This window comes from Vigna unguiculata, chromosome 3 (genome assembly GCF_037176805.1).
Source record: "Vigna unguiculata cultivar grain cowpea cultivar isolate G323 ecotype 2 chromosome 3, ASM3717680v1, whole genome shotgun sequence".
NCBI lineage: Eukaryota > Viridiplantae > Streptophyta > Magnoliopsida > Fabales > Fabaceae > Vigna > Vigna unguiculata.
In genome coordinates this window covers 52680775-52824953 of record NC_140794.1, presented here as the reverse complement: position 1 = coordinate 52824953, position 144179 = coordinate 52680775, and the positions used below count along the sequence as shown (strand labels likewise).

Sequence of the window (144179 nt, the reverse complement as noted above, 5' to 3'; positions counted from 1 at the left end):
ATCAGGGTCTATCTTTGTTATGTTGGCACTTTAGATACTTAAATTTGTAAACACTTAATCAGTTTATTATAGAACCTTCTTGTCTGGAACTATGATCTGTCTCGCATGTCCTAATTGGCAAAGCTGGTAACACCAAATATGCATTTTGCTCTTTGTTTTCAAATATTAGCATAGGAATCAGTGAAAATAATAAAACTTGTATTGTTTCCTATACAGATCTTTTATAACAAAAAAACAAAATGAAAGCTATGGGGCATCATAATTTTTTTTTTTAAGGAAACGGATTGTGTAATCCGTTTTCCATAAAAAATATTTTTTTTATTTTATTTTAGGTGAAACGGATTGTGGAAGTCGTTTCCCAAAATGCTGAAATGGAACCTGGAATCCGTTTTACTAAATGGTGCCAAAGGTGTTATTAATTATAGAAGTTCGAAAACATTCTATACTTAAGTAATTATGAATAATAAATAAATTGGAAAATTTTCTCAAGGAAAAAAAAAGAAATAAATAAGAAAATACAGAAACAATAACAAAAATAAAATTAATATTTATTAATGGTTGTCTACATTTGTTTTATTTAGTTATAGTTTAAAAAAATAATAATTCATTCATATTTGCTAAGAAAAAAAAGAAGATCATGCTAGTGAGATTTGGTCATTTAAAGATTTTGCTAAGATAAATATTGTTTCAAAATTTATATATACAAACAAGGATTAACACTCATATCTCACTTATGAAAATCATCCAAAGAGGATAAAGGAAGTCAAATCGGAACAATTTATATATCTATTACACTAAGCATCTATTACCATTTTCATGCTTTGACTTTACCCCTTAAGCTTGATTGAGAAAAAATTGTGATTTTATCTTTTATTCATCTTTGATCATTGATTATGTTTGACATGTAGTAAACAATCCTAAAAGAAGTATATTTCTTTCTTTATTGAATATGTTTGACATGTAAAAAGTTACAGATAAAATATTTAACATGTTGGATGATGATATGAAATTTGTAGGAGAGGATAATATAGTGGCAATCATGATATATTGTGAATTTCTCCGTGACTAGAGAATTATTGATTAAAAAATGGAAACATTTTTATTGAATCACATGCATTGCTTATTACATTGATTTGATATTTGACCATTTTGAGAAGCTTATGTAGGTGTATCAACATATTATCAATAAGTGAAAAAAATCACCATCTGTTAAATAATATGTTGAAGAAGTTTACAAAAGAAAAAAGTTTATAAGGTTTTGTAAGATTATATCTCATAACTTATTTGACTCTAACTTGTTTTCATAAATTAATAGCATCGTTCATATTGAGAATGAGATATTAAATAGTCGTCAGCTTTAGAAGAGCATAGCCATGTGTTTCAAAATTGATGCCTATCTTTTGGTGGTGGTCGTGGTCCTTCCGTTGCAGGATTCACATAGAAAACTTGCAATGACTTTCTTAATACGAAAAGTTGGATTATGAAAGAAAAAAAAAATGTTCAATGTAATTTTACTAATATTAAAAAAACATAATTTTCTAAACTTTTTTTTTACAAAGTTTAATTATTTATTTGTGTATTTAAATATGAAAATATTAATATTTTCATAGTTAACTTGTTTGTAAAAAGATAGATGGGAGGTGGAATAGTAAACTTTACAGGTCCATTTAGTTGTCTATGACCTTTATCACCACTTTTCCTATGAACCTAATTTAATAAATATTTATCTTGAGATAATAAAAATGTTATAGATATATGTATGGAAACATTAATCGAGTGATGTAGTAGGAAGGGAAAAAATATCAACTTACTGAATTTCATTATGCTAAAGGGCTTTTTTTTTCTATGAAAAATGAAAACATGTGTAGGATGTTATTTTTCATAAAGAATGGTGAAAGATATTTTCAGATGGAATTCCATTGTTAAAGACATTTGATTTTTGAGTTTTGACTTTGACTTATAACTCTTGTGAATGTAAGGTAATTGAAGTTTATTTAGAATAATAATCAAATTTAAAATGTTATTTGTGGTTTTTAATTTTCATTTTTGGTTCATATAGTTATCAAAAATTTATTGATTATAGGTTTATAGAAAAAAATAAGAAGAAAACATTTGCATAAAAAATTATGTATGATTTGTTTTCTGTTATAACTTGAAGCTGAAAATAAACTAATTAAAAAGCTTTGTTATGTCATTCAATGATATTAGGTTTGGTGATAAATATAGAATTAAAGAAGGTACAATGTTGAAGTTCAACAAGTTGAAGAAAAAAGTGATAGTAAAAGTGATGACTTAGCTCTTCCTACTTTAGATCTAATTGATATTTGTAATATAATTTTTGTTATGCCAATATTGGTGATGTAAATTTTTTATCCAAGAAAGAACTTGATAATGATGATAATCTTAAAGATAATGTCAATGAAAGACTGAAGTAAAAAACTTGAAGATATTATTCTACTTTTAGTTATTTAATTATCATTAGCCTAACAAATTATGTTTTGTAATTATGGGACTTATCTATTCGTTGTACAATAAACTTGCATAATGAACATACATTATTAAGATTAGTTATTTTAAAATTATAGGATTATTATGTATTATTTTAATTCTGATGCTAAAATGTTGAACTGGTATATTATTATATTTGTTATTCATATTAAGTGATTTTTACGAGTTTACAAATGGGATCATGGTTGAATCTGTAAAGCTCTAACAAAAATCTTGCTCACCATCTATGATCCTTACAAAGCATTTGATATTTCACCACAATTGCAAAAGCAAACTTGTTACAATTTTAATATTTCATATTTGTTATTAACCTTTTTCGTCGTTATTATGAAAAATGTTTATATCACGAATGATAATTGTTAGAAGTCGAGACCTATAATTATTTAGGTACTATTTCCTCTTTATATCCTTTGAGGTGATTTTTAAATATAAAATTGATAATGCACATATTCTAAAAGAAACAATATTTTGATTGAATGTTGATTAACGATGATTCTCTGTCATTAATCAAGTTAGACGAAATACAAATAAAGGATATTCAATTTATTCTATCACTTGTGCTTATATGTAAAAAAAAAAATTACTTATGCAATAAAATTATTTTAAAATATAAATTTAGATAAAAAAGTCTGAATTATAATTTAATTTAAACATGGTAAAACACGTTATACTATTTATTTAAATAATGCTTGATCTCTTCTTATGTTGCGTTGGTAAATCATATTTGATCGTTATTAGTAAAAATACATGTGCATTCATTTTCTTTATAATAACAAAAATTACAAAAAATAATTTTTATTTGTTTTATAAATGATTTTTGTTTATTTGATTTAAAAAGGGATTAAATTTTAAAAAATTATTAAATAAAAAATTTTAAATTTTAAAAAAATGTCACTCGAAGGTAAAGGTGAAAAATAAATATGAATGCGAAAAAAAGAAATTTTCGTCGTATAATACTACAAATATACTTCTTAATTACGAAATTTTAATTATCTGTAATATTTTATTTTGCATCTTATATTTTAATTGTTGTAAACTTTAGTTGTATCATCTTAATTGGGTTATTGCTTCCTGCACCCATCATATTTCTTCCAGCATCCTGTATTTTTTGAATTTAATTTTTATACACAATAAACAATTCTGCAAATTTCCGGAAAGTTATTATCCCCTCCTGTTAAGGCGGAAGCGTTCGGACGTGGCAAGGGAGAAATTTGATCGTGTAGGATACAACAGCATCTTAATTGAAAATTCGGCCTAATCTTCATTGATGATAGATGTTGTGGGCCGAAGCCCATAAGGCCTCTATGATCCTTTAGTAACTTCACTTGACAGCCTTATCTATCTATACTCCCCAAAGTTCTATTTGCATTTCTCATTCCTTCATTTATGTTTTATTACCACATATAGGTATCATTGTTTTTTATTTTTCAGATTCTTACTTTTTGTAAGCATAAAACTCTGCTTCATTTCGTTGTTTTCTATTTATATAAAACACCATCTAGTAAAATTTTAAAACCCAACCTCGATGATAATTTCAAAAATAATTTTTAGAATTATCCTGAAAATTTTTAAAATTGACCTAACGGTTAAACTTTGTTTATTTATTTTTTTGAAAGAAAAGGTTTGAGCTGGATTTTTTTAGCGTGGTGAGTTCGGAGCTATGGTTAGATTGCAGTTGGTTAGAGAGATAAAAAGAAAAAAAGAGAGATGAATGAACATTTTTCTTTTCTCGTAATAGAAAACAAGGAGCGAAAATGGAGGGAGTGAAAGAAAGTCCAAAGATGGAGGAAAAGAGACAAGAGTTATTATTAATAAAAGAACCAGTAAAGATTCTAAAGTAAGAGAAAAAGTTTTGTTAAAATTAATTTTATATTAATATTAATCTTGTTTTATTAAACTAAACTGATAATTATTTAAAAATTAAATATATATTTAATTACCTTAATTATTTACAAAGATTAAATAAAATTAACATTATTAAAAAATTTGTATTAAAATTATATTTTTGTTCTTGTTATATTAAAAATAAAATGGGTCAGGTTTTGTTGAACTCAAGAAACTATATATTGTTACAAAACTAACAAATTGATTAGATAAAGAATTTTGTCTTACCATAAAAATTACATGTATTAATATGATAAAAAATATTACAACGGGAGAGGTAAAGAAAAAAGAAGCTAATGAAATATCACAAAAATCAATTAAATTATGTTAAAAAATTATAATGCATATTAATTAGGATAGTTTTTTCTCCGATCCCTGTATTCCCTGAATGAGTTTAGACTAGATCAACCTACAGACTTACATGCTGATTTACTTTATAAAATAATAAATTTTAAAAAAATAAAAAGTATTTAAAAGTAAATTTTTAAAATATATACATGTGTATTATAATTTAGATATTAAATTATTATATCTAATTGTTACTTAAATTTAAAAATACATATTTTGTTTAATCTTTTTAAGCGGACTAAATTACTCTAACATAGATAGACCGAACCTAAAAATCACAACTCATTTAAAATATGCCTATTACTTCCTGTACTGTAATCCTCAATCCTATCGTTTCGGAATTTATTTTTCAAATCACATTAAAACCAATCCGATTTTTTTTTTTTTTTGGTAGACAATCACCCCACTTTTATTACCAAAATAAATTTCCAGAACCTTTTGATGGGGTGCACCAAGAGATTTGATAGGTGTAGGAAGTCATTGCCTTAAAATATAAAATGAAATGGGCTAACATAAATTTAACAAATGGCCCAGCGATCCAGAGCAAACTACTTGTTTTACATCTAGGTTTCTGCTTCCTGCAACTCCACCATTACTAAGATGCATCACACTCTTCTAGAAACAAACTAAAATTCTATCTTTTATTACACTAAATCGCTGCTGCTATTGCAAATTGCGAAGCTAAAGAGAAAGAAGAAGAGAGAAAAAAATATTATAGATAAAATAAAAACACGTTGTACAAAAATGTTTTTTTTTAAGTTCATTTCAAAAAATTTGTTCCCAAAGATATTATATACATATATATTTTAAAAAGTTTGTTTCAAAAAGTTGGTTCTGGAATGCTTATTCGAAATACATTTAACATGTTCTGAAAAGCTTGTTATGGAAATATTATTTTTAAATACATTTCTTATGTTTTGGAAATTTCATTTCGGAAATCATATTCCAAAAATCTCATTTAAAAAATCATATTTCAGAAATTTCAAAATGTTTACTCCAAAAAAATTTCAGACCAAATAATCCCAAAGTCACGTTCATAAAGCATAAAACGATCATTTTAAAAATTGTAGGGATATATCAAGAAATTTTGGGAGTAATGTGGTAGTGTGGTAGTAAGTGAAAAAAAAAAATAGTAGTGTAAAATGGTAAATAACAAGTAGGTTTTTATTAACCCTTAAGAATTTATTTTCTGTTTGATTGGAGTAAATGAGATAAGGAATATAAAATAAGTGAGAAAATAGCGAAAAATAAGATCATTTTATTAAAATTAAGCAGAGTGAATGTAAAATATAAAATGTTATGTTTGTTTGAATAGAAAAGAAAAAGAAAAAAGAAATTTGTAAGTTGTAATGAATGGTCAATATATTCTTATATTGTATACTTACTTTTAGTATATTTTCGTTTGAAAAAGAGAAACAAAAATCGAAGTTGCTTTGAACATAATGGTTATCTATGCTAAAGTTGTTATAAAAGTCAAATTTATCTGTGCTAAAGCTGTTTATTCAAATGATATTATTTATATTTTTCTAAAACAAAACAGAAAAAACAGCATGACACTACATGGTAAATTTTCTTCAAATTTCGAACACATGTATATCAATTTTTGTCAAACTTACAAAAGCATCATAAATAAGGCAGTCCACAACAATTCTGATTGGACCAGATTTGAAAGCTGAATTCACAAATTTTAACTATACGATAAAAGGAAGGATAAATTTGTTTTCACACATAAATCAACATGAATTTATCAACTTTTTCATATGGCACAAGTGAGAAAATATAAAAGAAAAAGAGGTCATATATATATTTGTAAGAAAGCTTTTTCTTTTTGGTTAATTCATACATAAGATAGTTTTAATTTATAAGAAATTTATTTATTTTTAAATTTATTTCTCTTGATATTTTTATAAATAAACTTATTTAAACATATCTATAATTTGTAAGATGTATAAAACCAACAGACGGGAATGGTTGAAAATATTACTATAAATAGTTAGTTTTCTTTTCTAATAATCACGTGGCGTAGAAGTACATTCAGAACTTTAATTTGTCGAAGAAGTTTATTTTATTGTTTTTATTATTATTATTTTTGTAATGATTGATGGCGTGTGCATGATGACGAGAAGAGGTGAGGTAAGGTCGAAACCAAAAAGCTGGTAAAAGTCTTATGGAGGCTTTGTCCAGTGCCGTGGAAGACTGCACTAAAACTCATGGCAAATGGCAAAGGGAATTTAGTATAATAATGTAGAATTTGAACGAGAGGAAAATTCAAGCCTCTCAAAATTAACCAAGAAAAGTTATAACAAAGCAATATAAACTTAATTTTAATATTTTGCGTTAAAGTTTTTACATTTTTCGAATGTAACGAGCCAAAATTCTTAAATATTTTAGATCATTTTTATTCTGATCCCAATTATGATGATATAATCATTTTCAATTACCATACATTGGAGACATTGCATATTTTAGAGTTTTGGCACTTTCAATGGAGGACTTAAGGGATACAAAATTTTGTTTTCAATTCTATGGTGGACGCTAATTTTTCTATCCCAAGTTGGATAGAATCGTTGTCAATCATCATACAACCGTAAGTATATTTGGATTATTTGTTTCGTTACAGTTTGATTCGTAAAAGACATGCCTCAAAGGGTGGAAAGGAAAAGACATATTTAATACATATTTAAGTTAAAATATACCCTAAGTCTAGATATGTCAAAGTAAGTCAACCCCACTCACACGGGTTGGCTCACCAAGAGTGGGGTTGAAAATGAGTGAACCTAATCCGGCTCACTTTATGGTGAACCATAAATTTTGTAACCCGGCTTAACCCATGGCTCACCAACCCACATAAAAAATTATTTATTTTTAAGTATTCAAATATTTAAATAATTTTTTAAGCAACTCATGAGATGTTAATCACAGTAAAATCAAGAACCAATGTCTTCATCATGCTCACCACCAATATACGATGAATTATTTCCAAGAAAATGTTCATACTGTCCAAGAAAATATGGTTAATATTACACATTTTCTGTCATGTTATTCAACAAAATATAAATAAAAAAATTACACATTTTTGTCATGTTAATTTAGAAAAATTTGTTTATAAGATGGTTGCTTGAGTAATTTACTAAAAAAATTATATTTAAAGATTAAAGTATCAACGTATATAACTTGACAATCAAATTAATGAAACATTCAAACTATTTAAATATTATTGAGCAACATTCTACCATTTAAAAATATGAAATTATGAACCTATATAATTAGGAGTAGCAAATAATCATTAAAAAAATTAAAAAAAATTGTAAAAAAATGTTGGTGGGTTAAGTGGGTCAACCCACCATCAACTCGGCTCGAACCCGTTTAACCCGTGGGTTAAGTGAGCCGGGTTGAGTTCAACGCAATTTTGAAAAAAATGATTTTTTCTCAATCCAACCCCGTTGGAACCCAAGCTCGAACCCGTGGTGAGCCGGGTTGACTCACGGGTTGAAACTCATTTTGACATCTTTATTTAAGTCTTCGTTTTTGTACCAATATATCAAATAGGTCTCTAGATTTTTATTAGTTTCAATTGGGTCAATTTTTTGAAGATGTGTAACAATTAGGTTATTTTTGTTAGTACGATACTAATAGCGTTAAATATGTCACATGTCAGGTCCTCGCTTTTTATTTATTTTTTTATTTTTGAATTTTTAATATTTTATAATTTAAAAAAAATGTTTTTGTCACATATCATGTTAGTATCGTGTCACGTGTCAAGTCGATATGGTGACTAGTGTCAAGTCATAGTCTAAATCTCAATTTGGTCCCTGTATTTGTTATTTAATTTTATTTCAATCCAAAACTTTTTAAAATTTTGCAATTTCATTCCCTCCAAATTGATATCAAATTTAAATTTTATATAAATATAATAATAATATTTTCATTAAATATTTTAACGATATTAAGTTTATTTAAATTTATATTTTATATTAAACTTTATTATAATCCTTCGGCGATCTTTTGCGACCCTTCAGCTAATAACAATATATGTGTTTACATTTGTGCACATATTAGTGTGAATCATAGCATAAGAAAACAAAGTCAACAAACACAAAGAAAGAAAATCAAAGGTAAGCTAATGCATTTTAAATGTAAATAATTAATATATAAGATATGACAACATAAAGAAAATAGTGTTATTAACTTATATTTGAGAGAAAAACCAATTCTTAGATTAACATGTCTTACTTCTACATATTTCATTATTCAATTACTCACTTGGAGAATATTGTATTTAATAATGAACATAAAAACTCGCATATTTTTCATTAATCAAAACCAATTATCTATGTCAATTCTTGCGTCTCTATACTGTGACGATAAAAAAAAATTTATTTATTTATTATTATTATTTTCTACAATATACTTATAAAAATTTAGAGGCAAAATTATACAGTAATATATAATTATATTTAAAATATTCACATTTATATATGTATATTTACAATACTGTATGCATCTTATATTTACATCGTTTAGTACATCTTATATTTCCTATACTAGAAGTGGAAAAAGTATTATTTATTTACAGTTTTTCCCTCATATACTGGCTTTTAAACAGGTGGAGGGAAAAAGTTATGAATAGGATTCACTTGGATTGTTGAGGGTAAATAAAAGGTAACTCTGATTTGTCCTTCGATGACAATCGGTGCATTCGAAGTAGAGAGAAAAGTAATGGCAGAGTTTCTCGTTCCCTGAAATGTTACATAATTATTCACTGCATTGGTTTGCTATGCATTTCCCAGAAAAATAGCCACAATGTCGACGAAGAAGAGATCAGGCATGTTGGGAGCAACCATCTATAATAATGTTATAAAATTTTATTTTTCACACACAATCATAAAACATGGAAGTGAGACAAATATCACATAAAAAAATATAACATATCATAATAAGATAAAATGAAATGAAAATTCTCCCAAATCCATAAGACTGGATTTTATTATACTTTATAAAGATATTGATTAATTTTGTAGTGACTAGTCAGGATAAATGAGCTCATGGTCAACAAAGTAACTCAAGAACATATCATCTTGAGTAATACTAAATAATTAAATAGATAGGATCAATGAATAATTAAAATAAATATAAATAAATAAAAAAGATGAGTACGTAACTGGAGATAAATATAAATAAGTAAATAAAAGTAAATATAAATTGAATAAATAGGACCAGTGCACCACTGGAGATGAATATAAATAAATAAATAAATAAATAGGAACGAGAACTAAACATAAATTAGAATGAGGTTAGGGACACCTCACTTAAAGGTAAATATAGAGATAAAAATAATTATGAACAGATAAAAATAATCATAGTAAAAAGATAAAATGATAGATGTCTCCTTTCCTTACCTTAAAGATTGAAAAAGATAAATTCACGTTTCTCCATTTTATACACTCCCACTATTAGCACTCTCTTTTTAATGTCTTTGTTGTTTTTATCATTCACTTCTCTGCTTCCTTTCACTCTGTCTTTTGTTTTCTTTCAACTTTGAATATTTGTTATTTATTATCTAAATCTATACATACATACATATATAGATATAATTTTGCATTCAATTTCTTTTAGATTATGTTCAGATTCGATTTATCTCCATTTATCCAAAGCTCTCAACATTTAATGTTCTAACGTTATGTACTTAAGGTTTATCCAACAACGTTCAACGTGATTAACCAAACAGAAATGCTATTACTATATTCCCTGCATCATGTATCAAAAGGAATAAAACTCACATATATATATATATATATATATATATATATATATATATATATATATATATATATATATATATATATATATATATATATATATATATATTAAAAGAGCCCCTGCGTCGTTATAGTTTTAAGCTTTATTAAACGAAATATTATATAATATATATATATATATATATATATATATATATATATATATATATATATATATATATATATAAATTTTCTTTATTATTATTATTATTATTTTTCTAAAAAAATTATCTTAATTTCTTTATCTTTAAATTTTTATCATTTTATTTAAATGTTTATTATCATCATTATAATATTACTTATTAATTATTATTATTCTATATATATATACTACTGTCATTATTTCTAATAAAACATTTATAAATAATATGATATTAATAAATTTTATTATAAAATTTATGCATGTTACATATTCCACCAAGTTCATTTAAATCATAGCTTAAATGGCTTAAACAAAAAATAATCATTATATAAATTAGTTAAAAAACGTAGACAATTCATATTCATTAAATCAAATATCATGTATTAGTCCACATAGTTCAAACAAATATCAATTTCAAACGGCTCAAACAAATATCAACTCTAAACTGCTCAAACAACACAATGAATCTTTACTTCTTGAAAACTAATGTATTGAATAAAAATCGTGAAATACTGCAACTGTCATACTTACCACCCCTTACTTCTTTAAAAAACTTGTATAATGAATAAACAAATATTGATCAATCAAGTCATGACAGGGTTAGATTCACTAGTTCCCTAAATATGATCCTCTCTCATATCATATTATTTGTTAAGCAATTAAAGCCTAATTCAACACTCACCACCTAATATCTTTCTCTATGTGAGTTGGATACTAGTAGAGTTATGATAGTATCACATAACAAATATCCTTCAATACATTTTGATTGACCCTAGATTAACATTTTCCCTTAAAAATAACTAATTGGTTAAAATACTTCCTTGGTTCTTGTTTTTTTTTTTTTACCAAAATCTCAAATACGTCTCCATATATTTATTAGCTTCAATTGAGTTCATATTTTTGAGAATGTGTAACAATTATGTCATTTTCGTTAGTAAGGTACTAACCACCTTAAATATGTGTCACATGTTAACTTCTCATTTTTTTTAGATTTTTAATTTTTTTTAAAAAGATATTTTTGCCATTGTCACGTCAGTATCATGTCACGTATCAAGTCATCAAGTCCTTGTCTAAATCTCAATTTGACCATTATATTTATTATTTTGATTTGATTTCAGTTTCATTTCTTTAAAAATTTTACGATTTCACTCTTCCAAATTGAAATCAAATTTAAATTTTATATAAAAAAAATTGTTTAATATCTTACCTTTGTTTTGTATGTACTGTTTTGGTATATCTTCTGATAATTGTATTATGTACACGATTTTATATATATATATATATATATATATATATATATATATATATATATATATATATATATATATATATATATATATATATATATATATATATATATGCGGGCACAATCTGAGTTGAGAATAAATAATTTGAATTCAACTTATTTTTTTAAATATTTGTATTTATGCTTTTTTTTATTATTATAATATAGTTAATAGTGTAATCTTCATGGTGTTAGAACACCCTTTTGTAATTTTTCATTCACTTCCATCCATTTTAAATTATTATTTCAGTACTCTTACCTTTTTTAACTGATTTTAAAATTAAATTTTATTATTCTTTTAATTGCACAAATATCTTCTTTAATACATATTACACTAACACCTCTTATAACACATGATGTGTTTGTATCATCTCTTTGTCTTAAATGTCAAAGATAGACAAGAATGTTTCTTACAAAACGCTGCTCGAACAAAATGTATAACAATTTTCAAAATTGACATAATCTAGAATATTGTTAATAAAATATTTCACTAAAAAATAACTACTGTACATGAAAAGAACAAGTTGACCACAATGCACTAAGTGTCTAAATGTGGAAATGGTCTACAAAGACAATAATGGTTAATGAAGGAGACACAATTTAAACATTAGGAATTTCATTGAAACACGTGTAAAACAGATTATGTGAATTATATATTAACGATGTTAGCACTAGTTGTTGGAAAAAATTATACTATTCGCAACAATTACAAAGACTTGTATATTGGTAAAAGAAGCTACAAGTGTGATTATAACAAATTTTAATATAACTGAAGATTTTAAAGTGACAAAGCAAAAATCGAATCAACCAGTAAATTCAGATATGAATTGGAAATGCATGTCAGTAAATTGATATTTTTATATTTTCAAGTCTTAACCATAAATTATTAAGTAAAGCTATTCTTTATTAGAAAGTGACATACATTTATATTTTTGGTATTAAATATTGTAATTAAATATACATAAAAATATGTATAAAATATAAAAAAATGTTTTTCATCGAAAATATTAATTCATTATACATTTTATAAAATAGGAAAAATCCAAACATATTTTAATCCTAAAAGAATATTTTTTTAAATATTTAAATATATATATATATATATTCTAAAAGTTATTTTTAAAATTAAAACTAATTGTAAACACACAGCAAGAAAATCTTTGTAACAAATTTTAATGATACAAAATTATTAATTACTATATATACTAATTTATAAAATAAAAAATTATTAATTATTAAAATAATCAATTATTACGAATAAAAAATTATAATTAATTTATAAATATGTCACTTAAATTAATTATCAAAATTTTGACTATAAAAAAATGTTTTACATTAAAATAAAAGAGTTATTTAATTAAAAAAATGAATAAAAATGATAAAAATTAACTACAATTATTATTAAAATAGTCACAAATAAAAAAATTATAATTAATTTTTATTGTTACTAAAATTAATTATCAAATTTTTGACTATAAAAATATTACTTTACATTAAAAATAAAAGAATGTATAGAAAAACAAGAGTCATCTAATTAAAAAGATGAATAAGAATGATAAAAATTAACTATAATTATTATTATAGAAATAATATAATTCCTTCAAAAACATGTTTTATCCCTTCAGCTATATTTGGCTATAGCATATGCTTGTATTATAGTTTTATTTTTAACATTATTCTAAACTCGCTTATAAATTATATTAACAGAGTTTATTGTCTCAGCCACTAACAAAATAATATTTTACTGGGAAAATAGTATACAATTTATTAGACATAATATTGATTTTTTTAATATTTTTATATTATTATATAAATAATTAAGTTATACTAAAATTTTGTTCTAAGAAAAATCTTAGACTTTTACACTTAAGGCGACATCGATTAGTTAGGAGAAATACTGACTTATTCTGACACTGATGTTATTGGAGGGCAGAAAAGGAAATAGAGAATGAGAACACATCATTTTATTCTTTAAAAGACTGAACCCATATTAAAAGACTTAACTAGTATTCGCCGACATAACATATAATATTTAAGAGTAAAGTTTATTAACTCAATACGGAACTTTCTTCCAAGAACTTCATAAATATATATGATCCTTAATCACCACATTCCTTGTCTCCTAATCCATATTTCTATATATGGGTTATTTCATGATAAAATTACCCACTTTTATAATGTTTTTAAATAATTATATTTTAAGTAATAGTTGCCAACTATGTATGGGATTCAACTCAACTCACCATTTACATATGCAGTTAAATATTGAAAATTTCACTTTTTTTCTTCTAATAAATATTCAATAATTTTATTTATATAAGAGACACATTGCAGACTTACTTTTTGTCATGGAATTGCATATCAAAAGTTACACTTTGAAGACGTATTTGCGACTACCTACAAATATCTTTCTCCACCATCCTGCCTTGATTTAAAAATATTTTATATCGCATTTTAAAGCATTTAATTTAAATATGATAAAATTGACAAATTTAAAAATAAAGTCACGTGTAATTATAATTATTTGAAACTAAATATTTGTAAAACTACAAATTGTGTCACATTAAGTAAATTAAATTACAATAAGTAGAGCAAAATGATAAATGATTGAAATTTTATTAAATGTTTGTATAGGATTGTTATAGATAATATGACACACGTCACTAATAAAAAAAATAGTACACGTGAAATAATTATAATAATAAAAAGATAATAGCAGATAACCATAAAAAAAAAAAACAGATGAAAATTGAGAGGAAAACAGAGGCAGTTAGTTCGGATCGTTTGTCTGTTTCGAATTGGATTCCGTATTTATTTCCCATCGTTGGTGTCATCTCTTCACCCTTTGCTTCTCTTCTCTTTTCCTCTCACAAATCAATCCAATCGAGGCCTTTTTCACTGAGTTCCGACCATGGCCGAATCGGTGGAACTGCCGAGTCGCTTGGCGATTCTCCCTTTCAAGAACAAGGTTCTCTTACCTGGCGCCATCATCAGAATCCGCTGCACTTCCCCTACCAGGTACCTCTCCTTCTCCGTTTCCCCTTCAAGTTTGCATTTAATCAATCCGACATATTAACTTTTATACCTCCAATTCTGGTTTTGAGTGCTTGTTTTGTTTGATCCGGTTGAGTTTTTTATTAGTAGCATCTGCAGCTTTGTCTGTTAATCTCCTTTCGAGTTTGCTCCTTAATTTACCCTAATCAGTTAAATTACAGTCTCTGAAAGTTATTGAGGTGGTTACTTTAGTTCTCAAATTACAAGAATTAGGCAAACATGGCTGAGTGTTGTTTTCTTTACTACAAACTTTAATTTGACAAATTAAAATCTATGAATATTTAGGGATGATTGATGGAAGTTTTCGGTGAAATTAGACTCCAGAGTTTAAATTGATCAACTAAAGTAAGTGAGTATTTGGAGAGGATTAATGGTGTTTTCGTTTTCAGGATGAGAGAAATATTGGCAAGATAGTTTCTAATACTCTTTTTCATTTCTTGAACGCGTCATTATTGTTAGCTTGGTGTTTATTGGTAATCCTAAAGTTATGGGTCCCTCTTAAACACGTTTTTGTTGTCTTAGTATTTGCTAGTGGGTACTCTAAGTTATGGGTCCACTTTTTATTTAAAGTGTCACTAGCTCGCAGTTTGGTGACTTTAAGAAAATTTCATTTAACAGTAAAGAGTGTGTTACTGACATTGAAATTATGTTTCTAAGGATATTTTGTCAATTCATGTAAAAAAGGATACTTTGTCCATTTAGTATTTACTTGTTCATTTATAGTTTTTTTGTTTTTTAGTTACAATGGTTTACTCAAAAAAGGTGACTCATTGACTGTACCAAAACATTCAACTTCTTTAATTTCTGCATGTCTGTAAGCATTACCTGTGACTGTTTCTTTGGTTTACTGAAGTGTGAAGTTGGTGGAACAAGAACTTTGGCAGCGAGAAGAGAAGGGGTTGATTGGCATCCTGCCAGTCCGTGATGCTGCTGAAATTAAGCCAGTAGGTCCTACCGTATCTGAAGGTGATAAACTATTTTTTATTAAGTTTAATTTTTATACACTTAGTGTAGAAATATTTACACTGGCAACCAATACAAATGTATTATCGACATGACTTTTAAGATAGTTATTATAGCATTCAACAATCATACTTCTTTATCATGGAAGACAATGGGTGATTGAATATAAAAACCTTTACATTGTTAGGATAAGAAGAACTATTTACTCTTTTTTGTTTCCACCTCGACCAAATAAAACCTGGTTTGCCAATGTTAATTTTTATTCCCCTCTTCCTTATAAGCACAGGCACTGATTCTGCAAATCAAAACACAAGAGTTCAAGGTGGTTCATCGGATTCTCATAAGCTTGATACAAAAAAGCAGAATGATGTTGTTCATTGGCACAATAGGTAAGAATCAAATGAATACCTTTTGTGTCGTTCTATAATCTCAGATCAAGTTAGTTGATAGTAAATGTTATACGTTCTAACTGTTCATCACTCCGTCTGCAATCTGAATTAAGTTGTATAAGTCAAACGTTTTTAATAATGTTATACATTGTAACAGTTCAAAAGTCTGTTGTCTTTTTCTTTTTTCCCTGAACTGATGGCTTCTTTTATATATCTACCATTAGATGTTGGTAATTACAAAAAAAGAACAATAATTTTGTAATTCTATCAATTGAACAACTCATGGCTTGTTTAGTTTGAACAAAATGTTTTCTATTTTCTCTTATGATAACTACTATTATCACCTTATTTTCACTTTATTTCTGATTTTCAAATATTTGTACAGGAAATTGTGCGACAAACATTTTGGTATTTTCTCCATTTCATATAGAAATCACTAAAAACAAGAAACAAAGTGAAAAATAGGTGAAATTTGTGTAATAATTAGATAAAACAGGAAATGGAAACAGAAAATGTATTCTTAAAACAAACTAGCCCTTACTTATCTGATCAAATTTTGCAACTTTGGTTCCAGGGGGGTAGCTGCCCGACCCTTACATTTATCAAGGGGAGTGGAGAAACCAAGTGGGAGGGTTACATACACAGTTGTTCTTGAAGGTTTGTGTAGATTTAGTGTACAGGAACTGAGCACAAGAGGAATATACCATACTGCAAGGATAACTTCCCTTGAAATGACTAAGACTGGTAAGTTGTTAGTATTTTTTCTTCAGTATTAGCTGTTGTGTCAGAAATGTATATTTTTACGCCCTTTGGTTTTCTTGCTATTTGGTAACATTAAATCAGCAGTTGGATAGTAATGATAATACGTATTATGTAAGAGTTGTAAATCCCACAGTGATGGGCTCCACCAGATATTTGATATTTTATTGTCTTTAAACAGTTAAATGATTATTTGGAGACCTATGCCATCCACTTGATGTAAACAGTATATAAACTGAAGTTGTTGTTTTCTGACTCTGAATATTCAATAGTTTGACTTTTTATTGTATACTTCTCACGAGGAAAGGGCATGCGAGTTTAAAAGGTATTAAAGTTCACGTACTAAGAAGTTCCTTGAAAGCACCAGGTAGGAGAGTAAATGGTCTGGTTTAGTCCTATGAAAGGGGTAGAGGACCCTGAAGAACATTGGAGGAAGTTGTTAAAAGGCATGTCACGGGGAGTAATTGTCTAAGGATTTGTTTTTTGACTGCCCAATGGCATCATGTAATCCATATAGCTGACATAGCTTAATGGATTGAGAATTTTGTTGTTGTTTTCAGCTTAACAGTGTGGCATTTTAGCATTAAATGGAAAACAGGAATTTTAGACTTGTTTCATGATGATTCAATCATTTATAAAATTTAATTCATTATCTCTGAAAACTAGTTGCTTCCATTTTCATAATCTAGAGCTGGAACAAGTGGAGCAAGACCCAGATTTCATAATGCTGTCTCGCCAATTCAAAGCTACTGCTATGGAGCTTATTTCTGTTTTGGAGCTGGTAAAGCTTTTACCTTCAGCACTTGTACTAACATTTACTGAAAATACAGAATTGTTATTCGAATATTTAGCTCTCGAAAACCTAGGATACTTTAAATATTAGTTGAATATTACCATTTCAGTCTATGCTTGTCTAAAATATTTTGGGTTTTTAATATTTTGGGATTGTCATCCTTTCTGTGTTGCATTTGTATTAGTAGCTAACAGTTCCTTGGTTGTTTATAGAAACAAAAAACTGGTGGAAGGACAAAAGTCCTTTTGGATAACGTTCCAGTTCACAAGTTGGCTGATATATTTGTTGCTAGTTTTGAGATAAGTTTTGAAGAACAATTATCTATGCTGGATTCAGTTGACCCCAAAGTGAGGCTTTCAAAAGCAACTGAGTTAGTTGACAGGCATTTACAGGTGAGTAATAGAGTTACTGACGCATGACTTCGCTTGGTCTTTTAGTTTCACTAATTCTACTTGTGCCTGTGTATGCCAACAGTCAATTCGTGTGGCTGAGAAAATTACACAAAAGGTTGAAGGACAATTGTCAAAATCTCAGAAAGAATTTCTTTTGCGCCAGCAGGTTAGCTTTCTTGCACCTCTTTTGATGATTTATTTGTCATATACAAATGCAAGGGTATAGGTGTTATACTGAGAGGAGAGTTACACCCACTAAAATTCAATTAAATGTTTCAAGCCAATAGTTTTTTCAGACTACTATGACAAGTAGGAAGTCCATGTGCATAGTGTGCATCAGTAGATAATTTTTCTTTCCTTAATGACAGCAATATATATATATATATATATATATATATATATATATATATATATATATATATATATATATATATATATATATATAAATATGTGGGAAAATAGCAATCTATTTTGTGTCGGTTTAGATAAATCTTTGCTGGAAATGCTGCACTGGAGCATTTTTCTGCTTTGTTTATGTTTGCTAATCTAATTGAAATGCTCTCTTATGCATTATATATTTAGATGAGGGCCATAAAAGAGGAGCTTGGTGATAATGATGATGATGAGGATGACCTGGCCGCTCTTGAAAGAAAAATGCAAAGTGCAAGAATGCCACAGAATATATGGAAACATGCGCACAGAGAGTTGAGGTACTTCTCAATGGAAACGTTGTTAGATATGGTGATAAACTTAAGATTGATCTTTGTAAGGGAATAACTTGTTACATATGATCTGAAAAATGAAAAAGGTAATATCAAAGTTGAGGTACTTCTCAATGGGAACATAGTTAGATATGGTGGTGCATTTAGGATTGAACTTTTTGAGGGAATAACTTGTTACATATGATCTGCAAAATGAAAAAGAAAATGATATTATCGTAATTTAAGTGCTTTTGTAGCTTCAGATAGACAATCAATTCATTTTACTATAATTTCTGTCTCAGGAGGCTTAAAAAAATGCAGCCACAGCAACCAGGGTATAACAGTTCAAGGGTTTACCTAGAGCTTCTTGCTGATCTGCCCTGGCAGAACGCTAGTGAAGAGATTGAACTAGACTTAAAAGCTGCACAGAAGCGACTTGATAATGATCACTATGGTTTAGTGAAGGTGAAGCAAAGGATAATTGAATACCTGGCTGTTCGCAAGGTTGTCAAACAACTCTTACTATACTTTTCTAGTGTATTTGGAATTTAATGAGTTACTAATTGAAGTACATGTATACTTTACAGCTTAAACCAGATGCAAGGGGTCCTGTATTGTGCTTTGTTGGGCCACCAGGTGTTGGGAAAACATCTTTGGCATCTTCTATTGCTGCTGCTTTGGGAAGAAAATTTGTGCGCATATCCCTTGGTGGAGTCAAGGATGAGGCTGATATTAGAGGACATAGGAGAACATATGTTGGAAGCATGCCTGGGCGGCTCATAGATGGATTAAAGGTTCAACTGAATTTAAAATTTTGGACATTACTTGTAATAGCTTCTGATTTGCATGACATTTGCAAATAAATGGGTGAGGTTATTGATAGTTTTAGATTATAATAGATGGAATGCTTTCATTTTCTATTTTGCTCTGGGCCTTTTGGTTTTGTCCTAGTGAGTGTGAATAGAACTGAGTCACTTTTTGGATAGGATGGATATAGACTAAATCTGAAGTTCCAAAATGCTTATGCAAAACTGTAGTACATAAATGTTGATTCAATTAGAATATAAATGGAGGAGATAACAGGAGATTCAATATTTTTTTTTTACTCGGACATTGGAAGGGCCTCTTGTACAGACGAAAAACTGCTTTTATGAGGGTTTGGTGCATATGGATGGATTATTAGGAGTGAGTCAGTATTAATTCTAGTGAATGAGACTAGAACTTAGTCAGAACTAGGATACATCGAGTCTAAACCTCTATGAATGGATTATTAGGACTAGTGAATGAGACTAGAACTTAGTCAGAATTAGGAAAACTGTATTTATGAGGATTTTACTGCATATGAATGTGTATTAGGACTGAATCGGTGTTAGTTCTAGTAAATGAGACTAGAACTGAGTCAGAATTAGGATGCATAAAGACTAGATCTAAGATTCAAAAATGCTTACATAAAACTGTATTACAGAAAATGCTGATCAGTTAGAATACAAAGGGAGGATAAGAAAGGAGATTAAGTAATTTTTATATCGGGACATTGGAGGGCTTCTTATACATAATGAAAAATACATTTTTGAGTAATTGGTGCATATTATTATGACTAGAGTATTAGATCAGATAGTTCTCACGTTCAGTGAATTCTCATTTGAAGTCAGAGTTTTAGACATGGAGTAACAATAGGAGAGATGGACAATAACGAAAACACTATTATCTAACTTGACTTTTGTTTCAACAGAGGATAACATGAGGGATATTGTTAATTACATAGAGGAGTTTCAGAAATTAGAATCAGATATGCAAATGGAACAGAGAGCCCTCTTGATCTACTTTTTTAATCAACTCTCATTTGTTTCTTTGTTTTTAGGAGGATACAAAATCCTCCTATCATGTTATTTTCATGTTTCCTTACAATTTTTATTTTGTCAAGGAGGGAGGCCACTGATATTGAACGATTGGAATGTTAAAACGTGGGTTAACAAGTAGTTTTTACTCATTAGCGGATTCAGTGACAAAGTTTGTTTATTCTTCTATGATCATATGATGCTGGATATATTTTTGTTGTGTAATTTATAATACTTCAGAGAGAATATGGAGTTTAATAAATAGTTTTGATTAGTGAACTCATGGCGGTGTTCTTTATTCTCTTGTGATCATAATAGTATCTAAGTTTTCTTTTTCTTCTTTATAATGTAAAAGTGTTCCATCTATATAATAATAAATTTCTAATTAGTGTGTTTGTATGAAATTAAGATAATTTTAGTAATCATATTTTACCGATTTACAGATATATAGAGTTAGAAGACATTATCTCACATTAACATAATGTTTCATACGAAGTATTTTAAAGCTTGGATACTGTTTTATTTCTTTCTCACACATTATAACGTGTACTTCAAGTCATTAAGCCCAAGATTAAGATTAGACCATACAAAATCGAATACAAAATATAGTTGTTGATGTGTTTTTCTCTCTTTGAATCTTAGACTGATCATTTCTCTTTACATTTAACTTACAGAGAGTAGGTGTGTGCAATCCTGTCATGTTGCTTGATGAAGTTGACAAGACAGGCTCTGATATTCGTGGAGATCCAGCTTCAGCATTGCTAGAGGTTCTTGATCCAGAACAAAATAAATCATTCAACGATCAGTATCCTTTACTTTTGATGATGTGTTCCCTCAATTTGCTCTCCTCCCTTGTTAGATGGGATGTACTTTTTCAGTCTCGACATCCTTTCTGATGAAGAATTTTTCCTTTCACGCCTCACCTAGCCACATAAAAAATCCTTAAGTTAAAAGAATGAATAATGCAATAGCTATTTCCTGGTTGGAGACACCTCTTCTTTTGCATTTTTACCATCTGGTTGTTTGCCCACATTTGAGTTTTTTTTTTTCTAGCATACGATATTCTTATTTTGAACTTGATCTAGCTAACTTCAATTTATTTTTCCGAAGATTTCACCATCTTCCTTTTTGACATTTGATTGTTAAGGATAAGATAATCTTAATATAAGTTAGTTTTTATTTTTGTAAGGAAATTGTGTTAATATATCTATTACTTGACCAGAGTTGTTCACGTTTGCCCAGTTGCCCCTTCTAACTCACATTGCCCAAAGGATTTCTTATCCTCCTTGTTACTGACATCAAAGCATTCCTCTCACTATTTACTAATATTTTATCTTCTACTGTAAAAAAAATATGTAGGATTCCTTAACGTTAGCTAGCTATTTGAATGTTCCTTTTGATCTATCCAAGGTAGTCTTTGTTGCTACGGCAAATAGGTTGCAACCCATTCCTCCACCACTTCGTGATAGGATGGAAGTAATTGAGCTTCCTGGATACACACCTGAGGAAAAGCTCCACATAGCTATGCAGCATTTGATTCCAAGAGTTTTAGACCAACATGGATTGAGTTCCGAGTTTCTTCAGATTCCAGAGGTACCAAATGTTTTATACAAAATAGTTTCGGTAACATACAAAGTTTCTTCTCATTCAGGGAAAGGGCAAAAAATAAAAGGAATAAGAAAAACGTATGAAGTATTATTAGTTTACATGGTATTGTAAATGTACGAGTGAGCAATTAATTTTGATAGTATCCATAACTGTAAATATCTTTTCATATTCGCAATTGTGGAAAATAACTGGTTTCTATGTTTTGGTTGTATCTTACATTTAGTGATTGAATATCTAAAGTCATTCTTTTACTAATCCTTTCTTTCTATGTTTTGGTTGTATCTTACATTTTATTGATTGATTATATGAAGTCTTTCTTTCACTAATCCTTGTGATTGCATTCTTTCCTTCTACATGGTCATTGTTCTTAGAGGATGCTATTAAACTAATGAAATCGTATGTAGCATAATAGTCTGAACTGAAATTACTATAAAAGGATAATCTCAACTGAAATACTTCCTATACCATTTTTTGTTCCTAGAAAGCAATTTTGCACAGAAATCTAATTAAAGGCTATTTTGATGTAGGCAATGGTTAAGCTTGTCATTCACAGATATACTAGGGAAGCTGGTGTGAGAAATTTGGAAAGGAATATAGCTGCCTTGGCTCGAGCTGCTGCAGTAAGAGTTTTAGAGCAAGAACAAGTAGTTCCATTAAACAAAGGGATGCAAGGACTTACTACACCCCTTGTGGAAAACAGACTGGCTGACGGTACTGAAGTTGAGATGGAAGTGATACCTATTGGTGTCAATAGTCGGGACATCACAAACACATTCAGGATTGCCTCTCCATTGGTTGTTGACGAAACTATGCTTGAAAAAGTGCTTGGGGTAATTGATATGCCATAGCATGTTATAATGAGTGTTTACAACATTTCTTTCATATATTAAGTGTAAATGAATTGGCTTGGTTGTGATGTCACCATGAAAGCTTTATCATTAACAAATTTTGAAGGAAATTAATTATCTGATGTCATGTAATGCAGCCCCCAAGATTTGATGGTAGTGAGGCTGCCGAACGTGTGGCTACTCCTGGGGTCTCTGTTGGGCTAGTTTGGACTGCTTTTGGCGGAGAAGTTCAGTTTGTGGAGGCTACAGCAATGGTTGGGAAGGGTGAACTGCATCTTACTGGACAGCTTGGTGATGTAATAAAAGAATCAGCTCAGATTGCTCTAACATGGGTATGGAATCAAATCCAAGTTGCTTAATTCTCCTTTTATCCTGATTGGTTTTATCTAGCATCCTGTGCATAAAAGTTTATCTATGGTTATGGTTTGCTAATATTGCATCTTGAAGTTTCTTGTTCCTGTTTGGATCCAATTATATGGTCCCGAGTTTTCAAACGATAATGTTCAGCTATTATGGTGTGGTTCTCCCAATATTCTTATCAATTTTTATTTGCAGCTTACCTCCATGTTTCTGAGTTGCCAATAAGTAGCATGGGTGGTGATGCTAACATTGCTGTGTTTGTTAGGACTAGTCAAAGGGTTAGTTTGTGGTTATGGATCACATGGGTCCTGGGCTTTTGGAATGTGGTGAGATGTTAGGATGCAATTGCAAGGTATGAGATTCGAGTGCTGTGTTGTCAATATGTGATTGTAGTTGGAGGTTTATTAAGTCTTGGCTCTTTAACTCCAACGACTAGTTTCTGTGATGTGGTTCTCCTAAGATTTTGATTAGTTCCCTTTGACAAAAAGATGGAATAGGTCTAAACTTTTAAACCAGAACCCATTAAATGTGTTTGTGAAAAAAAAAAACACACTTTAGTTTGTATCTTGCTGTGTGCGCAAGTGAAACTCTTATTTTTAAGCCTTAATTGGGTCATTCATATTGAAGGCTGTATCAGCATGATATGCTTGTCGTACACATTGGCTCTCATTTTCCTTTTAATACATGCCATCAGACTGTTATATATTCTCAAATATGGATTAAATACGGAATCATTACTTGCTTTTCTTTAACTATGAAGGATTGGTTTTGTAGGTAAGGGCAAGGGCAACTGATCTTAGGCTGGCTGCTGAGGAGGGATTTAGTCTTTTGGAGGGTCGTGATGTACACATACATTTTCCAGCAGGTGCTGTACCTAAAGATGGGCCCTCAGCTGGTGTGACTTTGGTCACGGCATTAGTATCACTTTTCAGTCAGCAAAGGGTGAGATCAGACACGGCTATGACTGGAGAGATGACGTTGAGAGGTCTAGTCCTACCCGTTGGTGGTGTCAAGGATAAGGTAAAGTTCTTATATCTTTTGGACCTTTGTCAACTTTCTGAGACAGGACTATTGACCTAAGTAGAATGAATTCAGAGCACAGGCTGAAATTAAGAAACATACTGATGATAAGGACAAAAAAAATAAAGTAAGATGAAAGTAGCATGAAAAATAAGAAAAAAAAAAGTTCAGTACTTGAGTTGTGATGTGTTAATTTGATTTTAAGTTTTTTTTTTTTTTTTTTTTTTTCATGTTCTGGATAGATACTATTGAATCTGTAAGTTTTTTTGTTAGATTTTATAGTTTTTTTTCCATTCTGCCACGCTGTCCACCATAAAACTTAGTAAGTTTTGCCTGCTGCCTGCCATAGACAACACAGTACACATAACAGTAACCAATTTCACTTTCTGAGATAAAATTTGGTTGTTGTTAGAAGTTGGAATAGTAGTATTACTTTTAATGACTTAATTAACTCTTTTGGTCCCATAATAGAGTATTTTAATCTGTCCCCATTTTTGTATTTTTTGTTTGATATTGGTCGAACTTAATATTTTTATTTTTAGCATGCTGTCTCTATGTGTTTTTGAGTTCAACACTCATTCCTTTGAGGAAAGAAATGACAGATATGTATCTTCGTGAATTCTTTGGGGTGGGCTTCATAGCTTATAGAGACTTAATTAACTCATGGAGTTAATGCTTTTGTACTAGTTACTAGTTAGTTTGCCAGTTTTGCGCGGCTTTAACTGCATTGGTCGTATCTAATTAAACATGTTGAAGAAAGAGATTAAAAAAGATTAAGGTTGTAAAAGGTGGTATAAAATGACCTTTTTCATTATTTCAGATACTAGCTGCACATCGTTATGGTATTAAGAGAGTTATCCTGCCTGAAAGGAACTTGAAGGACTTGGTTGAAGTACCATCGTCAGTGCTAGCCAATTTGGAGGTAATTCAACTGCCATGTTTTGCTGCAAGGTTGCACATTTTACAACTACGAGTGACCATGTTTTCTATTAATCTAGACAATTCTTTATTTATTTTTAACTAGTATATTCAAACCTTTAGTAGGCCTATTTTCATTTTGTACATTTTAATGTTTCTCAATCAGGTTTTATCATCACTGGATTGAGGCACAAAATCACACTTCTTTTTTAAATTTCCTCAACAGATTTTGCTCGCAAAACGAGTGGAAGATGTGTTGGAGCATGCTTTTGATGGGGGGTGCCCTTGGAGGCAACACTCAAAGTTATAACAGCAATTGTGTTTCAAACCCACACCATTGTGTTTCAAACCCACACCATTGTGTTTCAAATCATTAATGGCTTGTATATCAATTCAACAACATACGGTCAAGATTCTCCTTCTGATCCCGGGGTCGAGTCCAAATACATTGACCTATTCAAGTGGCCGTAATTGAGCAAAACTCAACAGATCAACAATTTGGATGTCAGGCGACATCTCCATATATCATTGAAAATTCACTTCACCATAATTTTACTGTGTAAATGCTTTAGCTTGAGATCAGCTATTGTGTAAGGTGACATTTTAAGTGCTCTTCACGCAACATACCCCCGCTCACTCTTTGTAAATTATTTACCTTCTCACCATACATATATATAATTTTTTTTTTGTAATGTTGTGCATAGATAATTAACTTTATCTAACAAGACTGTTTCCTCTCTCTTTAACTTGGTTCCTTCTTGCTCCTTTTCAACCCTTTTTCTTTCTTACGTTTTGGTTTGTTTAGAGTTTCAAAATATGTTGTCAACTTCATGTTTGCTCACAGATGGTCTAACTTTGTCCATCGTACTTACTTCAGGATGATGGAAGGGGTGCTCTGCTCCCTAGTTTCATCGTGGTCTCTCTCTTTTTTTTTTTTTTTTTCGATTATAAAAAACTGCAGTTATTCTTTTTCATGCAACATAGGTTCAATCATTTATTGTTAATTTTCTAATGATTAATCATATAAGAAATAAAAGGTTGAATCATTTATTGAAAGTGGAATTGCAAAAAAATAAAAAAGTTATACAATCAATATCATCTACAAATGATGTTGATGGGTTTTCTTACGTATAATTTATAAATGACAAAAAATAAATACCTGTAACTGTAATTTAGATAATTTTATATCTATGATGTTATATATATATATATATATATATATATATATATATATATATATATATATATATATTACAAATTATGGGTAAGGGTTCTTGGAAGAAAAATCCTTTGGACACTTCTTCCTTCACCTCCATCGTTTCTTTCTGTACCTTTATATATTTAAAATTTCATTTTACACTTTTCCAGTTTCAAATTCTACCATTTAAAAAATAACAATATTTTAAATTGTACAATCTAAAATAAAAAAATTAAAAAGATACATTTTAGATTTTATAATTTGAAATAAAAATATCGTATTTAAAAAAATATATAAAATTTATATTTTAAATTGTATAATTAAAAAATGAGAGGACTTCTCATCTTTCTATTCATTCTATTATTTCATTGAATCTCTGGGCACCTCTATACATCGCCATCATTAATTTCTCGCTTTCCAAAAATGTACAGGACTTCTCCATGGCTTCTGTCTCCGACAAATATTTATTCTCTCTCGTGATGAATCCGGCGTCACTTAAGATGCTTAAGGTGAAGGTGAGCGTGGTGGTAAGAAAAACGAATCATTTTACACTTGGTCCTTTTCAAATAAAAAGAAAAAAAGTATAAGGTGTAGGAAGAAACCCCCAAAACTTTGGTGGTGAAGATTTATTTACCCAAAATAGGTTTTTTTAGCAAATTTTCATTTTTTCTTCTAAGGGATGTTTTTATAACTAAATTAATAGTTATTTAATTAACTAAATTAATACTTATTTAACGCATATAAGAATAATAGGGATGAAAAAAGGACGATATAGAAATGGTTTCACTATTTTATACATAGTAAAAATTCATTCTCAAACCTAAACTTAACACTTATCAAATTTTTGTTTCATTTTCATCTTTATAAGTATATTCTCATACATATTCGTACTTATTTTTTTTTAATATTAATTAATTATTTTTTATAAAATAATAAAATTATATTAAATGAACATAATATTATTGAATATTCATTATTAAGAGAAAGATTGTTTCTTGGTATCAAATATTTAGAAAAAATTAATAATTGTATACATTTCAAATTAGAATACCAAATAATTTTTTTTTGAAAATCAAAATATTTATTAAATTTGTAAACATAATGGAACTTAGTTGATAAATTTTAAAAATATCATTAAAAAAATAGAAAAGGAAAAAAATTCAAATTAAAATATATTTTAAATGTTTGTTTACTTCAATATTTTAAATTCTAATGGATCTTTTTTTTATACACTAATAAAAGTTATAATACATTACTTGATCAATAACATGTAAAAAAAAAACTTTAAAAATAAAATTTTAAAATAAATCTTGTATTTTTTAAACTTCAATATATGTGAGATGATAATAAAAAAACATGACAATCATCGAGAACCATTGTGTGGACATAAGGGGCCATGCCCCCCTTTTTATATTCATATAATTTTATATATATTTTTTAAAAACTTAATATTTTAATATATATTATATATTTAATGTTTTAATAAATTTTTATATATTTATATTTATAGATAAGAAAAGTCTCTTTTTTTTCACATTTATTTTTCAATTTTATCCTTTAAATACTTTTTAAATAAAAATAATTATTTTATTAATATTATTTTTTATTTGATTATTTTCAAATTTAATTATTATAAATAAAAATTAATTATAAAAAAATAAAAATTATTTTATATTTAATTTTGTAATTTAATAATAACAATAATTATAATTTTATTATTTTTATTATCATAAAAATAATTAAATACAATGTTTTTACTAGTTTATATAAAAATTTTGGAATTACTTTTTTGGTTCCTATTTTTGTTCAAAAATAATAAGTTGGTTCTCAATTTTTTTAGTCTCATTTTGATCTAAAATAAAAAATGACTAAATTGCATCAATTTTTAAAAAATCATAATCAAATTGAGACTAAAAAAAATTAGACAACCAACTTGATATGTTTAGATGAAAAATAGACAAAAAGAGTAATTCAACCAAAATTTGGACACCCCCAATATATAGGCTGCAAATCCGTCACTGATGACAATTACATTAAATTTTTATATTACAATAAATAAAATTTATTTATACAATTATAGAAACAAAATTACAGTATGATTAATAATGAGTTAGAAAATAAAAATAATTATAAAATATATCAAAATAGGATTTTACCTGATAAAAGTAAACAATAAATAAAAATATTAAAAAGTTATCAAATGTGTGTCTTAAAAATAATTTAAGAGACGATCAAATGAAATCACACAAAGGAAAATAAGGGTATGATAAGATGAAAATACCCTTAGAGATCTAAGAAAACTTTTCAAAAGTCAATGATTTAAGAAATAACGAAAATTGTTTTAGTAAAACAAAAGAATTATTCAAATGAAACAAAAATTAATAATAATATAGTATAAAGAAGATAAATTTTGTATATTACCTAGTAAATGAAAGATTTATGTTGTTAAACACTTAAATTGAGAGTATTAAACATTTTCATATTAAAGGAAAAGAAACAATATATAGAAATATTATAAAAGAATAAAAATATTTAAATGTGGATGAGGATGGGACAGATATGTACATCTCCATGTCCATTCCCATATCCAATGGAAAAAGTCAGAAATTCTCCACACTTATACTCATACTCAGTCTGGATTCTCCATTAAAACGAAAATGAATTCGAACAATACCTACAAGAATGGAATTATTTCTCATTTCCAATAATAACTTACGAAATATTAGTAGTAGTTAAACAATGATTATTTTTAATTTTTTTTTATTAATAATGAATATATTCTACAAAAGAGTAGGACTGCTATAAGTCAAAAGGTTTATTTCTAAACATTTGACACAATGCATATGGTCAAACTTAAATATAAAAGATTTAAATAATGTTTTATTTTATTTTTCTTCGCAAAATGATTTGTAAAGAAATTACCTGAAAACATCGTCTACCTTTTTTTTTTGCCAATTATTATAACGTTATTAACTACAAATTTGTCAGTGTAAGAAAATCTCCGATGAATATATACTTTTTAACTGTTCGGCTGCAAACTTTTGTTTGCTACAAAATATAATTGATGTGGACATAAGATATTTTTCAAAAAGTTATAACAAGTACTTACAATAACTTTGCAAATAATATCTACATTGATTTCATGTGGAAAAACTTTCACCAAAACGTCCACAACTATTTGTTATTAAAAATATCTCACAACAAAAATCACAGTGTATTTCTTGCTATTTTTTTCTTTATAAAAGAATCTACAGGTAATAAGTAGTCTTAAAGGGCAATACCTCCCCAACACACTAATAAATGTATTTCATCAATTTTTCTTTTAATCATTATATAAATTTTAGTAATTATTTATTTAGAATATTAATAAATAACTTACGAAAAATTTTCATGCTAAATAAATTTTAAAATTTTATTCTTAAATAAAAAATATTTCTATTTAAACTATATTTATTAAAAATTTTAAAATATATTTTATAGACCCTCTTACTACCCTTTGAAAGTGTTTAAAAACAAATCTTCAATTTTAACACATAGTTTTTATTAAGATTTAAAAAAAAATCTTATAATTATTTTAACGTATTTTTGTAAAAAAAAGTTAATTTTAAACTTTCATAGTCACGTAAGTTTCTTCTACTCTCACTTCTCTTACTCTTTTTTCTTTCCTTTATCACTTTTTTTTTTCTACTTCTCTTTAAAATTTTACATCCAAACTCATCTATTTCATTAGTTAAAGAGTGAGAGAACAATTATACTCAATTAGATTTTTAAACATAATAATTTTCTATTTACTTTATATATTATTTCTTCTCTTAATTTAACACATTTGGTCCCTATTTTAGTTATATTTGTTCAATTTAATCTTTAATCATCGATATTGTTTTACACATTTGGTCTCATTTATTTGTTCTTTGTGCCCCACTTATTTACCTATTGACCTTTTTTTTTTCTTGAAGCCAGTACAAGTAATAAAGGCTGATTTTTGTAACTTATAATCAAATTCGTAGTACATAAAAATATATCTCATTAGACAAACAAAAAGAGATTGATTAGTAAATGTTAAAAAAATGTACAAAAAGTAATAAAAAGTTCCCCACTTATTTGTTTATTATGCCTATCTTATTTACCTATCTGGTTTGACCTATTTTTTTCAAGTCATTCATTTAATGCAAGCAATAACGGTTTATCTTTGTGACTTGTAAGCAAATTCTTGGTACATAAGAAATATATTTCATTGGATAACAAACAAAATATTAATTAGTATATTTTAAAAAATTGTACAAAAAGTAATATGCAGTTCCCCACTCATTTGTTCATTCTTCCCACTTAGATTTAGATCTAATTTGGCCTATTTTTTCTTTAAGTCAACCACCTAAAGCAAACAATAAGGTAGATTTTTGTAACTTATAATCAAATTCGTAGTACATAACACGTACATCCCATAGAATGATAAAAAAAGATTAATTAGTAAATTTTAGGGGTGGGCATGCATTGGATTTTTAATGATCCAATCCACATCTATTTTAGATCCAAATAATTGGATTAGATTTTTGACCCAAATCCATAATTTTAGCAAAAGTAGTTTGGATTTTTTCAAAATCCAGATCCAAATATTTGGATCAAGTTCAAAATCCAGAATCCATTTTTTATAAAAGAAATTTAAATTGAAATTTTTAAAACTTGTGTCATTAAGGCCCGGATGACCCGGATGGACCTAGACGACCCAGGACGACCCGAACTGGCTCGACGACCTGGATGGGCTAGACAACCTGGACGGGCCCGACAACATGAACAGGCTCAACGACACGAACAGGCCAAACAACCCGAATGGGTCCGACAACCCAGATGGGCCAGACAAGCCAGACGACCCGGATAGACCCGTCCAAACAGTCGGGCCCAATCAGGTAGGCGGGCACGTTCGAGTTGTGGGGCCCGTCTGGGTCGTCAGGTACGTTAAGGTCGTCAGGCCCGTCCGGGTCATTGGACCGATCTGGGTCGTCGGGCATTTCCGGGTCGTCAGGCCCGTTTGGGTCGTCAAGCCCATTTGGGTCTTCGAGCCCGTCCGGGTCGTAGGGCCCGCCTAGCCCGTTCATATCTTTAGGCTCGCCCAACCTCTTATGGTCGTCGCGCCTGCCCGATCCGTATAGGTCATCGAGCAAGGCCCGTCCAAGTCTGAATTTAGCATAGTCCATCTCAACCTTTAATCTAACCCAACTAAAAATTTAAATTGAAAATTTGGATTGGATTTTTTGGATTATCCACATTTAAAAATCTTGATTTATAAAATGGATATCCAATCCATAAGATATATAAAATGTAAATTAGATTGAAATCCATATCCATTAAATGGATTTTAAATGGATTAGATTTTTAATAAAATGGATTATAAATGGATTGGATTGGAGCAAAAGTGGATTGGATCAAAAAAATTAGATTTTTTGCCCACCCCTAGTAAATTTTAAAAATTTGTACGAAAAATAATATGCAGCTCTCTATGGTTTTTGTGACTTGTAAGCCAATTCGTGACACATAAGAAATATAAAACAAAAGGTTGATTAATATATTTAAAAAAATTGTACAAAAAGTAATATGTTGTTCTCCACTCATTTGTTCATTGTTCCCCACTTAGATTGAGATCTGATTTAGCCTGTTTTTTTCTTCAAGTCAGCCACCTAGTACAAACAATAAGGCTACATTTTTGTAACTTATAATCAAATTCGTGGTACATACCAGGTACATCTCATAGGATGATAAAAAAAGATTAAATAGTGAATTTTAAAAATTTGTACGAAAATAAAACACAGCTTCCCATGGTTTTTGTGACTTGTAGCAAATTTGTGGTACATAAGAAATATACGCCATTGTATAACAAACAAAAGATTGATTAGTATATTTAAAAAATGAAAATGTACAAAAAGTAATATGCAGTTCCCACTCATTTGTTCATTGTTTCTCACTTAGATTGAGATTTGATTTGACCTATCTTTTTCTTCAAGCCAGCCACCTAGTACAAACAATAACGCTAGATTTTTGTAACTTATAATCAAATTCGTAGAACATAATAGGTAAATCCCATAGGATGATAAAAAAAAGTATAAATAGTAAATTTCAAATATTTGTACGAAAAATAATACGGAGCTCCCCTTATTTTTTGTGACTTGTAAACAAATTCGTGGTACATAAGAAATATATGTCATTGGATAATAAATAAAATATTGATTTGTATACTTAAAAAAATTGTACAAAAAGTAGTATGTTGTTCCCCACTCATTTCTTCATTACTCCCAACTTAGATTGAGATCTAATTTGACCTGTTTTTTTATACAAGTCAGCCTGTACGAAAAATAATACGGAGCTCCCCTTATTTTTTGTGACTTGTAAACAAATTCGTGGTACATAAGAAATATATGTCATTGGATAATAAATAAAATATTGATTTGTATACTTAAAAAAATTGTACAAAAAGTAGTATGTTGTTCCCCACTCATTTCTTCATTACTCCCAACTTAGATTGAGATCTAATTTGACCTGTTTTTTTATACAAGTCAGCCTCCTAATGCAAACAATAAGGGTAGATTTTTGTAACTTATAATCAAATTTGTGGTATATAACACGCACATCCCAAAGGACGATAAAAAGAAGGTTAATTAGTAAATTTTAAAAATTTGTACGAAAAACAATATGCAGCTTCCCATGATTTTTGTGACTTGTAAGAAAATCTGTGGTACATAAGAAATATATGTCATGTCATAACAAACAAAATACGGATTAGTATATGTAAAAAAAAAAAAATTTACAAAAAACAATATGCAGTTCCCCACTCATTTGTTTATTGTTCTCCACTTAGATTGAGATCTGATTTGGCTTGTTTTTTTATTCAAGCCAATTACCTATTACAAACAATAAGGGTAGATTTTTGTAACTTATAATCAAATTCGTGGTACATAACAGGTATATCCCATAGAATAATAAAAAAAGGTTAATTAATAAATTTTAAAAATTTGTATGAAAAATAATACGCAGCTCTTCATGGTTTTTTTGACTTGTAAGCAAATTCGTGGTACATAAAAAATATATGTCATTGGATAACAAACAAAAGATTGATTAGTATATTTAAGAAAATAGTAAAAAAAGTAATATGCAGTTCTCTACTCATTTGTTCATTGTTTCCCACTTAGATTGAGATCTAATTTGGCCTTTTTTTTTCTTCAAGTCAGCCACCTAGTACAAACAATAATGGTAGATTTTTGTAACTTATAATCAGATTCGTGGTACATAAAGGGTACATCCCATAGGATGTTAAAAAAAGATTAAATAGTAAATTTTAAAAATATGTATGAAAAATAATATGCAGCTCCTAATGATTTTTGTGACTTGTAAGCAAATTCGTGCTATATAAAAAATATATGTCATTGGATAACAAACAAAAGATTGAGTAGTATATTTAAAAAAATAGTACGGAAAGTAATATGCAGTTCCCCACACATTTGTTCATTGTTCCCCACTTAGATTGAGATCTGATTTGACTTTTTTTTTTCTTCAAGCCAGCCACCTAATACAAACAATAAGGGTAGATTTTTGTAACTTATAATCAGATTCGTGGTACATATACATCCCACAGGATGTTAAAAAAAAGATTAAATAGTAAAGTTTAAAAATTTGTACGAAAAATAATATGCATCTCCCAATGATTTTTCTGACTTGTAAGCAAATTCGTGGTACATAAGAAATATATGTCGTTGAATAACAAACAAAAGATTGAGTAGTATATTTGAAAAAATTGTACAGAAAGTAATATGCAATTCCCCACTCATTTGTTCAGTATTCCCCTTATATTGAGATCTGATTTGGTCTTTTTTTTTCTTCAAGCCAACACCTAGTACAAACAATAAGGGTAGATTTGTGTAACTTATAATCAGATTCGTGTTACATAACAGGTACATCCCATGTGATGTTAAAAGAAGATTAAATAGTAAATTTTAAAAATTTGTACGAAAAATAATACGCAACTTTCCATGGTTTTTGTGACTTGTAGGAAGATTTGTGGTACATTATGATTATTGTATTTTATGTGTCGACATAACACAAAATATTTTTTTACAAAAGAAATTTATTGAAAGTTTCACATCAATTAAAAATAAGGTCAATTTGAAATATATAAGTGAGTACAAACTTCAATTTACAAATTTATAAACTAATTTTGTGGGGTTAAAACCTATCATAGCAAAATTTAATGTTTGTTGAATCTATTGTTTCATCCGGTTAGACTTAAAGTTCATTTCTTACAAAAATTAATGATTAAAATTTTAATTTATATTCTCAAACACAGTTTGGAATTTTAACAACTAACATTTATGATTTTAAAATCATTCTTAAAAAAAAAAAAACTAAATTTTACAACATCAATCATTTGATTACTTTGGCATGATAAACGCATCTGTTGACGTAAAGCTCAACCACGTATTAATTAGTTTAGCATTTATCTCTACAAACATTATAACTCTTTTGAATTAGGTACTTCCAATTTTGGATGTTAGCAGCTTTATACTACCTGTTTATATTATGTGGTGTTTGGGCTTATTTTGTTAAGCGTGAAGCCGTGAAGCAACAAACTAAACCACGGTTTGCAACTTGACACATGACTTTTCTCTGGTTCTTATGTGGTTGCCTAACAACAAAATTTAATATATTTTTTTAAATTACTTTTAATATTTTATAAAATGGAACCACAAGAACCTGAAAATTTTGCGTGTTCCAAAATCATAGTTATCTTTTAGCTATTTTTTATGTTAGTTTTCGGGTTTCGTAGCCTACTCTCTCAAAGTTTCCGACAACGGCTCACAAGTATCTCTCCCATACTTTGTAAAATTATACTATATATTAATAGTGCAAGATCTATAATTTTAAGAAAGACGAATTTTAAATAAATAAATAACAGAAATTTATAAATAAGTTATAAAGTTTATTTTTTTATTTCACTAATTATTTTTATAAAATTTAATTTTTAATTTTTTTTTTCTAGGATAGAAAGATAATTAGGATAGCTTTGTTGTATTGATAATATAAGAGAAGTTAGTAAAACAAAGACAATGATAACTTGATGAAATTTTAGAGTTTAGTAAGTAGTATAAGCATTAATGTGAGTATGGACGCTGAGAAAGGTTGAGGTACTTCTCCCTCCTTTGGAACAAGTGGTGTTGAAGTGACGAGAAGTCATTTAAGTATTGATGAATGATAATGATGTAAGAAATTTTAGAAGTTGATATCTTGGTTAAGAAACACATAGAAGAAGCAACTTTCAAAAAATACATTGGTAGTAGTGTAGGTTAATGTAATATGTGAACCTTTTTACACCGATTCAAGTATCAATCCATGTAGAAATGTCTTTTGCTACAATAATATTGTGTCCCTTTTATGCAATTTTGAATTGTTTTACTACACATATAATATCATTTGTGATACCGACTAAAGTTATATATGTCTCATTTCTACACCAGTTTAGACCTCACTGTAGAATGTAAAAAGTAATCGATGTTAAAAGTGTTATGTTTTTCTAGTGATGATACAATACTCAAACACACATGTTGATAATATGCATGTGCTATTTGATGTTATATATTATATATTATTGGTGATGATGGGATGCATGTATTTATATACAGGGTTAAATATATGTTTTTGTCTCTTAACTTTTAGTGAATTTTAAAATTAGTCCATTTCGAAACTTTAGACTAATTTAGTCTTTCATTTTTCGAAATACATGAATTTAGTCCTTTTAATCAAATTTGTTAAATTTATTTGATATTTCAAGCGCGTTTCATAATAGTATTTGATTTAATATTAAAGCAAAATTGTCTCAAACAGTATAAATAACTCAAATACAATCTTGAAATTTGTACGAAACATAAAATAAACCTAACAAAATTTGATTAAAAGGACTAAATTCACGTATTTTGAAAGATGAAGAACTAAATTGGTCCAAAGTTTCAAAATGGACTAATTCCAAAATTCACTGAAAGTTAAGGGACTAAAAACATATTTAACCCTTAGATATATTGTATGTGACATCTATATGATTTAATGACCTTTTTATGGATGTGTTGTCTTTTGTAGCTATGCTGTAATTAGGGATGTCAATGGGGCGGGTAGCGTACGGGTAGAGGTAGTAGCTCCCTGGTACTCTACCCGTTGGATAAATATCCACCACCACGTCTCATATCTGTTGGGTATCTTTATACGAGTACCTGCATACTTTTTCAATATCCATGGATATCGACGGGTACCCGCAGGTAATTACAAAAAAATTAAAAATAAATATTTAACAACATATTTTAATTGTAAATTCAAATAAATTACAATACATAACATTCATAAATTTTAAACAAAGTCCAAATAACTCATTTAAATAGTGTTGAATGACAGTTTACAAGAAAATGAATTTTTTAAATAACTAATTAATAAAAAAAATAACTCATTCAAAATCAATATGTTAATATTTTAATCATGTTTTTTTTAATTTAAATTAGAGTATAGCGGGTGCGAATATCCATACCCGTATTCACCCCATTAACATGCGGGTATTAAAAATATTCGTACCCGTTGCATGTTTTATCAGTAGGTACAGATTTTTTTCACATACCTAACTATAACCCTTACCTGTGCTAAAACTTTTCTTTTGACCTCCCTTGAATTTTGTTGGGTTATATAAATATATTTTTTTCATATATATGGTTTATAATCATGGTCATTAAGAGATTGTGGTTTTATATGGTTATATGACATTAGTCTTATACATATAAGACCTTTGACACAACTTTTACATCAAAACCTTGAGACAATGTTGTTATGAGTCTTTATTTTTATATAGTGTTTAACTTTATCTTTTTTATCCAATGTGAAATTTTCATTCATACTTGGACTATTCCTAACAATATATATATATATGTAAATTATTGAGTGAATTTTTTTCAATTTGTACTCTAACTTAGGATTTGATTTTTTTTTCTCTTTCTCTGAATTATTGAGGAACTTAACGGAAGACATGACAGAAAAATCAATTCCAGTGATATTTAAAAATACTAAATGAATCAAACTATGACTTATGATCACACTTAACGGAGATAAAGAGGAAAAAGTTTTCCTATAAGAAGGTGAAAACCTCTAACAAAATAATATAAAAAAATGATATACTAAAAATGAAAAAAAAAATATTGTTGATGTTCATAAAGTCAAAAATAAACTTCAAATTAATCAAATATCTTCACGAACATGTGCATATCTCGTCCTACATTAATTCATCTTTCTTATCATCACTTTCCAATTTTATCCACACAATATATTATCCTTCTCTTATATATAAAAATGGGTATATATATATATATATATATATATATATATATATATATATATATATATATATATATATATATAAGAAGAGTAACTTCATTTTTTAAGAGTATATGGTCTCATATGTAATATTTTAATGTTTACACAGCTTTTTATTATTTTAGAGTAATATATGCATGTGGCTTCCATGTTTACCTTCATTGTTAATCAGGGTTGCCTTCCCACAAAGTTTTCTTTCATATTAATCAGCGTGTAGCATCAGATTCCTGCTGCAACACCTAACTTGATAATATAATATATATTGATGAGAATATTCAGTAATATTTATTATTTAATTTAGTTTTAAATTTTTTTCTTTTTATTATATATGATATCTTTTATATAAAAATCAAATGTATTTATTAATTATTTAAATCTATAAAATAAAAATTAAGAAAATGTAAATACTTAACATTATATTATATTTGGTTCTATATATAGAATATTTTTGTTTAATATCTTCTTATTTAAATTAATTTCTAAATATTCTTTCAGGTTTTCTATAATATTGTTTTACATAGATATAAACATATATTTATCTATTATTTAAATTTTAAAAATTGAGATTCATATATATTTTTTCTATATATATACATAAAATATATCAATAAAATAAATTTATGTTTTTCGTATAATATATTTCTTTCATTTCCAAAATCTAAAATTTTTAATATATGTATATATATAGTACAAGTGATGTGTAGATTAAATTAAATCTCATTTTTTCAGAAACATACTCGATCATTAGAAAGAAAAGAAGAAGCCAAGAATGAAATTCTCTTCGTACTTACTGATATTCTTTATCTTTCTCTTTCTGTTCCAAAGCACCAACAGTTCTAATCTTATCTCTCAATCTTGCAAGGAGGCATCCAAGAATGATCCAAATTTGAAGTATGATTTCTGTGTTGCATCCCTTGAAGATGCTTCCTCCAATTTGAAACCACCACCCACCACTCTCGAAGGTCTTGTGGACATGTCAATTCAACTCACCAAGTCTAACGGAACAAACATGGTTTCCATCATTTCAAAGCTCTTGAAGGATAAAGATTTTGATCAATACGCAAAGGCTTGCTTACGAGATTGCTTTGATCTTTATTCGGATTCCCTTTCGGATTTAGATGATGCTGTTGCTGCTTTCAAGCGCAAGGATTTGGACACTGCTGCTATAAAGTTGAGTGCTTCTTTGGATACGTCTGATACATGTGAAGATCAATTCAAGGAAAAGAAGGGTGAAACGTCTCCTTTGACAAAGGAAAATCAAGTCTACTTTGAACTCAATGTAATATCTCTGGCCTTCCTCCAAATGTTTCGTCAACATTATTGACAAAACTTAATTAACCATGTCATATACAATTATACATTAATATTACGAGCTTTGTATAAGCCTGATATAGTTTGTGCAAAATTCTCTATCTGTCATGGAGTATAGAGACTGAAATTATGTCCTTCGTATGGCACAAATGCTGTGTGAACCAATAAAGTTCTTGGTCTCATTTTACCCTAAAATGTCATTTTATTGGTTGTCTCTTTTTGTTGGTTTGCGTGATGATAACAGTTGGGAATAAGTTTTGATTCTTTTTGTATTATTTTTTTTGATGGGTGAGTGATGAAATAGATAAGAGAGTAGTTACAGTAAACGTTGATCTGACACGTGGATGATTGGGACTTGGAACATGCACCCATCTTCTAACGTGGTTGGACAGTTTTCCAGCACCTCTAACTCGATATCCCTTATGGTACGTTGGCTAAAATGAATTACATAAGTAAATCTGTTTGTTTTTGGCATTTGTACATGTGTTTGTTGGAATGAGTGGAAGTGAAGTAGAATTATGGTGGTGAAGGAGGAAAATGCCCCCATGATTGGTGGTGGCCCATTCCATGCAATAACTTTACGTTTAATTTGTACCACCATCCTTATAGGGATGTCATTTTCTCTAAGTAACTTACTTGACGTTATTTTTCGCACATTAGTTAGTTTTGTCTCATTAGCCATCTCTGCAAAATAAACTACTTCTTTCCATATTTTTCTATCATTTTCTTCTCGCATTTACAAAGTTATTAGTACAGATTCATACATTTTAAATTATGAAGCTGTACATCAGAAAAAAAATAACAACATATAGATATTAATATATAATAATAAAAATTTATAATAAAATGAAAAGTTTTATATCTTATTAAACAATAAAAAATGTTCGTTTAGTGTATGTATTTCTACTATTAAATCTAATTTATTAAATTTGTCATTAATTTTTATCTTTGTTTACAGTGATTGAAATCATTTTATTGAATTGTTATATAAAATTTAATTTTGTTTTGATAATTTTAACTCTTTATAATTATATAGAGGAAAACCGATGATCTTGCTAGGTTGGCCTATAGTAATTGATTTAGGGGTTTCTTCTTCCACTTCCAAACATTTCTTTTGCATCCATTAAAAATAATTATTTATCTTTTTTCTCTTTAACTAATTCATTTTAAAAAAAATTTTCAACTGATGTCGATATTTAATATTTTCTTTTTCAGCTTTTGCCTGTTATAAATGTTAACATTCAATATTTTTCTTTTCTCATTTATAAATATCGAAAGTATTATATTATGTTTTTCATTTACGGATGTCGATGTCGACGTTCGACTAACATATATTAAAAAAGTTCTTACAACAAATTCTGACATCCGTTAATATATATATATATATATATATATATATATATATATATATATATATATATATATAAAACGAGGAGAGAGAGGGAGGGAGAGAGAGATTTATATTTTATTTTATTTTTAAATTATATAATAACAAACTAAAAAAATTAGAAAATAAAGAAACTTTAAAAAAATAACATAAAAAAATTAAAGAATAAATAATATATATATATATATATATTTGTTATTTTATTCTTTAATTAGTTTTTTTATTTACTTTTTATTTAATATAAATTTTAAGAATAAAATAAAATATTAATATGTATTTATATATATGTTTAATTTATTTTTATATGCTATATTAAAAATAAATAATATTAATAAATAAATTAAATTAAAAAAAATCAAAGTTTTAATAAAAGAATTAATATAAATATATATATATATATATATATATATATTTTATAAGAATTTTTTTAATACTTATGTTAATTGGACGTCGATATGTGTAACAAGAAAAATATGAAGTATGAAGTGTTGTTATCCATATAATAACATATAATAACAGTGTCGACATCGTAGATGAAATAAAAAAAATACATAATAGTAGATGTTTACATTTGTAAGGACAAAAATTTAAAAGAATACTAGATGTCAACATTCGTATAACAAAAACATACTTAATGTCTGACATATGTTAAAAAAAAAAAGTTAGAATGGGTTAGTTAGTAAGAGAAAAAATGTATTTACTTTTGAGTGACAAAATGAGAATTAAAAAATAAATTGAAAGAAAAAATGAAATATTTGAAAAGGAAGCTTCTCCTACACCCCAAATGGTTTTTCCTATATTAATTACAGATGTCGATATCTGATTCTGGATTTTGAATCGTCGATGTCAACATCCAATTCATGCATTTTGAATATATGATTATATATTTAGATTTTGAACTGCGGCATTACGAATGTCTGAAGGATTTGAAAATCGAATGACATTTGATGGAAGGATTTGAGAACCACAGTTTCCTTGTATAATATAATTTCACATATATTAATCGGTTGCGGAAATCTGATTAACAAATTTTTAAAAAACATTCTTTTAAAATTAAAATTAAAAAATATTAATATAATAATTTTTAATATTTATATAAATTAATATAAAGTAAATTATATTTGATTTGATTAATTATTTATTTATTTAATAAAAATTTAAAAACCAACATAATTTTACAAATGTTATAAATCTGATTAACAAATTTTTAAAAAACATTCTTTTAAAATTAAAATTAATAAATATTAATATAATAATTTTTAATATTTATATAAATTAATATAAAGTAAATTATATTTGATTTGATTAATTATTTATTTATTTAATAAAAATTTAAAAACCAACATAATTTTACAAATGTTAACTAAATAAGGAGATCTAGTTAAAAAAATTTTAAAAATTATTTTTTAAGATTAATGTAACATCCCAATTTCAGCAGCTTAAAACTAATAAAAAAATAGGGAGTTTCATCATAGTTCCAAAACAGATAATCCAGTGTACCCAATATATTAATACAGTCTTACAAAAGGTATGACTATAAAAATATATCACTTATACACTTAAACTAAACTAATAAACTCTGTACTACTGACCACTGCTAAAACTCCCACTGGAAACCTCCTCTTCAACACTAACACGATGGCTCTTCATCCTCCAGAAGTGCCTTTGACACTGCAACCACATCTGCTCCCACCGAATAGGTGATCATCGCAAAAGGAAACATACAACACAAGACAAGAACACAAAAAGCAAGGGTAAGCTAATCTGATTAAGGAATCATGCAGTTCAATTATAAACAGAAACCACACAATCTTTCTCATTATCGCCATAATCATATAGACCACCACAACACATTTACATGACTCTAGACTCAATATCCGGATTATGTAAGCGACATCGGATCTCTTGGTGGCCTGCACCTGCGATGGTTCCCAAACTCTGCAGAGTTTGGACACAAGGGGTTATCACCCAACCACTCCCAGGGTAAGTCCCATCACCTCTATGGCGGATCGGGTCCATAGACCAGGACCTCCTGCTACTCCCCCCGACGTAATCCATCATACTCTACATGAGTCTTAATGGTTACTAGGAGCGTCAGGATACCAACCAAAACTGAGTCCTTATGTCCTTACATACACTAAAACATTCCTCTTAGAATTTCCCTTGAAATCCTAGTTCAACCACTTCTTCTCATATTCCAACTTCATGCAATTTCACCGCACATATTACCAGTCATAACAATTCATGCATATCATAGCTAAGTTCATATTTTAACATTCAAACATAGCTTCATCCATTAGAAACAAAGAAATAACACTCAACTGCAGGGTTTCTCGCCCAAGCTAGAAGGTCTCGCCCAGGCGAAAAGGGCTCTCTCGCTTAGGCGAGTCATTCTCGCCTAAGTGAGGCTCGAAACAGAGAACAACCCAAACTCTGGGCGAATTCTCGCTCAGGCTAAGCTGTCTCGCTTAGACGAGAGTGACTCTCGCTCAAGCAAGACTGGCTCGCCTAGGCGAGATCTCGCGCAGAAACAGGGGATGAGTTTCTGGTGTTTTCGCTCAGGCGAGAGCTGCTCGCTTAGGCGAAAATACCAAATTCCCAATCTATTCTCACATGCAACAGTAAAGAAATCTAGCACAATCCAAGCATACACTCAATTACACAATTCAGGCACTCATACAACAATCAATCATGCAATTCAAAGTCATCAGAATGATTTCTATATGAAATTCAAGTAAAACAGTTAGCTTCCCTTACCTGTTATCATGTTTAGACAACTTTATAAATGTCAACGCCTTAAAAACGTCAACACCTCTAACTCCACAGGATGCTCTATCTACATATAGAAACATCACAAGAACGATCAGGACATACCGTTATGATCACTGATCAGCAGAGACTCATACTGATGATTAAAACGTTGCATGCAAGCGGAAGAGGGCCTGCATGCAACAGAAAACAGAAAAAGACTAAAATAAAGAGCGAAAACTCAACTTACGCGAACGGAGAAACTGATCGGTCCAATTTGAAGAGCTCGCCGAGAGGATCAATCCTACGGTCTCGGTTCTTCAATCAGACGACCAGAGAGACAGAACCTCTAGAGAGAAGTCAGAGAACTCTAGAAAAGTGGTTTCTAGAGAGATGGTGTGTTTTAAAATAATGAAACTCGTTTATAACAATTCTATTTATACTAAAATCTTTTAATATTAAAATAATCGAGTCTCACTATTTTTAAACCACTATCACTTTTAAAACGCCATTTTCTAGGGTCTTACATTCTCCCCAACAAGAAAAATTTTCGTCCCCGAAAATTCACTCGTCAGATAGAAAGAAAACCATGCTTTCCTCATGTTCTCTACAACAACCACCTAGACATGACTAACTTAACGATTGCAACAGCTAAACTGACTGAAAACTCTGCCTCTGTGCTAAGCGATATATGTTTAACAATATAGATTGGATTAGTCACTACTTTCAAAGTGACTTTCCACCTTCCACCTTAAAATTTGAATGATCATTGACACCTAACCAACCCACTTATGTCTGATATGCTGACCCACCTTCCATATGTTCTCCACTACTTCTAGTAGGTGTTTACCAAAATGTAAAGATTTGCAACCGATCTCAACCTAGAACGCGATTGTTATCACTTCTCATTATCTAGTTTCTTCCTTGAGGTACCACTCATCTGACTTGGTCACACACAACTTCATAACATTCTTGACCACCCTATCCACCACCATCCTCATGACATCATGTTTCTCATACTGACTTTGACCAGGGCAGCAAAGTCCATAATAATGCTATCCCACTTCCAGAGTAGACCCTTCACTTGCGGCAACAACGACCCCAAATTCTGACACTTTCTCAGCATTTTATTAAACCCTTTAATCTTCAACCATCTGTCCACCAATTCTTACTCTTCATTGTCGAACCAACCACTGCAATTCTCTTTCCGCTTAAAACATATACTAGCACTTTTCCACTTCTACGGTGATAGCACAACTCAAAACCATAACTTGATTTTGCTCTCTCGTTTCCTATCCATTTCCCTCTATGCAACTCCATACTTCTAGCTGTTGATGATCACTAAACATCTTTAACAAATCTTCATAACACTGACACATCTGTTGTTTTAAAGAACTCACTACCACATCAACCACCAGGTTAAGAGTAAGATACCCCCTCTTTTTCTGTTTTCCCACTATTGATAAGTATATCCCACCATTATTCCGCTGCGTCACTCTGATCAACAACCATTTTCACATATGAGGTGTTTAACCACAATAAACTGCAAAAGAATAATCAATCATTAAAGCGCCGATCATGTTTTTCTTTAACGTCTTGACGACTCTCTTCACACTTGAGAAACTTGTCACGAAACCTTGATAATAATTTGCTTGTAAAACCTTACTTAAAGTCACTCTTAGAACTTCCTTTCCCTTAACACATTTTCCACTCATCTTAACCACTAACAGTCGTAGATCTTAACATATAATTACTTCTCTTTCCAAACTTTGTTAGACTAGATTACTAACGATGATACACTGCGATTAAACCATTGCTTTTCTAAGGACTCCTCCACCTGTTGTCTTGACTCCACACTTTTAGCAAAACCATCCAATGTAAAACTATTGATACTGGTTACGTTTCATATATCAATGCCATAATGAATCCCATCGTTTGTCGGTGATTGTTCTAACATCTGCTTCATAACATAACTAAAACTGCTTCACCACTAAGATCCCTTGCATATGTTTTTCGCGGCCTTTACTAGATAAACACTCATACCGATAACACTCTGTCTTCACTTTTCAACTTGTTCCATACATTGATGCACAACCATTTACTCACCTTCTTGAAACAAGAAACATTACTTCCTATGATACCACATTCCACCAGAATGAGCTTTGAAAACAACCAAGTCACCCTTGAGATTTATGCTCCCAAACCTTGTAAAGGAAACAATTTAAGTTAACTTTGAATTTGAATCATTTGATCACCTCGAAACATACCACACGTCCAAGAAACATTTACTCGTTCGCCATAGAAGAAAAACTACTAGCTCAAACTCCAACTCTTCCTTGCAGTTAACCATGACTCATTTACCATATTGACAACACCAAGGTTTTATGATCACGAACGAAACCAAAACTCATATCCCAAACACCACCTTCTGAATTTGATAATTTGCATTAACAACTCCAACACCAACTACCGTAGACACCATTTTAACTACTTAAGATTTTTCTTCTCTTTTCATTATTTACGGTACTCTGCCTTCTCTAGCTTTTATCGTTCCCACAAGATCAAACTTAACGGTTCACTTCTTCTCCCCACACTTGAATTTTTCTACCTTAGCCCCAAAGTCAATGCATATGCCCATGAATTATTTTTCCTTGAAACATTCCGCTGTCTACTGAAAAGATCCAAGCATCTCCTTTTGATTATTGAACCTAATATGAAACCTTTATGCCACTTCATTCTCATCCACATATTATTTCTCTTTCTACTTAGGAAACATCATCTTACCTAACTGATCCTCAAACTCTGATATGTCTTAACCTTCCATTAGGGATTTGTCGTCTTTTTACACTTCACGATCTTTATCTTTATTAGCTTGCTCGATGCCAAACAATCTCATTATTTTCTGTAACCTAGGATCTACCAACTGTTTCTCTTCCACCAATCCAATAAAGCACTAGATATGGTCTTACGACTATATCTAATGACACTTCTCCTAACATTGCATGTATCTAGATAACTCTGAACCTCAGAATTGCCATGATGTAGAACCAATTTAATTTTTCCCAAACATTGTTGCGCTGGCATACACTGATATCTTCAATATTTCTAACCTTTGAACTCAACTCCTTTTGGAAAACTTGTGAAATTTGATCTCGTGAGCCTGCCCTTGAAGCTTCCTTAGTCTAAACATTGACGCTAAATTTTAACCTCTTTATCCAGTCTACTAACCCAAAGCTTAACTTTCCTCGCGCATCGATCTACTTCATACAACAAACCTATATCCTTGAGACAAAAAGTTATCTCAAAAGCTATATCCAACCCTCACAAAGGTAAGCAGGTCAAGTTGACGTTGAATCTGCATTCCTCTATCACTATAAACACTAAACGCAAACCACAGAGGTGCAACAAAACAAACATGGACACAGAAAGCAAAACTCTAAAATCTATTGATAGCCAAAACTTTTCTCTATCTCTCTTATTTTCTCAAACCAGTAAAATTAAGAAAGGAAAATAATCTTTGATCTAGTCATGAGTGTGCACCCTCATTACTTTATCAAGACGTTTTCTGTTCTTAATACTTTCGGTTTCAAAGACAAACTCTACTAAACTCGAACTCCAACACAAAAAAGACATGACAAACCCACAACCCTCAGGTCATCCTAAGGACGAATTGCTCTGATACCATAAATGTAACATCCCAATTTCAGCAGCTTAAAACTAATAAAAAAATAGGGAGTTTCATCATAGTTCCAAAACAGATAATCCAGTGTACCCAATATATTAATACAGTCTTACAAAAGGTATGACTATAAAAATATATCACTTATACACTTAAACTAAACTAATAAACTCTGTACTACTGACCACTGCTAAAGCTCCCACTGGAAACCTCCTCTTCAACACTAACACGATGGCTCTTCATCCTCCAGAAGTGCCTTTGACACTGCAACCACATCTGCTCCCACCGAATAGGTGATCATCGCAAAAGGAAACATACAACACAAGACAAGAACACAAAAAGCAAGGGTAAGCTAATCTGATTAAGGAATCATGCAGTTCAATTATAAACAGAAACCACACAATCTTTCTCATTATCGCCATAATCATATAGACCACCACAACACATTTACATGACTCTAGACTCAATATCCGGATTATGTAAGCGACATCGGATCTCTTGGTGGCCTGCACCTGCGATGGTTCCCAAACTCTGCAGAGTTTGGACACAAGGGGTTATCACCCAACCACTCCCAGGGTAAGTCCCATCACCTCTATGGCGGATCGGGTCCATAGACCAGGACCTCCTGCTACTCCCCCCGACGTAATCCATCATACTCTACATGAGTCTTAATGGTTACTAGGAGCGTCAGGATACCAACCAAAACTGAGTCCTTATGTCCTTACATACACTAAAACATTCCTCTTAGAATTTCCCTTGAAATCCTAGTTCAACCACTTCTTCTCATATTCCAACTTCATGCAATTTCACCGCACATATTACCAGTCATAACAATTCATGCATATCATAGCTAAGTTCATATTTTAACATTCAAACATAGCTTCATCCATTAGAAACAAAGAAATAACACTCAACTGCAGGGTTTCTCGCCCAAGCTAGAAGGTCTCGCCCAGGCGAAAAGGGCTCTCTCGCTTAGGCGAGTCATTCTCGCCTAAGCGAGGCTCGAAACAGAGAACAACCCAAACTCTGGGCGAATTCTCGCTCAGGCTAAGCTGTCTCGCTTAGACGAGAGTGACTCTCGCTCAAGCAAGACTGGCTCGCCTAGGCGAGATCTCACGCAGAAACAGGGGATGAGTTTCTGGTGTTTTCGCTCAGGCGAGAGCTGCTCGCTTAGGCGAAAATACCAAATTCCCAATCTATTCTCACATGCAACAGTAAAGAAATCTAGCACAATCCAAGCATACACTCAATTACACAATTCAGGCACTCATACAACAATCAATCATGCAATTCAAAGTCATCAGAATGATTTCTATATGAAATTCAAGTAAAACAGTTAGCTTCCCTTACCTGTTATCATGTTTAGACAACTTTATAAATGTCAACGCCTTAAAAACGTCAACACCTCTAACTCCACAGGATGCTCTATCTACATATAGAAACATCACAAGAACGATCAGGACATACCGTTATGATCACTGATCAGCAGAGACTCATACTGATGATTAAAACGTTGCATGCAAGCGGAAGAGGGCCTGCATGCAACAGAAAACAGAAAAAGACTAAAATAAAGAGCGAAAACTCAACTTACGCGAACGGAGAAACTGATCGGTCCAATTTGAAGAGCTCGCCGAGAGGATCAATCCTACGGTCTCGGTTCTTCAATCAGACGACCAGAGAGACAGAACCTCTAGAGAGAAGTCAGAGAACTCTAGAAAAGTGGTTTCTAGAGAGATGGTGTGTTTTAAAATAATGAAACTCGTTTATAACAATTCTATTTATACTAAAATCTTTTAATATTAAAATAATCGAGTCTCACTATTTTTAAACCACTATCACTTTTAAAACGCCATTTTCTAGGGTCTTACATTCTCCCCAACAAGAAAAATTTTCGTCCCCGAAAATTCACTCGTCAGATAGAAAGAAAACCATGCTTTCCTCATGTTCTCTACAACAACCACCTAGACATGACTAACTTAACGATTGCAACAGCTAAACTGACTGAAAACTCTGCCTCTGTGCTAAGCGATATATGTTTAACAATATAGATTGGATTAGTCACTACTTTCAAAGTGACTTTCCACCTTCCACCTTAAAATTTGAATGATCATTGACACCTAACCAACCCACTTATGTCTGATATGCTGACCCACCTTCCATATGTTCTCCACTACTTCTAGTAGGTGTTTACCAAAATGTAAAGATTTGCAACCGATCTCAACCTAGAACGCGATTGTTATCACTTCTCATTATCTAGTTTCTTCCTTGAGGTACCACTCATCTGACTTGGTCACACACAACTTCATAACATTCTTGACCACCCTATCCACCACCATCCTCATGACATCATGTTTCTCATACTGACTTTGACCAGGGCAGCAAAGTCCATAATAATGCTATCCCACTTCCAGAGTAGACCCTTCACTTGCGGCAACAACGACCCCAAATTCTGACACTTTCTCAGCATTTTATTAAACCCTTTAATCTTCAACCATCTGTCCACCAATTCTTACTCTTCATTGTCGAACCAACCACTGCAATTCTCTTTCCGCTTAAAACATATACTAGCACTTTTCCACTTCTACGGTGATAGCACAACTCAAAACCATAACTTGATTTTGCTCTCTCGTTTCCTATCCATTTCCCTCTATGCAACTCCATACTTCTAGCTGTTGATGATCACTAAACATCTTTAACAAATCTTCATAACACTGACACATCTGTTGTTTTAAAGAACTCACTACCACATCAACCACCAGGTTAAGAGTAAGATACCCCCTCTTTTTCTGTTTTCCCACTATTGATAAGTATATCCCACCATTATTCCGCTGCGTCACTCTGATCAACAACCATTTTCACATATGAGGTGTTTAACCACAATAAACTGCAAAAGAATAATCAATCATTAAAGCGCCGATCATGTTTTTCTTTAACGTCTTGACGACTCTCTTCACACTTGAGAAACTTGTCACGAAACCTTGATAATAATTTGCTTGTAAAACCTTACTTAAAGTCACTCTTAGAACTTCCTTTCCCTTAACACATTTTCCACTCATCTTAACCACTAACAGTCGTAGATCTTAACATAAATTAATATAAAGTAAATTATATTTAATTTATTATTATTTTATTTAATCAAAATTATTAAATATTTAAATTTACATAAATTAAAAAAATAACATAAATTTACTAATTTTAAGCGGATGTGGAGATTTGGTTAACAAAATTTAAAAAAAAATTAAGACTAAAACTAATAAAAATTAATATAATGTTTTTTAACATTTAATAAATTAGTATAATGTAAATTATATTTAATTTGTTTAATTTTTTATTTAATAAAAATTATTAAATATTTTAATTTACATAAATTAAAAAAACAATATAATTTTACAAACTTTGATGTAGAGCTCCGGTTAACAAATCTTTTAAAATATTCTTTTAAGATTAAAATTAATAAATATTAATAATATTTTTTTAATATTTGTATAAATTAATATAAAGTAAATTATATTTAATTTGATAAATTTTTTATTTTATAAAAATTATTAAATATTTGAATTTACATAAATTAAAAAATAAAATAATTTTACAAATGTTAATCAGATGCGGAAATTATGTTAACAAATTTTTAAAATATATTTTTTTAAGATTAAAATTAATAAATACTAATATATTATTTATTTTAATTTTTACATAAATTAATATAAAGTAAAATATATTTTATTTGTTCAATTTTTTATTTAATAAAAATTATTAAATATTTAAATTAACATAAATTAAAAAAAACAACATAATGTTTGTTAACCGGTAGAGATCCGGTTAAGGAAATTTTAAAAAATATTTTTTTAAGATTAAAATTAATATTTTATTATAATAATTTTTAAATATTTACATAAATCAAAATAAAGTAAACTATATTTTATTTGTTTAATTTTTGTTGAATAAAAATTATTAATTATTTAAATTAACATAAATTATAAAAATAATATAATTTTTCAAATGTTAATCGGATGTAGAGATCCGATTAACAAATTTCTAAAAAATAATTTTTATAATTATGAAGAAATAAATATTAATTTATTGAAATATGAATATCTTTTTAAAAAATAACAATAAAAAGTTCAAAATAAATTTAAATTAAAGGATTTGTTATATATATATATATATATATATATATATATATATATATATATATATATATATATATAATTTTTTTATTTTATTTCAAAATATTATTCATCTATAAAAGTAAATTAAGCATATATATTAAATAACTTAAAAAGTTAAAATAAAAATAAATTTTAAGAAAACTAACAGTAAAAGAGGAGTAAATAAAATAACATTAAAAAGGTTTATATATATATATATATATATATATGTAAACTAACATCCGTTTTTTATATATATATATATACGCTTGATGTTGACATCCTGTAATAAAAAAAATTAAAATTCCGAATGTCAATATTCATAAAATAAAATTAAATATCGGATATAAATTTTTGTATAAAAAAAAATCATAATACTAAATATCGATATTCATGTGAGAAAAAAACTTTTAAAACAAATATCAAATATCAACTTTCATAAAATAAAAGGAAAAAAGAATTTGATGTCGATATCCGCTAGAAAAAAAAAAATCTAAATAGAGAAAAAATTAATTATTTTAAGTGAGGGAGAAAATAGAAATTTAAAAAATAAATTGTAGGTAGTGTTTGTAGATGCAGGAAGAAGCCCACTTAATTTAGTTAACAGAATGTTAATCTAACTCAGTCCAGCCAGATTCAGAAATTGACTCATGATAATTTGGCTAATTAATTCAAAATGATAAATTAAGTTTAGATGTCTCATTAAGTACTAGGAACAGTATTGTGTTTACGTTCCTTTCAGAACTCAATATTCGTGTCGAACATGGTTCCATATCAAATGCATGAACCTTAGGTATTCATTTTAGACATAAGAAGATCATGTGTCAAATTTCTTATCCCAAAATTAGATGCATGAATACTGTGTGTTTTAACACATAAAATTGAAAAAAAAAATTGTTGTGATTTTTGACATAAAAGTAACTAACCACAAAATTTAGTTTATTTGCTAAAAAAGACTAAAATATAATTCTTGTTTATTTTTAAAAGAATATTTCTCATACATCCTATAAAAGAAATTATGTCTCTAAATAGTATTAATAATATTTTTACATAATATATAGGGATGGCAACGGGACGGGGCGGGTACGGGTATCATGATCCCATCCCCATCCTCATAATAAAAATTCATCCACATCCTCATCCCCAAACCCAACGGGTATACAACTTTTGACCCATCCCCATCCCCACCGGGTAACGGGTATTTTCTTATACCCATACCCATACCCATTTTTTTATTGTTCCATATATCAATTAAATATTTTTTATAAAAAAAATTTAAAAATCACACCAACGGAATCATGATACTATCAAAATATTCAATATTAAAATAACATACTCTTTTTGATTTTCATGATGTCAAATATTAAGAAAAATATTATAATAGTATAAATCTCAAATTAAAGTATCAAATAACAACTAAATAAAATTCAAATAATTATATAAAAGCTAAAAAATTACACATTACTAAAATTTTATAATAACCAAAATATTTATTAATTTTACAAATGATCAGTGGTTTCATTTGCATTCGATCCACCTACACATAGAAAAAAAATGAAAAATTAGATATGATATAATAATTGAAATTGAAAATTTTAATTACTAGAATATAATGTACCTTCTTCATCAGATTCATTTTCACTCATGAGAACATCTTTTCCTTTTAATTTTTTAACACCTACAAACACCAAATGTAGAATATTAGATGAGAATTCACAAAAAATACTAACAAAAAATATTAATAAATTTGAGTAACTTACCTAGATGGTTTGAGTTCCATATCCAACTTCTTGTACACATCAAAGCCTCTATAGTAATATGATGAAGTCGACTACGGTGAGAAGTTAATATCTGACCACCAGTACTAAAAGCAGATTCAGAAGCTACAGTTGTTATTGGAATAGCTAAAACATCCCTTGCAATTGCTTGAAGGGTTGGAAACTTTAACCCATTTGTTTTCCACCATGATAGGATATCAAATTCTTGTGTAACCGGCAAATTATCTTCTTCCAAGTAATAATCCAACTCTGTTTTCATAACTGTAGTTCTAGATTTTTTCTTTTTTGCCATAAACTCTAAAAATTCATTCGCATCATTATCAACATCCTTTCCCAACTCCAATGATGTAGCTCTATAAGAAGAAGTTTCATTCTTTTTTGATTGATATTCCAAAACCAAATTATAGCACATTTGACGAATCCTACTAAGTTTCAGATCAAAATCATTACCATACAATTTATAAAAATAATATTCTAACATGTCCATCTTGTACCTTGGATCTAAAACTGAAGCAATTGTCAATATGTTATATAACAAAAAACAAAGAGAATGAGAAATATGTTATATATATATATATATATATATATATATATATATATATATATATTATATTATATTATATTATATATTATATTACTATGTATATATATATATTATATGTGTGGATATCTTATGTTTATATATATATATATAATTATTTATATATATTATATTATATTATATATTATATTATTATTACTATGTATATATATTATATGTGTGGATATCTTATGTTTATATATATATATATATATATATATATATATATATATATATATATATATATATATATATATATATATATATATATATATTTTATAGATATATATTTATTTTAAGTATATATTATATTATATTATATAATAATATAAATATAATAATATATATTATATTATTATGTATATATATTATATGTATATGCGTAGATATTTTATGCTTATATATATATATATATATATATTTCTTTTAAATTTTTATAAATTTGTAATGTTATAAATTTGTTTATAAAAGATCTCACTAGTTAAATGATTAATTTGTTTTATACGTATATATTATATATATTATATTATATTATTATGTATATATATTATATGTATATTATATTATATTATATTATATTATATTATATTATATTACATGTATATGTGTAAATATATATATATATATATATATAAGTATATTTTATTTATATGTATATATACTATATTATATTATATTATATTATATTATATTTTATGTGTAAATATATTATTTATTTATATATATTTTTTAGATTATTTAATAAATTATAAATAGTTTAGTAATTTAAGCGGGGACGGGTATTTGGGCGGGTATATATATATCCCCATCCCCATCCCCAGTTGAAAATTTCGGGTATTACCCATACCCATACCCATACCCAGTCAAAGCGGGGATTCCCCGTCAAAACGGGGACGGGTTCGGGTGATACCCACGGGCACGGGTTTATTTGCCATCTCTAAATATATATATATATATATATATATATATATATATATATATATATATATATATATATATATATATATATATATATATATATTTATTGAGAATATTACTTAATATCGTTTTTATTTAAATTAGTTTTTAGAAAATATTTCAGTTTTAGAAATTTATTATTATTTTAGATTAGGAGTGAGATATTCTAAATATTTTATACTTGATATTTGTTATATTTTGCTCTATATATAAAGTATATCAATAAAATACAAAAACATGTTCCTTCGTATAACATCTCACATATATCTCTCATATTTCTTGTCAACACCCAATTTCGTCCGGGTAAGAAATAAAAAATTTTCCTTTAAAATAATTAGGAGAAGGGAAAAATAGGAAAAAGTGAACATTGATTTGTATATAGATATATTCCTACTTTTACTTTCATCCCATTTTTAATTTTTATTTAATTTTATCTTACTTTACTTTATTTTATTTTATTGTATTTAATTTTATCCTTTTTATTTTATTTTATTTTATCTTTAAACTTTTAATTTAAATTTTAATATTTTGTTTACTTTTCTTATTTTATTTTGTTTTATTCTTTTTAAAAAATATATAAAAAAGAAAGTAAAAAAAGGTGAAAATAATAAAAATGAGAAAAAGTAAAATGAAAGTCAATGGTATGCCTTCTCTGCACTTTTGAGACTTGGCATGAGAAAGGAAATGGTGGGAAGTGTATCACTAAATGACAGCGCCGGTGGAATGGCAGAAGGCAACCTGCATCTCATTTTTGGCCCTTTTCTAAAACCAACACAAAATATATGAATGAAAGAGGAAACTGGCATGGTAAGAACAACAGTCAAACCATTTGAAAAAGGGAGGACTCTGGCACAAGGGGCAGCTCACTCGCAGAGGGGAGAGGATACCATTTCAAAAATACAGTTCATATAGGAAGGAGGGCGGAAAGGAGACGTTTCTAAAAAAAAGGGGAAACCGGTTTCTGCAGAAGAAAGGGGAACCCATTTTTTTCCAGAGAGGACTGCGAATAGAATTCAGAAGCAGACAGCCAAAAACACACACATTCTTCATCATTTCAACCTGCATCTTCCCCAACCAGCCACAACCAATCACGGTGAAGAAAAGAAGAAGGGAGAGATCTCTCGGGCTAGAGAAAAAAAAGAAAGGAGACCGCAGACTCGAGCAGATCCAAGACCACCAGCAGGATTCCAAGAGGTAAGCTTCAACACACACGAATACTTGAGTGAGCGTGTTTAAAAGATGTTGTGTTTGGCCTCCTATGCTTACCCTTGAATAACCTGATGTGGTTGTGTATGAGATTTTGTTGCATCTTTCAAATATGTTTTTCAAATATGTTATATGCCCTGTTGCTGTTCGAATGCGAGAAATGATATGCTCACTCAACCACCACAATTACGAACTCCATCCATCTATCCCTGCCATCTTCATACTTCATTTTTTTTCGCCAACAAGAACCTCCGAATAAGCCATTTCATCCTTCATCTTCTTCGCCAATGATCATCTCCAAAGACTCACCATTGCCTCTCCCATCACTGTCATGCTCCTTTCCATCATCAGTTGACCTCTTTCTTGATCATTCACCTGCACAAAAATATAAAACAGAGACCACCCCCGTGCAAATCCCCTCCATTGACGTCCTCACTTCAACCTCAAACTCGTTCTCCACTACAATCCCGTGGCATCCCATTCCAGCCCCAAGAGCACCCAATCTCCCCCGCTGTTTTAAATCCACAATCATCATCTTCCTAGGCTGAACATGAACCACCCTCATCCTCACCTTCATCCTTCACCTGCATAAAAACCAAGAACAACATACACGCCCACTGCTACCAACTCAAAGATTTCATCATTCATCACCCCGACCCACTAATATAGCGAAATCCCTAAATTCACCGTCACAACCCGGCACAAATCAAAAACAGAAAGCAGAAAAATAGGAAAAATCAATCGCCCGCGTGCTAGCCTTTCTGCACATTAAGAAGAAGATTAACTCTAGTATCAGACTGCTTTCCGCACCCCCAATGCCACTAATTACACCTTCCCCTTTTGATTTTTTTTTTTATTTTTTTAGTTAGGCCAACTGTGCTTTTTGCACCCCTGGTTCTATTATTCACACCCCGAATCCATTTGTTTTCTTTCCTTCTTGGGGCTGATTTTTGTTTTACTTCCAACACCTCTATCTCACTCTACTCACCCCACCTGTTTGCTCCATGTACCCCATATATTACAGTCTTGCACCCCCATATCTTTGTTTATTAATTTTGGGCTTGTTATTGTGTTTACTTCGTGCACCTACATTTTTACGACCCTGCACTCCCACCTTGTTTTTTTGCTTGCTAGGCTTCGCTGCATTATTCACTTTCTCGCGTACCTCCATAATTACTAATTCCACACCCCTGCACACACTTTTTACTCTCATTTTGGCTTGTTTTATATTTTACTCGCCGCACCAACACCTTTAATAAACACACCTCACTTACTCCATGTACCTTCCCCTAATTACTCATGCACTTCCATAATTTGCTTTCCATTTTTTATCCTTCTTAATTAAATTGTTTCTTTTTTTATTATTTTGTTTTACTATTTTTTATTTTATTTATTTATTTATTTCTTTTTCATTTCTAAAAAAAAACAAAAAAATTTGAAAATTATTAAAAATTACAAAAATTATAAAAAAATAGAAAAAATCTAAAAAAAAATGAAAAATATTCTCTTTCACCTTATTGTGTCTGTCCGGTCGCTCGTACCGCGTGACACTTATTTTCAATATACCAAAAATAGTTTTCTTTCCCTTTTAGTGTCTGTCCGACCGCTCGCGTCGTGTGACGCGTATTTTCAAGTAAATTCAAAAAATACAAAAAAAATATAAAATTTTCAAAATATAAAAACATCAACATTTTCAAACAAAAGTTTTTTTAAGAACTACGTGATCCTTGATTCTCCGTTGAGATACGTAGGAGCAAGGCCAGTCCTTGTCAGGTTCACCTCCAAAAAATCAAATCATTTTCTTAATAGTTTTCCAAGTATCTTTTAAAGAACTACGTAACCCTGATTTCTCATTTTGAATGAGAATACGTAGGACCAAGGTCAATCCTTGTCGGGCCCAAAAATAAAAAATATATATTTTTGTTTCTTTTTTAACATTTTTTACTCTCATTATTTTTGGGGAAAATTAACATTTTGAAAATCACATCAACTTTGCATATTCAATTAAAGGTACCGCCTTCAGGCGGGCGTTGCAGGGTGCTAACACCTTCCCTACGCGTAACCGACTCCCGAATCTGAAATCTGGTTTTTCGCAGACTTGTCTTATCTTTACGGTTTTCCATAGTTTTCCAGAATAATTATGGTGGCGACTCCAATCTCTTTTCAAACCTCGTTTTCTTTTTTGGTTCGCCGTCCCGTCGCGATTTCGGTTGCGACATCTCTCATATTTTCAAAAGCCCAAAAAATCCCAATAACTGGTATCAGAGCCATTGTTCTTACTGCCGATAGAATGGAAGAAAATATGTCACATGTCGCTATTCCACTCTTTGATGGTGAAAGCTATGATCTATGGGCGGTAAGGATGCAAACATATCTAGAGGGGCTAGATCTATGAGAAGTTGTGGAGGAAGATGATGTTCCCTTGTCTGAAAATCCCACCACGGCTCAAATGAAAGTGCATAAAGAAAAGAAAACGAGAAAGGCAAAGGAAAAATTATGCTTGTTCGCAGGTGTTCCACAAATGATTATGACCAGGATCATGACTCTAATGTCTCCCAAAGAAATATGGGAATACTTGAAAGCAGAATATAAAGGGAACGAGAAGATTTAAGGCATAAGTTTTGAACTTGATAAGGGAGTTCGAGATGCAAAGAATGAAAGAGTCAGAGACAATTAAAGAATACTCAAACAAATTGTTGGGTATTGCCAACAAGATAAAATTATTGGGAAAAAAGTTTCCAGATTCCAGATTCGTTGAGAAAATTCTGGTGACGGTGCCAGAAAGATATGAGGCATCTATTGCTTCCTTAGAAAACACAAAAGATTTGTCTATAATTACCTTTACAAAGGTGATACATGCCTTACAAGCACAAGAACAACGAAGATTGATGAGAGAAGATCATGAGGCAGTTCAAGGTAATTTAAATTACACGGAAGATAATGCTCTCATAGTCAAGAAAAATAGAAGGAACAAATACAACAACACACAGGTTTTTCCATCTTGTCCCCATTGCAAGAGAAAAGGTCATCAACCCAACTGGTGTTGGTTGAGGCCGGATGTCAAATGTCACAAATGCGGTCAATTGGGAAATGTGGAAAAGGTATGCAAATCTAAAGATTCTGAAGAAGATGTTCAAATTGTGGAGAATTAATCAAATGAGGATAAATCAGAAGAGGATCTACTTTTTACAACATCATGTGTCACAACCAACAAATCTTCAAAAGATTGGATTATAGATAGTGGTTGCACAAACCATATGACTCATGATAGAGAAATTTTCAAGGAGCTGAATAAATCAAATATTTCCAAGGTAAGAATTGGGAATGGAGAAAACCTTGCTGTTAAAGGTACATGAACAGTTTCAATTAAAACTCATTCAGGTATCAAATCAATTTTTGATGTCTTATATGTTCCTGAGATTGCCCAAAATTTTTTAAGAGTTGCTCAATTGTTAGAGAAAGGTTATAAGGTCTCCTTTGAAAATAAATTATATGTGTGATAAAAAATACTAACAACATAGAGGAATTCAAAGTCCACATGAAAGACAAAAGATTTGCACTGAATTTTATGAAGGAGGAATTTGATACAAAGAAAGTGAGCATGAAAGGAGGATCAAAATTAGAAGATAAATATCTTTGGAAGAAAGTAGATGTCCAAGTGAAGAAAGTAGATGGAGGTTCACATTTTAATATTCACAAAAGGTCCAATGTCACTCCAATGAAATCCACACCGAACAAAGAAAAAGAAGATGATGCTGATATAAGAAGAAATATGAAGGATGATGCCAAATTGAAGAAAGATGTGATGCCATGGAAGAAGGAGAAAAATAAATATTACAAGCACAAAAAGAGGAGAAAATCAAGCATCAAAAGATGGAGAATCAAATCTGAAGATATAAAATAAACAGATATTAAGCAAGGAGGAATGTTGAGAATATTACTTAATATTTTTTTATTTAAATTAGTTTTTAGAAAATATTTCAATTTTAGAGATATGTTTCAGTTTTAGAAATTTGTTATTATTTTAGATTAGGAGTGAGATATTCTAAATATTTTATACTTGATATTTGTTATATTTTGCTCTATATATAGAGTATATCAATAAAATACAAAAACATGTTCCTCCGTATAACATGTCATATATATCTCTCATATCTCTCATATTTCCAAAAGTCCAAAAAATTCCAATAATATATATATATATATATAATTTTTATCAATTGATTTGTAATACCTTTAAACGTTATTTAAAACTAAAAATAATATATTAACATATTATTAATAGAGTTACAAAGTTAAAAAATATAATAAATCTCTTTATATTAAAGTTATAATATTATTGTAATTATTTTAACCCTACAAAAAATTATGTGTTTTAATGGATTTATTATAGGAAGTTATAATAAGGCTTAAATACCTTTTTGGTCCTCATTTATTTTGGTAGTGTTTGTTGCGGATGGTCTTTATTTTCACAGAATGTTTAAAATGGTCCTCATTTTTACTAAATGTTTAGAATGGTCCTCATTTTCGCAATTCGTGTTTTATTTGGTCCTTTTCTATAACGTCGTTTAAATCATTAACGGAACATTGTACAGGTGGCACGATTTGTATTAGGGTGTGTTACGTGTACTGTACAGGTGGTTAATTATCGTTAATTTTTCAATTTAGGGGAAATTTTGCAATTAGGGAAATTTCTTTATCTTCATCTTTCTTGAGTTCAGATTTGTAGAGGAAACAGCTAATACTTGTCATTTCATTATTGGATTGCAGTTGCACTCTTCATTTCAATTTTCTAGTTAATCATCATCAACGAGGTAAGTGGGTTCAGGGTTTTCTGGGTTGTGTTTGCTCGTGGGTTAGGGTTTTCGTAATTCTATTTTTGGATTTGTTTGTCTTTCGATTGTTGTGATGTTCTGCATGGTTTCTAAATTACTTCCATGATTTTGTGTAGTTTGTGTCTGTAGGTGGGGTTCAGTGGGGTATTATTTTAGTTGGTTTGTTTGTCGGTTGTCGATGTTGGTGTAATGGTTCCCATTATTTTATTTGTAATTGATTGTAGTAGTGGTCCCCCATTGCGTTAAAGTAGACTTAATAATACATATTTTTTATCTGTTTAATTTACTTTAGGGCAATGATGATGATAGGTTCAATGTTATTTTCCACCACGGTGGTGAAGTAGAGGCCCATGAAGAGGCTGCTGAAGTAGAGGCCCATGAAGAGGCTGCTGAAGTAGAGATTGGGGATGCCAATGGTCTGAATAGTGATGTTGAAGTGGAAGGTGAAATTGAAGTGGACATCCTTTTCCAAATCATTAATCTGCCTCATTTGTGTCATGATGATGACATCCTTTTCATTAACACCACCATTTGAAAAAGTTGAAGCCCACATTATTAGAACCACCACTTTGTAAATCAATAAACCAATAAACCAAAAATTAAAACCAATTTATTATTAACACAAAAATAAAAATAAATTGTACCCAAAATTTTCTACCAATATTCTTTGGAGTTCTTGTCATCCTCAAAGCAGCCATCTCTCTGCAACTACAAATCGGGGTTAATTCGTTTCTCGTTGAACCACCAATAGTGCACGAAGTGATACAACACGGTTGCCTCCAACGATTACAACCAGAGGTAAAGGAAGAAGATTGAGACCGTAACATACCTATATAATGGGATTGCAAGAAGAAGAAGATTGCAGCAATACCAATTGGGAATGGAGGAACAAGATTGCCAAAACTCACCAACTGCCCAAACATTCCCTACTAAAACCCTAGCTCATTTATTTATCCCCAAATATCTAATTAAGTCACCTGTACAGTACACGTAATTCACCCTAATACAAATCGTGCCACATGTACAATGCTCCGTTAATGATTTAAACGATGTTACAGAAAAGGACCAAATAAAACACGAATTGTGAAATGAGGATCATTCTAAACATTCGGTTAAAATGATGACCATTTTAAACATTCTGTGAAAATGATAACCATTCGCAACAAATACTAGAAAAATGAGGACCAAAAATATATTTAAGCCTTATAATAACCTCCAAAAATAAATATTTCTGATGGAGGGTTTTTGAACTAAGTGTGGGAGGTTTTTATTTAACATGTCAGGGATTGGCTTTTTAGTGAACCACTCTAAAATTCACTTTTCTCTTCATTATTTCACAATCCCTCCTTAATCATTTCGCGCTTTTCTCTTCCTGTGCAAATCTTCATGTCTCTCGCCTGTTCGTATCACATTCTTCCTTATCTGTTTTCCATTCTCTATTCTCCAGAGCAAAATTAATTACTTTCTTGGGTGACATTGACTTTAATACTATCTAGTCAAAATTAATGATAAATACTAAATTGAGATATGATTAATTAAAAATATCAAAATTAGCGAGACTTCTAACTCAATTCTGTTCTTTTTTTAATTTTATAATTCAGTAAATTTTATATAAATTAATTTTTAAGTAATATTTGTGTAAAAACTTCTTATAATTTATGCAGTTGCAATTTTTAATAAAGAAAATAAATGCTTCATTAACATAAAAATAAATAATAAACTAATACAACATTAAATTAATAATTAAAAAAATGTAAAAATAAAACAATAATTATTTTTTTAAAATTTAAATAAATTGTATAGCCAACTTTATGATTTTCTTTGAAGAGATGACAGAAAAGAAAACTTAATCAAAGTATTAGTTTTATCTACGAATGTATGTAGAATCGAAATAAAATAGTTCACCAAAACAATCAAGCATGGAACCAGAGTCGACGTCGTTGAGCTTCCAAATCAGTTGCCATATCTCTCAACAATGACAAACACGTGATCTTCTTCTTCAACCCTTTTCCCAACACCAGAAATGAGGGGAGTGAGTTTAGTGGGACATTGGGAATAAAAATGGAAGTGTAAATAGTAGCTTCTTAAAAAGACTTATCCAGTTAGACTGGGCCCAAAGAAAATGGGCCTATGCAACCGTGTCTGATTTTGAACTCAAACCCTCCCACCAAAATAGAGTTAATAAAGTTAGGGTTTATGGCTTTCAGTGTGATATCATCTGAGACTGCTGCTTCATTCTCCACTTTCACATTCAGATCTTATTCCTCCTCTTAATCAAGGTATGATGCTTTTGTTTCATCTCTTGATTCTGGACATGGATCTTTCTTTGATGAGGATCTTAACCTAAAAATAATGATATTTTAATAAAGGAAATTTTAACCAATTTGACAATTCTTTTTTTTTTCCAACGTAAAAAACTCAGAAAAAAAAAGTAAAAAATATAAATTAAAACTGCAGTATTCGGTGTAAAAAACAAATTTTGTTAAGTTTGTCGATTTTTATTTTTCAAACTATAATTTTTTGTCACTAAAAGTTTCTTTTTCTTCCTGTACAACTAATTTGTACTCATTTCTTTTGTACCATTATAAAAAAAATATTACAAAAAAATTATTTTATTAATAATCAATTTTAGTAATCGAAAATTAGTCACTAAAATAACTAATTTAGATATTAATTTAAAATATAAAAATTATTAATTACTAAAACAATCAATATTATAAATAAAAAGAACTATAATTAGTCTGCATATTGTTTCTAAAATTTAGTTAACAACATTTCAAATATCAAAATAAATTGATCACTAAACATTATTTATCAAAATTTTTGCTAGCAAATAAAATGGTTTTTAATTTTTAAATTACTTTTTAATTAATTAGTTAGCAATTTAATTATATATTTTTTATTAATAATAGAATCTATTTTAGTAACTAATTATTATTTATTTGTAAATTTATTACAATGACTAAACTATAGTTAATTATTAATAATACATTGCAATTCCGTAGAAGTCATATTTTCTTCTTAGGTTAAAGTTGTACCATTTGATTTTCTTACTTTAATAAATTCATGATCTTATATTAAGTTATAAATTCTTTAAAATTAATTTTGAAATGTTTAAAATTGACTTTAACAACTTTTTATATTTATGATTTCATTAGTTGTTGTTGTAATATCACTAAATATTAAATACTAAACTTTTAAAATTAATTTTGAAACGGTTAAAATTGACTTTAATAAAATTCTGAAACAGTTGACTGACAGAAAAAGAAATAATAACATTTAAGACTCATTACTAAATAAATATGTAATGTTTAAAAATTAAAATTTTAGTAATGATTTAAGATAAAGTATATATATATATATATATATATATCATTTTTTATTTTAATTTATATTAGTAGTACAAATAAGCTCATGCAATTTCTGTAATTTCTTAATTTCATATATAATTATGCAACTTTTGAATTAAATACAATTTTCTCAAAATATGTTTTAAACATTGATAGATAGTAACGGTAAGGTTTAGATATGTTTTTAATTAGTTCTTGAAGAAATAAGTAATAGTTTTGGTTTATATGTTTTGTATATAATTTTTATTTTTCTTTCCAAAATTGAAATTGTTATTTTTGTTGGTATGATTTAATATTAACTACGTGTAAAATTGGTAAATTTATGCGACTTGTGAATTAAATTTTCCGATTACATATTAATGACATATAAATATGAATTTCCAGAATAACATATCAATTAAATAAAGTTTTCCAAAAATATTATTAAACATCGATAGTAATAAGATTTAAATATGTTTTCAATTAGTTCAAAAGAAATAAGTAATAACTTTGGTTTACTTTTGTATATAACTTTTAGGTTTAAATACTATTTTTTTGTCCTATTTTTTTTGTTTGATGTGATTTTTTTTGTTTGTTTAATAAGGTTTCAATTTTTGATTATTTGATTTTTTTATAACATTCTTTAAGTTGTTAACGTGAGCATAGTCAATTTGTATTTTTTTAATTTCTTTTTGTAATTTTAAAAAAATGTTCACGTGTTCTATCATGTAGTAGTATTAGTGTCATGTGCCAAATCAGTCAGTGTCACATGTCAAGTTGATATCATGTCATGTGTCGATGTATTATATTAAATTCAGCCTCAATTTTCGTTAATTTTGTTCATTTTAGTTATAATTAAATGAAACAATTTTGTTTCTATTCAAATTGAGATCAAATTTAATTTTTTATATAAATGTTATATTAATTTTTTTATTAAATTTCACATTTTTATTAAATAAAAAATTAAAATGTTATTCACATTTATATAAAAAATTAAATTTGAACTTAATCTGGATAGAGACAAAATTGTTTTATTTTATTATCACTTAATTGGACAAAATTAACGAAAATTGAGATTGAATTAAATATAAAACATTGTCACATGTAGAGATAGCAAATAAACCCGCCCTCTAGGTATTGTCTGAACTCATCCCCGTTTTGACGGAAAATCCCCGCATTGACTATCTATAGGTATGGAGAATCCTCGACTTTTTAAATTGGCATGGGAATGTATATCCCTGCCATAATACTCGTCTCCGCCATATCTCCGTCTCCGTTTAAATAATTAAAATATTCACACTTAATTAAGTTACCCTATATATATATATATACTTTCTATTTTTTATTTCTTCTAATTATTTGGTTTGTCATGAAAGTCATTAACATCTCCAATATATTTTTCATCTTATCATAACCTTTATATAATTATGTTAAAATGATGTATATGAATTAAAAAAATTTATGTCTCACATTTGAATATTTCTATTTTTTAATATTTTTATTTATTGTATATTTTCCTTTCACATGAGAATGTTTAATACTCTCAATTTAAGTGTTTAATAACATAAATATTTCATTTACTAGGTAGTATAAAAAAATTCTTTACTTATTATTATTAATTTTTGTATCATTTGAAGAACTATTTTCTTTCGCTAAAACATTTTTTGTTATTTCTCAACCATTGAGTATATATGTTGATATTTGAAAAGTTTTCTTAGATCTCTAAAGTATTTTTCATCTTATCATTCCCTTGATTATACATTTGTTTTGTTTTCCTTTGTGCGATTTCTACAATAGTCTCTCTAATTGTTTATAAGACACACATTTGTTAATTTTTTAATATTTGTATTTGTTGTTTATTTTCATCATATAAAATATTATTTTGATATATTTTATCTAATTATTTTTTATTTTCTAACTCATTATCAATCATACTATAATTTTTCACTATAATTGTATAAATCACTTTTATTTACTATAATATAAAAATTTGATGTAATTGTCATGAATATTTTTTTTATCACCATCTAACATATATTGGAGTTCAAAAGATATAAAATCTATGTTAAAATTTTATTATTATGTTTATTATTTGTTCTTTCCGTCATTTTGATTAAGTGATGTGATATTATAACTTTTATTAGTGTATAAAATAAATATTCATTAGAATTTAAAAAATTGAAATAAACAAACATTTAAAATATTTTTTAATTTGAATTTTTGTTTTCCTTTTATATTTTTATGAACTATGTTTCATTCATGTTTGCAAATTTAATAAATGTTTTGGTTCTCATGAAATTTTATTTGTTATTCTAGTCTAAAATATAAACAATTATAATTTATTTTAAAGTATTTTATATCGAAGAAACCATCATCCTCCTAATATTAAATATTTGATAATATTATGTTTCTTTTACCGTAATTTTTGATTATTTTATAAAAATTCATTAAAATTAATATTGAAGTAGTAAGAAAAGAGGTACGGGTATGAGTACTAAATTATACCCATTACGCGATGTGTATGAGAATGAAGATGAATTTTTTATACGAAAATAAGTATGGGATAACGCAACACATCCCCATCTCGTCACCGTTGTTATCCCTAGTCACATGATACTGACATCATCATGTAATGATGCTAACTTGACATATAATTTTTTTTTTAATTAAGAAAAGTTAATAAAAAGTAAAATAATAAAAAGAAAACAAAATCCACGAACTTACTTACACCTGACATTCCGATTCCGTTAACTATTTGAACCATCTGTTAGAAAAAAGATTTTATATGTTATCGCATGTTTTGATCCATATTTATTATTAGTGATTGAAAATAAACACTCTATCTCAACTTTTAAAATGATATCTCCCTTCTCATTATATATATGCACAGGGGATTGGCATTGCATCACTGTATTCCTTTCACATCTCAGATTGGTTTTTGATAGATTTCAATTTGAATTTCTGAGAAACAAAAACCGAAAAAATGAAACTCTCAGCATACGTTATCATTTTCTCTCTCTTTCTCTCTCAATGCTCAAGTGTGTCCAATATTGTCTCCAAAGGTTGCATAGAGGCCTCGAAATTTGACCAAGGTTTGAGCTATGATTTCTGTGTTGCATACCTCTCCAATTGGCAGCCACCAAGCAGCAACGCCGAAGATTACTGGGTGAATTCAATTCAGTTACTGAAATCCAACGGAACAAAATTGCTTTCCTTCATTTCGAAGCTCTTGAACGACAAGAACTTTGATGAACGCACAAAGGATTCCCTAAAAGGTTGCTTTGATTCTTACAAGGATACGTTGTCGGAATTAGATGCTGCTGTGGTTGCTTTCAAGGCGAAGGATTTGGACACTGCTGCCATCAAAGTGAGTGAATCCTTAGATACCCCACTTATCTGTCAACGCTCATTCAACCATCCCAAAGGTGGAAACTCCTCTCCTTTAACAAAACAGAATCACGCCTACTTCCAACTCAATGTAATACCTTCTGTGCTCATCCAAATCCTCACCAAACATTCCTCCTCAAAACTCTTCTATTCATACTTCCATAACTAAAGTTTCATCATTTATTATTTCTGTCTCTTGGTTTTCGCTCTTTTATTACCTGTGTTCATTTTTGCCTTTTACATTTTTATCTGTGTTTTTTTTTTTTTTATAAATGCGATTTTCTTTTATTTTAATAACTATAGTGGATCATTAATAAAAGCTCACAAAATCATGCATGCGTTACGTGACAAAAAATTCCAGCGGTTTCTTGATAGTATATTATAATATATGACAATTATAGAAAGAATACCAAAAAAATTAAAACTGAAGAGTAATAAACACTAAACATAAGAATGTTTTAACCTTGCTTTTGAGAAACTAAATAAAGATATATGTAATTTACTGGTTTATTATATATTAGAATGTTTCGAAAACAAATTAAAGGAAGTTAAGAATAGAAGTGGGCGAGCATTGATCTGGCCATGGGTTGATGCAATATATAATAATCTGATTCCTCTTCCCCGCACTCAATAACAAGCCCTTTGATATTTTTCTTATTACATTTGAATTAAATATTTTCATAGAATATATATTTTTTTCTTTGATTTGTAAGCTTATAAAATCTTATTTTCTCAAATTTAATTTCGTTTAAAATGGATTAGTTTTCATTTTAATTACATTGATGTAGTATCTTGATTAGCAATATTTGATTTAATTTATATTTAACTAACGTTAATCGGATACGTGATCTAGTGTAGTGTAAACTGTGTGCTGTGCTATGCAACTTTTGAATTAAATTTTTTTATTACATATTAATTACATGTAAGTTTCATTTGTCAAATATGAAATCTCGGAATTTTTATGATTATATATGGAGTAATTTTTGTTTTAATCACATTGATATTAATTTTATCACTACAAGGAGATTACATATTACTAACGACACAATACAAAAAATCTGTCAATAAATCATATTTATTGACGGACTATTAATAGCCAATCGGTCGACAAAGTGGTTGTCAGTAAACTTTACATTATAAGAAAATGTTTCATTAACAACTAATTTTAGTGACCAAAAATTGTTTGTCACCAATTTAGATATCAACCAAACATTAAGTAACAAGATTTTTGGTATTAAAGAAATTGATTTTTAAATTAGTCTATAATTAATTAGTGACTAATTAGGCGACCAATTATAATTTTTATTATTTATAATACTGATAATTCTAGTAATCAAAAACTTTTTGTTTTGTAAATTGATATATAAATTGGTCACTATAATGACCAACTACTTTTGGCCCCTAGGTCACTAAAATTTATTGTTAATGAAGCATTTTCTTGTAGTGTTACTAACGGATGGTGATACTTGTTGATAATTATCGACTGCTTCAAATTTGTCGGTAAGTGTATGTAAGTAAATATTTTTTTATTATGATTGTCGGTAACATTCATTGATATAGAATACACGATTGGGTCTCCTTCTTCATATTCCTCTTTTCTTTCCCTTTATTTCTTCATCTTCCTCCTCCTCCCCTTCTCGCCTCCATCACACCATTGTGCCACCTCCAACTCATCCTCATTCTCCTATTTGTGTTCCTCTTTCATCCACTTCCTTCTCTAACTTCGATAATCACTTTCCTCTTTGTTGTCATTCCTCCATGTCATTGACATTCCTCCACGTCATCAATGTGTCTCCATGTCAATGCCCCCAAGCCACCACCACTTCACCGCTACATTGCCTCTTTCTCTTTTTCTCTACTTCTTCCTTTAATATACCAAAAACTCCATTGAAGTGGATGAAGAATTTGCCACCAAATTTTTGACATCATTAGTAACTATAATGATAAGTTACTGACGAAAATGTTCACCGATAATAAAATTTGAAATTCAGTGACAAAATATGCCAATGACTTTTAGATGTTAATAATTGTAATGATTTGTTAACGATGTAAATATCCGTCAATAATAAAAATAATAATATAATTGACGGATCTTCCTAATAAATGTGTCCAAATATTAAATTAATGATAAATTAAATTATGAAATTTGTCGAAAAAATTCATAGACAACAAATTCATCATTAATTAAATATATTCTTGTAGTATTATGAATTGAATTTTTTTTTATTAAAAAAAATATATTTTGACTTTGTTTCTTTAAAAATTATTTAATATGTTTTTATATCAAAGGTATTTTAGTAATTATAAAATTTTATTTATTATAAATTTTTATTTTATCTATCACATCACTCAAATCATTCACTAACTTTTATAAAATTTATCTTCAAGTCCACCAACTTTATCTTCTAAATTTACATAAAAAAACACACATATTCATTCATACAAATTCATCTTCACACACTCCCCAAAATCCATCTATCCATAAGGACACAATCTTAGTCTTAATCATAATTGTTTGTATTTTTTTCAAAGTGTAAATGTAAATATTAATTAAAAATGAATTTAAATTATTGTTGAACAAATAAATGAAATTTCAATATGAAAAAGGTATTCTTATTTTATTCTAATCGTACAAACTTATCAAATTAATTATGGAGAATTGCTAGCGTGAGTGGCAACTAGGGTATCCTTCCACTCACTTATCAAAAGTACATTGCTATTTTGACACTAAATCTTTTTTTATTATCATGTCAAAAAATCATTTATTTTCTCTTTCTTCTATAAATATAAAAGTTAAATTTTTTAAAACTATTTCGTCTTTATCAGAGTTGTCAAATGGTGTCAAATAATCTTTTTCTTATCAAGAATAGAGTTGATCAAATTAGATATTTCAATAAATTCGCATTTCCTTTCATCTAATTTGTCATGTCAGATCAACCTTAAATTATTTTCTTAAAATATATTTAAAAATTGTTTTGTATTTTATTTAAATTTTATTAATAAAAAAAATCAAATCATATGTTTATTATTATTGTTATTTTATTTTATAAATTTAATTTCTCTAACATTAATAAAAAATCATATTCAAATAAAATAATTTAAATTATTCATTTATTTGACATTCTTTACTTAAACTTATAAAATAAATTATTTAACTTTTTTCTGTCGTGGTGTCAATTTGTTATAAGAGTAACGGAAATTTCTAATATGTGTTGAAATGACAAAGCATCCTTAAAAATAGGGATGGCAATTAGGGCCTGGCCCGCGGGTTCAGCCCGCAGGCCCGCAGAAAAAACGCGAGGCGGGTCAGGATAGTGAGCCCACAGGCCCGCACGGACTCGACCCGTATAGGCTCGCGGCCCGCAAGCCCACATAAAATTTAAAAAAAAAACTTGCACTTGTGTATATTAATTACTTCTTTTATGGACTCTTGCATTAACGTTTCAAATTCTTGTATAACTGTAAAAGACAAGTATTATGTAATTTTTAATGTGCTAAAATTTAAAGAATACATTGTGTGTGTCATAGTATGAATATGATGAAAATGTTGAATTATCAATTTATCATCTAATTCTCCAAAGTCTTTACTTAATTTTGTGAACTTTTTAAAGTTTCTCAATTTTTAAACATTGAAAGTTTTATCATAAAAAAAAAAAAAAACGGGCCGGCACGTGAGCCCGCGGGCCAAGGAGTATGCGGGGCGGGACGGGTCAGCCCGCGTTGTGCGGACCTTATGCGGGCCGGGCCTAAACGGGCCAGACCGGCCCGCATTGCCATCCCTACTTAAAAATCATCGTCTGAATTAGCTTGACACTCTAAAATACATTTATTATTTATCATCATATGAAAAACTTATTAAAAGAAAAATAAACATAATAAAAAAAAAACAAATATCATAATCATCCCAAACTCATAAAAAAGAAAATCATACATAAAAAAAAAAACTACACTAAATGATACCTATTATAAAGAAAATTCAAACTAATAATTGTAGACCAGACATTAAACTACTTAGATGTCTCTCTATCCTCCAATTTTAAATTAGTTAATTTATCTGTACAATAATTCCATTCACAAAAAATAGGTGAAACTTTAAATTGAATATTAGGACAGATATCCAAACATACCTTCATATCTTCCTAAGTTTCTAAAGAACCATCCTCTACGAAGCCTTATCAAATTAAAGAAGAGACACATTCTAGCTAGAGTCTCCAAAAACCCACTTTCCAAGCATGCGTCAATGCATATACAGTCTCCATAATTCAGCCAATTTCGCATTTCCAAAAACGCAAAAATATACCAATATATTTACCTCTACTCCCTTGAAAAATCTCATCGACATGTAGTATTTAGTCAACTTTTATTTTATATATAAATACTTAATAATTTTATTATGATAATATGAATATGAATTATTAAGGAAATTTTTAAATATTATTATAGAAGTGATGCTTTCAAAACTTCATTTTCCTATCCAGAATGGGAAGAGGTAAGTGAGATCTTTTCCTTTTCTCTGTCGTTGCCACACCTCACTTCTTTATTGCAGATGCTTTGGATTTTTCAGATTCTTCTTCTCAAATTACTAATGGTGACAGCAATTTCATGTTTCCCGCCACTACAATAATAATATAAATAATCTCTAACTTATTAAATAGGTTAATGAGTTAAATTATGTTTAATTTGATTTTTAAACTAAACAGGTCCTTGAGTTATGTTAACTTTTATAAAACTTTGGTTCATAAACTAAATTGTCTTTAATTTGAATTCTAAACTAAAAAAACAGGTCTTTGAAATTAGTTTATGTCGGATAGAAAATAATTTATAGAAATCTAAGTGGCTAAACTAAAAGAAAAAAAAAAGTCATTGAAAAGTATAAAAATGTTATTTTCTATTAACAAAATAATTCCTAAAATTTAAAAGTTTAAAATTATTTTTAAAAAATGTGATTTGCACTTCACTTTATTTAAACCGTACATTTAATGTATGGCTTAAATATGATATTAGCCTATATTTATGAATCGAGAACTATAGAAAGTGTCTATATTTTTTAAGAACTTATATGAACAAACCTAATCAAGGACTAAACACACTTACTTGCACTTTTAGCAATTCTTTTTAATTTCTTTACTTTCGAAAATGAATGCGACAATAATATACATGTTAACAAATAAAATTATTTTTATCCCTAAATAAAAATGTAATTTGTAGAACTACTTGAAAATTCAGAAATAGAATTTACTGAAAAAAAAAAAAGGTATATGTTTTTGCACGATACTTTCGTCCGTACTGAATCTGTCATCTGTGACCTCACGAAGCTTCCGCAGTTAAATGGTTCCACGAAATTACTAACGAACCCTACTATTTCACTACTACTGAAAGTGCTACATACCCAGAAAACCCTCCCCTTAAATGTAAAGTCTCTAAAACTGTACTCTCCTATAACTAAGCAACAAGCAAAAAGCCGTTAAGGAAATTTCCTTTTTGACACTACATTTCCACTAGCTTCTTCTATCCCTTCACGTACATGAACCATATATAAATGGCTTTGCATGAATCAACAACACTCACAGACACGCACCACTTTCAGTCCATACCAAACCAATGATGTTTCAGCCATTTTTACTGCTTTTCTCTTTCACCCTTTTTTCCTTGTTTATCACCACACTCTCCCTTGGAACAACAAGCTCCACCTGGAGAGTACCCAAGGACATAATCGAGCAAACCTGCGAAATATGTGCGAACCAATCTATCATCTTGAGCTACGGCCTATGCTCAAGTTCTCTTCCGGTAGTTCCGGTGAGTCACTCCGCAAATCTTGAAGGGTTGGCGTTGGTTGCAATGGAGCTAGCACTGGAGAATGCGAGTAGCACGTTGGCAACAATAGAGAAGCTATTGGATAGCACAAGCGTTGGTAGCTTTGCTTTGGGGGCCTTAACAGATTGCTTGGAACTTTACTCAGATGCAGCATGGACAATAGTGAACTCGGTCGGGGTTTTCTTGTCGGGGAATTATGATGTAACTAGGATGTGGATGAGTTCAGTTATGGAAGCAGCATCGACGTGCCAGCAAGGTTTTACAGAGAGAGGTGAAGTTTCTCCTCTGACACAGGAGAATTATAATCTCTTTCAGTTATGTGGGATTGCGCTTTGCATTATCCATTTGGCAAACCCTATGCAGATTCTAAATTGATCCATACGTATCGTGTGTTCCTCTTTATAATACGAGACACATTATATTAGTATCTCAAAATGAATGGACAACAAGAGTGTCCAGTATTGTATCTTAATAGCTAAAGGAAGAAGACAGAGGTTTATCTATGCTGTTTTTTTTATTTATTATTATTTTAGTTTTTAGTACAATTTTTTCTTTTAGCAGCGCGACTTTTTAGAAAACATTTCGTGATGTAAATATTAAAATAATTAATATAAAAAATATATTAAAATAATTAATAATAAAAAATAATGGATTTTAATTTATTAGATGTCATTTTTTGTTTGGTAGCCTTCTGAAAATTTCAATATGTTAATTTTTGTTAGCGATTCCTTCTACTTTTATTATTAAGTTAATCTTAAATTTACTTTAATGATTATTAAGTCGATTTAACTCTTGCTCTAATAAATTGATCCAAGTCCAAAAATTAATTTTCTTAAAATTTATATAAATAAACATTGAAAACTTGAAATAATAAAAAAATCTAAAAAAAAAAAACTGAACATATCCAATAAACCATAAAAAGCTCAATACTTCTATTTGTTGTATATAAAAACTATAAATACTAAAAAGAGATCAATATATATATATATATATATATATATATATATATATATATTAAAGTGTTCGATTAAGAAATTATTAATATTCTTTTATTAAATATAATATAGTAGCACACTAAAAAAAATAATAGCACATTGATACTGGGTGAGGCACATATTCAGAAAAATAGTAATATTCTTCGTAAAAATGCACATGCCTATCCTGAGAAAAGTTTGTTGGAGGTTAATCTGATGACTGCTGATAGACAAATATTTCAGAATGTGAATAAGTGTTGAATCATATGAATAATATGCCTTTAGTTCAGAGTGATCAGAGGGTCGAAGAGATGAAGAAAATGCAGAACCCTGCTACTGTTGCTCTGCTCTGGATCAGTATTCACAAGATATACAGCAGCAGAGGTTGAATCTGCAGAGTCCTGTGATGAATGATTGTGAAGTGGAAATTGAGCAAGAAACACAGATTTTAGAGGAGCCGAAGCTCAACTAATTTCTATGGTTATGCAGCAGGATACTAAAATCTACAACATATACAGAATGGTTTTGTGAAGGCGAACATTAAAGATTGCATTGTTATTGCTTCGGAAGCTATTAATCGTTCAGAAAAAAATGAACTTACGGTGGCCATGCGGCTCTCAAAGTGGACGTAGAAAAGGCTTTTGACAGTTTCGATTGGAATTATCTTATTACTGTTTGCAGTGGTTTTGGTTTTATTACCAGATTTTGCAGTTGGTTAAAAACTACTCTAAGTTCTGTCAGAATTTCTGTGTGTTAACGGTAGATCTGTTGTTTTCTTCCATTGTTATAAGGGTGTTCGTCAGGGTGATCATCTTTCTCTTTTATTGTTCTGCATTGTTGAAGAAGGTCTTAGTAAAGGTCTCTTGATGTTGTCTTCCTCTGGTGTCATACAAAGCAGGATAAGTTTAATGGGTAATTTGTTCCTTCTCATGTGTTTTATGCTGATGTTATATTTATTTTCGACAGAGGTAACAAGAAATCTCTGAAAAACATACAAATGTTGTTAGAAAAGTATGGTTATGCTTCGCGTCAACGGGTGAATAATGAAAAAAAAGCAATTTCTATATAAATAACATAACAAACCGATGTGAAGTAAAAGAGATTAAAATAATATTAATATGAACTAAATTAGATGATTTTTAAGTAAAATATGTATAACTATGAAAACTAAATAAATAATATACTTTTAATGACATTTTTATGTAACAAAAACTTGATTCTAGCTTTACTTTTTAACCCGTAAATCAAACTTGTTTAATCAACAGATTAAATACATTTGTTTAGTTTAAATGACCGTCATTTTAATTTTAAAAAGTAATTGATCCTAGCTATCATGTGTAGTTGATTTGTATTCATCCTTTAAATCATATCCTTGCCGACATGCACTCTACCGGTTCAGGCTTCCAGCACCAATTGGTAAAAACAACTCCTCATTCATCAATTTTTTTAAAGTATAATTAATAAATTATATATTTTTTTATAAATGGAAATAAATCTAAATTGGTATTTATTTTTTCAAAATTGATCTAAACAGAGTCCATAAACACCGTAATTCATATTCTCAAGTTTATGCAATATTATTGCTTCGAATCATCAACGATCCAAAAACACATACTAGAGATCTGTTTTGGAAATAATAATAACCATAATAATTTAAAGAGTAAGTAACACCAGCACACACCCATCATAATTAACACTTAATTTCCTTTGTATTCTTTTTCTCGCAGTGCTTTTCTTTCTTTGTGAGATTGCTGAAGAGAGAAAAGCAAAATCGAATTATCGAAAGAATTGAATTGGATTCATTGACAGAGTGAAGCGTTCCACAAATCTGAGGTGCACATTGCATTGTGGTTGATTTGTGAGAATGGCGCCAGTATCGGCTCTCGCAAAGTACAAGCTAGTGTTCTTGGGCGATCAGTCCGTTGGGAAAACCAGCATTATCACTCGCTTCATGTACGACAAATTCGACAACACGTATCAGGTTTTCTTCTTTCAGATCCGATCGTACTTTTGTTATTTATAGCCCAATCTTTCTCCATTCTTTATAAAATCAAGAGATCACGGTTTTACTTTGGGATGGGATATGATCATTACAGTTGGGAGAGGATTGGTGATATTTATCGAATTTAGCTTCGTTGTTTGTTTTTAAGAAAATCTTAGTTCAACGACGCCAATGTGATTTGAGATGTGGAATTATTTTTACCATTCGGCTTTTGACCTTTTGAGTTTTACCATTTCCCCCTCTTTCCAATACTGATTAGCATGCAGAAATTTGTGATAATTTTCATCCCAAAATTTGGTGCCTAATGCAATTGTGATTTTTATATGTTTATGATGAATTATACGATTCCATGGGAGGAATTAGCATAGGGAGGAGAGAAACAGAAAACAGTTTCTAGTGTAGCACATGTCTCAACAACTTGAGCTATACGGAGGTCAAATACTTAAGTTTCGTAGTAAATTACTTGTAAATAGAAAAAACTAGGCACTAAAAGTAATCTGTCCCTTAACTGGTTCATTGCGTCTGTTACTTAACCTCTGTAGCACCAGTAATGCTGCTTACACATTCTGAGCAGATATAATTGTAGACATTCACTGAGTTCTTTACATTTTTCTTGCATTATGTTTTATGCATATTCTTTACATTGTAGACATTGACTTCCAACACCATTTTTCCAAATTGAGTCGTTTACAATTTTACAGTTCTCAAAACTTATTTTTCCTTTTGTAAAACAGGCTACAATCGGTATTGACTTCCTGTCAAAAACTATGTATCTTGAAGATCGAACTGTTAGACTGCAGTTGTGGTAAGATGTTACTTGATCATTTTTTAAAACTCTACTCTGAAGTGTAAGGAATATTTGCGATGAAAAAAAATTGTGGGAAGGGATGAAAAAGTTGCTTCGTCTAGATTTAAGGGAAGCGCAGAAGGGGAATGGCAATATTTTTTCAATCTAATTTTGGCGTTCCTCATTCAGATAAAGCCATACTGGAATACTAAATTTTGGAATCCTGTAGAGTGAGTAAAGATAACTTCCCTGCAAATAAGGGGCAAACAGTGTCTCCCTCCCGTCCCTTTCGTAATCAACTTCCAACAAATCCTAAAATATGCAAATTACTTAACTGTGCACACATCATAATTTGATGTTTATGTTGTTTCTTTTGTATGTTATCTTTTATTTTAATTTATTTCAAAGAATTATTTGCTATACCAGAAAGTGCATTAGTGAAGATGTGATATTTTATCATTGCTAACATTTTGCTTTCTTCTCTGAAAAATTTAGAGCAAATTACATGGACATTTCTTCTGATTGACCAATATTACACTTTTACCCATCCATTTTTGAGACCACAAAAAGCCATCTGAATTCAATATTGCCATGGCAGTCTCACCCTTGTTTCGTCAGGGATCTGTTTCCATGAATATAAGGTCGTCATGTGAGGTGATGCATTTGTCTTCCTCATGGTAGCTAAATTAGAAAACAGGAATGTCCGGTTAGTATTAAAGAAATCTCCAAAAGTGACACACCCTAACTTGATTTGAGGAGTTATATATGAATAATTTTAGACATGAAAATGCATTAAACAGATATTTTTCGGTATGAAAATGCATTAAACGGACATCTAAAACTCATGTGATAACTTTACGTTAACAGACACAACCTCAGAAGGAATAGAGAACAGTGAGTGTCCAGCATTATAAAGTAAAAAAAAAAAGGAAGGTGTGAGTGTAATATTACCTAAACGGGGTAAGGTCTCAGTAATTTGGTAAAAAAATTATCCATTTGACTTTCAAACTTTTTTGTCTTAATCTCATAACTTTTAGTCTCACTACAATGTCTATTTGCAATGGTTTCCAAATATTGTTTGCTCTTCTTGTGTATTCTTTTGTAATTTATAGTATAAAAGAAGGTTTTGAAGTGGATTTAAGCTAACCTGATTCTATAATCCATATTATAATCAGCAGTATTTGATTTCTTCTGCTCTTTGTATATTTGGCTTTATTTCAAATATTGACGTGCAGTGGCTAAACGGATTGAACTCAACTTGGTTGGCAGTTTTTTAGTTTCCACACAGAAGCATGACACTATTGTACTTTAATTGAATTCTTTCAAGTTTCTTTCCTCTCCAATCCTCACCTTTCTTTTCATGTGTCGCAGGGATACAGCTGGACAGGAAAGATTTAGAAGTCTTATTCCAAGCTACATTAGGGATTCATCTGTTGCTGTTATTGTTTATGACGTTGCAAGTAAGCCACATAGATGTGCTTTCTTTCACCTATTTCCTTCGCTTATAGTTTCTTGCGCATTTTCACCACAACAATTATCAATAGTTAATTATAGTTGTTTTCTTCCTTTTTTATGCCGGTTAATTAAAACGTAGATTTTGAAGAGCTCTGAGTTTTCGATTCATTATTTATTTCTTATTAGAGAAGAAGAGTTATATCTGAGAGGAAGAACATGTACTTGGCGTATTAAAAGAGAACAACAAAGTTACACCTTATTTAAGTTATTCCCTTTTCTTTCTTCGGAATGTGAGTGAAATATTTATTTTTCACATAAAGTGGGTCTAAAGGTTCCTATGGTAACTAGGTGATATTATCAGAACCAGAGCTTCTCAAAAGTAACTTTCTCTTGCGGCTGCTACTTATTATTCTTAGACAACATGAATCTCTCTGAACGATTCAAATAATTTGTGCATAGGTCGCCAGACTTTCCTAAACACACCAAAGTGGATAGAAGAGGTGCGCAGTGAAAGAGGCAGCGACGTTATTGTTGTTCTTGTTGGGAACAAAACTGATCTTGTGGACAAAAGGTAATTGCTAATCAATGGCAGACTGACTTCGTCAGATACTTTATATGGGCCTGTTGCATGACATGGCTCTTTTATCCGCAATCATCTATGACCTATTTCATGTTCATTTTGGCTAATTACTAATTCAGCACTAACGGAAACTTTGGGCTAGTTTAGTAAAGAAGATATTGTTTTGATCAAGGAAAGTACACCTGCACAAATAATCATGTGGGATGAGTCTCAGAACAATACTTTGAGCAATAGATGGAAGTTAATAAAAATTGGTCAATCATATAAAAGATGATTAGTGTTTCGTGGTTAAATGAGTTATGAATTGTCTGTACATACGTGGAAAAGTTACGGTGCCACTGTTCCCAGCCTTGAATAGTTCCTTGAGTTTTTTTTTTTTTTTTTTTTATCGGCTTCTCTTCCCTTCCATTTAACCACTACACCACCTAATCACTCCTAATAGTTCCTTGAGAATGAATGACTCACAGCAAAAGTAAGTCCACTAAGATGAAAGGAATAACAGCTCAAGCTTTAGATTAGATATAGACATCACAAACTTCTTTTGCAATGTATAAAAGACCTAGAGAAAACTAAGAATCTAGTTTGCTGACGAGTGCCTCTATTTCTTTAACATGACATTTTTGGGGCTTTATTCGGTCTCTTCTTTTCTTCAATATATTTATAAGAGAAGAGTCGGGATTTGGGCTTTTTATTAGAACTGAATTGTTTTAGCACTTAAAGTCTAAATTCCAATTCTCCTCTTGTAAGTTGTAGGAGGCCTAACATGCTATTCGTTTAAAGAATTAGAAGAACCCATACCCTTTGATAATCTAAGAAAGTGAGAACTTCATTTACTATTTTAGGCTTTAGCATGAATGGTTTAGCCCGTGAGATGCTTCTTCAATGCTCTGCATGCAGGTTTGAATGTCTTATGAACTGTTTTGCATTTCCATTCAGTAGCTTATTTCCGCCATGGCATTACTATGGTACAGTGACTAATATTTTTTCACAAATATTTAGAAATCCCCTATACGCAGGTAGTTGCCAATGAAATGCTTGACAACTCACCTTGTATCCTATTAATGCAGGAACAAAATGGTTGCCAGAATAGTGTACTTTTTACATAGTCTTTTCATTACGACTAATATTCTATAATATGACACTGCAGGCAAGTGTCTACGGAGGAGGGGGAAGCAAAGTCCCGAGAGCTGAACGTTATGTTTATTGAAGCTAGTGCAAAAGCGGGCTTCAATATAAAGGTAAATATCTCCCTTCTTTGCCATAAATATTTAACAAGTATCAGCTTGAAATTATGTAGAAAAGAAAAATGTTATGCTCACCACTCGGTAGTGAGAAGCGTGTATTTTATTTTATATTTTAATAATTTTCTTGTGTAAAGCCAATGTTGCTTTGAATGAGATGTTTTAAATGGTTCAAATGGGGGATAGTTGATAAAAACCCCTCCAGACAATGGTTTTAGGCGTCATTTCCGATTGAGTTGAGATATGTCTTTCAGAATGAATACAACAGTTGGTTTTTTCTACAAACCAACATAAAATTTTCCTGATGTTTGCTTCTTGTATGTTGGAATTTAGATATACTAGCTGCCATTTACAATATAGGTATTGCTTTATATGCCTGGTCCATACATTTTATTGTACCACTTTATCAAACCTACATTTTTAGGCCCTCTTTCGAAAAATTGCTGCTGCATTACCCGGAATGGAGACACTATCTACCACAAAACAGGAAGATATGGTCGACGTGAACCTGAGGTCTTCTGGTAACCATGATTCCCAATCTGAGTCGGATGGATGTGCTTGCTAAATGTGCCTTGTCCTAAAGTTTTGTATCTTTCTGCTTCACGCTATTTATTTTGGAATGTATTTGCCTGAGTTCTGTAAAGATTTATCAGTCCTTACGACTTAAACAACTTTATGTGAGAAAAATTACTAAAAACAAGTGGAGAGGTAGCAAGGAAAGAACTAATATTACACATATCATTGGTTAGTTGGTTATTCATTATTGTTTGGTTTGACTAAAAGACAGAAGTTGTCATTGACGCATTTACCTTCTACTGTTCTTTATCATAATTATGAAAGCTAGCTAGGAATGTATTCAAATTTAGAAGAATGTATTACCCAAATTTTAGTATTACCCAAATTTTAGTATTACCCCACAGTACTTCAAAAGAATAATAATGTATTGCCCCGACTTTAGTTAGTCTGTGAAATTATAAGCCCTGTTCATTTTAGTTTATTTTATTTAATTTCACAAAAATATCTATTCACTTTAATGTAAAAAATGTGCATTGTATTTTGTAGAGATAAAAACTAAAATGAAACCTTTTTTGCAAACAGAAGATGAAAGTATCAGGCTTTTCACTACTAGAAGAAGGAATTATTCTTTTTTTAGCAAGGTTAACATTCTCGCACACCTTACATAAGTTGAACTTTATTAAAAGTTAGTTATTTCTGTGGATCTCACTTATAAATGATGAGAAACAGAGTTATTAAGTATGAAATGAGGGTTATTAAACTTTGATATTATAGATCTAGCGTTTCTTTTCATTTTTAGTTGGGTATACTAATAGGTATCCCTCCCACGATGTTAGAGACTGTCTAGAACTACTAAGTGTGAGTGTGTTATGTCCGTCTTTGGTTTATCTTTAAAGTTTAGAGTAATAATAATACTTTAACATACAATCAATTTGTATACTCATTTCACATTATCTTCATCACCTTACACTCTTTTTTTTTCTTTATAAATATAAAAATTCGCTTTTTTATACCATCAATGTCAAAAAAAAGTTTTTTTTTTCAAATGATCTTTTTCAATGAATTCTTTTTATAAAAAAAACATTCATTTGACTTTTATAGTAGCAATAAAATAGTCATACAAAAAATAAACTTTTGTATTTGTAAAAAAGTAAACTTTTATATTTGTAAATGAATAAAAAAGTTGTGAGGATAATATTAAATGAGTGGAAAAATTTGTTGAATGTCAAAGTATTATTGTTTTATCTTCATTTTAATCGAGACTATTGTTATGCACCAAAGGTGTGATTCGCTTTTCCTTCGGGCTAGAGTTTGTGTTGGTTGTAGACTACCACGACCGACGGTAACGGCAGTATATAGGGCATACCAGATCTTCCGCCATTGTCATGGATCTCGAAATCTTAAAGGATTACTCAATTGGTTTATCACAGACATCTTTACCTCAAAGTTCACATTCAGAGTTATAAATTTAACATATAAATGTTATAAAACTTTTTCATCGTAACCTGCTGATATAATAGCATGTAGGACTCTTGAATTTTAAATAAAATTTCGAGTCGTAAGAATATAAAATAAGTTTTTATTTCAAAAGTAATTATTTTTAATAAGTTGCAAAAAAAATTATATTAGTTAGATTTTATAATATTCTTTTATTAGATTAAAAATTATAATGAGATGTTAAAACTTATGTAATATAATGAGACTAAATTATGACATCAGCCTTGGCATGAAGATAGTTTAAAATGATATTCACTACTCTATTATATAAATACGCTAAGTTGAATATCTCGCTCGACCATCATTTCTTAGCCTCAGGTGTATATAACAGGAAGAAAGAAATTGATGGAAATGTTTGATGGGCAAAGCATGACTATGAGTATATTATATTAAGATTAAAAAATATTATTTTCCTAAGATTTTTAACGTATAAAATTGAATAAACTTTCTCCATTTTATTTTAAAAAGGGTAAAGTTATATATATTTAGTGTTTCTTTGTAAGTTAACGGGCAACACAGAAAAATGGAGGAGGAAAGCAGAATGTAATGTTAATTCCTAAAGGAAATGGCAGTTAGGGGGAAACAGGAGCAAGTGCTGTTTGCGGCACTGGAGTCATGGAAGGAGGTGCAGGAGTTGAGCCAGCTTTTGGTCCAACTGGTCGTTTCTGGCCTCTCCCAACACCCTCTCTTCGCCACCTCAGCCATCAAGAAACTGTGTTCCCATTCCCACACTCTCCCACGCGCCACTTCCTTTTTCGACCATCTCCACCACCCCGATGCGTTTCACTGCAACACCATCATCCGCGCCTACACTCGTTTGCCCGATTTCCCTGCTGCTCTCAGCTTCTACTACCACAGAATGCTCGCCCGTTCCGTCCTTCCCAACCACTACACGTTCCCCCTCTTGATCAAACTTTGTACCGACATTGGTTCGCTCCGAGAAGGGCTGAAGGATCATGCCCGGATTATTAAATTCGGCTTCGGGCATGATTTGTTCGCCCGGAATTCGCTGATTCGGATGTACTCTGTTTTTGGCAGAGTAACACTTGCCCGGATGCTGTTTAACGAATGTTCTAGGTTGGATTTGGTTAGTTATAACTCCATGGTTGATGGATATGTGAAGAATGGGGAAATTGGTGCCGCTCGCCAGTTGTTTGATGAAATGCCTGAGAGGGATGTTTTAAGTTGGAATTGCATGATTGCGGGGTATGTGGGGGTTGGAGATTTGGATACTGCTAATGAGCTGTTTGAGACAATGCCTGAGAGGGATGTTATTTCTTGGAATTGCATGATTGATGGGTGTGCCAAGGTTGGGAATGTTTCTCTGGCTGTTGAGTTTTTCAATCGGATGCCTGCGTCTGTTAAGAATGTGGTTTCGTGGAATTCCATGTTGGCGATGCATGCACGTGTGAAGAATTATGATGAGTGTTTGAGGCTGTTTGGGAGAATGATGGAAGGAAGAGAGTTAATGCCGAATGAGGCTACCTTAGTGAGTGTGCTCACGGCATGTGCGAGTTTAGGGAGGCTTGGTATTGGCACGTGGGTTCATTCTTTTATCAGAAGTAACAACATTAAGTCTGATGTCTTGCTTTCTACATGTCTGCTGACAATGTATGCAAAATGCGGGGCTATGGATTTGGCCAGGGATGTTTTTCATGAGATGCCGGTCAGAAGCGTTGTGTCATGGAACTCTATGATCATGGGGTATGGATTGCATGGGAATGGGGACAAAGCTCTTGAACTGTTCTTGGAGATGGAGAAGGAGGGTATGCAACCAAATGATGCCACTTTTATCAGTGTGTTATCTGCATGTACGCATGCCGGAATGGTCATGGAGGGTTGGTGGTACTTTGATCTTATGCGTCGAGTTTACAAAATTGAGCCCAAGGTTGAACATTATGGTTGCATGGTTGATCTTCTGGCTCGAGCTGGTTTGGTGGAAAATTCAGAAGAGCTTATAAGGAAGGTGCCTTTGAAGGCTGGATCTGCAATATGGGGAGCTCTACTGTCTGGTTGTACGAACCACTTTGACTCGGAGCTTGGAGAGATTGTAGCTAAGAGACTCATTAAGTTGGAGCCACAGGATATTGGCCCTTATATTTTGCTTTCAAATATGTATGCTGCTCAAGGGAGATGGGATGACGTTGAACATGTAAGATTGATGATAAAAGAGAAGGGGTTACAGAAAGCAGCAGCATCCAGCTTGGTTCATCTCGAAGACTTTGATTCTAAATATTTTGTTAAGAATAATTCAGGCTATAGGAAAAGGATTATGTACTCGATGTTGAGTGAATTAGGAACGCAGATGAAATTATCCGTTGGGCACTCAATTAAGGAAGATAATATCATACCTAGTTAAAGAGCAGAGTCTCTATTTCAAACACTACTGAGAGAGAAGCAGTGCGAGTTAAGAAATGAGACATGTTATTGATATCAAGGAAAAAGATACCATAACACATAATAGCAGATGGCACTAAAAACGATGTGTTGCGGGATGGAGATTCTACGATTGTCCGGATTGGTTCCAACGAAGGCTTTAGGTCTCTGAATTTTCTGGTGAATGATAATTCATTTATTTGATGAAAATGCTCCTTGTCTGGGATGATTAAGTGACTTTGATAAATATCAATCCATAAAATCCACAGCAGAGAATAAATATTTGTAAGATGGATTGTGAAGATGGGATGCATAAGAAGATTTTATCGACTTTGTTTCGCAAGTGACAGTTCTTACCAGGCAAGAAAGTTGGGTCGTATGGTGCATATATGAAATAGAACATTAAGGAAAGCCAGGAACTGGTCGTAGGATGAGAGAATGATATATCTCTCCAATACAGGGAACACTCCCACATACAAAGAGCATCTATAAAGTACTTGTATTTATCTTGTCTCAAAGATACAAACGAGGATTCAAGACTACGTCTTCACTATTTCCTTAAGGTTGATATCTACATATCTTTCTGTTCAAATGCATGTAATTTTTACATTTTCTTTATTATATTCAATGCTGTATAATAGTTTATTTGATATACTCTTGGAAATTCCATGACAGTGAATATTTGCTTAAGCCTTCAAATCTCTGTCTCTCTGCCCACACAAACGCCGGTGCTAGTGCCTTTGTTGTTGGGGGAAGAGCTGGCAAACTACGAAATAGTTGGAGGAATTGTTTTGAGTGTATTAATTATTATTTTGGGAAAGTTCATTTATGCTCCTATTGTATAGTCATTTGTCAGTACTATATTTGCTCCATAAATTGTTAACTTGTTTGAGAGAAATGAAAGCATCACTCCAAATTTAAGCTACTTGACTTTCCAACATCCAAAGTTAGTCAGGATGCTAGTCATACTATTTGTAAACCATTAAAATGAAATTTATTCCATTTATTAATATTTCATGGCTTATTTTTGCATGTGGAGTTGTAATGACTGAATCTTTTCTTGGATATTTAGCGACAACCTTGATTATTTCCTGTCTCAAAATATTGATATTCGTCTGTTCACCTTGTGATTGATTATTGGTATGACAAGCTCAGTGTCTCAATTGTTGATCAATTGAAAGCTGCAGAGAAACTAAATGACATTTCAAAACGCTTGTGAATATGATCGAGATATTTTAAACATGAAATATCCAGGGAATAGGGTGACATGCTATGCTACAGTAAGATCACAGAATGTCCTCCGTCCTTGCTACTTCGGAGAAAAACAAATTATTGGAGGGCAATTAAATAGGGTAAATGGATTGAACTCACTTTACTTAACTTATTTTTTATTTCGTTACAAAGCAGATTAATAAATCATTAATTTTCTGCTTCTATTGGTTCACTTGTACACCTAAGTCGTAGGTTTCTTCGGCCTTCCAGTCTTGTGGAATGTTATTAACCGGAACGACCCATGATTCGTCTCCCTCTTCTTCATCACTAAACAACATCCTCAAAGCCAAAGGTCCACTTGGTGGCGCGGTGGTGGTCCATACTGCCCCATGACTCCGATCCAGTAACTTGCACACAAAGTTCTCAGTCTGCACTCAACAAAAAGATATTACAGTCATCACACTGGTTCATCCTTTTAAATTAAATATTCAATTTTAGCCATGGTCTTGATTAAATTACATATTCAAAGATTTGATAAAATTGCTGATTAACTATGACCACGGGAAGGATAAAGCATACCTCACAAAGTTGCACAGCAGTTATGTCTCTACTTCCTTGTTGAAACCATAAGACAAAAGCCAAATAGTGAGGGTTGTTGCTACTCTGATGTATCTTAACTGTAATGTTTTTGCCTGGGTAGCTGCATGAAACCCTGCAAATAACAACAGAGGCCTAGTTCAGTCTCTTTAATTTATTGACATTCTACCTATAATTAAAGAAAATGTAGTAGTTGATGCAGACATGAATTAAAAAGATAATTATCTGACCTTCTATATTCAATATCAACTATGCCAAGAGCTAATAGAGAAGCAGCTGCATCCTTGTTGATAGCCATCCCACCAAAAGCTCGTTGGCTAAGAATGAAATCAGTGTTAGCACTAGAACCTTGGTCAGTTATTACTATCGTCACACCATTTCCTGAGCAATAAGCACTATTGCTACATCTCACCTGGCCATAGACTCAAAGTAAAACATAATGAGAAATATTACAATAAACTATAATATAATGTATACTGTTATATATATATATATATATATATATATATATATATATATATATATATATATATATATATATATATATATATATATATATATATATATATGCATGGTCATGTAACTAAATATGTAGCTTGATGAGAACTCACCTGGTAACAGGCACCGCAGCCAACACCATTTCGATAAAGATCAGAAGCAGCTGATACATCCCCACCATTAACAGTGGCACCAAAGGAACCAAATCCACATGCACCAACTGCATTAAGTTATAAGAACATTCATTTATGTTAGAAAAATCTCATTACATCTTTGGCGTTTGGTGGTGTTCAATCATTTTAATTTTCTTACCATCTGTGCCATTTTCTGCAGAGTTTGGGTAATATGCTGCACGAGATTGAAGGAAGGAAGTATCTGCCAGAGTTTGCATGAAAAGAAAGGTGGCAAGAAGAGGACACAAAAGAGAAAGAGCCATGTGTAGGACAGAATTATATAAGACTGAAAGCAAGCAATTAAGATAAGAAGACAAAGACAAACTTAGTGATGAATGAGGGAACCGAATTTCTCCTATTTATAGAGAATTTGGTCAGTGTTACCAACTTTGACATTCCAAATGTGTAGAGTAAAAGTATTCAGATTTTGAATAAGAGAACTTTTGCTACCTTACGTTGTCTCAGTTACTTGGTTAGACTACTTGCTGTTTGTCTTAATTTGACGAGTAAAACCACTTTAATTCTTGTATAAAATTAGGATTTGACTACTAATGAAATTCATAAAAGTACAGAGTGAAACTTATGCGCACATTTTTCTCACTTCCACTATTTTTAATGGATGCTACAACTTATACTTGAAAAGCTTTTAATAAGCTTCATATAATACACAGTTAAAATTTATGTGAGATGTGCAAAAAGTGAAAAAGATACAATTCTTTACTCAAACAACTATTCTGATATTTGCTCTGCAATGGAAACCAATTGCTTTAAAGTACACCACAATTATGAGAACATCTACAATCACTAGATACTTTAGGTTGGTGATTCAATAATCAATGTAGAAGAAGATGGGTGACAACTTTATAATTATTTAATCCAGTGTTTCATGAGCCTATGATATCTTGAAAGTGCAACAAATTCAACAATAAAAAACAATAGCATGAATGTCGATATTACTTGGTATTTTTGTCAATGTCATGTTAATAAACGAACCTTGATATTTTGTTTTTTAATAAATAAAATAAATTCAAATAGAAATAGAAATATGTGAAATTTATTATGAAATCCACTTAAAATAAATTCAGCATTCAAAATGAGTTGGAAAGAAAAATAATAAATACTCTAAAATTATTATAATATGGAGCAGTCATAAAAGAGTTGAGAATCTAAATTTGAATTCTTGCCTATGCTCTCAGAGATTGTATAGTATGTTCTCTTTAGTCTCTTTGAATCTGCTGTGATGGGAGAGAAAAACACTAGTTCAATTGAAACTGACCTAACAAGAGGATTTCATGGATATCTTCTGTCTTTCTTAATTTAACTTGCTACATATGATACAAAGGTCGGAGAGAATTCAAGTCGAACATAGCATAGGTTGAAATATCTTTTAAATTTCAACTATTTCAATTAAGAAAGCATGTAAATTTTATATATTAATGTTATAATTTTGCACCATTTATTAAAATTAAAATAAATAAGTTATTACATATATAAAAGAATAGATATAGTATAAATTTTTATATAGACCGAAACTCTATTAATAATTAGTGATAACTGGTGATAGATGGAGTTATGAATAGTGGAAATGCTAAAATAAAAAAATTGTGTCTCAATATCCTTGAGTAATTTCATTCAGAAAGCATTGACGTTTCTTTCATTAGGAAAATTATATCTGATTTCCATTTTTTATTCATCATTTACATTCTAGACGTGATTTAGTGTGGATTATTGATTTTTTAAAAAAAATAATGATACTTTAATCTGATTTACACTAAATCACGTTAAAAAATAAGTAAAGGATGAAAGTAAAAATTTAGAACTTATAATATCATTGTCCGTTGATTATGACATATTAAAGAGAATTGACATTTGGTGACCTCACAGGTAGGCTAAAACCCAAGATTGAAATGAAGGTATGAAGTAGCCTGAATTGGAATATTAGAAGAAGAGTTGGGCATTGAGCACTGAATTTGATGACCCCACTGGCCAATTAAAGATGGCATGGTAAGAACCTTGATCTCGCCATGGAAGGTGCTTAGAAATATCCATCTAATTCAGACTCTGCTCTTATCATCTTCAGAAAATAACATTTATATTGAAACATAGAGTTGGGTTGACAGAATTGATTTTAAGGATGGTGGTGACAGAGACTGCCACCATGGACATCATCAGCCATGCCATGGACCCAGCGTGCCATTTGTAATCATTAACTTCTCCTACACTCATATCATATTTCTAAGTCTTATCGCTTCAGCTACACCTAACTTTTTCTACACAAACATCTATATACATACTATAAAGCTCAGATATTTTATCATAAACATTTAAAAGCTGTATTTCTTTTAAAACTGTGGATAAAATCCCAAGGAATGGAGTAGGACCATTCCATGGTGGTGAAGTCGTGGGTTGAGCTCGATCAAGACATAATATTCTTCCAATATGCTCCTTCAAAAGTTCTTTTCAACTTTGCCTTCTTCACTTTTTCTTTTCATTGTTTCTTTATAGGAAAAAAAAGTTCATTTTCTTAAAGGTAAAAATTAGTAACTTACTAACAAAATGGTATAAGTGCCCACCACATTTATCAATAAAAATAGGCTTAAATACATCATTGGTCTACCTCATTTTTTAAAAATGTTCAAAAAAGTCATAAATTTTTGTAAATTATGATCAATTTAGTCCATTTTTTAGACACCGTTTAAATTATTAATGGGATGTAAACAGTTACTATCGCGTGTCCACGAGTCAAGTCAACATTGTGACACATGACAATGTCAATACCATATCAAGTTAGTGTCACTGACACGTATCAAGTCAGTATCGTTGTCACGTTTCAATGTCTCGTAACTTATATTTAATTCAGTTCAAATTTTGTTCAATTTAGTCCAAATTTTCGTTATTTTTGTTCAATTCAATCCTAATTTTGTTTCTTTCCAAATTAACCAAATTTAATTTTTATATAAATGTTATACTGAAATTTTTTATTTTTATTATTATTAAAATTAACATTATATTAAATATTTCTTTCATTATTTTTATACCAAACCTAACTATACTTTTGGTAGGAAATTACTAGATTTAGTTTGATTTTTGCTACATATAAAAAATAGGGTTAAAATTAGTTTAAAATTAGAAGAAAAATTCTTCATTATTTTTAAAATTAGAAGGAAAATTCTTCATTACTTTTTAAATAATAAGCAAAATTCTTAAGCAATATTGAAATTAGAAGAAAAATTCTTCATTATTTTTAAACTAACTCTAAACCTTTTTTTACATGTAACAAACATCAAACATAAATCTAATAATTTTTTTCCAATAATATAATTATGGTTGGTTTAAAAATAATGAAAAATATTTAATGTAAATAAAAATTCCAGTTTAACATTTATATAAAGACTAAGTTTGGTCAATTTGGGGAGGGAAAAAATTGGAACTGAATTTAAAAAAGAATGAAAATTGAGATTAAATTAAACAAAATTAACGAAAATTTAGACTAAATTAAATATAAGTCACGAGACACTGACACATGACAATGATGTTGACTTGACATATGAAAGTGATATTGGTGTGACATATGGCACTAACACTGTCACGTGTCACAATACTGACTTGACACGTGGACAACTTATTTTAAAATTAAAAATTTATGAAGTGACATGTGACTATTCACCTTTCATTAATGATTTAAACAGATCTAAAAAATGACAAATTAACCGCAATTTACAAAAAATTATATCATAAAAAATATGAAGCCTCTAATAGCAAAAGTTTAATTTTGTTTGCTGTCGAATGATGCAAAAAGTTTATTTAGGTGACACAAATCAACATCACAATTATCATTTCAGCGTGATACTTAGGTTGTATTCATTTTTAATGATTTTCTTTAAGAAGGGATGAACGAGCGAGTGATTACTAAATTAACTTTCAATGATTTGAAGAGATAAAAGATGATGATTTGCATAATAATATGTTCAAATTATCATTCCTAAGTGAGGATATTTGAGGGTATGCATATCCTTTTTCCTATATTACCCTCCACTCTTTTTAAAAATGACAAGCAAGTATTTGGTATTGTAACGTGCATGAGGGAGCAGTTGTACTGGGTGGAGATGATAGAATTGGTTCCACTCCCATTTAAAATCACCACAACTGCAATTACATTTATATATGGATTCTAGAGACGAGGGAACGGATTCCCCATTTGCTGTTGGGTTTATATATATTCAAAATTAATTTTAAGATGATAAATTCACATTCATATTAAATTTACTATTTCTAATCTCTCAATCAATTAAAATTGATTTGAAAAAATCAATTCCACCGACGCTCCTAAACTTTACAAATCTGTCCACTTTTAGGTCTAAATTTCTTAAAAAAAATACAAAAACTTTACTCCTCAAATTCATCTCTGAACATATCCTTAATTTGCTTTGATGGAATTTACTCCATATTTTGTCTTTAAATGGCAACCATTCATACCAATAAATGGCCTACATCTTTGTTGAAAAGTTCATTTGAACCCATCTATTTCAAACCTCGGGAAAAAAAGAAATTATAAGATGTCAAGTGCCAATTTGTTGGCTTTTATAAGCTAGTCCAGTGTCAAGTATTAATTTCTTGGCTTTATAATAAGCTAGGTTAAAAGTAATTCCTTTAAAAAACTTTTCTCTAATGTATGTCACAATTTTGTTTACAATAATTTTCCATACATAAAAATTGTATAAACTTTTTCTTTTCCAAATTCTACTCAAATATATTTCGAATTCACAGTCGTGCTTGAATGTTTTACCACGTAATCATCACTATCTCCTTAATCATCAGCTTCTCCATGAGCATCATGTTCATCTGCTTCCACATTATTATCATCTTCTCCATACACATCATCTTCTCTCAAACATCTCTGTGCACGACATTCATCTCACACAAGACTTCTTCCTACATCCATATTAATATCAGACTCTAATGAACTAATTTTAGAGCATGTAATTAGTTTTCAATTCCTTAAACTTATCTTCTAGGTTAGTCATCATTTCCTTTCCACCAAAGTCTAAACTTAATGCTACACAATTCAAAATATTTATCACTTCCACCATAAACCATTCATTCCTATTGCAATTCTACAGTTCATCAACAAATGCTAAAAGTTTCCTTATGATGGATCATAAGAGTGAACCACATCATATGACAGAGATAACTTTAAACCATCAATTACAACTTGTATTTTAAAATTTCCAAATCAAAAGCCCTAATTACAACGTTTATTTTGAATTGCTAAATAAGAGAAACTAAACATAGAATTTAGACCAATAAAATCAATAAAAGTAATTAAAGGCGCCCTTTTATCTTCCTCACAGTATCTCTTTATGTATATGATGTGAGTTGAGGGCTTGTAGGCCTAAAGGAAAAAGGCTAAAAATAGAGAATGGAGAAGAAGCGAGCAAGAGTGTTTCTAGAGAGATAAAAAAAACGATAATATTTATTTTTAAAAAAAAGATATTAAGGTATTTTGTTGACATTATTTATGATTTATTTTAAACATATTTTTATATTGTATAAACTTATTTGTAACAATATTTTTAATGGACATCAATATTTTATTCCGTAGAGAACATGCTTTTAAACTTGGCTGAAAATTTTAATAAATACAAAAATCTAGTTATGCAAATTCACACGAATCTCAAGTTGAAAATCTACTGAAAATAATCTATTTCCTCCTAATCCAATAGTCATGGAATAATTTCATCGACTACTTTAACTTTTGTGAGAATTCATAATGTAATGTCCATATTAATTAATAATCTTGATAAAAAAAAATTGTTAAGTTAGTTCTTAAATATAATTTACCAGCCAAATTAGCCCTAAAATAGTGAAATTTTAGTCCAAAAAGATAACTAATTTGATTTCAAAAATTGCATAGTCAATCAATTTAATTCTTGCAACATGTTTAATTAATTAATTTAATGTTTAATTTGACAACTATTAACCAATTTAACCCGTCAAAAAAACCAAGTTGACTAATACATGTCAACTATTAATTAAATTTGCATACAGTTAATCAACGAGTCCTGATTCCAGAGTTTTTTTTTTTTAATTCAACAATTATATCAATGGATAACAATGAAATTAAGAATTAATTTAATATACCTCGCACACAACACAGAATTTGGAACTCTGGTACACAGCAGTGGAGCTCTGAATCGAGATCAGCGTAAGCATAAAAAATATCAACAAATGGAATATTTCATGCGAATAATAATAAGCAGGATCCATCATCTAATTCTTTTTATCCCGACCAACAAACAGCTTCAATCTCATCCCTTGCTGACCTGTATAACTCTAACCTCTTGGCACATTGCTGTCTCCTTTCCATCAACTCAGAATTTTCACCCAGCAACTGTGCAAGTTCCCTTTCCTGAAAAATAAACAGAAAAATATTAGTCGAGAATATTTCCATCTCTCTTGACGTTGTATATCAAGATATCTGATCCTGTGAAATTTTCAATATTTAGCAGTAGTTCAAGCACCCAATGCCCCATATCCATAGATGTTTGATCCTAAGTTAGGTATGATATACGTATACCTCCTTTTTTCCCAGTTGTGCGTAAAAATGGTCTAGTAAAGATCTCTTAGCCTCCCTCACTTGACAATGAACCACGGCCTTTGGAATGGAATGTCTCAACGTTTCTGACACCATACCGACATAAGATGAAACATTGGAACCAATTCTCTGGAAGTGTCCCTCAGCATACTGTTCTACAGAGGAGGGAGCTGGATTCTTTCCCTTCTCAGCTTCCTGAGGGAGTTTACGGAAGAAATCAACCGTGATGTAGGATGATTCCATTTCCACCAGCCGTAACGTTGTCTTCCTACTGTCTTCACGAAATCTCTCTAATGCCTCATTAGCTGATGCTGCTACTTCGGCTTGAAGAGTTGGAAACCGCCTCAATTCCTACAATCATTGTCATTTAAATAAAAGCATGTTACTTCATTCACCCCATCAGCAACAAAAAAATAAAATAAAATAAAATAAAATAACTCAAACCTGTGTTTCTGCGATTGACTTCCTCAATAGTTCCTTAAGTACGGAATGAACCTGCCACAAATATAGCATATAGTATAAGAATTAGGAAATACCAGTAGCTAACTAAGTATAGTCAGGATTGAAGTTAGTTCCAAAGAAAGCATAAAACAAAGATCAAATATAAACAAAGATCAAATAAAGCAAATTACTTCCGATCGAAGAATAGAACTAAATCAAACAATCTAAGGCAAAAGCACTTACAGCATCCACGGAAGCTTGCGCGGGACCTTTGAAATAGTGAAGTGAGCTCTCCAGGAGGCGCCGGTAACCTTGCTCTGGAGCGATTAAATGAGGTTGGTAACCATCTGCCTCAGAAATCACTTTTCTCACATTTTGCAACGATAAATGACGATCCAGTGGAAGCTTTCTCAGTGCAGCAGGAAGCTGGTGATCGAAAACTATATAAATTCTATCGCCTCCTGGTCGCCTAAGATAGGAAATAAAAGAAACTAGAAAAGGTCAAGAATACACAATCACGCCCAAATATTGAAAAGAAAAATACAAAAACAAAATATATGGTTGTGATTTAAGTTTCTCAACAAAGATTAAATAATCAGCTCTTCCATTCAATTATTGATATGGTCACCAGTTTGAACAGAAAATAAAACAAAAATCTTACCCTCCATCTAAATGCTCCTTAAATACTTGTTCAAATTCGCGGCATAATTCTAGAATAGTGTACAGCTGAGCCTGATAAAATTAGAGGGACAAAATTAGAAGAATTACTTCAACTTTTATATTGTAGTACACAGAAAAAAGTAAATAACTCCTCACCCCGGCATCGACAGCAACTGGTCTACCAAGGCGTGTCAACTCTGCTTCGAGCTCGTCAATGTTTCTGTTAATTAAAGATGCAACTTTTGGAAGCCGAACTCTTATCACAGACTCTAAATGCTGAAACCAAATCACTTCTATAAGTAACCAACCAAGTAAATTTTGGACAGCAGAAAAAATTTAGCAAAACAGCATGTACTTGCGACACTCAAAACTGCACGAGTCAGGTAAACAGAAACCTTGGAGAGAATCCTTGCTAGATACTCCGAGCCCATTTGGCTGGCCAAGTGTGAGTAATCAGGGCTGGTAGTGAAAAATTCACGTTCCCTCCACCGAGCAGCAATCATATCCACATTCCTATTAATATCTGCTTGAGAACGGTTTACAATTCCCACCCAAGGGTTTTGAAGTCGATAAGATCTTCCCTCAAGGACCTACAAGATGTTCAAAATGGTAACATGAAGGATGTAAAATTATTTTGTGCCCATGTCAATAAAATTCACGTAAAATCGGGACTAAGTTCATCACAGGTCAACAATACAATCTAACGAGTTTACGCCAGATTCTTACGTCCAGAGCATTTGTTCCTTTGTCCATCAAATCGAGCTTTGTTAACACACCAAACGTTCTTTCCCCTAAACATTTTGAACGTAGTATCAAGAAAACACCATAATAGCATAACAAAACAATAAAGGCATATAATTTGAATAGTTGAAGCATGACGATGTACAAAATGCATGAAGCATACCAGTAGGGTCAACTTGTCTGGAAACCTTGATGGCATCTGAAGTTGCTATATCTTGATTTGCAGGAGTAATTGCCAAAATCAAGCAATTAGGCTGCATAAACACAAAAAATGATGTGATGGACAATTTCCAAAAAGGGGCCTTAGCTGAAACAACAGTAAATCTATGAAAACGACAAATTATGTAAAATGAGAAATTAATTGGAAGGAGCAAATTCAAATTATTATCATCGTTCTGCCACACATTCAAGGTATAATATAATATTGAAAAAAGTTAAAAAGTCTCAACAACATTTAAAATTCAAAATGCTAACAACTTTTGACGAAAGAATTAATGTGACCAACAATTTCCAGTGCGTTAATCACAGGAAATGGAGAAGTAATTTAAATTAAGATAAACTTATTATATATCATCTTTCATAGGCTTTTATCCAACGTGGGACAGACAACTACTTTAAGGCAACCAAATAAGAAAAGTAAAGAAAGAGATAAGACCAAGAGAAGGTTTCTTCCTATAGTTATAAAAGCACGTCTTCAGTTACCTTGTCAACATATGAGTGAATCATGTTTTCAATGTCTTGAACAATACTTTCGGACTGTCCCTCTGAAAAAATGGAAGATCCTTGACTTGTTATTCGAAAAAAGGAAAATGATAATAAGAATCTTTGTATATTTGAGAAAAAAACAATAAAAAGAAAACATACCTACAGCAACCTTTGTCAAACCAGGCAGATCGATCAGTGTTAGATTGACGACTATCAACAACAAAATAGAAAACCTTTAATGTCACAAAAACAAAATGAAAAATTGACAATTCACATACAGACAGCAACCCCACTATAGGCAGAGGCAGCCAAGCACACGTAATTCCCTTATAAAATTAGAATGGTGGTTCCTTGATTATTATAATATTCTTCCTTCAGAATGATATTAATTCTTTACCTTATAATGCAATTCAATTATAAATACGGCACTGAGGAAAAAAACCCTGGATCGCCTATAATTTTTAAGCAATGCAAGTCACATAACTTGGTAACTATAATCTAAAAATATAGCATCAAATAAATCAATAAGTAAATAGCACATATAGCCATGAATATCAAGATTTCAGGAGACAAGGACTGATTACATATTCTCTCCCACAAAACATCAATTATGCTTCAAGACAACAAAAGAAAAACCTTTTTCTTCCCATATCCCAGAACCATGAGAGGGTTTCTAAGAATAGGAATAGTACGGTACATATCACACCAAAAAATGAAAATGTAAATATAAATATAAATTCTTTACCGTTCGGGGAATATATGCTGAGATGTATAGGAACAGGAGATATCTGCTTTGTTTTTTCAGTCAATCTATCAGTTTCATCTTCAATTTCCTTTCGAACCATAGCTATAGAAGATGAAAAGATAACGAACATCAAATTAAATATAGTTTATCTAAAACAAAAGATAGGAAAATTGCTTATCTACTTCTGAGTATTGTAAACCATATATTCAAAAAATTTCACTGGTGTCAACTTCCTTAGCATTTACCAAAAGATATAACACTTGCAGCGAATGTCATTATATCATTTTAGGCAACCAAAGAATCATGCATAGCATGTAATCAGTGTTACACGGATGATCTTTTGTAAAATGTCCTACACTATCAAAACATAATTCATGTCATCACGATTCCAGAGACCATCGGTTGAGGTTTTAAGTCTTTGATCAGGAAATGCTAATGTAGCAAGCCAAATAGAAACTAAGATATTGTGTGTTGATGAAAAACATGCAGTTGCGAGACACAATATTTAGCAACCAATGCAAAAAACAAAGAATTAAACCTGAAAGGATGACAGATCAGCAAGAAAAAAAAGAAAAAAAAATTCAAAGATAAAACAGGCTACAAACACTTCACTACATTACAGATTACATAGTTTGAAAAGAAAGAAAGAAAGGCATGCATGCAGAGTTTGCAATGTGTAGTCTAAGGAACTCTTATTTCCAGAATCTTGAAATGGGGAATAAAAAACAAATATCATTTGCATGAGAAGCAAGAAGACGTACAGAAATCAGTAAAGCGTTTCTTAGGCAAGTGCAGAAACTCCGCATAATCCTGTAGTCCCTGCTCTATTTTGTACAGCTGCAGCACCAAAGGCCTTCGCGTCACAATCCCTAAAAAATGACGAAAAACTTAAATTACACAAGCAAGATTCACACAGAAAACGATAAATGAATTTATCTTTCAAAAGATCCAACAATTTCCCTCTCCTAACCAAACATCACAAATCAGAATAGAACACAGAAATTAGTAATCAGAGAATGAACGGTTAAAGATATAAGAATAAAGAACCTGAACCCCGCGGAAGAAAATCGCGGCCAACAATGCTCTCCAGAACCGAAGACTTTCCAGAACTCTGCATTACGTAAAAGACTTAAAATGAGTAGCGCATAGAGCGAAATTGATAGAAAGGGGAAGAATGGAAGAAGCGAGAAGAACGAACCTGGCCGCCGACTACGGCAACGGAGGGAAGGGCTTCCCAGAGTGTAGGCAAAGCGGCGCCGGCGCCGTGGTCGCCGAGAACCGTACAGGCGCGCTGAATTCGGTTGACAAGTGCGATCAAGGTGTCCATTGGTTGGTTGGGCGAGGGAAGGAGTGAGAGTGAGAGTGAGAGTGAAGGTGTGGAAGTGGAAGAGCGAAAGAGGAGTAGTAGAGGAAGGAGGAAGACGAAGAGAGGAATGAGAAGAAGGGAAGCTATTTTTGTTGTTTGTGTGTTTTCCGTTACGTGCTTACGCTTTTCTGAGAGAATATTTTTAAAATTTGGAAGAGAGTTGGGATGATGGACCACGTAAGGGAGAGGCGTCCTATATAGTGGACTTGCGATGTCGCTATTGGCTTCGCAGCTCAACTTTCCGTTCCTCTTTCTTCCGTTTTTTCGTATCAGTCAATTCCTTTTTATTATTTTCACACTCTCTCACTGAGAGCTTTTGAACATGCTATATTGATATATATTCAATCAAATAATTACATTAGGATATTATTATTTTAATATCAACAAAATTTTCTATAAACTTTACTTCTATTACTTTATTCTTTAATTTTTCATAAATAAAAAAATTAAGTTTTTTAATGATCAACATACTTCTAAAAATAGATTTTCAACTAGTATAATTAGTGTTAAAAAACATTTTCCTTAAGAAAACGCCTTCTTTCATTTATCTGTATCTTTTTTATTATATTATATTATATTATTTTAACTTAAAAACATATTATTATTTTTTCGTTTTTAATGCATAATTTTTAATTTGAAGGAAAGTAACATAATATAAACAATATAAATTACAACTAAAAAAGAAAAAAATTATATATTATGAAACAATAGAATAAAGTTCATGAGTAATTTAATTCTATTTTTTATGGCATTAGGCAAAAGAATTATTTTTTAAGTTTAAAATGTAATTGAAAACAAAACAAAAATATAAAATGTGTAGACAAAATCGATATGTCATTAAATATTGTTATATATATATATATATATAATTTTTTTAGTTATTTAAAACTTATTATAGTGTGTGCCTGAGTATTATGTTAAAATAGTCCAACATTTGTAATACAAATTAATTTATATTATGTTTAGAGTAAATTATAATAACGCTACTTATATTTAATTGTACCATGTTCCGTATTCATGTGTTTTTAATGTTATTTTGAGCCATCAATTAATAGTGTTAATTTACTTTAAGAATTCAAGATTGGATGAAATGTGTAAATATCTTGTTTATTGAAAACCCAAGAATGAAAACTTGACTAGATGAAGAGGTGGAAGGAGAGAAAGAATCAAATATCAAATTACGGAAAGTGGTGTGGTGGTGGAAGGGTACACAAGGTGGTAGAGGCTCTATGGAAAATGAAATCAAAAGTGTAGAACCAGATTTATTCATTACTTATAATTTTTGTTTTCCTTGAATTTTTTCATGAAAATTAATAGTTGCATAATTAATGCTACAATTGTCAACAAAAAATCTATACCTCAAATCTTGGCTCAAAGAAAATGTGCCCATTAAGAATTAAGAAATATTACAAATTTTGTGGAAAATTTTCAAAACTCGTTGCTCAGAATTTTCGTAATATATTGGAAGACCTGTGTGTTGCTATATATGAAAAGGAAATATGTAACACTTCTTATTTGGAAAATATGTAACTTCTAGGTTCAAATACGCATCGGGTGATTATTTTTTTTCAATTTTTTAATTTTAATCTTAATATTAATTTTTTATTTAATCAAATCTTAATTTTAATCAACTTTATTTAATTTAATTTTTCTTTCTATCTACATTTAAATAAAAAAAAAACAAAATATCGGTGTCTATGCACAAGAACTAGTTAAACAAAATAATATGGATTAAAATGAACTAAAGAAATTTAATTCTTAGACTTAAAAATCTTCCCTCCATTTTGTGATTCTAAAATCGCGAAAGTTCCAAAACTGCAAGGAGCTCATTATCATGTCGTCGTCGTCTCCCTGTCATCTTTCTTCGTCGCCTTCTTACCGATCGCCATTGACTCCCTCTGATTGTCGCCCAGGCAACTCTTCGTCGCCTTCTCATCGTGGTCGGACATAGTTAAGTCTATCACTCTTCTCGTCTGTTAGCGCTCTTCTGGGTTATTGCTGGTTAGGTTAATTTGATTGATTTTGGATTTATTGTTTGATTCCGTCACTTCCACTTTTTGTGCTATAATCTAGGGTTTATCTGTCCCTATATATCTGTTTGGTTAGGTTAATTTGTTTTGCACTTTTCATTTAGATGTGCAGCAAGTACTCTGCATGTCACCATCTCTTTGGTATTTTTTTTTTCCAATTAAGGACTTATAATAATATTATGTTTTTAGCACCTTCAGAACCTTATGCAATGTTTTCGTCTTTTGGTGTTTCGCATCTCCCAACAAAATTAGTTTTGATGAATGACCAAGGATGTTCTTTACAATCATGCATTACCTTTGTATATGGAAAAAAAATCTGGTTGTTTTTAATTTTGTTTTTCAACGATTAAGCTCAAACTCCTGATTAGTGTTTACGCTTTTTCTTTTTGTTATTATTTAATGATAGGTTCCTAAAATGCTTTGGTCTAGTTACTGCACATTATACCAAAATTCAGTGAAGGATTTGACTGAGCTTGGGGAATGCTAGTATGACCAAGGTGGGTATTTCATTATTAATGGGAGTCATAAAGTTTTGATTGCTTGGGAGAAAATGAGCACCAACCATGTCTATGTCTCGAAGAAGTTTGGTCCATGGCGGAGTCACTCGGACTAGTTCCAAAGGGCTAATGTTAATTTTTCAATTTATGCTTTTCGAAGTTGTTTTTCATGGTTGTGTTTTGTACAACGTCTGAGTTTATGAATTTTTCCATTTCAAGGTTCTTCAGGACAATATATATGTGCCACTCTTCCTTATATTCGAACTGAAATTAAGTTTGAAACCTGTAAAGTAGAGAAAACATCAAGGCAATATATGTATCATGTGAGATGTTTTCTAATGATAAGAAAAGTGATAGACTAATTACACTTTGAAGGACCATTTTTAAGTTTAATACTTTCAAGGATTGAAGTGGGTTTCCCTAATTTTTTTTCCTTTTATGCACTGCAATATGTTTTCTTTTATATGCTGTCAATTGATTTTGAGTGAGATGGTTATTTATTTTTAATTTTAGATGACTGACGACGGGCATTATTAATGAATTATGGTAATGGTTATTTGTTTTTAATTTCAGATTATTCAAAACTTCTATTATTAGTGGAATATAGTGGCATTTAATATGCTATTTTACATTCCATGTATTTACCATTAGGTAATTTGATTTAATTTCATATAAATTTATCTCAACTGCAGGTTCCACTTGACTACAGTGGGAAAAGAGGAGCCACTCTTACTGTAACCAAGGAAAAGAGAATTAAGCGAGTTTAATTAGTTGGACTTTTTAAAGCCTGACGATGGTTTGTGTTGCATCCTTTATTGAGTTAGAGTTACACTTGTATCATAATCTGTAGGAATGCAAAGGAGATCCTTTAAAAGGAGATTATTCTTTTTCATATACTGTGTTTTCATTTTGATAATATGGGGAATATTTATGATACTATCATTGCCGTACAGATATGCGCCAATGGCAACACGAGGGCAAGATATTATCATTACCGTACAGAAAGCTAACAAGAGATGTTAGGCGGTATGTATAGAAGGTTTGTTCAGACTTCAAGTTACATCTATTGTTGTATTCCTTATGCATTGCCGAAGTTAAATTGTATATACTCTTGGTATAAAAACAATTATACTATCAACTAATTAATCGTTATAAAAATCAACTATAATAGAAAAAAAAAAAACTATGCTTTAATTTGTGCTTAAACTCAATGCATAAAAATAGTTTTGAAAAACTTTATTTGTGCTGTTCTATTATCAAGTTTGTTCTTCTACCTTTGAAAGCCCAAGGCCATCATCAGTTTTATCTTGGTTGGCCTTTTGGTCATCGAGATAATGTTGGTATATATAGGACAGAAAGCCCCATATAGCTAACAAGAAGGCTATAACCTTCACCCCATAAATCTTGTCATGAAACACAAAGACAGCAAGGATAGGAGTTATGGTTAGTTCCAAGTTACCGATGACAACAGAGAACAATGAAGATACCTCAAAAATCAACCCTAACATACCAAGGCACGCTATTTGCCATGTCACAGCAATCCAAACCAGAGTCATTACGTAAGACACTCCACCGTATTTAAACTCCTTCATCTCTCTTCCCATACTTCTCCAATCTCCGCTTCCAAACAACCCCACAAGGCCAGCGACTGTAGCAACGAGCATGGGGTAAAAATTCATCCTCAACAGAGAAGAATAGGTTTCTTCGGTCTTTGCAACCTTCACAAAATAGAGCTGCAAGAGAGAGTGTTGTAAAGCAAACGTGGCAGATGCAGCAAGGGCACAAAAGAACCCAATTAGTTGCTTCTCTCTGGGAAGGTCCTTTCTGTCCTCGGATTCAGTGTTGAGTGCGATTAGGATAACTGACATAGTAAGAACAACTATAGAGTTCAATATCAATGCAGTGAACTTTTGGGAATTGAGTAAGTAAGTAGATACCGCATTGAAGGCTAGTTGGGTGGCACAAACTAAGGCAAAAGTGGAAAGAGGAAGATATGAAAGTCCATATGCATACAAAAGGTCCATTCCTGTGTACATTAGACCAAAACCTATGTACAAGGAAATCATGACTAAACGTCTTGGTTCGGTTTTGGTTTTGGAGGAATCATGGTTGGTTGATTTGTCGGAGTATAATAGGAGTGGAATTAGTATAGGGAACCCAGCAGATTGAACAGATGATGCAATCCATCTGCTTTTACCACCTTTGTCAAAGTAGAACCTTCCCAAAAGTGTGGCTGTGCATTGGCCTACCAGAAGAAAGATTGTATAAAGGGACAAACGCAACCAACGTTTGTATTCTCCGAATAATGCTAAATGTTGAGGTTGCTGAGTAACAGCTGTGGACATTGTGTTCAAGTAGCACAGTAATCTAGCAGAATACAAATATAAGAAATTTAGATTAGTTCTTTTCCTTTCTCTCTTAAATAGAATTGGTTCACAATTGAGATAAGAGAGGGATGCAGGAGCAGTTTCTTATGATTTTCACACTAAGTAATAAAATTGGATTGAGTTGGACTATTGAAACATTGTTTGGGCAATCAAATCATTTTATAATCTCTGGTTTAATCATATACTCTTTCTCACTATTTTTTATATTATTTTCCAGCACATAGCCATTGACTCTTTTGTTCGTGATGTAATATTTCATCTATTTGTATTGAAGAAGCATTTTTGGCCTTCGCCTTCATGAAAAGTTGAAATATCTGATTTTGAATTGTTTTTATTTAATATTTATATTTGTTTTTACTATCCACTGTGTTTATCAAATAAAATTTTCAAAATATGCATCTCCGTAATATTTTATTGCTCAAATTTTTTGAAATACTTATTTGATTTAAGCAATGGGCAGTATATATATATATATATATATATATATATATATATATATTGGAAACTAAATGCTGATTATAAAATTAAGCTCATTTAAATAAACTTCTCAAATAATTGTAAAGAGAAGAAAATAAAATAAACTAATTAGAGGTCAAATAAATGAATAAAAATGAAATTAACTTTTTTTATATAAATTCTCTGTCTGAAGTTTTCTCCTTCAGTTTTATATAAATTAAGATAAAATTATTAATTTACTTCGGTAAGAAATTTTGAATTTATAATTTTTACTTCTCATTCTTTTTATTTGGACTTTTTGAAAAATCTATATTGACACCTAAAATTACAAGGAAGAAGTGCACAACAATATATTTGATAAAAAAAAGTAAAAAAAAAAAAAAGTCTTTCTCGAAGACAGGTATTGTTTTCACCAAAACAACCAAATCTAACTGATGTTCCAATTTTTATTAGACATAGTTAAAAATGCGAATGAAATTCCATATTTATAAGACACTAGGATTATATTTAATATTTTTTAGGATTTTAACTTGCATAGGTTCAGTTAGTTTTAAACTTGACAGTCAATTTTGAATACTTTTCATTAAAGTTCTTTTGTTTGTTTTGTATTTCTTTTTTTTTTGTATTTTTTAATAAAAAAATTATAAAAACAAAGGTTTTAGATTTTTGAAATTTATAATTTGAATAAACATTCATACAAGTCTATTCTTGGAACTGTATACAATCCATGGTAGAGTACAGGTGCAAATATGACTTAAAAAAAAAAAAACTACTTTTTAGTATATTTTCGTAAAATATAAATGGAAAAATCCATGCTTAATATTGCATGGTTTAGACAACAAGACAAAGAACAACGAGATAAAAAAGTTATTCCTTGTATATTCGAAACATTTATTCTTTTTTAATAGTTTCATTTTGATTATTTTATTATTTAAAATTAAAAAATTAAAATTGGATTAATTTTGACTTTCACTCTAAATTAATAATTCAATTATTGTTTTATTAGAATAATATTAGTTACTTTACATTTACAAACTAAAATTTTGTTAAGATATTTCTTTCTCTTTCTTTATCTACTTTTTTTTGGTTTACGTCAAAACATTTTTAGATACTAAACATAGCTATTGTTTCTAATAACACTTGACACAATTATTTTTGTCTTTATCATTTTTATCTCTTTGTTTTCTTTTGTGTCTTCACGTTTATATATGGTTAATATTTGAAAAACATTGTTAATATTGTAATGTGAAAAACATTGTAAATATTGTAATGACTTGGTCTTCTAGTGATGTAGTTAGTATTCTAATGACTTGCGGTGCTTATAACCTTCATTTTAGTGAATGTTGTAGTGGCAATTTACAAAATGTTCACTCTAAAAATTTTTAAATTTGTGTAAATATTATAATTTGGGTACAACATTATAATTTTAAACTATAATTTTGTACAAAATAGTATATAATAATTTCTTTAATATTTGAAGGGTGTTTTTTTTCTATAATGCAACGGTTTAGAGGTTTAGAATGATAGATTCTGATTATAAGTCAACCATGAGTTTTAAATGGTGAAGAGAAATATTTGGTTAGGTTAAACTTAAGGTAGTAGTGGCGAACGAGAGATGTTCTTGCCATTCCAATATTTTTTATGAATGTGCTTTGTGGAGGAGATTTTAGTTTTTGCTTTAATTTGAATTATTTATACTAGATAAATTAACTTTAATATAATGTTGAGAAAGTGATGAATTTTGTAAATTTGAGTTTGATTAAATATTGACACATGATTAATTTTATTTTTCAATATAGCATGTTTCTATAAAAAGTAAAATCTACAAATCATGGTACGATCTCATGATTTATAATTATATGAATTATTGTACTAATGATGAAAACTTTTCCTTTGGCATTCCAACCTAAAGTAGCTGACTTCATCGGTCTCCCTAATTCCAACACCAGGCTAGAATGGATTGTAATCGGGAGGGAAAAGTACCTTAATAATGTGTTGCATGCATTAAAATTTAACTTATCTTGATTAGCATTAAATAACATGATTATACTAAAAAACCAAAATTTCCAATTTTAGTACAATGGAACCTAGTCTATAAACATGCAATTTTAAACTCGTAAGAGCCTCCGAATGACTAAAGAAAAAGAAATGTGTCATAATCCCTAGTATAAAGGCATTATGATCAAGGTGTGCCAGTTACAGACTCAGCCTTCACGAACATATCGAAAAAAATCTAATGAATCACCTAAGATAACTCCTACAAGAACATACATCATGGTCATACTAAGACTTTATAAATGATTTCAACGCTATATCCTGATAGCATCTTGATCCTTTAAAAGTTTATCATTTTGATGAACCGTCTTATAATTTCCATCAATTTCTGAAGAAAAGAGAAGTCATATCCATTATAATTATGGTTTACAAAATATAAAGAATTATTCAAATTCTTGTCTAACAATAAAAAATGGTTAGAAGAGGGAACTCCATCAACCGAAGATATTCATCTATCTTATGCACATCAGACTATGTTTAAATCATGTCACCAACCTACAAAACATGAACCTAACTTAAATATATGCAAACACAAATATATATATATATATATATATATATATATATATATATAATTCTTTTATTAAAAGATTGATTTTTTTTTAATTTAATTTATTTATGTTATTATTTATTTTTAATATAGCATATAAAAATAAATTAAACACACAAAGATTTTTAATATCTAATAGAGTCTCTCTTTTCTTAAGAGATATACTCAGTAAGGGAATTAATCTTTAACTAAGTAATTTTTTTTCACGTATAGATATGTCAATAATGATAATATAAAATATCAGTAATGTACTAATGTCAATCAAATCAATAAAAAAATCAAATAAGAATAAGTCCAATTAAAAAATATAAATTTTTTAATAGGAATTAATTTTTAACTAAGAATCAACTAAAAATACTTGAATTTATAAAACACTTAAAACTTAATTAAATTTATTTTTAATAAGAGATAGATAGCATTTCACCAAAAAAAACATTATAATAATATATAATGCAGATCTTTGTATATAATTTTTTTTAACATTATTCTTGAAATATATTTGTCAGTTAATTATAACATCTAATAATAATTCAACTTATTTTCATTTTAAGTGTGAACAAATAAGTGCCTATGTTCTGGCTAGTTTATTACAAATATAATGAATGTTAATATATTTTAAAAGTACATCGATTATAATTGCAATTCTGATAAGAATATGATCAACATAAAACTATATATTGTGTAAGTGTAAGTGTTAATTAGCATAATACAGGGAGATAATGGTAACTTTATCAAAATATTAACTGAATGTTCTTTTCTGTTTGAGAGCTGTCCATCATGCCAAACTTGTCATAGTAAGAGAGAAGTGTTTATAGTATTTGTTCTTCTTTGTTAAATTTAAAAATTAAATAAATACTTTATAATAAAAACAATAATAAACAGTTTTATATTAGGAGAAAACAAATAATTTTTTCTATAACTTATTTATTTTTTGAAAGCTTCATTTTTCTATAACTGAGATGAGTGTTTCTCATGGTCCAATTAGCATTTCCATAACATAGAAGGGTTAAGAATTTAAAATGTGAGGCTTTGTTCCAAGTTTCTTCACCTATTTTTAGAAAGTCAAATATATATATATATAAAATAATCTCATAAACGTAATTGTAATCAATATTAACTAATGATATTAATTTCTATAAAATATTTTATTTTTCTTGTAAAAGTACAAATCAGGCTGCACTAAACACAATTCACAAAATTGCAATAGCAACATCAACAGAGTCATTCAACTGGTTATAATAATTTCATCAAAATTTGGTCCATCCCATTCTACAATCAGCAAATTTCTACCTCAGCCAGTGAAACCCTATCTGCCTTGGCTTTTTTGTGATCTATATAATGTTGATACACATAAGACATAAAGCCCCACACTGCTAACAACAAGGCTATAAACTTCACCCCATTCACCTTGTCATGGAAGAAGATCACTGCAAGGATGGGAACAATGGGCAATGACAAGGTACCTATCACATTTGAAAACAATGAAGATACCTCAAAAATCAACCCCAGCATACCAATAGACGATATTTGCCATGTCACAGCAGTCCAAAGTAGAGTCATCACATATGACACCGTTCCCTTCTCATAATCCTTACTCTCCTGCTTCAAACTTTTCCACTCTCCACTTGCAAACAAGCCCACAACACAAGCACATGTAGCAATCAAAGATGGGTAAATTTGCATGTCCAACACAACAGTAAAGGTTTCTCTCTTGATAACCTTCTCAAAAGAAAGCTGCACAAGAGAGAGATATAAAGAAAATGTAGCTGATGCACCAATAGTGCAGAAGAACCCAATTATATGTTTTTCTCTGGAAAGTCCCATTTGATCCTCAGAATCAGCATCGATTGCAAGCAGGGAAGCTGATATCGTAAGGAGGACTATAGAATTGAATATGAATGCTGTGAACTTCTGCGAATTGAGGAAGAAAGAGAAGACTGCATTGAAGCCTAATTGGGTTGCACACAGCAGAGAATAGGTGGAAAGAGGGAGATATAGAAGTCCATAGGAATACATCAAGTTGTCCCCTGTCAGAATTAAGCCAAAAGCTAGGTAGAGGAAAACAATGATACAAAATTTTGGTTTTGCTTTGTGGGAATCATTGTTGAGCTCGTTAGTTAATTTGTCCTGCTTTCTTGTTGAGAAGTAAAAAAGGAGTGGGAAAAGTACAGGGAATCCAGCTGATTGAACAAAAGTTGCCATCCATTTGCTATTACCACCATTGTCATAGTATAACCTTCCCAGAAGAGTAGCTGCAGATTGGCCTGCCAGAAGAAAGATTATGTAGAGGGACACACGCAACCACCATTTGCATTTTTCGAATCTTGCATGTTGAAGTTTCTGGGTGACATCTGTGCTTCTGTTAGAGTCGTGCAGTTTTCCATCATCTGAGGATACACACCAGAAACTTAGATTAGCTCTATCATTTCTGACATAATCAGAAGTTGTTTAAACTAGTGGGACTCTAGAGATGATTTTCTTTGGTTTTTTGCGAAAGTAGTTCCTCTAATCCAAATACTAAATAATATAGTTAAGTATTATATCTTTGTTTAGTTTATGCCATTAAATTATTGTGAAGAAAATCGACATAAAACCAAAGACATACAGTTTCCAACCAAACAATCTCTAACTTTTTTTTCAAGTTTCACCGTTAGATATTGAAATGGGACACGACAATGTTATTAGCCAAATACAAGGAACACTTTCCGACGAGAACTGACCGAACAGAGGCTCACCTTCCACCTGTTTGTCATAATATCTAACTTAATATTAAATCCTAATAATAGAAGAAACGCAGTGATTCTAAATTGCTGATAAAAAAAACAGTGATTCTTAAGCAATCAATAAAGGAAGAGGATGTTGGAAATCAGTGAGAATTATGTTCCTTTGGTGTCTGTTTGTGTTCCAGAATAACCAAGCAGGTTCCACTCATCCGCTTAAAAAAGATGCAAGAGTTTCTCTTTAACGAGCAGTGTTCAAGAAACTAACCTGTATTTTGTAGCTGCTGGTCTTGAACAATCTCCATTGAATGAAACGTGATAAAAACTAAGAAGAGGATATCATCAAGATATGAAGTGCCGCTTGCAAGCTCAAGTAAGCCGCAGTTGTTGAAGTACAGGAAGTAAATTCAAAACCGACAAATTATGTTGGACTTCACAAAGTCGATCTTATTGGACTTTTCCATATTTCTGTGAACACTAATTTGGAAGTGTGTGTTGACATGGTAACTATCGTGAAAATGATAAGCACCATGGCATTTTGAGCATTTTCTTTGCTTGCGTAATCTATTTTCTCCTAATCCGTATTTTAAAACTCTTTTCATCATAAGCTAATAGTGTACGAGTGAAGGAGGGAGGACTCGTCAAACTAAAAACACAAGCATGGTAGCTTCATCGACCCACGTTAAATCATCTAACATGTCTAGCAAAAAAGTACAATCAGTTCTGATAGTATATATCTTTTCCCCGGAGTAAGCAAACTCTCTTTGAGTTAGGTTTTTTCACCAAACACTTCTTATGCGTTTGTGTACGCACTTTTGTACACATATTTCCTTCTCTCATGGCTTATACATACTAATATGGTATCATATTTAAATCATCTTCCGCATTTTCTCCTTTCTTTTTGATTTCTTGTCATGGCAAATACTATGTTATCCTCTGGTTCTCCCACAAACCCTGTGCACCCTAACCCATGTTTTGATCATCTCACAAACCTCGCACATCCACTATTTCTTCACCCCGGTGAGAATCCTGTTCTTGTCTTGGTGTTGCCTCTTCTTTTCGATAACAACTATTCGCAATGGCGACATGATATGCTTGTTGCGTTAGAAACAAAAAACAATGACTGTTTTGTTATCGGCACCCTTCCATGTCCAGCCTTTAATGATCCCTTGCATGAAGCTTGGAAACACTGTAACAAGATGGTAATTTCGTGGCTCACTCGCTCAATGACGTCCACATTAAACAATATGTTATGTGGTTGGAGTTTGCATCTTATATATGAACTTATCTTCTTCAATGGTTCTCTCATGGGGATAAGCTTCGCATTGTCAATTTACAGTAGGAAGTTCAGAGCTATCGACAAGATGTCCACCATTTCTCAATATTACACACAACTTCAAATCCTCTAGAAAGAACTCTTTTTGTATTGCACGATTCTTGTTTGTACCCGTGCTTCTCCTTGCACATGTGGCTTGATTTCCAAGATCTGGAAAGAGAGAGCGTGATGATGATTATGTCATCAAATTTCTTTGTGGCCTGAATGATGAATTCTCTAAGGTTCAGTCTCAAATTATGCTTATGGAGCTTATGCCTACTCTGGTGAAAACTTTCTCTTTGATTCTTCAACAAGAACGTGAATTTAAGACTACTTTTCATTCTAATTCTCAAGATTATATTGTCAATCTTGCCTTTCCCGAGGAACATGGTAAAAATTTTTGTGGTGGTTTCTTTGACAATCATGGACGAGGCGCTCTCCTCGGTCTGGTGGCTGCAATCCCAAATATTGTGACCATTGTCACCGGACCAATCATGCCTCTGATTCCTGTTGGATTAAGCACGACCTGCCTCAAGGCTCTAACCTACACACTAAAGTCCAACCTCTTTCTTCCGAGCCCTCTGCTCGTGCTAGTATGGTTGATATCGTCTCCTCTATTGCCGATCTTCGTATCGGGAAGGATTATGAAGCTCTTATCGCCTTCATCCAACACACCTTATCCAATACATTCATTTGTTTCTTATGATAATTATTCTTTTGACCATACTGTTTTTTGTCATAATATTTCTACATAAGTTGAACCTTTCTCCTTCAAAGAAGTTGTTCAACATGACTGTTAGAAATAGGCTATGGATGCTGAGTTACATGCTCTTGACAAAAACTAGACTTGGACTTTAGTTCCTCCTTCTTCTGGCATCAAGCCAATTGGTTGTTGCTGGGTTTACAAACTCAAACATAACCAGATGGCACAATTGATAGGTTTAAAGCACAGTTGGTGGCTAAGGGTTTTACTCAAACTGAGGCGTTTGATTATTTTGAAACTTTCTCTCATGTTGTCAAACTTACTACTGTCCGTATTCTTTTAGCCTTGGCCACTGCTAGTGATTGATTTATTCATCAGTTGACAATGTTTTCCTCCATGAAGACTTACATGAAGAGATCTATATGAAGCTTCCACCTAATCTTTCTCTTTCGCAGCCAAATCTTGTTTGTAAGCTTAACAAGTCTCTATATGGTTTAAAACAAGTCAATCGTAATTGGAATCAAAAACTAACTTCAGAGCTATTTCTTGGTTACACATAAAGTTCTGCTGACCACTCTCTCTTTGTGAAGAAATTTGTCTCTGTTATTACTGTTTTATTGGTTTATGTCAATGATGTGGTTCTCACTAGCAATAGCATTGCTGGAATTAATGTTGTAAAAGCTCATCTTCATTCTAGATTTCATATTAAAGATCTTAGCCCTATCAAATTTTTTTGAATCATGAAGTTTCTCGTTCTCTTGATGGATTAGTTTTGAATCAAAGGAAATACTATTTGGACCTCATTTCAGAGGCAGGGATGCTTGGATGTAAACATGCACCAACGTCATCTAATCCTTCTATCAAACTTCATGCCGACGAGGGAACTCTTCTACCAGGTCATTCTTCCTTTCGGCGTTTGATTGGATGATTAATTTACTTGACTAACACCAGGCCTGATATTAGTTTTGTTGTCCAACAACTCAGCCAATTTATTTCTTCTCCACGTGAACCACATATGCAGCAGGTTGTACGGATCATTCAATACTTAAAACATGCTCCTAGATATGGACTTACTTTTGTATAAATCTAACACCTCTCTTAAAACTCAGACGTTTTCTGATTCTGATTGGACAACATGTGCCACTACCCGACGTTTTGTTTCTGGATATTGTGTTTTCTTGGGTACATCTTTGGTTGCTTGGAACACTAAGAATCAAACCACTATTTCACGGTCTTTTTCTGACGCTGAGTATCGTGCTTTGGCATCCCTGGCATGTGAAATACAATGGATTCAATACCTTCTTCGAGATTTGCATTTTTCTGTTCCCACTCCCTATACTGTCTTTTGTGACAACAATTTTGCTATTCACATTGTCAAGAATCTCACTCTTCATGAGAGAACCAAACATATAGAACTTGATTGTCACATTATACGACAAAAACTTGTTAATGACCTTATTCACTTTTTCCATATTCCTTCTACAAGTCAACTTGCTGATATGTTTACTAAGTCATTATATCCTTTTGTTTTCCGGGTTGCTACTTCCAAGTTGGGACGTTACAATTTCATGCCCACCTTGAGAGGGGGTGATAAAGATATTATATATCTTCCACTTTTATTTAGATTGATAGAGATATTATATGTTTGATTCTCTTTTATTATTATCAAATATTCTGTTGTATTAAGTTTTACTTTTTCTTTTATATGATGAGACATTGTACTCTATAGATTGAACAAATATTCTACAGTGAACAAATTCTTTTTAAGTTGTTTTTCATCAAACATTTCTTTTATATATATATATATATATATATATATATATATGTGTGTGTGTGTGTGTGTTTTTGTACACATGTTTCCTTACCTCATGACTTACACGTACTAACAAGTTCTCATTGCTTTGGATGAAAAACCTTCCAATTCTGGTCCTCATAACTTATACGTACTAACAAGTTCTCATTGCTTTGGATGAAAAGCCTTCCAATTCTGGTCCTCGTGACTTATACGTACTAACTCGTACTAACAAGTTCTCATTGCTTTGGATGAAAAACCTTCCAATTCTGGTCCTCTGACTTTGAGGTCTCTACATAGCCTTATTGTTAAACGTCATTTAACAAGGCCTCTTCGTTTCAAATGGGTTAAAGGTGATGAATTTATTGTGAAAAAAATCTAAAGGTGATGACGCTCCTACAAACAAAAATCAACTGCAAAGTAAATAAATACATTTTTTTTGACAGGAAGAAGCAAGCCTCTCATGCCCTCACCCTGACTTCAAAGAACACTATAATCATCTTCATCATTCATCCTTATGTAACACATTATGGCAGATACAAACACAAAGAATGAAGAGAGTTCCATAGCAAGGGCTCCCCAACTGATAACACCAGCATGCTTTAATATGGCTGGAATGGCAATGCTTCCCACAGCTGATGCCCCACTTAAGAACTTGGTTGCATTCATCCAGCTGTTCCATCATTCCCCAGCTTGGATTAGGAAAATTCAAACACAAACCTATTTTACTTTTCCAGACAAAAGTTAAGGATTTACGTGTTATCTGATTCAGAAAATACAGAAGAACGTTCAGATCCCGCGAAGAAGAGCAAAGGTATTGGAAGAATCACATATGTTATCGCTGCATGAAGAGTAAAAAAATATTTAATAACGTACAAGAATATATCTTCTTGTCTCCCAAGAAACAATTAATTAGCATTTTAGAGAATCAATTCAATGATGCTTTATCTTACCAGTTAGCATTGGCCACCAATTTTTATATAACGCACATGCCTGCAATACAGAACCAATCTTAGTAAACAGTGATGAGACATCTGTTGATGGATTAATTTATTGAAAGGGAATTGGTTCAGGAACTCATGCCATGGCTAGGCAGAACCGTTGGGTTTTTAATAAATTTAAATATATTAATAGGTTGTGATAACTAATCATTGTAAGAAACTAACTGTTGGATGGTTAATGTACTAGTCGATGGATAGTTAATGTAATAGCAATTGGGTAATCGATGTACTAGTTGTTTATATCTATCGGAAGTACAACGGACTAAAATTGTAAGCTATAAATTATATTCTTGATGACACAACGAAAAGTGAATAAGTTTTTTCATCCAAGAGGCTCTTTCTCCTAACAAGAAACTGCCTAGGAAAAAAAAAAATATTGTATGATCTGAAGTATATGTCTGTAATCTTAACCGTTTTCTACATAACAAGTAATAAAAACTTTTAGTTTACAAAATAATAAACCTGTTCCCTCTGCCCAATTGTTTTCTTTGAGCCTCACATTTATATAGGTGGGAAAAAAAAATACTGACCAAAATATGCAAGACAACACCTCCAGAGACCAAAACTGCTAAAAGGAGAAGTTTCCCTGTGTTCAAGCAGTAACGGAAATATCCTGGAAACTCTGCCATCTCCTACTCAACTCATTTTATGAAAACTAATATCTGAATCAAAATATAATAACATACTGCTATGAGAGCCTTAAATTTGAAGAAAATGCTAAATAAAGAATCAGTTCTAAAGATTACATTAATGCACATAGTCATAAGTAATATCATTTATTTTGAATAAACCTCACGTGCACCACAAAGATTTGAAGGTGAGACACACAAAATCTAGTATAGCTTAAGAACTAGAACGAGCAAGTGGGACTCCATGTTAGATCGACACAAAGCTACAAGAAATCATGTCAAATAGAGAGTAAAAGGCATAATTCTTTTAGCTGACGGAAGTGAAAAATTTTATCCAAAATTTTGAAATAACATTACATGAATATTACCTGTCTATAATATATCTGTTTGTTTGTGTGCGTCTCTCATGTCTTTCTATCCATCTTCAATCTTCCCTCGCCAAAAGAGCAAAGAAGCGCAAGAACCAATCTAGTACAAGAACTGAAGAAGTTTATAAGACACCAAATTAAGGGCAACGAAATTGAATATATATATATATATATATATATATATATATATATATATATGCTCGAAACAAAAATAGGATAATAACAAGAACGTTTGGAATGATATTTTGTTCTAATGCAGCAGCAAAGATTTTTAAGCGGATGGAGCTAACTTTGTTTACACCTAGAGCAAACTTATTGACATTTTATGAGATAAAAATAAAAATAAAAAAATAAATTAATTTTTTTATATAATATTTTACAGAACTTTTTGTACATTAAAATTTTATTTTTAATTAATGTATAAATTAACGTTCACTTACAAATAATAAAAATAAAATCATCAGAATATTAAGTAACTAGTTCAAACCTATCTTAAAATAGTTTGTTACATCTACTCCCCCAGCGTCCATCCACCAGTCAGGTTCTGATAGAGCGTTGCCCAAAGCTTCGTCAAATACAAATTGTATTCAGAAAAAAAAAAAAAAATTAGGTGTCTGGACCAGTTGTTGTTGAACTTCTTTTTACTTAGACTGGTAGTAGCATTCTCACAAATGTTATATTTTTTTACTCGTCTTTTAAACTTGTTATTTGTTATTAGTTAAACTGATAACATCATAGATAAAACTAATCCATAAGTGTAGTGTGATTCTTGAGTTTAATTAAAATGTAATAAATGAGTTAACATTGTGACAGTAACTTGTAACTCTTAGTCCAATAATCAAATTTTTGAGTTATAATAATTTAAATAAATTCTAATAAACATTATTTCTTTTTCTAAATGGTGGAAGTTCGTGATGGTAAGGTAGAGGTGGATGGGGGTTCGGTTTTGAGTATTACACATCTCTGATATTTAATATAAGTATAAAATTGTTCTTTCATCTTCATCTTTACCGGAGAATATATATATATATATATATATATATATATATATATATAAAAAGGAACAAAGAAATTAAGTAAAAAAAATATTCAATTTATTTGTTATATTTTTCGTCAGTTGCACGGTGGTTTAATTTGATTGCAACAAAAATGAGTGATTATGTTGAAAAAAAATTAAAGAGATAAAACTCTTTTCTTTTTAAAAGAACAAAAGACCATACATGTGTCATGAAAAGTTTAAAAGTTGATTAAGCCTTAATTTTAGCTTATAACTGGTCACCAATGCTTTCATCCATCAAGTAAGGTTGTAAATAATTTTTGGATTAAATATATTTTTTAACCAAATTTTAGTAAGTTTATTTCAAGTTTTAAACCTGTTTGATTCTCAATTACCATTGAAACATATATGTATCAAATGGTATAAACAATTCAAATGTTACCATGAAACGTCAAATAAATTTAAAAAATTTTGTTAGAAATATTTAATCTACACATTACTAAAGATAAGAAATTAAATTGATTCAAAGTTTAGAGAGGGACTAATTTAAATTTAATCTATACTGAAAAATAATGAATCAGAAACATATTTAACCTATACTACTAAAAATTAATAAAACAAAAACATATTTAACCTATATTTTTTTTATTAGATAAAGTAGAAAACAAAAAATTAACATTTTTTTTGCTATATATGTAAAAAATAATGCATTAAAAGCTCAACTAATTTTCACTTAAATTGTGGATGTATTGAATAACTGCGAAAAAGAGGACATGTTGGGAAAAAAACTAAACCTTAGAGCAATTAACGAGTATGAAAAAGGAATTGAGACTTTCATAATTACATGGATTATTTGAACTATGCGTAATTGTGTTTTGACTACATTGAAATTTCTTTGGGCCAGACTATGAAGCTTATAAAAAGGGATTATCCAGTGGCATTCTGAAAGTTTTCTTTATCCCCAACAAATGTTCTCCTACGCCTAGGATCATCCAAATAAACTGCTACTCTCCCATTAATTACTGAAAAAGAACTTGAATTTCAGACATAATATATCGGATCTGTTTACCTTAATTTATGCCCAAGTCCTTCTAAAAAAAATAAAATAAATTCTCTATAAACAATTTTGTACAAGTTAAAAAAAAAAAAGGTCTAAAGCCGTAATACAATAGATTACAAAAGCATGTTTATAGGAAAATATGTTGAACTAAAATTAATTTCTCTTGTTATTTTTCTAAATTGTTTTACAAAGTTAATCCAAGGATACAATAATAAAACACCAGAAACAAACAATTTTAATTGTGAAAAAAAGTCATATATTAATATTAATATTTATGAGTTATTTACTTTAATTTACGAGCATCTGTTATTTTTTTGAGTTATAAATATATTTTTAGTCTATAAATTTTCACGCAAAATTGAAAGTCATCTTTGTTTAAAATTTTCATACATTTTAATTTCTAAAATTTTAAAAATAAAAAGATATATAATCTTTTTAATACAATTATATTAATATTTTTACATATCAACCATGTTTTTCAGCTGAAATTTGTGAGCTTATATTTATGTTTTAGGCCCATTTAATTGTTGTCATTAGAGTTATCTTTGTGTGTGTATATATAACACACCTCTTGTAACATTTTATACACACTCAATAATACACATTCTCTCATTCTTTATATATTTCTTTGTTTTTTACAAGATTGAAGTGAGAACGTGTAAAATAATGTAAATAACTTAAATGTTAGCATGAAACGTGTTTAACATGTCAAAAACATTTAACGTGATTGAGTTAAAATAATATATTCATTCACTTTTGAAATTTTGGGACCAAAATGTATCAAAATTTCGATAAAGACAAATTATAATCTTGTGTCAAAGTTTAGGGATTAAAAACTTATTTAACCATCTTTTTATAACAACAAAAATTAATAAAATTATAGATAGCTTTTATTTATTTTGTAGCTGATTAAATAAGAAAACATTTAAATTTTGAAAATATATCATTTAAAGGATAAAAGTAAAAAGAGAAATATATATATATATATATATATATATATATATATATATATATATATATAATTGTACAATTGTTGCCTATTTGCAACAACGAAATAACTGTAGCCTAAGATATGATAATAGAAAACATTTTTGCAGCCCCTTAACTCAACGATTTTTTGTGTTGCTTTGTTTATTCTTTTAAAGCAAGGATTATAAAAATGTTAGACTATAATAAATCATGTATAGGCAAGACATTTTTAAACATGGAAATATAAAAATACAACCATTTAAATTAATTTTATAATACTTTTTATTTTATTTATATATTTAGTTGATCATATTTTAAATTATAATTTTATTTTAAAAATGTTAATTATTTTAAAGATAATAATTTTATTTTAAGCAACATTTTGGAAAAGTGAGATTTTTTGTAATTTTTAAACAATACTTATAAGATCGTTGTCTTTTTAATGATTAGCCAATACTTTTATACTCGTGGATAAATTTAGTATTGTCTAAATGTTGTAATAGGATCGAAAATAAAGCTGAAATCTTTGTCCTATTTTTGTTTGAGAAAAATCTTTTACTTAACTAAAAATATAAATAATTCTATCCTGTGCAACCGAGCAAAAGAATTTTCAAGATTTTTATCCATAATTAGTTTAACAAATACAATTCTCTGACACCGTCTAAATGGTTAGCATGAATATAAATTTGTTCAAACATTACTTAAGTTTTCTTTGTTGTATATCCTAATCCACTTTCTTAAGTTTACTTGTAAACGTAAGTCTTGTGCATTAGATAAGATGTAATCTTTTGTTTATTTAATATAAGTCTTTCAAAAATCATTATTTTATATTTTGTTTGTTGAATATTCTTCATATATGATTTATAAAAAATTGTATGCGTATATTTATATTTAATGTATATGTAGATTGTATTTTGAAGGACGGTGTCTTTTGTATAGACCTCCATTGAATTTATATTAAAAATAATACTTTGCGAAAGTATTACATTAACTATTAGCATAATTCAAATAAAATTAGTATTAACATTTTTATATCAAAATTGTATTTTTTTTTTAATTATATCGATAGTTATAATATTAAACCAACTATTTATTCATATGTTATATTTTTATGATAGTAAATAAATAATTAAATGAATTCTCAGACACAAAAAATTTCCTGACAAACAAAAATGAAAATATAAATAAAACAAAACACTATAACAATTTAGTTTTGAATTTCTAAGTCTCCAAAACATCTTACTACCATGCTTACTTAGTTGATATGAAGAGTGTGAAATTCTTTTTGCATGATATTTAAGTATGTGAAGAACAGACCATTAATTACTGATCTGAACGCAGATAAATCATGCTAACATAATATGGCCAAGATGGCAATTGTTTAAAGTTGTACATATATGAGGTATTTTTTCCCATACTGAAAATATGACATATTTATGGGTCGTTTTAATAACTTTTAATTATATTATACTTTCTCCATCCCCTTCTCTCCGTCACAATTTCTCTCATATGCAAATGATAAATATTTTTATTTTATTAATATCTACTAATTTCCTCCTATTATGTCTTTTGTCTCTTTTATTTATTAATTATGAAAAGTGCGTTGCAAGGAAGGACAGTAGCTTGCAGGTCCACACTAGACTAATAAGAAAATTCTACCTAATTTAATATTCTACTATTTATTATCTACAATATGAATGACTTTTTCCTCTACAGCCAAATTTTTTAATAAATAAATTAAATAATTAAAAAATTATAATTAATATATATATATATATAGAAGTTTGATATTTAGTTTTTTTTTATGACTTTTTTGTATATTTATTTTTTTATGAATATAAAAATAAAAGTCATGTACTATATATTTTTTCATAATATTTTTTAAATGTGATTTCATTATCATATTTTTTTTATATTTATGTTTTTCAATTTTTGATTAGATTTTGATAAAGAAAATTTAGTCTTAATTTTGTTTAAATAGTTATATTGATGAAAAATAAAATAATAGATTTTTTTAAAGTGATAAAAGAGAAGATATCTTTTAGAAGAAAACAATATAAATTTACTTCTTCACCTATTTTATTTTTAAGCATGAAGCATGATACTACTAGAAATTCAATTGTTTTGTTGAATTAGAGGACCATTTATTAAAATTCAAAAAATTATAAGTGAAAAGTTTCATATTAATTTTTTTGAATTGTAGGCGGAATGTTTCATATTAATTCTTTGAAATTTATTATAGGAAAACGTTTCTCAAATATAAGAATATATAGAGAAAGAGATAAATTAGAAAAAATTATTTAAAATGAGTTTCATATCAAATACAATTTTAAAACTATAATTTTTTTAAGGAAAAACATACCAAGATTTCAATACTAAATTATATATATATTTATTATATTAGTAATAATAATTAAATATATAAAATTTGAATACATTATTTTGATCTCTTTAAATTTTTTGATCAAGTTTGGTCACCCTAGTTATTCCGTTTAAGTGTGTGTTCTATTTATCTAAACTAAGAAAAGTATTTGTTTTTTTTTTTTTACTTTTAATGTACTCTGCTTACTATCAATTTTTTTAGGTTTTTTTTTTCATTTCAATATATATTTATGTGTTTTTCATTTTTTTTCCTTTAATGCTATAATTAAATTTTTGTTTGAATTAATTATTTTTCATATCAATTTAATTAAAAGTGCAATTAAAAAAAGGATGTTTTTTGTACGTTAAAACAAATAGATAGAAAATAAGTCAAAAGACCTATCATTAGAAAAAGGAGAGGAGGTGACATCCATGAATTAAATTAGGTTTAGATTAAAGTAATTACTGGATCCCTCAAATTAAGGTTATAAATTGTTTGTCGCTGCTTAATTAAATTAGAGAAGTGGCCGAATGGGAGGACATTACTAGATTTCTTAATCAACTTTTACATATTATATTAAAATTAACTCTTGGGTCAGAACTCAAATCTCTTAATACTTTTTTATTTAAATAAACAGATGTTGTTCTCAAAATTCCGATTTCAAATATGAACATATTCTTTTGTAATATGAAATATTTATTTTATTTAATATTTCACATGATTTTAAATATTTTTTCAATGTACATTATAATTGGTGGTTAATTAGTAAATGAATAACGACTAAGCGCATAATTTAATCATCACCAACTTGTTCACTTTATCCATGTATTTAAAGTTTGAGTTTTAAACATAGAATTGTAATGATTTAAATATATTTTATTTATAAATTTTAGTTTTGGCTCCTCAATTTTTTTAAAAATGTTTTTATTCTTTAAATTAGAGAACTATGATTTAAAATTTTAAACAATACTACTTTACAAAAAAAAAAAAACTCATTTTTAGTTTTTCAAACTGTTCAAAGATTGAAACTTAATTTATTTTAAATTTAGGATATTAAAATAAAGATTATAAATTTGAGAATGAAGACCCAATTTACTTGCAATTTTTAAAATTTAAAAGAACAATTCAACAAGTTAACTAATGAAAGAGAAGAATCTGTTAATCATAATTTCATAATAGTATTTCATTCGATGAGATCTATAGAAAAGTTAAAGTGGTAAAAGAATAGCAAAAAGGTGGAGAATTTCCTAACATGACATTATTTATTTTTAGGGTTGAAAAAGGGGTAAAAGTAGTAAGTTAAATACTCATGGAAGAAAGATAAATTAATAAAGATACGTTGAGTGGGTTGGGTAAAGTTTCATGAGCACTGGAATTCAATAAGTTGAGGGAGCTCAGGGGCAAAATTGCAGGCCAAAGGGTGTTAAAGTTCTGGATTTGGATGTATTTGAAGCTGTGAGAACACGACAGTCCAAAAACTAGTGGAGGAAGTTAAAAACCAAGCAGTAATGAGTTTGTGTTACTGTCTGTCGGCAATAATAAAGAGTTAATAGCCAAAATTGATGTAGTCCCACTACTCCAACTGTCAGAACTCATTTTTTTTCTTCTCTTCCCCTTCTCATTTCCCATTTAGTAGTCACTTTCCCACTTTGTTCCACTGAAACACACACAGCAACAAGACTACACTGCTAACTCTCTTTTTCTCTCGCTCTCTCTCTGTATCAGGTAACTCACCTCGCTGCTGTCTCTCTTTTGAGTGATTTGGATCTAGAAGGTGAAGCAGAACAAAAGTTTCAATTTTTCAGAATACTTTTCTTTCTGGGTCATTTCTCAAATGATACTTTCATGCTCCTGTTGCTTTCTTCTCTTTCTTTGAAAAACATAGCATTTATTTGGCGGTGTCATTATTATTATTGTAATAATCTTTATTGTCGTTGCTAAAGTAATTGGAATTAGTTGCGACCTTCCAGCTTAATTTGTTCATCGATTGAGTTCTCGTTCACGTTTGCGAGCTTTATCTTTCGCTGGATGTAATTTTAGATCATCAGCTAACCCGGATAAAAGGTTGAGATTGGGGGTTGGGAGAGTGTTCAAAGGAGATTGTTTGAGAGTGGCTTTCTGGATTTTGTGAAGATCGGATAATAGTGGCAAACAATTTCTGATTTTAAAGTTTGCCTTTATCGTTGTGTAAATTCATTACCAATCTCATGTTAGATCAGCTTGCATGCTTAGTGAAAATAAAATAAAACTAGGTTCTGATGAAACTTTGGTTGAAAGAGAGTTAAAGCTGTTTCCTTTCATTTAGATCTTCCATGCCAGAAATTGAGCCCCCAAAATTGGGTTATAGTAATTCTAAGTCAGTACTACCTTTTTGTTAAATTCTTTGTGCTAAGATAGTTATTTGTTGAATTTTGGTGGTTTGCTTGATTTGTGATGAGTTTCGGTGTTGATTGCATAGGGTTGAGAGGGTGGTAACGGGCGATTAATGGGTTCTAAAAGCAATCCATCGGGCCATAGAGGACGAAGGCCCCTGTCAATATTTGCGGTGCTTGGTCTGTGCTGTTTCTTTTATCTTTTGGGGGCATGGCAAAGAAGTGGGTCAGGGAAAGGAGATAACCTTGCTTTGAAAGTTAACAAGATGATGACAGACTGCACTGTTTTACCCAATTTGAGTTTTGAATCCCATCACAATGATGTAGAAATTGTTGAACCTTCTGAGCCAAAAGCTAAAGTATTCAAGGCATGTGATGTAAAATATAGAGATTATACACCTTGCCAAGAGCAAGACCGAGCAATGACATTCCCAAGAGAAAACATGATCTACAGGGAGAGGCATTGCCCTGCCGAAAACGAAAAACTGCGGTGCCTCATTCCAGCTCCTGAAGGGTACACAACTCCTTTTCCCTGGCCTAAAAGCCGTGATTTTGCCTACTATGCCAATGTTCCTTACAAGAGCCTCACAGTGGAGAAGGCTGTTCAGAATTGGGTGCAATTCCAGGGAAATGTTTTTAAATTTCCCGGTGGAGGGACTATGTTTCCTCAAGGAGCAGATGCGTATATTGATGAACTTGCATCAGTTATTCCAATTGCAGACGGGTCTGTCAGAACAGCACTCGACACTGGTTGTGGGGTAAGTTTTAATGTTTAATTTATCCTTCTCATGTAGATTCAGACCAGGAAAGGAACCTCTGTAAATCAACTTATAATTTTACAGGTTGCGAGCTGGGGAGCCTACTTGCTAAAGAGAAATGTGCTGGCTATGTCCTTTGCTCCAAAGGACAACCATGAAGCACAAGTTCAGTTTGCTCTAGAACGAGGGGTACCTGCTGTTATCGGTGTTCTTGGCTCTATCCGTCTTCCATACCCATCAAGAGCCTTTGATATGGCCCAGTGTTCTAGATGTCTAATTCCATGGACTTCAAATGGTCAGTGCTAAATTCAACAGGAACACTTTGTTATTCTCCTTTTATTGTGTAGAAGATCATACATATGAACTTTCAAACAAAATGAGGCATATTTCTGTAGATTTCACATCCTTTTGTCCTATATGTCAATGCAAATGCAGAGGGCGTGTATCTAATGGAAGTTGATCGAGTGTTAAGACCGGGTGGATACTGGATTTTGTCTGGCCCCCCAATTAATTGGAAAACATACTACCAGACATGGAAGCGAAGCAAGGAAGATTTGAAGGCAGAGCAGACAAAAATTGAGGAGTTAGCTGAAAGTCTTTGTTGGGAAAAGAAGTATGAAAAGGGTGATATCGCTATTTGGAGAAAGAAAATAAATGCTGAATCCTGCAAAAGAAAGTCTTCCAATTTATGTGACTTAGCTAATGCTGATGATGTGTGGTAAGTGTTCTTATCTTTATGCACTTCATTCAGGTAGTTACTTGCAATCATGTATAGTTGAAGAGATTTGGATAATTAATAGTTAGGCAAGATTTCAAACACTGTTTCTCTGGTTCTTTTTATTTGTTATTCACATTCTTGGACAAGAGGAGATTGCGAATAACTTCATCACATTCTTGTTTCAATGATTCCTTTTGCAGGTACCAAAAAATGGAGACATGTAAAACTCCATTACCTGAGGTAAATAACAAAAATGAAGTGGCTGGAGGGGAATTAAAGAAGTTTCCTGCTAGGCTTTTTGCAGTCCCTCCTCGAATAGCCCAGGGAAATGTAGCAGGGGTTACAGCTAAATCTTATCAAGAAGACAACAAATCATGGAAAAAGCATGTTAATGCTTACAAAAGAATTAATCAATTGATTGGCACTACTAGATATCGGAATGTGATGGACATGAATGCAGGTCTTGGAGGATTTGCAGCTGCACTTGATTCACAGAAGTCTTGGGTGATGAATGTTGTGCCCACAATTGCTGAGAACACTTTGGGTGTTGTCTATGAGAGAGGTTTGATTGGCATTTATCATGACTGGTATGTTTCTTAAATTTTCTTAACGTTGTGGGCTACTTCCATTTCATGAAAATTTTCCTTGCTAATTGAGTTCATGTTTTTGTGGGTATTCTTCGAACATGTCTCTATTTTGACTGAAAATTCCTGGATTGACCGGGTTCGAGGAATATCCAATTTTTTCAATATCTTTGTCCCCGTACCTGACTCAATACCCATCTCATGGTCATCTTTGTCCCGATTTAAATTATTAAAGTACATAATTTATTAGGTAATAATATATATATATATATATATATATATATATATATTATCTTAGTATTTAATTTCTTAATCTTTCTTTTATATTTTTTTGGCTACACACTTTTTCCTCCTCTCTTCTAGTTGTTTAGCTTGTTCTATAGGCACAAAATCTACTCACATGTCAATTGTACTTTTCTTCTTGTTACAATTTTGATTATACAATTTTTTGCGGTTTTGTTCAAATGATGTTCATCAATTTGAGTTAATAAAGTAGTTTTTAGATCTGACATTTGATTATTTCTACTCTTTTTGATATTTTGTTTTTTGTTTAATTTATTCACATGAAAATTTTTGACTTTTAATTTTTAAGTGTTCAATCATGCAATTTTCGGTTGTCATGAAATTTTATTTATGTGTAATTGTATAATATTTTATATAATTGTTTCACTTCTATCCAATTGTTACTATTTGGTAATATGAACTAAAATTTATACAATTATCATTTATTTCTAAATATTTGAAATTGAAAAAATAGGAATTTGACATTAAATATACGATAATATCATTTTTTTTTGCATGAATCTTTTTTATAAAAATAATTAATTGATATTAAAATAATAAGAAAACAGATATAGACTTGGAGACAACGATGGGATAATGAAACCCGTTCTCCATTTCATTGCCTCCTAGTAGAATTTGAGGAGCTTCTTCCTGTTCGATGGGTTACTCTCTAATGGTTTTTTCGTTATCATTAATTGCCAATTTAAATTAAACTAACATATGAAAAGATGAATAGTTTGGTACCTGTTTAGTAAATGTGAAATGTGAGCGCTCTTGGTGTTTATTTTGTATAGAGGGAATTTGATGAGATTGTGAAACATTCTCTTCTAGTAATTTATACCATACCTTCTCTTATCCACTTTTATCAAACCAGTAGGAAATCAAAATTCATCCTGTGCTTTTCTTTTCTTAATTGTGGACCTCCTGAAAAAGACATATTGTAATTGTTTATTACACTAGTTGTTTCTGCTAGTTATTTGCTATGAATTTATTTTTCTTTCTTCAGGTGTGAAGGCTTTTCCACATATCCAAGGACATACGATCTTATTCATGCTAATGGTTTATTTAGCTTGTACCGGGGCAAGTAAGTTTCGTTCATATTCTTAATTCCTGATCGAAAATGGACATTGAATGAAAATGTTGGCACTGATTTGATTAACAGATGCAACTTGGAAGACATCCTTCTGGAGATGGATCGCATCCTAAGGCCTGAAGGAGCAATCATCATTCGGGACGAGGTTGATGTTCTTAATAAGGTTAAGAAAATTGTGGGAGGGATGAGATGGGATGCGAAAATGGTGGATCATGAGGATGGCCCTCTTGTGCCTGAGAAGATTTTGGTTGCTGTGAAACAGTATTGGGTTGCCACCACCAAAAAAACCTCATCTAATGACGAATAAAACTGCCACTGTTCTGCTGTGAAACTTACACCTCACACCCAAAAGCAAAGAACAAAAATGCAAAGAGAGGAAGAAGAGTAGAGCAAAGAAAATAGAATGTTGGAGTTTATTCTACGTCTGCCTTATACCAAGTGTAGAACTGTAGATAAAATGGTTCTAATTAGTATTAAGTAAATTCATTTTCAAGGATATTTTTAAGCCCAAGATGTTGTTTTTGATGAATGTTGGTGATGTTAGAATATTCAAATATTGCAATTTTATTTATTCTATTGCTAAGTTAAAATGTTTGCGTTCATTTTAAACTCCAGTTTTTTTTCGCTTTTCTTCCTGCATCCCCTATAATTTCTTTGCGCACACCGGAATTTCCAAAATAACTATTTTATTCCTCGTACAAGTGATATATTGAATTTTTCTTGAACGCGATTTTTGGAATGTATGAAATATATTTTGGAATAAACTTTTCAAAATAGGATTCTCAGAAAAAAAAAACGATTTTTTGGAATAAGTTTTTTAGAAATTTTCTATAGGTTAAAATATCTTTTTTTCCAATTTTTGTCAAGTTTTTTCAAATAAGTCCTAATTTTGGTTTTGTGTTCAAATAGATCCCAAATTTTGTCAATTATGTTTAATTGGGTCTTTTTTTGCTGACACCGATTAAATCATTAACGGCCATGAACAGTGACTGCCACGTGTCATTTTGTGGTTTTTTTGAATTTTTTTTATTTTTATTTTAAATTTTTAAATTTTTTTAAAAAATTTTTTTAAATTTTTTTAAATTTTTTTTAAATGCACACATGTCAACCCAGGAGTATGCCACGTGTCACTTTGTGGTTTTTTTGAATTTTTTATTTTATTCTTTTGAATTTTTTTTGAATTTTTTTGAATTATTTTTTAAATGTCCACGTGTCAATCTAGTAGTGTGCCACGTGTCAAAGTCAATATTCTATATTCAATTTGGTCCCTATATTTGTTATTTTTGTTCAATTAGGTCCTAATTTTTGTTAAGATTAACCAATTTGACCCTTATAGAAGATGTGACCAAATTTAATTTTTATATCAAAGTTATAATGATGTGAATTTTTATATATTATATAAAGATATTTAATAAAAAATATAAATTTTAATATAAAAATTAAATTTGGTTTTAATTTGGAGAAGGACCAAATTGGTTAATGTTAACAAAAATTGGGACCTAATTGAACAAAAATAACAAATATAGGGACCAAATTGAATTTAGAATGTTGACTTTGACACGTGACACGCTACTGCATTGACATGTGGACATTTAAAAAAATTAAAACAAAAATTTAAAATTTTTTAAAAAAAATCAAAAAAACCACGAAGTGACACGTGGCACACTCTTAGGTTGACACGTGTACATTTAAAAAAAATAACAAAATTAAAAAAAAATTAAAAAAAATAAAAATACAAATAAAAAAATTCAAAAAAACCACGAAGTGACACATGGCAGTCACTGTTCATGGCCGTTAATGATTTAAACGGTGTTAGCAAAAAATGACCCAATTGAACAAAATTGACGAAAATTGGGACCTATTTGAACACAAAACCAAAATTAGGACTTATTTGAAAAAACTTGACGAAAATTGGGATCAAAAAGTATTTTAACCTTTTCTATAATACACAATATGTTTTGGAAAAAACCTTTTGAAATAAGTTTTGTTTTTACAGTTTCTTTCTTGTTTCTTTACTGCAATGGAGACGATGATAGCAAGCGATGTAGTTACACTCAAAAATAAATAAATTTTAACGTTAGTATGGGATTCAGTCAGTAATTGTGCGGTACAGGAAGCAATACCCAGCCCTTTTTCTATAACTTGATTTAATTTGGGTTTGAAGGAGTCCAGCATTTTTTCCTGCACCCCCTCTATTCTTCCTGCACCCCATAAAATATTTTATTTCCATCTCACCCCTGGATAAAAATATATTAAAAATCTTAATTTTTTTTCCTTTTTCTTACACTGCTATTTCCATTATCTTCTCCATCATCACCAATTTCATCTTCATTGGCCAATTCGGAATATACTTCTAGATCTAGGAGTGTATACCGAATCTGGTATGCATTACTAAATCTGAAAATATATATTAGATTATCCAATTTAATATGTAAATTTACATATCAAACTGGTCAATCCGGTATATATTCTCAGATTCAAAAATACATTTTAGATTAACAAATATGTGAAAATGAAATTGGTGATGAATGAGGAAGATAATGAAGAAAGCAGCATGAAAATAAAGAGGGATGCCGTGTGAAAAAAAATAAAAGAAATTTAGAATTTTTAATATATTTATAATTATGAGGCCAGATGAGATAAAAATTTTATGGGTGCAGGAAGAAATGCTCGAGGGAGTCAAATTCAAGTACACCTAAGTGCAAAGTATGAAGGAGGTTTGTTTAGGAATAGGGTGAGAACATGAGCCACATAAGCCGTACTGGTACGGAAATTGGTTGGTCTTAGTAGCACCACATCCTGAGACACAGGCCTGTGTCTTGCGGGTAGTTGACATTTCACAATTACCATATTGTCTTCTATTCCTCAATGTTGGTTCCACCCACAACATCCTCTTGTAATAATTCATTGTTAATTATTTTGAAACATCTCATAATAGAATTTATTATTACAGAATAATTTTTCTAAGAACAATCTACATTATATTTTAGAGTATTATTTTAAGAAACATAATTGATCGAGGTTCACATAATAATTGCCAAAATTTTATCAATCTAGAGTGTTTTTCAAGCCAGAACCTTTATGAAAAAATGTTCGCCATAGAAAAATAGAAAAAGGGTCATGTGCACCTTACTATACTCAAATTTATTTAAAAAAAAATTCAAGCACAGTAAAAAGGTGAAAAAACATCAAAGATAAAATGATAATTATATTAAAAATTAGTTGACTTTCCACTCAAATTTATTCCCTTCTTTAAAGATCATTCTATCTTCCCTTCCTAAGTCCATAATCGGAAATCTTTCCAAATCAGCTCATACAAACAAAGACTAATCTGCATTTTCATCAGCAAACAGATACCGAGTTTCATAAAATAATAACTACTTAAAATTCTTATAGCTCTATAGTGAATTGGTGGACAAGTTTTTGAGTTTTATGTTGTTCCACGTGGTGCGACTTAAATGTAATGTTTGAGAATGGAGTATGCAAGGTAACAAACTCACCACAAATTGGTTGGGCCCATTAAGGAGTTTGAGAGATCACACCGTGAATACCAAATAATTATCCAACATTAACACCCCCTTAATAGTCCTCACACTCCTTTGCCTACAAAATACTTAGGGTTAAATATGTTTTTGGTCCCTCAAGTTTGAGCGAAATTTGGGTTTAGTCCCTCATCAAAACTTTTGACCAATTTAGTCTTTCATCTTCCAAAATGCGTGAATTTAGTCCTTTTAACCAAATTTTGTTAAGTTTATCTGACATTTCAAACGCATTTCATGATAGTATTTAAATTATATATATTGTTTGACACATTTTTGCTTCAATGTTAACTTAAATACTATCATGAAATGCGCTCGAAATGTTAGATAAACTTAACAAAATTTGGTTAAAAGGACTAAATTCACGCATTTTGAAAGATGAAGGACTAAATTGGTCAAAAGTTTTGATGAGGGACTAATTCTAAATTTCGCTAAAACTTGAGGGACCAAAAACATATTTAACCCAAATACTTATTATTATGCACACCTCTCCTCACTCTTTTCAGCAACAGCGAAATTAGGGAAGCATCTCTCAAATTCTTATCATCACCGTCACAATTGACAAGTGGAGACTTATATATATTTGGGATTTTAAAGAAGTTATACATATCAAGTATGTCTAACTTTTTTAATATTAAAAAAGTATTTATTTTTATTTTAGATAAATATTTTTTAATTTTAAAATCCTTTTTCCATTATTTTGATTAATAAGTTAGAATTTAAATATGAAAATATTATCAGATATTTTTCCAATATATATATATATATATATATATATATATATATATATATGGAATTGGAAATACACGGGAAATGTGAAAAGAATTGAGGTATTAAAATGTATGGTTACACGTGATTCCATTGATATCATTATTGTTAATGCCTCCCTAGAATTATCAAATGATACTATTACACAAAAAAGGTTAGGGATGACAATAGTCTTGTCCGTCGAGCCAGTTTGCAGGTCCGCAAAAAAATTACAGTATGGATTAGGGTAGTGAATCTGCAGGTTCACAGTAGCCCGACCTGCATAAGTCCGTAGCCTGCGCAGACCGGTTCGCAAGCTCACATAAAAAGAAAATACTTGTACTTGTATATATTAGTTACCTTTTTATGGACTCTTGCATTAACGTTCAAAATTCTTGTATAATTGGAAAAAACAAGTATTATGTATTTTTTATTGTGCTAAAATTTAAATAATACATTGTGTATATCATAATATGAATATGAATATGATGAAAATGTTGAATTATCAATTTATCATCAACTCTCTAAAATCTTTACTTAATTTTGTAAACTTCTTAAAGTTTCTCAATTTTTAAACATTTAAAATTTTATCATAAAAAAAAAAATAAGAAAGCGGGTCAGCCTACAAGCTCGCGGACCAAGTGATGTACGAGACAGGCTAGTGATTGGGACCCACATAAATTTTGCAAAGCAGGCGAACCAGTCTACAATGTGTAGGCCTTAAACAAGTCGGGTCCGGCCCAGCCCGCATTGTCATCTCTAAAAACGGTTTTAGCAAATATTTGGTAGATTTTAAAGTTTCGAGCGATATTTTTTGAATTAGAATGTAAATGGACATGTTGGTAATAAGACATGGATTTTTAAGAATTGTGGTGATCTTGGTACTGAAGATTTAAACAAACTATAATGGTTTTTAATCTATAAAGTTGAATCATAGACTGAAATGAGATTAGAAGTCTCTTTATTTTTGAGATGGAAAATCATTTTTGAGATGTAATATAGAGTAGATTCGGCCACACTTGGGAGTTGGTTCAAGTCACCAATTGTAATACTTTGTTTAATTAGGATTCATGGAAGGTCAGGATTAATTTGATCAATTTCAAGAACAAAAATGAATGAAAAGTAAAGTAGTTAGTTTTAATGGATTTGAGTATAAAGCTTCTTCATATAAGTGCTTGATTTTATTGAATCAATGAATATTAATTCCGTAATATAATTTTATTATAATATTGGAATAAAATTTATTATTATTATAATAATTATTTGTTTGTAGAAAAAGATAAATTTAAAATTTTACAATATTATTGTTATTGTTGTTAATATTGATCATAAATATTTGTTATTATAATATTTTTATTTTGTTAAAAGTCAGTAATAATAAATTTGATTTCAAATTATATTATAAAAGTTTGACATTATTTTTTATTTTATTCCTTTTCTTTTGGAAGTAAATAAAATTTAAATCTGATATTTTTAATTACTTATTTTAAATTAGTATTCATAATTTTTATTTTTTATCCTTCCTCTCCATTTTAGAAAGGAAAAATAATCATAAAACTCTTATATAGGTATATTTGAATAAATAATATTTCAATAAATTAATTTAAGAAATTTTTCTTTAAAAACAAATATTATTTTGAAAAAAAAAAACTCAAAAAAAGTTTAGACATAAGTAGCGTTGTTTTAAAATTTGGCACAAAATAATTAGAATTATGTAAGGTGTAATTACTTAAAAGAGGTCAGAAAAGTTGCAAGTAAAACGCTATTTTGAAAGATTTTATTAAGATAGGAAGAAAAATAAAATAAAATTATCGATAGTGGAAAAAAAAAACTAGAAATTTGAGACCTGTTGTAAAGTATGAAAAATAAAATGTGTTTGACAAAATATTGTACAAAAAAAAGATGAAATGATAATTTTTGAGATTTTTAATATTAATCAAGAACTAATCGTGAGAAAAGGAACAACTTTTAGTTGTTACCGTAATCTTGTAACTGAATATAATAGTCTTAGTAAATGTTCACTTGAATAGATAAATTTAAATGATAGGAAGTTGATGAATTTAAATGAATATAAAAGTGAATTGTGTGTTATTTTTTTAAGAAATTTACCAAATGAGAGAGGATGAATTTTGAGGTGACTGAGTTGTTCATTTTAATAAATTTGAGGAACGGAGAAAACAAGAAATAGAGAAATTAATTTATATTCTCATTCACTCTCTTATACATCTATTTAAAGGTAATAATGACAACATTATGGTTATACTCTCCATTAACTTTTCTTTTTTGTTTTTGTTTTTTTTTTTATTGAAGTAATTCTGGTGAAGCCTAAAGTGTTGCTTCCATGTTGTCATTTAATACTGCAACATAGGTTAACTTTTAAAAAGATGTTTAAAAAAACAATTAATACCAAAATTTAATGGTTGTTATAAAAAAATAAAGTTCAAAAAGTAATTATTAATTTTACATTTTTTTATCATAATATTTTTTTATAAATATTTTATTATTAAAATATGTTATTTTTAATTTATTCATTTAAATATTTTTTCTAAAATAATTCTAATTCATCTCATAATACTCTTACATTATTTTTAAAATCAAGGATAATTTGATGATTTGATTTTTTTTTCCATTAAACTTAATTTTTAATCTATCAAATCAGTCACAAACTTTATTTATAAATTCATTCATTTTCACTTTTAAATCCATTTAATTTAATAACACAAAATTCACCCTTTAATCAACTCAGATTCATCATCTCTCTCTCCCTCAAATCAACTCACTCAAGTGAACACATCCTTAGAGGTGATTGTGAATGAATTTGAGGATAAAATTTGTGTGAGTTTGAGTGATTTAATTGATGTGTTAGATTAAAAAAATGTTTTAATAAATATAAAATACAGATTACCATATTACTTTTTATGTAATTAGTATTTGGGATAATGATATTTTAACCTATTTTCTTTATTCACTTTTAACTCACCACTTCAATGACCATTAAATCATCACATCACATCACTAAAAAAATAAAAATAAATTATCTAATGATGATTGAAATAATAAATTAAAATTGGATAAAAAAATATGAATGAAAATATCATTATCTTAATATTTGTATGAGTTACAATTATTGGTATATTATTATTATTTCATTTTATTATTAATATAATAATAATTATTATTAAACTCCTTTCTCTTAATTCTCTTTTCATATTTACATTTTTTTTCATAACTTCAATATAATTTGAGGTGAAATAACAAGGCATTTGAGTAAAATGGATTTTATGAAGAGTAAATATCTTCGATTTTTCTACTATAAGGAGGATTCATAGTATTCCGAATTCCTTAAATCCATTCCTTCAAACCTTGCCAAATCAGCTAAAGTGAATAAAGAAAATCATGGCTCTTCCGATATACAGAACAATCAATTCATGAAAGTAAATAGACCCTTAAATATTTATGATGATAAAGTTACTCTTAGAAATATTTTCTTATTTCCGTTAGAAAGAAATAAACATACTTTAAGTATTGTTTGATGTACATTATTATTATTACTTGGATTAATTATGTTTATCTTTATAGTCATAAATTTAAATTTATTTTTCTTAATTTTCCATGTGTATTAAATGATATTTCAGAGGAGTATTTAAGTTAGGATATGCGAAATAATATAAAGTGTTCAATTATAATCTAAGATGCCTTGTCACACATTAAAAGAAATTAACAGTTAAATTAAAAAATTACATCTATTACTTTTAAAATTTGAGATAAGATTATATTAGAATTTAAAGTGGAATAAATTTGAATTTTTTGTAAAAAGTTAAAGAAATAAAAAATAGCATTTAACTCTTGTGAATGTGATAACATTGTTACTAGAGTTGTGGGTGAGATTGATGCACGTGGTGAGATGAAAAGGTGTGGCTGGAAATGAAAAGAAGGAAGGGAATTTGTGTGAGGAAGTGGTAGTGTTGTCCTTGTCCAACATCATTGATTAGAGTTTGAAAACATAGGTTGCTAGTACTGGATGAACAGATAAATCTGCACAAAACATTGGGACTTGTGCTTTTTTTTTAGCTCAACCTTTGTCTCTTTACCACTAACGTCTACTGCACAAGATGACAACCCTACTTTTTCTCTTTTTCTTCACTTCAAATCTTACACATTTGGGATAATAATATTTTATTTATTTTTAATTCATCATTTTCACTATTCTTAAATTATTTATTTTATGAACAATCAGATCACTCCTAACACGATTTTTTATTCTCTTTTTAGATAACAAACAACGTGTAAGTATAAATTAAACAATATTGTGAGTAAAAAAGAGAAGCAATATGCAGGAGAGTGAATAAAAAACAAAGTGATAGTTTGAAAGGTGGAAGGAAATAATGGTTGTTTGTGTTGTGTGAGATGTTAGAGTGACATGTGATAAAAAAAAAAGGTGAATTAATTGATTGAGCAATCCAATATCTGGAAACAATGAATTGAACAGCTTCACTGAATCAACAACACTGAAACTCATGGCATGCCATTAATCTGTGTGGTTGCAACTCATTAAGTTGGGAACTCCCTTATACCCACCACCTATGTACATCACCAATTAATGATGGTGACTTGTGCAGAGGGAACACTTTTTATTTCTACGACAACATGTTACTTCAATTCTTATTTCGTGTGTTACAATTTAATGTACTTGCTTAAATCATTTGGAGTTCATACCTCACTATATATATAATATTTGTTATTTTTTTTCAAATAATACTGATGTAAATTTGTAAATCATTAAAATTGGTCTAATAATTGAAAGTTTAAATAATGTACATGAGATCATAAATTTTCATTGTTATACTAGCTTTGTTGTGGACGGATTTTATTGCAAAAATAGTGTATTATTTTACCTTAATGTGAATAATAATTTACAAGAAGATGTAATATTATGTATTACTATGTTCTTTACATATACAATTATATTATCAGTCTAAATATTGATACAAAAGATGAAATAATAATTGTAAGAATTCAATGTTTCTTCAAGAAAGAAGATTTATATGTATATGCTAACCTTCTCCCCATGCGTTAACATTATCAAGGGTTTTGAACTTGAATATCTTCAAAGAGTATTGTTTGAATATTTGCTAAATATTTACTTATTCCATAAATAATGCCAAATGTAAACGATGATAGATTTTTAGTAAATATGTAACATTATTTTTTATATATTAAATGCTTAATATTATTTCTTATTTATGTTTCATTTTCTTACATACATATATTTAAGAAGTATTGTTTTTTTTTCTGCTCTAAATCTCAAAAACTATTATTTTAAAAAGTCATATTTTAAATTGAATAGAGTTTATTTTATTAATTTTTGTTACATATAATTTATTTTTTATTAGTTTATTTTACTAATGTATATTTATAAGAATAACCTTAAATTTAAGTGAAAATGATTGATTGTGTACTTTATTTCTATTAAGATTGAGATACGATATTTAACTCTATTATCTTATCATAACCTGCGACATGACAAATGTACCCTCCTTACGTGTTGGTCATCAAACTACTATTCTGCCGTGAAAAGTTGATTACGTAACACTCTTTGCTAGTATTTGATTTATTTTCTTCTCGAAATTTCTTTCTTCTACAAAGATATCAATTTAGTTGAATATATTCTGCTTGTTTGAATCGCTGAGTTGTAATCACATGATGACATTAACAATATTATTTTGAAGAATTTGTATTATGTAATTACTAGTAGGCGAAGTACTAGCCAATAATTATTATTTTGTGTGCATGAAGTTAGATGATTCAATCGAATTTAAAATTTTATCGATACATTAAGTTGAATAGATGAAAAAATCATATATTAAGAGTTAATAAAAAAAATTATGCTAAATTGAAATTAAAGAGTTCTCGGTACTCCATAAAATATGTAAATAATTATCTTCAAAGAAGATATTATCATGTAGAATATATATTGGAGAGCTTAAATTATTAAACAAGCTAAATATCATAATCACGATGAGTTTATTAGTTTCAACAATGTAAATACTCCGAAAATAGTTTATTTATTGATGAGATGTTTAATGGACTTAATATGTATTTACTCATATACTAACAATATGACTATGCATTTAATTAATAATTTGTAAGTTTAGTTATAATTGTATAAGTATTATAAGGTTGGACACGTAAAATATATATATATATATATATATATATATATATATATATATTTTGTATGTCCAATTAGATTTTGTATGTAATATATGTTTTATATGTATTATAAATTTATAAATTTTTTTACGTAACATATGTTGACATAAATTATATGTTGTATATTTAATTTATATAATGAATATTATTATTTATTTTTTGATTGCATTATAAATAATATTGATACAAATATTTATTTAAATGTTTGAATGATGGATATATTTATATTTTAATGAAATAGAGAGTGACCATAACATCTCAATTGATTTATATTTATAATCACGTAATAAACATGTTGTAATACTGATGTGATTAATTTTTACACACACAACTATTCTTACATCTATATGATTAATTAGGATGAAATAAATATTGAATTATATTTCCTAAATTGCCTACAGGAATTGAGAAAAGAAACATAGTTTAATAGTTTTATCATTTGGTTAGATGGGTCTAATTGGCTAAGACTTTAGCCCACAGACAAATTTTATGTCACTAGAATCATTCATTAAGACGTGTGTTACATAAGTACAATGTAATAGTATAATAGTTTTATCATTTGGTTAGATGAGTGTATTTGTGTAAGACTTTAGTCCACATGGAAGTTTTATGTCACTAGATTCATTCATTAAAGCACATGTTTACATCGGTAAAACATAATAGTATAATAATTTTATCATATCATTTCGTGATGATGTAATCCGAATTGAGTAAGACTTTAGTTCATAGACAAATTTTATGTCACTAGATTCATTCATTAAGATGTGTTTGCATAGATCAAACTGATAGTTTTATCATTTGATTATGTAAGTCTAATTGAGTATGACTTTGGCCCACAAATAAATTTTATGTCACTAGATTCATTCATTAAGACATATGTTTGCATTGAAAAAACATTATTTTATTATAGTATCAAATAATGATAATGAGCATGTATTTAAAATAAATAAATAAATATTATAATTTCTCTGTCTGTGAATATTTTTGATATCCATTATGATATTTCCAAACTAAAAGGGATAATTATAAGTTTTGGGAGGAGAAAGTTTTTTCTCCATTTGGGTTGGATGAACCTTGATTATGCTATTAGAAAACTATAATCATCCTTATTACTAAAATCAACACTCCCAGATGTTGTTGATCTCTATGAAAAGTGGGAGAGGTTAAATTGTCTCTTTGTGGCATTAGTAAAGACCAACTTACGGGATTTTGTTGATCAACATGACAATGTGAGAGATTTGTTAGAGGTTATCGATGGACAACTGATCACATTTGATAAATCTTATACCAACACTATTATTATGTATTGTTCATCCTTAAAGCTCACCTAAATTAAGGGAGTATGTGATCATCATGCGGATAAGGGACATTGTGGGTGAACTGAATGTCTTAGAGGTTATCATATCTAGTACATTATATTTGTACATTTTGTCTCATCAATATGCTCATTTTAAAAAATGCTTATAACACAAGAAAGGATAAGTGGTTTATTAATGAATTAGTGACCATGTATGTTCATGAACAGGAAAGGTTGCTAATGGAGGAAGGTTAAATGATGAACTTAACTACTCTTAAGTATAAGGAGAATTAAATTAATTACAAGGGAAAGATATATGCTAAGCCAGTTATAAAAAAAGAGTTCAAGTGTTTCTTTTGTAAAAGAAAGGACACTTAAGAAAGATTGCGCAAAATTTAAGAATTGACTAGAGAAGAAATAAAATTATTTTGCTTTTGTTTATTATGAATCTAATATGACTAGTATTAATCATAATACATGACAGATTTATTCTGGAACTACAACCATAAATTGGATAGAGAAGAAATGTAATTATTTTGCTTTTGTTTATTATAAATCTAATATGACTAGTATTAATCATAACACAGGATGAATTGATCCTGGAACTATAATGAATTATATCCATTAGATTGGATGGATGATTTATGTTGTTATTTTAAAAGAAATTCAAATTACTATGTTTGTTTTATTTTTCAACCATGGTAATCATATATTAGACAAGAGTATAAGATATTTCAAGTGAAGGATTTTAGCACCACGAAATTGAGAGTAAATAAAAAGAAAATATATATATATATATATATATATATATATATATATATATATATAATAATGTAATTGTTAGAACAAATATTACAATTTATAATGATGTAAATCATAATTTATTATTTATAGGTTTTTATTTATTTTTCTTGTTTTACTAAAAAAATTACAATTTTTCTTTCCTTTTGTTGGTTGGTTTCACCCTGTTTTTGTTATTTATTTTAATAAATAAAATTAATATTTTTGTCTTCTAAATTTAATTTTAATGTTCGCTTTAATTTTCTTTAGCCTAATTTAGTTTTTTTAACTTCTTTTGTTTTTAAAAAAATCGTTTTTTGTCTAAATTTATGGTTAAGTTGTCTCTTTAACTTTATTTATTTTAATTTAGTCTTACTTTTTATTTTCGTATTGTGTTTATATTTTTGCCACAACATATTAAACCTCACCCTCGATTTACAAAAAATTAGCTAAAAATATTTTTTTCTTTTAATGGTTACTTAAACCAATGAGTACTTCTTTAAAATAAATATACAATTGCAAGTAACATTAAAACCAATAATCTTTTTCAACAAAGCTTAATTTTGAATAGCTAGCTATTTTTCTTCTTTCAGTGATTAATGAAATTGATTAGAGGTTCTTATAGATGTCCAACATATATAAAATTTGTATAATTTTGTTTTGCTGGCTGAATTAGAGATCAAATCAAATAGTTAAAAAAATAAAAATCCATTATCCAGACCCAATTTCTCTCAAGATTTCTTACAATATATAGTCTAAAGAATTCCATACTCATGTAACGAAAGGACGAATGTGATAAGTGAAAAGAAAGATATTATTATAGTAAATTGAATAAAAAAATTGGAGGACAAAATTAAAATCAACCCGAATTTAGAAAACAAAAACCATGATGTGATTTAAAGTTGAGAAAATGTAATTGATTCGACATTTTAGAATAATTGTAATTTTGGTCCAAGTGCGTGTTTGAATTTGGTTATTTTCTTGAGTAAGAAAACAAAAGCTTTAATAAAAAATTATTAAAATAAATGTTAATAAATAATCATTATTTTCTTAAGCTTTTCCCAAGCTTACACTACATTAAAATATGAAATCCAATAATCGAACTATCTGGTCTGAAAATGAAGTTTCGTGAAACACCCAAACAACTACCAAAGTGTAATAGCAATGAGTCAAACACAATAATAATGGTTTGATCTATCTATTGATGATTTGATTTTAAGATATATATGTCTTCTTTTTTAGTAATTGGGATTCTCTGTAATAAGATATCTGTGTGAAAAGTGCAACATAAGACGCTACCTCTATCTTATCTCTTACACCAAAATCCTTGTCATTCTCAATATGATATATGTTTTTGTTGTTTCAATAACATTTTATTTTCTTTATTTGAATTTCTTGTTTCTTTTTCATGTTACTATGCAATATTTGTCCAATTTTATTAACCAATGAATTCAATTATTTTGTTAGAGTCCTTAATTTTAATCTTAGTTTGCATTTATAAAATTTGAACTTAAATTTTAAACATTAAATTTCATAGTGTTGATTTTCAAATAAGTATTTATCAAAATCACATATTGAGTAATATAAAAAAGAAAACAACAAAAAAATATTATAAAAATAAATAGTTGCTTTTGAAATTGTCATCCCAATTTTGAGTGTATAAAGAGGTTGGTTGTAATTTTTGTCCGAAAAATTATACTAACGGTTTGCAGTTTTGATCTACAAAAAATTGCACTACGAAGGATTTACAACTCTACTTGAATAGTAATACTTTTTATTAAGTATTTATAGATATAGATCTTGAGGTGCTAAATCAAGTTAAATTTTCTTTGTGTTTTTAATGATATTTGCTGCTCTTAATGAATGTGCTATGTAATTTTTTTAGTGTGATTTCTCAACACATAGTAATGGTTAAGTTTAGGGCTGGGCAAAATAAACCGAACTGCACTGAACTGCCAAAAACTGCATTGAACTAAAAAACAGTTCGCATGAACTGCACTGAACTGAAAAACAGTTCGGACAAACTGAACTGAACTGTTTTTCTTAAAAATAAACTGCACTGAACTGCACTATAATATGAACTGAACTGAACTGTTATAAACTGAACTATTTTATGAACTGCACTACGTCAGAACTGAACTGCACTATTTTTGAACTGAACTGCACTAATTTTGAACCGTTTTTGAAAGTGCTTAGGAAATAATACTTGAAATATGCATCATACTTCAATACACCAAAATCAAAATATTTATACATCTTAATACATAGGACATAGGTTTTCCAGTAAGTTCTCCGATAAACAACATCAAAATGTTAATACATCTTAATGCATCTTCAATCATCTAAATTAATTGCACTTGAAGGTCCCACTTCGTCTTGAGAAGTTATATCTACAAAAAAAAAAATATTTCATCATTTTTGAAAACTTAAAATAAATTTAAAAATATCAACTAAAAAGTATATAAAGTTTTCATATAAACTAACCTTGCTCAAATTCATCAAACTCTTTAGGATCCTCGTTAAAAAGTATAGAGAAAGGTGTTCCTCTTAACCAATCTTGTGTGCAAACAAGTACTTCCACTATTTTAGGCGTTAGGCAACTACGATAAGGATTAACCACCCTTCCTCCTGTACTGAATGCACACTCTGATGCTACGGTAGAGATGGGAATGGCTAACACCTCTCGAGCCATGTTTCCAAGGATAGGAAATCTAGTTGAGTTGACCTTCCACCAATGTAAAACATCAAGCTCAACTGACTTTGTATAAGGTTCAGGATCCTCTCTCAAATATTTATCAAGCTCTGATATATAATCAAATCTACGTCCTGTAGCTCTTAGGTAGAAGCTCATGCCATGAGGATCATCATCTTCATCATCTAGTTGAGATTCTTGTTGGCTACTTTGAGAACCCTCCTCAACCCCTTGATATTGATCATAAAGTGTTTTCAAAGATGACAATAATTTTGATTTCAATCCACTAGCCATGCTAGATTCAAATATATAGTCAATGAAGTAATTAACAAAATCCAACTTACTCCTAGGGTCAAGCACAACAGCAATCAATAATAAGATATTAATTCCATTGGGATTTCTCCAATATTTGTCATACTTACCCTTCATCCTCATTGCCATCAATCTTATGCTCACATCAGTACTCTCAGAATATTGTCGAATCTTTTTACCAATTCCAAACACTTCCTTCATATACATATGACTAGTGACGTAAGAAGAACTAGAAATACGCATGGTAGAGTCATAAAACATCTTTAAGAATGGTAGAACAGACCTCGCATATTCCCAATCCTCTTCTAGTGGCACACCACTACTTTTGGCCATTTCAGCACCAAATTTCTTATCTTGCATATCTAACAAGACGAAGGCATCTTTGTACTTCGAGCTTGCCTCTAACATTAGATAAGTTGAATTCCATCTAGTTTCAACATCAAGGCAAATAAGACCTTTATAAGAAATTCCCTCTTGTTCAACACATGCCTTGAATCTAGCAAATCGAGCTGGAGAAGATTTCACATATTTAACTGCACTCCGAATTTTTGAAATTGAATCTTTTATCTCTTTTAACCCATCCTTCACAATCAAACTTAATATATGTGCGCAACAACGCATATGAACATATTCTCCCTTTAAGACAAGACAATTCCATGATAACATCCTTCTTTTGAGATATTGGACCCCAACATCATTTGTTGTAGCATTATCCACAGTGACATTAAGGACTCGCTTCAACTCCCAGTTATTCAAACAAGCCTCAACATGTTTAGCAATGAGCTCCCCTGAATGACCTGTTGTTTGAGAAAAATTCAAAATTTTCTTATGAAGCTTCCAATCTTCATCAATAAAGTGAGCTGTTAAACTCATGTAGTTTAGGTTTTGGATTGAAGTCCATGTGTCTGTAGTTAAGAAAACACTCCCACACTGCTTTGATAGAAAATTTTTTAACTTTGCTTTTTCCTCTTCATAGAGTTCCCACATTTCACGCCTCAATGTAGTGCGGGATGGGACCTCAAACCGTGGCTGCAAGGATCGTACAAAGTCACGAAAGTCTTTATCTTCCACAAATCGAAAAGGAAGTTCAGACTTCACAAACATCTTCACCAACTTCATTCGAGATGCATTTTGGTCAAACTTAGAAATAGTTGGTGAAGAGCCAACAATAGCCCCTTCTAGAGTTGATGATGACAATTTTTTCCTTTTGAATGCTTCTCTATTAGGATTTTCCTTGCATCTTATCAAATGATTCATCATCCCACTTGTTCCAACCAAATATTTAATCAAATCACCACAATAATTGCACTTAGCCTTCTTCTCAGAATAAGGATCTTGTTTGGTAAAATGCCCCCACACATCTGACCGACCTTTACTATGCTCAGTTGATGATGTAGCCATACAAGGAGGTAAAGGATCAATCCCAGAAGTAGCTGGTGTGAGAGTTTCGACGGTTTCTGGCAATGTAAAATCCATCTGATCCAAGATTGCAGCTTATAAACTTGACTGTTTTGTTCTCCAACCTGATTACATATTTATATTAGTAAAAAAAATATTAGATTGAGGTATGATGAGGGAAGAATGAAATGTAAAAGACTACAGTGCAGATCAAAATTTAAGGTATGATGAACAAAGCAAACAGTGACTTCACCACATTTGAAGCTAAGAATATACAGAAGAAGCAAGCAAACAAATCCATAGTGAAATTCTTAATGTTGCAAAAGTGTTGTATCATAGCTTCCTTATAATTCCAATTAGTAACTTGAAAACATATTAGATTGAGGCACACTGCATGCATAGGCCTGGTAATGCACTATAATATGCAATTGACTCAGAGACACATTCATCACCGATAACATACTACACTCAAAGTCAGACATAGGAAAGGACAAGTCAAGTTCTATAAGAAAACACTCGTACACAAAAATAAAGTCATCACCGTCAAGAATTAAGTAGATATAAACTTTTTCTTTAAACCCTTTCACCTATTACGCTACCAACCAAAATCCATAGACATGCCTAAGTTAGACGTTTGCAACTTGTCATTTTGTTTTTCGTCAGAGAGAAAGTCAAAAGTTTTGTAAGTGTCACCATTAAAATTTCGTATGAACTCTTATTCTTTTGTTAACTTGATGCACTTAGAATGTTAAGCAATTTTAACCAGTTATCTAGAATTTTCCGTGGTTAAATTATTATAATACTATCAAAGAGTAGCCAAGTGTATTACAAGATCTGTCTCGGTGGTGGTTGAGTCTCGGTGGTGATCGAATCGATGTGTGTCACTCTGCTTGTGGACCCAATGTGATTCAAGGCAACGAATTGAATGAGATTCCAAGAGAAATGAAACCTACAGTTAACTGTACTGGTATAAACAGTTAACTGTTTCCAAT

General features: G+C 29.9%; 9 protein-coding genes, 1 long non-coding RNA gene and 3 pseudogenes across 17 annotated transcripts; 8 read left to right on the top strand and 5 right to left on the bottom strand.

Annotated features, from left to right (window-relative positions):
• The first annotated feature begins 14727 nt into the window (after window positions 1-14727).
• On the top strand, window positions 14728-26300 carry LOC114176451 (lon protease homolog 2, peroxisomal-like). The gene is made up of 17 exons (XM_028061497.2): window positions 14728-14983; window positions 15873-15985; window positions 16269-16371; window positions 16946-17115; window positions 17820-17911; window positions 18136-18315; window positions 18398-18481; window positions 18898-19025; window positions 19319-19520; window positions 19604-19810; window positions 21529-21659; window positions 22234-22447; window positions 22990-23292; window positions 23448-23642; window positions 24445-24690; window positions 25511-25612; window positions 25835-26300. The coding sequence occupies exons 1-17, from the start codon at window positions 14877-14879 to the stop codon at window positions 25916-25918; spliced, it is 2661 nt and encodes an 886-aa protein (XP_027917298.1). The 5' UTR covers window positions 14728-14876; the 3' UTR covers window positions 25919-26300.
• A 12590-nt stretch (window positions 26301-38890) lies between these two features.
• LOC114177302 (putative invertase inhibitor) lies at window positions 38891-39697 on the top strand. Its single transcript, XM_028062582.2, has one exon. It carries the CDS (start codon window positions 38961-38963, stop codon window positions 39513-39515), a length of 555 nt encoding a protein of 184 aa, XP_027918383.1. The 5' UTR covers window positions 38891-38960; the 3' UTR covers window positions 39516-39697.
• A 33407-nt stretch (window positions 39698-73104) lies between these two features.
• LOC114179505 (putative invertase inhibitor) lies at window positions 73105-73853 on the top strand. Its single transcript, XM_028065863.2, has one exon. The coding sequence runs from the start codon at window positions 73138-73140 to the stop codon at window positions 73723-73725; it is 588 nt and encodes a 195-aa protein (XP_027921664.1). The 5' UTR covers window positions 73105-73137; the 3' UTR covers window positions 73726-73853.
• A 1998-nt stretch (window positions 73854-75851) lies between these two features.
• On the top strand, window positions 75852-81145 carry LOC114176554 (ras-related protein RABH1b-like). Of its 2 annotated transcripts, XM_028061629.2 has the most exons (7): window positions 75852-75984; window positions 76134-76305; window positions 77061-77131; window positions 78485-78573; window positions 79028-79139; window positions 80296-80386; window positions 80814-81145. In XM_028061629.2, exons 2-7 carry the CDS (start codon window positions 76189-76191, stop codon window positions 80952-80954), a joined length of 621 nt encoding a protein of 206 aa, XP_027917430.1. In that variant the 5' UTR covers window positions 75852-75984; window positions 76134-76188; the 3' UTR covers window positions 80955-81145. The 2 variants fall into 2 exon arrangements, with proteins under 2 accessions (XP_027917430.1, XP_027917428.1); XM_028061627.2 differs by lacking the exon at window positions 75852-75984 and having other exon boundaries at window positions 75996-76305.
• A 1639-nt stretch (window positions 81146-82784) lies between these two features.
• Window positions 82785-86167, top strand: LOC114179459 (pentatricopeptide repeat-containing protein At3g29230 pseudogene; annotated as a pseudogene). Of its 3 annotated transcripts, none has more exons than XR_014994022.1 (2): window positions 82785-85341; window positions 86033-86167. The product of XR_014994022.1 is annotated as a pentatricopeptide repeat-containing protein At3g29230 pseudogene, transcript variant X3 (transcript). The 3 variants fall into 3 exon arrangements; XR_014994020.1 differs by having other exon boundaries at window positions 85934-86098; XR_014994021.1 differs by lacking the exon at window positions 86033-86167 and adding an exon at window positions 85454-85865.
• Window positions 85961-87610, bottom strand: LOC114179460 (expansin-like B1). The gene is made up of 5 exons (XM_028065808.2): window positions 87398-87610; window positions 87199-87305; window positions 86818-86999; window positions 86570-86702; window positions 85961-86418 (listed from the first exon to the last, which is right to left on the bottom strand). The coding sequence occupies exons 1-5, from the start codon at window positions 87519-87521 to the stop codon at window positions 86212-86214; spliced, it is 753 nt and encodes a 250-aa protein (XP_027921609.1). The 5' UTR covers window positions 87522-87610; the 3' UTR covers window positions 85961-86211.
• Window positions 87611-93363: 5753 nt separating this feature from the next.
• On the bottom strand, window positions 93364-98678 carry LOC114176636 (phragmoplastin DRP1E-like). The gene is made up of 15 exons (XM_028061743.2): window positions 98344-98678; window positions 98193-98256; window positions 97907-98014; window positions 97146-97247; window positions 96560-96610; window positions 96398-96459; window positions 95859-95949; window positions 95681-95745; window positions 95350-95544; window positions 95111-95230; window positions 94956-95026; window positions 94538-94763; window positions 94298-94348; window positions 93836-94204; window positions 93364-93667 (listed from the first exon to the last, which is right to left on the bottom strand). Exons 1-15 carry the CDS (start codon window positions 98470-98472, stop codon window positions 93539-93541), a joined length of 1833 nt encoding a protein of 610 aa, XP_027917544.1. The 5' UTR covers window positions 98473-98678; the 3' UTR covers window positions 93364-93538.
• A 1588-nt stretch (window positions 98679-100266) lies between these two features.
• LOC114176953 (uncharacterized) lies at window positions 100267-101562 on the top strand. Its single transcript, XR_003603090.2, has 2 exons — window positions 100267-100461; window positions 100948-101562. It is a non-coding gene; the product is annotated as an uncharacterized LOC114176953 (long non-coding RNA).
• A 729-nt stretch (window positions 101563-102291) lies between these two features.
• Window positions 102292-103383, bottom strand: LOC114176952 (putative purine permease 11 pseudogene; annotated as a pseudogene).
• A 4324-nt stretch (window positions 103384-107707) lies between these two features.
• Window positions 107708-109700, bottom strand: LOC114179183 (putative purine permease 11). Its single transcript, XM_028065425.2, has 2 exons — window positions 109475-109700; window positions 107708-108873 (listed from the first exon to the last, which is right to left on the bottom strand). Exons 1-2 carry the CDS (start codon window positions 109509-109511, stop codon window positions 107762-107764), a joined length of 1149 nt encoding a protein of 382 aa, XP_027921226.2. The 5' UTR covers window positions 109512-109700; the 3' UTR covers window positions 107708-107761.
• Window positions 109701-113097: 3397 nt separating this feature from the next.
• Window positions 113098-115302, bottom strand: LOC114179262 (vacuolar protein sorting-associated protein 55 homolog). 2 transcript variants are annotated; one of them, XM_028065529.2, is made up of 5 exons: window positions 115015-115295; window positions 114548-114679; window positions 113970-114009; window positions 113773-113857; window positions 113098-113689 (listed from the first exon to the last, which is right to left on the bottom strand). In XM_028065529.2, exons 2-5 carry the CDS (start codon window positions 114644-114646, stop codon window positions 113497-113499), a joined length of 417 nt encoding a protein of 138 aa, XP_027921330.1. In that variant the 5' UTR covers window positions 114647-114679; window positions 115015-115295; the 3' UTR covers window positions 113098-113496. The 2 variants fall into 2 exon arrangements, 1 of the variants encoding a protein (XP_027921330.1); XR_003603448.2 differs by lacking the exon at window positions 114548-114679 and having other exon boundaries at window positions 113547-113857; window positions 115015-115302.
• A 6546-nt stretch (window positions 115303-121848) lies between these two features.
• LOC114176723 (putative methyltransferase PMT14) lies at window positions 121849-126811 on the top strand. 3 transcript variants are annotated; one of them, XM_028061856.2, is made up of 8 exons: window positions 121853-121986; window positions 122128-122176; window positions 122861-123532; window positions 123617-123827; window positions 123968-124250; window positions 124451-124837; window positions 126123-126200; window positions 126279-126811. In XM_028061856.2, exons 3-8 carry the CDS (start codon window positions 122888-122890, stop codon window positions 126514-126516), a joined length of 1842 nt encoding a protein of 613 aa, XP_027917657.2. In that variant the 5' UTR covers window positions 121853-121986; window positions 122128-122176; window positions 122861-122887; the 3' UTR covers window positions 126517-126811. The 3 variants fall into 3 exon arrangements, with proteins under 3 accessions (XP_027917653.2, XP_027917657.2, XP_027917655.2); XM_028061852.2 differs by lacking the exon at window positions 122128-122176 and having other exon boundaries at window positions 121849-122127; XM_028061854.2 differs by having other exon boundaries at window positions 121954-122176.
• Window positions 126812-128951: 2140 nt separating this feature from the next.
• LOC146887947 (uncharacterized) lies at window positions 128952-138426 on the top strand (annotated as a pseudogene).
• Window positions 138427-144179: the final 5753 nt, after the last annotated feature.

Excerpts from the sequence above, each read along its gene's own strand:
- LOC114176451 (XM_028061497.2), top strand. The coding sequence starts at position 14,877 with ATGGCCGAATCGGTGGAACTGCCGAGTCGCTTGGCGATTCTCCCTTTC. Across the intron at positions 16,372-16,945 it reads GTTGTTCATTGGCACAATAG|GGGGGTAGCTGCCCGACCCT; the intron begins GTAAGAATCAAA and ends CTTTGGTTCCAG. Across the intron at positions 22,448-22,989 it reads AGTTTCTTCAGATTCCAGAG|GCAATGGTTAAGCTTGTCAT; the intron begins GTACCAAATGTT and ends ATTTTGATGTAG.
- LOC114177302 (XM_028062582.2), top strand. The coding sequence starts at position 38,961 with ATGAAATTCTCTTCGTACTTACTGATATTCTTTATCTTTCTCTTTCTG.
- LOC114179505 (XM_028065863.2), top strand. The coding sequence starts at position 73,138 with ATGATGTTTCAGCCATTTTTACTGCTTTTCTCTTTCACCCTTTTTTCC.
- LOC114176554 (XM_028061629.2), top strand. The coding sequence starts at position 76,189 with ATGGCGCCAGTATCGGCTCTCGCAAAGTACAAGCTAGTGTTCTTGGGC. Across the intron at positions 77,132-78,484 it reads ACTGTTAGACTGCAGTTGTG|GGATACAGCTGGACAGGAAA; the intron begins GTAAGATGTTAC and ends CATGTGTCGCAG. Across the intron at positions 78,574-79,027 it reads TATTGTTTATGACGTTGCAA|GTCGCCAGACTTTCCTAAAC; the intron begins GTAAGCCACATA and ends ATTTGTGCATAG.
- LOC114179460 (XM_028065808.2), bottom strand. The coding sequence starts at position 87,521 with ATGGCTCTTTCTCTTTTGTGTCCTCTTCTTGCCACCTTTCTTTTCATG. Across the intron at positions 87,306-87,397 it reads TGCAGAAAATGGCACAGATG|TTGGTGCATGTGGATTTGGT; the intron begins GTAAGAAAATTA and ends AACTTAATGCAG. Across the intron at positions 86,703-86,817 it reads GTTGATATTGAATATAGAAG|GGTTTCATGCAGCTACCCAG; the intron begins GTCAGATAATTA and ends TGTTATTTGCAG.
- LOC114176636 (XM_028061743.2), bottom strand. The coding sequence starts at position 98,472 with ATGGACACCTTGATCGCACTTGTCAACCGAATTCAGCGCGCCTGTACG. Across the intron at positions 96,611-97,145 it reads CAGCATATATTCCCCGAACG|TCGTCAATCTAACACTGATC; the intron begins GTAAAGAATTTA and ends TGTTGTTGATAG. Across the intron at positions 95,231-95,349 it reads TAGCAAGGATTCTCTCCAAG|CATTTAGAGTCTGTGATAAG; the intron begins GTTTCTGTTTAC and ends ATTTGGTTTCAG.
- LOC114179183 (XM_028065425.2), bottom strand. The coding sequence starts at position 109,511 with ATGGAGATTGTTCAAGACCAGCAGCTACAAAATACAG. Across the intron at positions 108,874-109,474 it reads CCAGCAGCTACAAAATACAG|ATGATGGAAAACTGCACGAC; the intron begins GTTAGTTTCTTG and ends GTGTATCCTCAG.
- LOC114179262 (XM_028065529.2), bottom strand. The coding sequence starts at position 114,646 with ATGGCAGAGTTTCCAGGATATTTCCGTTACTGCTTGAACACAGGGAAA. Across the intron at positions 113,858-113,969 it reads TTGGTGGCCAATGCTAACTG|CGATAACATATGTGATTCTT; the intron begins GTAAGATAAAGC and ends CTCTTCATGCAG. Across the intron at positions 113,690-113,772 it reads TTTTCTGAATCAGATAACAC|CTGGATGAATGCAACCAAGT; the intron begins GTAAATCCTTAA and ends ATGATGGAACAG.
- LOC114176723 (XM_028061852.2), top strand. The coding sequence starts at position 122,888 with ATGGGTTCTAAAAGCAATCCATCGGGCCATAGAGGACGAAGGCCCCTG. Across the intron at positions 123,533-123,616 it reads CACTCGACACTGGTTGTGGG|GTTGCGAGCTGGGGAGCCTA; the intron begins GTAAGTTTTAAT and ends ATAATTTTACAG. Across the intron at positions 123,828-123,967 it reads AATTCCATGGACTTCAAATG|AGGGCGTGTATCTAATGGAA; the intron begins GTCAGTGCTAAA and ends ATGCAAATGCAG.